General features: G+C 38.2%; 8 protein-coding genes, 1 long non-coding RNA gene and 2 pseudogenes across 22 annotated transcripts; 7 read left to right on the forward strand and 4 right to left on the reverse strand.

Annotated features, from left to right (window-relative positions):
- Window positions 1-4,625: 4,625 nt before the first annotated feature.
- Window positions 4,626-7,159, reverse strand: LOC148791303 (uncharacterized). Its single transcript, XR_016076621.1, has 2 exons — window positions 6,915-7,159; window positions 4,626-5,061 (listed from the first exon to the last, which is right to left on the reverse strand). It is a non-coding gene; the product is annotated as an uncharacterized LOC148791303 (long non-coding RNA).
- Window positions 7,160-11,898: 4,739 nt separating this feature from the next.
- Window positions 11,899-13,842, forward strand: LOC104595887 (acyltransferase GLAUCE-like). Its single transcript, XM_010256839.3, has 2 exons — window positions 11,899-12,399; window positions 12,641-13,842. Exons 1-2 carry the CDS (start codon window positions 11,944-11,946, stop codon window positions 13,580-13,582), a joined length of 1,398 nt encoding a protein of 465 aa, XP_010255141.1. The 5' UTR covers window positions 11,899-11,943; the 3' UTR covers window positions 13,583-13,842.
- Window positions 13,843-14,544: 702 nt separating this feature from the next.
- Window positions 14,545-19,758, forward strand: LOC104595971 (la-related protein 6C-like). The gene is made up of 10 exons (XM_010256917.2): window positions 14,545-15,009; window positions 17,768-17,849; window positions 17,951-18,045; window positions 18,155-18,226; window positions 18,337-18,416; window positions 18,515-18,593; window positions 18,716-18,763; window positions 18,870-18,938; window positions 19,029-19,160; window positions 19,247-19,758. The coding sequence occupies exons 1-10, from the start codon at window positions 14,707-14,709 to the stop codon at window positions 19,508-19,510; spliced, it is 1,224 nt and encodes a 407-aa protein (XP_010255219.1). The 5' UTR covers window positions 14,545-14,706; the 3' UTR covers window positions 19,511-19,758.
- A 7,871-nt stretch (window positions 19,759-27,629) lies between these two features.
- On the forward strand, window positions 27,630-29,792 carry LOC104595888 (pentatricopeptide repeat-containing protein At1g08070, chloroplastic pseudogene; annotated as a pseudogene). Of its 2 annotated transcripts, XR_016076563.1 has the most exons (2): window positions 27,630-28,064; window positions 28,178-29,792. The product of XR_016076563.1 is annotated as a pentatricopeptide repeat-containing protein At1g08070, chloroplastic pseudogene, transcript variant X2 (transcript). The 2 variants fall into 2 exon arrangements; XR_016076562.1 differs by having other exon boundaries at window positions 27,631-29,792.
- An 839-nt stretch (window positions 29,793-30,631) lies between these two features.
- LOC104595889 (desiccation-related protein At2g46140-like) lies at window positions 30,632-35,246 on the reverse strand. Of its 7 annotated transcripts, XM_010256841.3 has the most exons (5): window positions 34,905-35,246; window positions 34,167-34,223; window positions 33,835-34,002; window positions 31,791-32,692; window positions 30,632-30,821 (listed from the first exon to the last, which is right to left on the reverse strand). In XM_010256841.3, exons 1-5 carry the CDS (start codon window positions 34,909-34,911, stop codon window positions 30,816-30,818), a joined length of 1,140 nt encoding a protein of 379 aa, XP_010255143.1. In that variant the 5' UTR covers window positions 34,912-35,246; the 3' UTR covers window positions 30,632-30,815. The 7 variants fall into 7 exon arrangements, with proteins under 7 accessions (XP_010255143.1, XP_088744760.1, XP_010255145.1 ...); XM_088888634.1 differs by having other exon boundaries at window positions 33,835-34,425; XM_010256843.2 differs by having other exon boundaries at window positions 31,791-32,723; window positions 34,167-35,246.
- Window positions 35,247-45,633: 10,387 nt separating this feature from the next.
- On the forward strand, window positions 45,634-53,626 carry LOC104595891 (transcription factor E2FB-like). Its single transcript, XM_010256850.3, has 14 exons — window positions 45,634-46,280; window positions 47,934-48,120; window positions 48,240-48,296; window positions 48,394-48,479; window positions 48,616-48,704; window positions 48,794-48,848; window positions 52,154-52,206; window positions 52,284-52,334; window positions 52,420-52,468; window positions 52,562-52,627; window positions 52,710-52,786; window positions 52,885-53,101; window positions 53,220-53,277; window positions 53,382-53,626. Exons 1-14 carry the CDS (start codon window positions 46,002-46,004, stop codon window positions 53,525-53,527), a joined length of 1,470 nt encoding a protein of 489 aa, XP_010255152.1. The 5' UTR covers window positions 45,634-46,001; the 3' UTR covers window positions 53,528-53,626.
- A 6,827-nt stretch (window positions 53,627-60,453) lies between these two features.
- LOC104595892 (putative HVA22-like protein g) lies at window positions 60,454-63,542 on the reverse strand. 4 transcript variants are annotated; one of them, XM_010256851.3, is made up of 7 exons: window positions 63,250-63,542; window positions 62,506-62,661; window positions 62,312-62,410; window positions 62,143-62,199; window positions 61,983-62,046; window positions 61,674-61,883; window positions 60,454-61,107 (listed from the first exon to the last, which is right to left on the reverse strand). In XM_010256851.3, the coding sequence occupies exons 2-7, from the start codon at window positions 62,532-62,534 to the stop codon at window positions 60,673-60,675; spliced, it is 894 nt and encodes a 297-aa protein (XP_010255153.1). In that variant the 5' UTR covers window positions 62,535-62,661; window positions 63,250-63,542; the 3' UTR covers window positions 60,454-60,672. The 4 variants fall into 4 exon arrangements, with proteins under 4 accessions (XP_010255153.1, XP_010255156.1, XP_010255154.1 ...); XM_010256854.3 differs by having other exon boundaries at window positions 60,454-61,104; window positions 63,250-63,539; XM_010256852.3 differs by having other exon boundaries at window positions 62,506-62,675; window positions 63,250-63,513.
- An 18,912-nt stretch (window positions 63,543-82,454) lies between these two features.
- On the forward strand, window positions 82,455-84,597 carry LQY1 (DnaJ/Hsp40 cysteine-rich domain superfamily protein). Of its 2 annotated transcripts, none has more exons than XM_088887357.1 (5): window positions 82,455-82,845; window positions 82,943-83,026; window positions 83,137-83,188; window positions 83,929-84,085; window positions 84,156-84,293. In XM_088887357.1, the coding sequence occupies exons 1-5, from the start codon at window positions 82,678-82,680 to the stop codon at window positions 84,280-84,282; spliced, it is 588 nt and encodes a 195-aa protein (XP_088743483.1). In that variant the 5' UTR covers window positions 82,455-82,677; the 3' UTR covers window positions 84,283-84,293. The 2 variants fall into 2 exon arrangements, with proteins under 2 accessions (XP_088743483.1, XP_010255157.1); XM_010256855.3 differs by having other exon boundaries at window positions 82,459-82,845; window positions 84,283-84,597.
- Window positions 84,598-91,961: 7,364 nt separating this feature from the next.
- Window positions 91,962-94,582, forward strand: LOC104595972 (chaperone protein ClpB1 pseudogene; annotated as a pseudogene).
- A 1,119-nt stretch (window positions 94,583-95,701) lies between these two features.
- On the forward strand, window positions 95,702-102,512 carry LOC104595894 (uncharacterized). 2 transcript variants are annotated; one of them, XM_010256856.3, is made up of 3 exons: window positions 95,702-95,899; window positions 99,470-100,377; window positions 102,042-102,512. In XM_010256856.3, the coding sequence occupies exons 2-3, from the start codon at window positions 99,524-99,526 to the stop codon at window positions 102,217-102,219; spliced, it is 1,032 nt and encodes a 343-aa protein (XP_010255158.1). In that variant the 5' UTR covers window positions 95,702-95,899; window positions 99,470-99,523; the 3' UTR covers window positions 102,220-102,512. The 2 variants fall into 2 exon arrangements, with proteins under 2 accessions (XP_010255158.1, XP_088744434.1); XM_088888308.1 differs by lacking the exon at window positions 95,702-95,899 and adding an exon at window positions 99,234-99,355.
- An 18,434-nt stretch (window positions 102,513-120,946) lies between these two features.
- LOC104595895 (cytokinin riboside 5'-monophosphate phosphoribohydrolase LOG1-like) lies at window positions 120,947-123,697 on the reverse strand. The gene is made up of 7 exons (XM_010256857.3): window positions 123,434-123,697; window positions 122,666-122,763; window positions 122,555-122,579; window positions 122,365-122,464; window positions 122,039-122,109; window positions 121,769-121,912; window positions 120,947-121,406 (listed from the first exon to the last, which is right to left on the reverse strand). Exons 1-7 carry the CDS (start codon window positions 123,560-123,562, stop codon window positions 121,311-121,313), a joined length of 663 nt encoding a protein of 220 aa, XP_010255159.1. The 5' UTR covers window positions 123,563-123,697; the 3' UTR covers window positions 120,947-121,310.
- Between the last annotated feature and the right edge of the window lie 12,828 nt (window positions 123,698-136,525).

Raw genomic sequence — 136,525 nt, forward strand, 5'->3', positions numbered from 1 at the left:
CTGACCGGTTTGAACCTAAGTGGTTCGTCAAATCCAAAACCCGAACATAGCTAAATGGCTTTGCTTTTTGTGTAAAAATAACATGCATGTAATGTGATTTGAACCTTCACCACTTGCATAAAGTGCAATTATTGTTACCATCAAGTTATAACCAACTTATTTGTTAAGAGGGAGTTAATTTTTTGTTTTAAGTACATAAATATAAGATTAATGGGTTTGGGCGGGTTGGATTGGGTTAAAGTGGGTTTGGATTGAACCCAAACCATTTAATTTTATATAACTGGGTCATTAACGGGTTGGCGGGTTAAATGGGTTGGGTTGAAGCTCAACCCAAACCAAACCCAACCCAACCCAACCCGCCCAATTGCCATCGCTAACTGGAGTAGAGGCTGCGTTTGGTTGCAATGTAAATACAAATATGTACACTACATATTTACCCATTTTTCGGTTCATGAATGCAAACACGGTTCACATTTTAAACTGTTTTTGCATTCACCTTGTTTGTTTGAAATCGGTGCAAAAGTGTGAGTGCATCATTAAATGTTCCAACTATCTTATGCTCAAATACATTAACTTTAATAAAAAAATTAATTATCAAAAAAACACAAAATTATATCCAAAAAAATAGGTACAATAATGCTTTATTCTCAAAATACAAAACTATCAAAAAATATATTTTTACTCTGATAATTATTACCTTTTTTACGTTTCAAACAAACGCGAACCAAAATATATAAATACCCGGGAATTTTCTGCAAGATGTCCTGGCACAGAAAGACAACATCTCGAGCTCCTTCAGCATTACCGGTACCTAAGGCCGAAACAAGATTGGAACAATCGCCTTCAAAAACTAGGTGAGAAGGCTTAAGAGCCCGACCCAAGTCCAACCCTTTTAGAATATCTAGTGCTTCCGCTTGGATGGGATATTGAGCTTTGGAAAAGCCAAAAGAAGCAGCAGCTAAAACTTTTCCACAAGAGTCCCAAGCCACCACAGCAAAGCCAATAGCGCCAGAAGCCAAAAAACATTTATCTGTATTGATCATTAAACAGCCTGGGTCAGGACTCAGGAGGGGTCCAAAAATGTCTACGAGCCACTGGATCAATTGCCATTCTTGAGGAGAAATCTAGCTTTCTCCATCATCTTGGAGACACAAGCAATTTCCCAGCTAGGGTTGTCAATCAACGGCCATCCGTCTTTTAACTACTTTTCACCTACTAATGTACTTACAATTTAATTGGCAATTAAATGTCCACCCCAATAAATCTTGGGGTTTTTATTGTTGAATCCACTTCAATAAATCTTGGGGTTTTTCTTGTTGAATCCACTTCAATAAATCTTGGGGTTTTTCTTGTTGAATCCACTTCAATTAAATGTCCATCCCTATAGGTGGAATGAATCCTGACCATGGATCAATATTAAATCCACAGGTAGGATGCATTTTATAAGGGAGGACTACTAGTAGATTAAGAGGGGCTGTAATTTCAGATTTCTTCCTATTTGGTACATTGACAACTTAAAGAAAGGGATAGGTATCGTATAATAAGGTGCAAGTTATTTCTCACCTACTACTATTCATTGCAATTGTATTGCCAGATGTCTTAACAAAATCTTCATTAAGTTGGGGATGTATTAATGGGAGTACGCTCATTGAATCATCACTCCATAATAAGCAATGGTGTCGCATCGATCTGATGATTTGATCATTCATTGCACCAATAATCATGATTTCATTGAGGAAACCATTATCATCCTCCTACTAATTAGGAGTGTCAATGGACTGGTTTTGGGTTGAACCCGTCTAAATCAAAATCAATTTGAACGGATCAATAAGACATTGAATGATATTAGTCCAGATTTAATGGTCTAAAATATTTATTGGACTTGATTGGAACTGGTGCATTTGTAATGAATTTATATATATTGGGTTGGGTCCCATTAAACCAATATCCAATTCATTGATAAAAGATAAGAATACAGGTATAAAATTGACTAGATTTGAATTAGAACAAATCTAAATTAAAATCAATTTGAACAGATTGGATTGGACTGGTCTAAGATGATCCAGAGTATTCATTGGACTGGATTGGACCTAGTCCATCTTAATAGACTCATGTTAGACCCGATTGGATTGAACCAAATCCAGTCCGTGACACCGCTCTACTACTAATTTTATCATTTATGGGCTTAAAACCCAGAGAAGGAATGAAAGGCGAACTTTTTCTGGTTTAGTTAAACCAATGAATGAAGGACGATTGTAAGCTTATCATGGCTCATTCAATATCAGCATGCTCATCTGATTTTTGCACCAAGCTACCGCTCTCCTTATCCACAACTTCTATACCTTAGGCATAAAAGGTATATGGATTCACATGATTCTCCATTTCTTCCTTGAGCATTTAGGAAAGGTTATGAATCCAAATGTCTTATATTCCTTTATTAGGGCTCAGTTTAGGAAGAACGCAAATATATAAATGTGTACAGTGAAAATCTTGTATACAAAATTTCTAATCCTTATATTTTGTGCATTGCATATTGAGCCTATAATTTTGTTAACGGGCCAATGCTTACAATGGATTAGTAGAGCCTAGGGGTGGTCACGTGCTGAGTCTTTTATAAGCTATTCGAGTTTGGCCCAGTTCAGTTTAAACCGAGCTTTTAGTCAAATTCGAGCCTGATATATAGGCTTATTTGCTAATCGAGCCGAGCTTGAACCCAGTGAAACTTGGCTCGTGAGGCTCGCGAGTCTAGTATTAAATAAATAATTTTTATTACATACATACATATATATATATAAATATATATAAATAAATTATTTTATTATATATAATAATATTTTATTTTTTATGTATAATAGTAAATAATTTTTATAATTCTTAATTTTTGTCTGAAAAATAAAAAAATAATTTTATACATATAATTTTTATTTTTCAAAAAAAAAAAAATTGGCTTATACTTGAACTCGAACTTGCAAATTATGAACCCAGTCAAACTCAAGCCAAAGTCTCTAACTCAAACCTAATACTATTTCTACAAACTGAGCTTAAATAACTAAGCTCGACTCAAATCCATCCTTGATAGAGCCCATCAAGTGGCTGAACACAAGAGCTGCCTCTGGCTCTCTATGTTTTTAATTTCGGATTACTTTTTGTGTTTATAAGCCCTAGTAATCTGTAAAAGCTGAAAATCATTGGTGGGCGTGGGATGACTCTACTCGGCACTTAAAATGCATAGTAATTATTTTGTTGGAATTGAGTGAATTTTGTATTGTCCACCGACACTACTTATGGAGTGAATTTTGTATTGTCAACCGACACTGAAAAAACTTTCAGTCCTTTTAAACTGTAGCCACGGTGAAAGATAAAGGGGAAAAACTTGTAACATAATAAAATCCTTATTATAACTTATATCCAATATATAATAAGAGCCACATTGATAGCAATGCATCCTTGAAAACTGGCAGTTTGTTAAGATCAGAACTAGAAGATAGAAGAGTTATTGCAAGAGCACGGCAAAAGACAATTGTTGAATGTTGGTTACCAAATTCGCAATAACTACTAAATTATGTGTCGGCAAGGGGTTCCTTTTCTTTATGATATATCATCTGTTGCAGCCCTACCACACAGCGACATTTGAGACATTCACGTGTTTGATGCATTGATATATGAGATTCAGTCCTCACCAGACCAAAGACCGAGTTCGGTTTATCTCTGTGCTTTATTTTATTGAAATATGTTCTCAATGCAAGGTTAGAAGAGGCTGTTGGAATGGTGTGAACATGAGCTTGCATTGACGGTAGCCAAACTATCCAAGACTGTGCTCACAATGTATTCACAACCATTTTTGAGGGTGTATTGTAAACATTTCAGTACTTGTATATTTTTATTTATATAGCTGTGAGGATGGTGCTAGTACAGTCCGATCCAGCCTCAATTAGGTAAATACACCCACTGAATACATATTCAAGTAATTAATGGCAGGGATTTGTTCACAACAAAAACCATCCCAACATGCTATATATGTGTCCGGCACATCTCACAATGAGATTGGGATTCACTATGTTTGCCATGTGTGGACATACATCACGTTGGAACATGTTAGAACAATTTTTTATTATGAACAGGGTAAGTTTTTGACAGTTGCCTAGAGGTGTAAAGTGGGTCATGCCGAGCCAGTACGTCACGACTCGTGGGTGGCCTGCCCTAAAGGTGGGCCGTGCCGTGCTGGCCCGCGGGCCGTCACAGGCCGTGCCGTCCTCCCTAGTGGAAATTTTGGGGGTCGGCCCAGTACGACCCACGACCCAGGTCCAAGCGGGCTTATGTCGTGTCGTGCTAGCATGCGGGTCTGGGCCGAGCCGGGCTGTAAGTCGTGCCGTGGGCTTGGACCGTGCCGGGCTGGGTCACAGAGCGGGCCTTGGACCTAGGCCGAACCGAGCTGCATTGTTTTTTTTTGAAAATTTTGATTTCTTTTCTAAGTAAAATTGTAAAACTAAAATATTTAACTTTCCTATGAACTTTGTGAATTAGGAACTATTTAAAAAATTAAGAAATGAGAAATCTAAGTTATGTAATACATAAATGAAAAAAAATACTTAACCAAATTGAAATAAGAATGATGGAATAACAAATTGGAAGAAAAATATAAATTTTATTTCATTTAAATTTGAATGGTACAAATTAGTGAATTACAAATATAATGATTTGATCATTGCATACTTGGATGAATGAAATATAAAAATGGAATAAATTAATAAAATATAAAAAATACAATATGGTTACAAATTGAAAATACAAAATTACATTGCTAAAAAATTAAAAAAAATATATCAAATAAATTAGATAAAATTTAAAAATTTTACAATAATTTGAAAAAATGAAAAATTCTACAAGTAGTCAAATTCATGAATCATCATTCATGACTTTCATCATCTGCTTCGGGTGAAATGTCCGATGTTGTATCATGCCCTCCCTTGTCTTCTACATCTAGCCAATCCTTGAAGCAGATGCACATTTCTATGCTCTCATCGTTCATGCAACTTCTTTTGTCATCCAGCACCTTGGTACCTGCACTAAAACAAGACTTCGATGGAACTATAGACACCGAAGGGGTAAGTAGATTACGTGCCATGGCGGAAAGAACTAGATAATTTTTCGAGTGTTCACTCCACCAGGCTAAAATATCAAAATTATTTGATATTTTACCTAAATTAGAAAAATTTACTTGCAAATAAAAAATAAGTTTAGTAAATAAACTTGTTGTAGAACTAGCAAATTTCTACCTTCTACTTATTAAATAAAAAAGATTTTCTCTTTTACTATTGGGCTCAAAGTCAAAAGAAGAAGAAGAAGAAGAAGATGATGATGAACAAGTTGTAGGAATATTTCCTACAACTTCAGATTCATACAAACTGTACATTTCAAATAATAAATTATTAATTTCTTCTTTTTTATTTCCTATATCAATATTCATATTTTCATAATATGTTTCAAATAAAATATCTAAACCATCTTTCCTAATCCTAGGGTCTAATATTGTAGCTAAACAATAAAGGGGAGAAATGTTCTCCCAATATTTTTTAAATTTATTTTCCATAATTTCAACAATACATTGAAATTGTGGATTATTTCTATATTTGGCAAAACAATCACTAATTACCATTAATGGATACGGTAAATTACAACTAGTTGGATAATAAATTCTAGATAATTCATTTGTTGCATCATAAAAATGTTTTAAAAAAATCTCTTATACAGACTGTCATTTCCCAATCTTCCTCAAATATCATATCATTAGGCATTTTTAAATTATAAAAATAAGAAAAAATTTGTTTATGAGATGTACAACTTTCTAACATAGCATAGGTAGAATTCCACCTATGCTTTACATCTAATATAAAATGTTTATATTTTAAACCATAATTTTGGCATAAATATTTAAATTCTTGTTTTCTTGCCCCTGAACTTTTTATATATATAATACAATTTCTAATTTTTGAAATATGAAATAATTTACCATTTAAGCATGGTTTTAATTGAGATTTTAAAATATTTATTGCAAAATCATTATTGCTAGCATTATCAAAACTTCCATAAGAATGCAAAGTATTTAAAATACTTGCAGCAATAGTTGGGCCACTATGTGGCCATTCAAGCCTAGTAAAACTTAAAATTCTTCTATTCAAAAGCCAATTTTCATCAATGAAATGGCCGATAACACAAATATAACTAATATTAAATTTGGATGTTCAAACATCCGAAGTAATTGCAACTTTAGAATTAAGATTTGTTAACAAAGAAATTAAATTTTGTTTATATGAATAAAAAATTTTTAAAGCATCAGTTCTTATAGTATTCCTAGAAACTTTTTTATATTGTGGGTTTACAGAACTACACAACCATTTTTCTAGCTTTGGATCTTTAACTAACATAAATTGTTGTTCTGCATGTACAATATACTTAGCAAGTTCTTGTCTCATTTTTTCTTGTGAATATCTAAAAGTACCAAAACTAGTCCCCCTCCCAATCTGTGTTTGAGTTGTTTCTCTCCCTTCATTTTTCTCTTGCTCATGTGTGAGCATATGTCTCATCAAATGACCCATACCACCCTTGCTACAATAACTAAAGTCTTTTCTAAATTTTTGGCAAACGATCCTTTTCCCCTTCCCCTCAATATCCTCTACTTTGAAAATTTTCCAAACCGGGCTACTCAACTTAGAAGCCCTCCTTTTTCACATATTACTACTATTGGGGGTGAGAGTTCCACTTCCATCGACATCAAACGCATCAGTGCTAACACTAATACTATCGTGATGCGGTTGAATGTCATCCATGGTGAACATGTTGGGGAATCGGTTTTGAGAAGGGCCGACCATTTTTTTTAATTCTAAAAAGATAAAAATTAATTTAATTCAACTTACCCAGATTGCCAGTTCAAAACCCCAACTTGATTTCAACAGTTGAAGCCTTTCAACGTCCAAGCCTCCCGAATTGAGATACTTAAGCTGGTTGAGCAAGCATTCTTCTTGTTGAAAGTCAAAACTTCAATAAAGTTGAGACTTGAGAATTGGAGAATGCAGAATCAGACAATCAACTAATCAGAATTTCTTAGATTGCAGATAATTGAGAATGTATGAGTATGAGAGAGAGAGAGAGAATTAAGAGAATTGTTGAATTGGTGTGATGAGAGTGGTGGAGGATAGGGCTATTTATAGGAATTGAACATAATTCAATTGCCCAAAATACCCAAAAAACTATCTGTTATTTAGTTGTTGGGAGGGGTACTTTGGTCATTGTAAAGTTACTTATAACTTTACCCAAAATGCCCCCTAAACTAGTTGTTATATAGCTGTTGGGGGAGCATTTATGTCATTTTTTCAACCCCCATAAGCAAAATATAGAAATACCCCCCTAATATGACTGTTTATAGCTGTTGGGGGGGGGGGGGGGGGTATTTTTGTAACCCCCCCCAAAAGCTGAAACTAGCCGTTGGGCCCTTTTGGAAGGGGGGCCCAACGGCTATATTCCTAAGCGGCCTGGCCCAATTTACACCTCTACAGTTGTCTAATAAATACCCCAACCTACCCTTGAAATATTTTAAATTAAACTCTTAAGACAACTGCAAAAATATTTATTGAGTACATGCATGCTCATTACTTAACAATTTTTAAGCAAAACTCATTAGAAGAGACAAATGTATGAAATGTTAGAGGTATATGAGAGAGAGAACAATGTTATGTATCGTTCTCAATCATAAATAAATGACAGAAAGAAAGAGTGGTGAAGTGATCAACACGCTATGGACCTAGAAAGCAAGTAGTTAGTGGTGTAATCGAATAAGGCTTAAATGGAACCGTAGTTTGGTTATAATTGAATTCGAATCTTAGGGTAAATTTGATTAGTGCTTAAATGGAACCGTACTTTGGTTATAATTGAATTCGAATCTTAGGGTAAATTTGATTAGTTCAATCAATAAAAAGCTCAGCTCGAGCCCAATTTTATGTACATAATAGAATATAAAAATATATGGATCATATCTTACCCATTTATAAAAAAGAAGAAATGGAGGAATCCTCCATCCAGCACCCTGATTTTATAATTCCAGTCCTGTCCCTTCCCTGATTTCATATTTCCAATTGTATCCCCTGAAGAGAATGGGACAAGTAAACATTCTAATTTTATATTTCCAATCTTACCCCTCCCTGATTTTATATTTCCAATCATATCCTCTCTTAAAATGCCTGAAGAGAATGGGACAAGTAGATTTTGGGCGACCACCCTAGAGTAAAAATGTTTTGGCAAATATCCTCATTTATTCCATTCGTAATAGAAAATGCATGTTTCTCCCCTTTCTTGCCCCTGTAACACCGCCAGTTGTCCTACTTGGCGAACACCCTATTATTGGCGTTGGAAAACAAGAAGCTTCTCTTCTATATTTCACAAATGATTTTGGTGCTAAAAGATGAAAAGAGAGGTAATAGAGGGTGTTTCAGCATTAACATTTGTCACATATGGAACTCCAAGTGTTATTTTATTGGAATTTGAAGATAATCGGACTTATTGCGTTAAGGGGAATAGGGCTGTTCACGGGTCAGGTTGGGTCGGTTTACTGAGGTTTTTCCAACTGACCCGACCTGGTCGGGTTACCTGAGAAGGAAACCGAAACTGACCCAGTGTTAAGCAAAACCAACCTGGTCAGTTTGAGTCGGGTTGGGTCGGCTTCGACTTTAAGTTCATCTATGCCCCCCATGGCCACCTAGTTTTCTGGAAATATATTTAAAACTGAAATATGTATTTTAGAAATATATATATATATATATATATAAACAAAAATATACATACAAATATATTGGAATATATATTTTTAGATAATTCAATTTTTAGTTAAGTAGGAACTAAGTCGGTTCGGTTCGGGTCGGTTTCGGTTTTCACACAAGAAAACCGAAACCGACCCGAACCATCGGTTTATGAATTTGTACAACCCAAAACCGACCAGTGCTGATGAAAACCCGGCCGACTCGGGTTGGGTCGGTCCAGGTTGGTCGGTTTGGTCGGGTTGGGCATTCTTATGAACAGCCCTAAAGGGGAAGAAGACCGAAGCGGAATGCCTGTCGGAATACTTCTCAGTAGTGTTAGGATTTTCCCCATCTCAGTGGTAAGATCTTTTTAGGTTTAGGTTTTCTGTTTTGGTTTATCAACAATGTAGTTGTTGATAAATGTTTTAGTATTTTGGGTTTCTTAACTCAGGCCTCCCAACAATGTAGTTGGGTTTTGATTTTTATTTTTTACCAACAAGTGAGAAATTTTCTGTTTTGGTTTATCAATAATGTAGTTGTTGATAAATTTTTCAGTATTTCGGGTTTTTTAGCTCGGGCCTCCCAATAATGTAATTGGGTTTTGATTTTTACTTTTTAGTAGCAAGTGAGAAATTTAAAAAATTCTTACTTTTTGTTTGCGGGATGTTTTGGTTTATCAACAATGTAGTTGTTGATAAATTTTCCAGTATTTTGGTTTTTTTAGCTCAGGCCTCCCAACAATGTAGTTGGGTTTTGATTTTTACTTTTTAGCAGCAAGTGAGAAATTTCAAAAATTCTTGCTTTTTGTTTGTCGGAATAGTTCTCAACAGTGTCAGGATTTTGCCCATCTCAGTGGTAATTTCTAAACTTTGTTTTTTTCTCATATATCTTTTTAGGTTTAGGTTTTATAAATAGGTCTCCAAATTAAATAAATTTTTTTGTTTTGGTTTATCAACAATGTAGTTGCTAATAAATTTTTCAGTATTTCGGGTTTTTTTATCTCAGGTCTCCCAACAATGTAGTTGGGTTTTGATTTTTACTTTTTAGCAGCAAGTGAAAATTTTGATTTTTACTTTTTACTTTTTGTTTTGATTTTTCTCCACTATAACTTAGGTTTCTTATGTTTCTTTCTCTTTTTTTTTTCTTGTGAAAACCTGAAAATTTTGAGATTTCATACTCTTTTCTAGAACATCAAGGTACTTTGTAGAACTTCGACTAAAATAATAACTAAAGTTACAAGTCATTCTCATATATCTTTTAGGTTTTATTAAATGTAACTGCATTATTCAATTGATTTTAATTAGGTTTTATAAATAGATTTCCTGTTTTGTGTTTTTTGTTCCTATTTTTTGTGATTAAATTAAATAATTTTTTCTATTTTGGTTCATGAGCAATAGATTACTGAATCATGAATCATGAATGGAATTTTTTATTGTTTTGGTTTACTAATAGATTTTTATTGATCAGGTATAGGTTTTTAAGTTCATCAACACTGAAGCATATTCAAAGAGGGTTAAAATCAATATCGGTTTCAGTGGTTCAACTGATGGTAGTTTTTCAGCATTTTGGGTTTTTTAGCTCAGGCCTCCCAAAAATGTAGTTTGGTGCATCATAATGATAGGTAAGGAGTTTTAGCATCAAGTGAGAAATTTCAAAAATTATTACTTTTTGTTTTGATTTTTCTCCACTATAACTTAGGTTTGTCTATTATAATGATATGTTTCTTTTTCTTATGTTTCCAACTTGCACCCAGAACAGATGTTTATTTATCCCTTTGCTTAGCCAATGCATCTACCATTGCATTGGCTATTCTTGCTACCCAATTAAAACTGGATGCCTTTACAGCCTTTATCTCCCTCATGATGCTTCGGTATAGTCATATCAGATAATGACTTCTGCTATTCAATAGTTAATTAATTAAACTAACATAATAGCTTATTTTAATTTTAACCATTAATAGTAATTATTTTCATAAGTTTTAGGTTATTAAAAAACAAGAGATTGGTTAAGAATGACATCTCCAATTCTCCATGAATTTTGTGTTTCATTGGGATGAATTGTATTTGTATATAATATCGTTGAATGTAATTTTATCATTGATTTGGTGCATTAATGTTTCAATCTAATGCATTTGCAACCAACATTTTATAATTATAAAATTCAGATCTTAGCATTTTGTAAGGATAGTCTTTTTTTATGTATTATATAATTGTCTTAGGACTTGAATGGAATGTGAACTTTCACCTATGCCTAGATGTAAAAGTATAGTCAAACATCACCATCAATATCAAATACCCCGTGCATCGCACGGGCCATTCCACTAGTATTTATAAAACATAAAAATATATTATTAGTTTTAAAGCTTTTTATCCAAGTTCTATTTAGTTGGATTAAGCTCAAATACAAAAATAGAGTTCAAATCGAACTTGAACATAATAGTATTTTAGTTCAACTGAAACAAGACATGCTGAAATTTGGTTCAGCTTCGTTCGATTACACCCCTACTTGGAATGCTAATAAAGCACTCGAAACCTCTTACTCTCCCCCAAATTTGAACCATCTATTTATATTAATATGAAAAGTATGAATGAGAATATGGAACTTTTATTTAACTAAAATGTCCCAATTTTGAAATTTTGTCTCTCTTTAATTATGAGCACACAAAATATAATTTGTACTAACACATTTCTCATCCAATTACCACTCATTAAATCTTAGTGTTAACTCCCATTCTTTTATTGAATCCAATATTAATTAATTATATTAAATATTAAAGAAAAATAGGTGTGACAAAGTATAATTGTTTTAGATGATAGAAATAAAATTAAAATTTAAAATCGATCTAAAAATTTGTTCTTATTTCTATTTGTTGAAGAATCAACAATTCAACTTTTTGGGTCAATTTTATCAATACTTGATGTCATGTTAAAAAGATGAAAACAAAGAAAGGTATTAAAAAATATATAAACAATTATAGAAACATTTGGTTTGGTCACATCTCCAAAATTTGGATGCACACTTACCATAAAAGTTTTGGTGAAGGTGGTTAAGCTTTATTATAAAATGTCAACTTATGCTTGTGCCATTATGCTAGTTAATATAAATTGACAAGCTTGCGACAAGGAGTTCACAACAAATCTTCCCAACAGTAGCAATGGAAAACCATTTCCGAGACCTTACACCTTTGATTCCTGACCTGAAGGTCACCATACAACGTTCCTTTACTGTCTCCCCAACGGAGAAAACAGAGAGAAGGTTCATGTTTCTTTCAAACATAGACCAGGGCCTCAATTTCAGAAGTGAAGGCCTCCAATTCTTCAAGCCCAACGCTAACTATCCACCGAATACCGTCATTGATATACTTGAAACCGCATGTCAAAAAATACTTGTGCCTTATGATTTCTTGGCAGGAAGGTTGAGGTTGAACCCTCATCAAGATCGCTTAGAGATCGACTGCAACTCTGCAGGGGTAGGCTTTGTTGTGGCTACTAGCGATGTGTCTGTTGCAGAGATTGGTGACCTGCTGTACCCCAGTCCTGTTTTTAAACAACTCATAGCAGAAGCCTTGGATACCTTGGGAGCTGATGACCAACCTCTATGCGTCCTCCAGGTAATAATTAAATAATGAAAACCTAAAGTCTCCAGCTTTATTTGGCTGGCTAGAGAGAGAGAGAGAGGAGTGGAGCTTGACTACTACTGTATGTAGATCGACACTCTTAATTGGAGTCTTGGTAGAGTAGTCGTCTTTCCAACTGGTTCTACTTTCAAATGCATTACGTACCTTGATTCTAACAATTTTTAAGCTTATCAGAGGGATAATAATATATAGGTTATTTCATTTGGTTTTGTAGGTTACATCGTTCAAATGCGGTGGCTTTGCCCTGGGTGTATCCTGCAACCACGCATTATTTGATGGTATCAGCTTCAGAATCTTCATAGAAAATCTTTCCTGTGTTGCTGCCGGCAAACCTTTAGCTGTTAATCCTTACAACAATCGTCAACTCCTAGCCGCTAGATCTCCACCACGTGTAACCTTCTCCCACCCCGAGCGAGTAAAGCTTGAAATCACACGAAATGTTGAACCTTCCATCACCAAGACACTATTCGAACCTATGCCGGAGAACCTTGTACCCAAGATTTTCCGACTAAGTGCCGACGATATTTCCAAACTCAAACAGAAGGCAAAGCATGAAGGAAGCAACCCCCACGTAACGACTAGTTTCAACGTGGTCGCTGCTCATATCTGGCGATGCAAGGCCCTCTCAGAAGATGTGGGTGAGAATGATCTAGATCAGATGTCGACCGTCCTCTACGCTGTTGACATCCGGCCAAGAATACGTCCTCCCCTTCCGCCGTCGTACACCGGAAACGCTATCCTCCCGGGTTATGCCACTGCCTCTTTTCGCGATATCAAAGAGGCTCCTTTCTCACGCTTGGTGGAGATGGTGTCGGTGGGAGCCAGAAGAATGACGGATGAGTATGCTAGATCTGTTATTGACTGGATTGAATTGTACAAAGGGATTCCATACGGGGATCTTCTCATCGTGTCGTGGTGGAGATTACGGTTTTCTGAGGTGGAGTATCCTTGGGGACGACCTAGTTATAGTTTCCCAGCGGTGAAGTACAGGAAAGGCCTTATCCTATTAATCCCCGACATTGAGTGCGAGGGTGCTAGCAGTAGCAGTGACCAAGAGTTGAGCGTTTTTCTGTCCCTTCCGATTAAGAAAATGGAGAAATTCCAGGCCCTCTTCCGTGAGTTCTTAAGTCCTGATACAAGTAGGTCTCGCTTATAGAGTAGTGTAGACTAATATCCAGTCAATATATTTCCTTTCAATTCCCGTGCCTTTATATATAGAATTATAGCTAGCTAGTATTTGACGAATTAATTCATCAAGCTTCATCAGCTAAAGATATCAGAAGCTGAGAAGTGAGATGATTGCTACTTGTTGCTTAGATTGTGTTTGATTTTTTTTTTTTTTTTTGTAGTTTCTGTTTTATGATTTTATCTACCCAATTATAATATATAACATCCAAAAGTTCTTCTTTGGAGATCCTCGATATGGTTATCTAACACATTGACATATTACTTGATGATAACTTATCTTCAAATGGAACACTTGCTGTCAAATTCAAAAATCAAAACCATGTACAGTTGCAGGTACTTAGAACAAAACTAATGGTACTAGTAAAGGTGTAAAGACATAAATTAACATCATATGGTAAAATCAAATTTTTATATATACCAACAGCAAAACCAAAGCAAGCATCCGCTTTATATGGTATAGATAGAATGATGGATCCCACAACTTGCCACCTAGCTAGCTAGCCCATGTTACTGGCATAAAGACCACCATCAGCAGATGAGCCTACCTTGAAGAGAAAACTAGTCCAAAAATATTCAACATGCTTAAATTATTATTATCCGTTCCAATATGAGTTATGTCTGCACATCGATCTAACTATAAAAATGAGGCCCACCATGTCTGGAGTCCGGATGTGTGCATGAGTACAAGTGAGATGGGCTTTCGTTTCGTAACTAGCGGTAGCACCGTAGCAGTGCTTGGACCCAGAATCTTTGCAAGGCCGGGTTCGGTAATCGGTAAGACCTGCATCGGGTTTTCTTAAATGGTTAAAAAGCCTAAAATGCCCTTGGAAACCCGACCTTACATTTAGATCCGGTCAAACCCACCTGCCGCGGTCTTATCGTGTGGCGTGTGCAATGAAAAAGAGGTGATGGGGTCTTCCGAGTTCCGTCTTCCCTCATTTTGGCGGGGAATGTGGATTCAATATCGAAGGCAGTTACAAGAAAACAAACGGGAACAACAACACTCCCCACACACACACAGAAAAAGGAGAGAAATTTGTGAACAAAATATTTGAAGAAACGAAGCAAGATATAGAAAAGAAACAAAGCAAAATGGCACAAGCAAACCCAGACAAAGAGCTTGAAGAATCCAATGAAGCGAAGATGAACGACACCACTGTTTCTTTCAAATTCAACGTCCACGCACCTGAATTCGTCCCAAGATCACAAACCCAGATGCCCATCTCCGGTTATTTCTACCCGTTCTTCCACTTTCTCGGTGGGAGCAGCGGGTCTGATTGGTATTATTTTACAGAACAAGAACCGATTCAGATTGTTTCCAATTCCAATGTCACACTGCCCAACTCCTCGAAGAATTTCCTAACCGATGATCTCCGGCAGAAGATCATTAAACAGGTATTGTTTGGTGTCTTTCTGGATCTGATCCTCGTTGCTGGTTTCTTTAATTTATATATTTTGTTATCTCTGTGATTGGATTTTAATTTTGATTACGACATATCTTGGATTGGTTTTTCAATGATTTTTGTTTTGCCATTAATTTAAGATTTCTGAATTGTGTTTGATTCCATTATCTTTTCTTGGTTTAGATGGGATAAGTTACAACTATCTAAAAGGAAAAACAAAGATAGAAATGGTTTTCCGGCCCGATCATGCTTTGAGTTATGCTTAGGGAAATAGTATATTTCATTTAATTTTATTCACCATACATCCCCCGTTTTGTTTTGTGTAAGAGTACTTCTTTTGTGAGGCCTAGATATAATTTTTTTTTTTTTTTAATTTTTCTATTAGGAAGCATTTGGAAGCCACATGGAATGATATCATTTCATTTTAATTTCCCCTTCGCACTTGGAAGCCTTATTACATCTCATGAAACGGAAACCATCACCAAAATATATATTAATTATTAATTAGAGTTAGAAATGAAGTTTGTTGATTGAAATCCTGTGATGGCCAGATATCTCTTTTTATTTTCATTTCTGTAATGACTCCATTGCTATGAATAAATTATTTTGCGTTTTCAAAAAAAAAAAAGAATGAAATTATTTTGTTTTATGCGTGTTTTAAACGACCCATTTTTTATACAGAAAAGTATGGATAGGCCCATTGCAGATTTTTGAATCCCATCACATATCTATAAAAATTCAAAATGTTAAATACCCCCATTCTATACATCAATGCCTGTGGGTGAATTGACATCAATTCCGAACTAGTATCTACTCCAATTGTGTTTTGAACCTAATTATGACACTAGGCTGAATGGTCATTCTCTCTATTAAAACCCTTTGAGATTTTTAATACAAATTTTTAAAAAATTGTCTCATCACATCAATCATTTTCATTAAAAAACTAACTATATGCATTGAATAGAACGAAGAGGCTCTGCTGGAGCACATTAAGTATCTCATTATTTTTTGTTGATTTAAAATGAATGTACGTAAACAGAAAGGATATTAGCCCTGCTCATGCTATAGCGAACAGTCATACTTTTGTAACAGACGTCTGATTTGGTTGGTTTCGATGTTTCTAATGGATCTTTTGCTTATTAAAAAACAAATGAAAAAAGCATCAATTGTACCAAATCCTGATAAGTCAAAGCATTTGTTGTACTCACAAAATTTATAATGACCGAGCTATAAATGTCTTAATAAAATTTATCTAACATAGGTTATAGGTTCTTTTCTTTAATTCAATGTTCTTCCACATGTTTAAACATGGTTTTGAAAACCGGATTGGACCAGATGGCTAGATTGGCTGATCGGGAACTGTCATAGGTTTGGGTCCAGTTTTTCTGTTTTAGGCCCCAAAACTGTCCAAGGTTCAGACCGGACAGTCTAACTATTTGACCCAGGAGTCGGTGGCCAAAAACAGTTTTGTTTCTGGTCCGGTTTTCAAAACCATGTGTTTAAATTTGAGTATTTGGCCATTTGCAATTACAAATGTCTAGGTTATCCAAACACTCTTAGATGGTATTTGGTACCATTGCCATTTATAAAAAAATCAGCATCAGCTCAATGTCAAATAGGTATATTGTGAACTTGAAATTTTGTTTGGTTAAGTCATTTATCAAGAAAATGTTTTTCTTAGGTGATGTTTGGTACCAATACCGTTTTTTGAGAAAATGGCACCACATAGGTGCCACATTAGAGAAAGCGGTGCTTCAAACATCGCCTTCTTGTTTGGTACCGTTTTTCCAAAAAAAAAAAAGTATGTTCTAGACCACACCTTGGAAATTGAGAAAGTGTGGTATGGAGAAACACCAAATTTAATGTTTTTTTAGAAAATGACACATTACTGCTAACGGTGCAATAATGTGGCATCATCTTGGATGTTGGATAATATAGATCAATGTTGAAAACATTGCTGTCATCATTGGTACCAAACAAAACCAATGTTGTTTTCTTAGGAGATGCTTATGTAGTAGCACCAGTTCCAAACAAAAAAAAAAAAAAGAAAAAGGTGCTTACAATTGCACATGTCTATCACCGTTTTTATGAGAAAACAGTGCAATGTTCTCAGCACGGATGCCAAACACCTACTTAGGCTAGTGAGAGCCATCCATTAGAGGAAACATCACAATAATGTTTCCTCCAATGGTAAGGCGTTTTTTTATTTACTATTTGGCTTGTGGCACTTAATGACGCATAAAGTGAAAATAAATGTTAAATGTTTCTTCACAAAACAGCAATGGAACCAAACATCCCCTTCGTGATCACCAATGCCCTTCTAATGAAATATAGCTTTGCATATTTAGCCAAAACTCCAGCAAAAATTATCAATACCGAGAGACTTTCCTTGTAGATTCTTTTCTAATACATGAAGGACTAGAATTTTCATCCTGTCATCAACCCTTTGAGCTTTGATATTGGTACTTATCTCATTATTTCCATTCGATACAATGACGGAAATGTTTGTCTTGATTAATTCATTAGACCATTGTCTTCAAGTATTCCATTGGGTGATTCTATGTTTAGTTTGCTCCTTTGTATTTTGCTTTTGTCTAACCATATTTTTTAATTCCTTGGATTTTGGTCCCCTTATTGGTGACAGAACTCTCTCCTACATCTTCAAATAACCTTGTTCTTTATGTGGACTTCTATTTGAACTCTGAATGTGTTTTCTGGCACCTACTAAAGATGGTCTACAAATGGAACAGGTAGAGTATCAATTCAGTGACATGAGTTTGGTTGCAAGTGATATGCTGATGAAACATATTAACAAAGATCCTGAAGGTTATGGTAAGGAGTTATTCATTCATTTACATATATAAAAAAGATTTGAGGAATGATTTGCTATGATATTAAAGTATGCATTTTTTTTATGAATGACATTGTAACAGTTCCAATATCTGTTATTGCATCTTCAAAGAAAATAAAGTCCCTTGTCAGTAATAACAATTTAGTTATTCAAGCACTCCGAACCTCTCCAAAACTTGTAAGAATTTCTCAATTTTTTTCTTTTGTTTGGACCAATCAAATAACCATGTTATTTTATTCCAGTATTTTAACTCCTGTTTCTTTTCTTTGTTTCCGACTCTCTGAAGGTTGTCAGTGACGACGGAAAGAAGGTTAGACGGAAGCACCTTTTCACAGAAAGAGACAAAGAGGAATTGCAGGTTATATATTTAGTTGGAATCAACTGCATTTCACACTCGCACACTCCAACCTCATCTCTTGGCAACAACTTCTGTGTGCCTTTTTTCACATATTTCTTCTACACTTGCAGTCTCGTACAGTTGCTGTTGAGAATTTACCTGAAGATTACTCTCATCAAAACCTTGAAAAGATATTTAGTGTGGTTGGAAGGTTGGATCTGCACCCAAGTATGGCATTCCTTTTGTTAGCATTCTGCATACCAAGGAGTCTTGAATGCATACTAACAGTTGGATCTTTGTGATTGACAGTGTGAAGACAATTCGGGTATGCCATCCCCAGGAGTCCAACGCTTCCCGTCCTAAAGGTGATGTACTTATCAGTAACAAAGTATGTAACACTCTACCACAAACTCATCAATCTGTGTATGACTTAGGGTGGACGTTTATTAAAGACAGTGTTTTAATACTTGTTCATCTGCTTTGCCCACCGTCTTTATTTGCAATTTCAAGCTCCATGCGCTTGTGGAATACGAGACTGTCGACCAGGCGGAGAAAGCAGTACGTTTACACTGCATATATTGAATGCATTAGTTCATTGTGGTAGTTCATTCAAGTTACAAACAAATGAATGAAATTAAGGGTTTTTTAATTTCAACTTGATTAGGTTGAAACGTTGAATGATGAGAGGAACTGGAGAAAAGGCCTTCGTGTAAGATTGCTACTTAGACGCTCGGTAATGCCAACTTAAATTTTGTATTTTCATAAAAAATTCCATTTGGTGATCCCACAACAGATCAGTTAGTTTATCTTTTCATATGTGCAGCCAAGATCTGTTGTAAAGAGCAGAAACTACGACCATTTCGATAGGAACTCAGATGATGAAGAGACGCCACCATACGAATCACTGGAAGACTCCTCTCAGCTTAATAACACAGAGAATCCCATGGAAAACAGTGTAAGTGGACATATAAATTCTACGATATCTTCATTTATGCATGCGACGATGTTAAATGGAAATGGAACATCCTTTATTAATTTCAGGCTGAAGATAGTACAACTGGTCCAAAGAAAGGGTGGGCAAGGGGCCGTGGAAAGCCCCGTGGGCGCACTCAAAGTCAGAGTGGACGTGGTGGTCCATTTGCCCCTTCTCCACAATCAACCAGTTCCAGCAATAACCAGCCTGAAGCACACATCAGACAAACTCCCAGGGGACCAAGAATGCCAGATGGGACCCGAGGTTTTACTATGGGCCGTGGGAAACCATTAAGCACAATGCCTCTAGCCACTTCTTCACCTGTCGATTGATCCATGGATGCTTGCTCTGCATCTATTCTTCCTAATCTCTTATTCATTCATTGATTCGTATCAATAATTGAAGATGTATAATATCATATCGCAGTCAGCATTCAAAGACAATTGCTTTCAAGGTCTATTTTTGTACACCTTTATGATGTTAATGGGCTTGATCGACCACAGTTTTGGTAGGTTGTTTACCTTTTGTTGATTGTATAATGAATTTTAATAATGGAACTAAGGTATAAAATTTTCTAGTATTGCTTCTTTGTATTTCTAGATCTCTCCTTCTCTCTCTCTGTAGTATTCTTAATTTGCTATGGTCTATAGACCTGTTAAACAGGAAGCTTCGAAAGCTTTCTGGTTTTGGCCATTTTGGGCTTCTTTGAATGTTTAGTACATTGGTTTTTCTTCTGTGAATACTTGGTACATATGTTTTGGTCTTCCAAGTTGTGAAAATACCCCGAAAGACCACATAAAAAGATGTGTCAAATGCCTCCTGTACTTATGCAATAAAGAGATGGTGGATGGGCTATTCTCCCATTGTGTAGCACCATGAAGAAGAGAAAAAAAATTGTTGTAGAATACTAGCATTGGCTAAGAAAGATTTTCAAATTTGACAGAAATTTCTAAATTCCCACATTATTTGCTCCAATCCATCCCAAAAACTTTTAGTTAAGTAGGACTTGAGATCATCACTTTGAGAAGCTGAAGAGTGACAAAACAAACCTGCAATCTTAAACAAACAGCATTCAAGAATGCCTAAGCATACTAAAGCAAACAATGAGAAGTGAGAAGGCAAAACTGAGAAAAAAAAATTGAAGATAACTAACCTGCAATGGGCTGAGAGCCTGAGACTGAGGTTGTTACAGCAATCATATTGGTGCGAGACGTGGAGCACTTACATTCAATTCATTACACGTCAGCTATATATGGCCCCACATCTAAGGTCATCAAACGATTGGTTGCTCCTCCGGTTATGTCTGCTTTCTCATTTTTGCTGAGTGTCAATTTACTAACTAAACTTTAAAATACAATAATCTAATACCTGAACTTTTATTTATGTTAAGTGTCATAGTAAAAGACACAAATTTCCCTTAAGATTCATCTAATTTTCTTTATCACATCAATCCTAAAACTTGGTGCTTTCAAAATGAGAACGATATCAAAATCGACGACCGGCTATAAGACTGCCTTTCACTGTACGCAACTCCCCCTCAAGGCAATTAACATCTCGAAGCGCTTTTGTCCCTCTCGAGAATGCTCGCCTACACGCAGAAACCACGATCGTCGAACACCCCGACCAGCAAGTCTCTCCCTGGATCAACCACATCAAGTACTGAACAACTATTAGGTACCTCATGAAATCAGGTACTGCGCTCCCTGAACCAACCACTATCTGACGATGACTGTTCACCGCCACTGTTCATCGTCTCCTTCGTTGAACAGCGGCGGCACTCCTTCTCTTCTCCTTTACGGGATCCCGAAACCACCAGCCACCTCGACCTAATTCATGATGAGCCCAACCAGGATCAAACCGCTGCTGAAATCTGCACTCCCTGGATCAACCACAGGTACTGAACAGCTATTAGGTACCTGCTGAAATTGACGAGATGGTGCGGATGGATCAAACCACTTCTGAAATGAAAGACACCACTACTTCGCCTCTTTATTGGACCGCGGGCGTGAACACTTTGCTCTCTGACCAAGATAGCTGCGGCTTCTAATGTAACCGTTTCTGGTCACGTACCAATTTTTTTTGTGATGTACCAATTATTGGTTAAGTACTTCGTCATTTGACCTGCTCCTAGGTGGCCTGTGACTCAGAGGATGATGGAGCTCCTTGGTGGCGAATTGCCTGGTGGTGAGCTACTTGGTGGCGAACTCCCTGGTGGTGAACTACCTGGTGACGAGCTCCCTAGTGGTGAGCTACTTGGTGGCGAACTCCCTGGTGGTGAACTACCTGGTGACGAGCTCCCTAGTGGTGAGCTACTTGGTGAGGAGCTCCCTGGTGGTGATCTAATTGGAGACGAGCTCCCTAGTGGTGAGCTACTTGGTGATGAGCTCCCTGGTGGTGATCTACTTGGAGACGAGCTCCCTAGTGGTGAGCTACTTGGTGACGAGCTCCCTAGTGATGAGCTACTTGGTGACGAGCTCCCTGGTGGTGAGCTACTTGGTGACGAGCTCCCTAGTGGTGAGCTACTTGGTGACGAGCTCCCTGGTGGTGAGTTACCTGGTGACGAGCTCCCTAGTGTAGTGCAACCCGATTGCCCTCTGCATGAGATGATCTGCTCCTCTTTGCGGGCGGCGGGAGCTGAAGGTCCCATCCTCCCTGCGAGAGATGATCTGCTCATCTTTGTGAACGGCAGGAACTGAGGGACCTGTGAGAACTGAATCAGAGGACCCGGGGGTGTTTTCCCAACGGGGCCACTCTGATGGCTAAGTTAGCACTCTGATAGTAGAGAGCTTGAAGATGATATTAGAGAAATGAGAGATCTAGAGAGCAGGGGTTACCTCCATTTTTTATACTCCTCCCCCTCTAGGGGGTCGGAGATCTTATATAGTGGTGTCCTGACAGATTTGGCGTAACTGCCTCTGATTCTCTATCGTAGTCGTTACTTGCCAGGGCTGAGCTGGTGGGCGCAGGTAACCGTTGCAGGGTACGGCCTTGTCAGACATGAGGCATTGTCAGAGTTGGCAAGCACGATGCCGCCTGGCCAGAGACGTGGGTGCAGTCTCCAGATCTGGTAGGTACGGTTGTCAGGTAGGGAATCTTCCTGCGATACGCCGAGCTGCTCTGCAATGAGCTACCTTGCACCGAGCTACTTTTCATCGAGCTACCAGTAATGTGCCGAGGTGCTTGTACCCGAGGCAGGTCTTCGTGGCCTAATAGAAGGCGAGCTGCCTGTAAGTGGCCAGCTGCTTGTGGCAAGCTGCCTGTAAGTGACGAGCTACTTGTGGCGAGCTGCCTATAAGTGCCGAGCTGCCCCTAAGTGGCGAGCTACCTATGCTGAGTTGCCTATGCCGAGTTACCTGTAAGTGGCAAGTTGCCTGTGACTGGTGAACTGCCTGTAGGTGACGAGCTGCCTGTAGTTAGCTCGAGCTGTCTTGTTGTCAAGAGGTTGCACATAGTTGGCATGAGGTGCCAGGTGTCATAATTTCACTGGAGGGCCAAATCTGCTCTCATCATTTGCCCCCACTCCCGAGCTGAGAGTAACTCGGCGAAGGGAGTAGGTTTCTCCTTTTGGCCCGTAAGTCGACGACCTAGTAAGTGCTAATCCAATTTCTTAGGCTCTGGGAGCTGCCTGTAAGGTGAGGAGGTCTCCACCAGTTCAATACTGTAGCCCTTAGGCTTTGGGGGCAACTTATAGTCCACTTTTGCTGATTTTGCCCATGCTGAAGAAGCGACTAGGTCTTAAGCAGTAATGTGGCCCGTAGGCTTTGGGAGCGACTCGTAGTCCACTCTTCTTGAATTTGCCCATGCCGAAGAGGCAACTGGGACTTATGTGGTGTCGGGCTGATTAGGTGCCGAGCTACCTGTGAGGTGTCGGGCTGACCGGGTGCCGAGCTGCCTGTGAGGTGCCGAGCTACCTGTGAGGTGTCGAACTGACCAGGTGCCGAGCTACCTGTGAGGTGCCAAGCTGACCAGGTGCCGAGCTACCTATGAGGTGTCGGGCTGACCAGGTGCCGAGCTACTTGTGAGGTGTCGGGCTGACCAGGTGCCGAGCTACTTATGAGGTGTCGGGCTGACCAGGTGCCGAGCTACCTGTGAGGTGTCGGGCTGACCAGGTGCCAAGCTACCTGTGAGGTGTCTTAGAGCTATGATTGTGTTGCATTAGCCTCGTAATGCCGATCACCCACTCCTACAAGAAGCTACTAGGATCTCGACGTTCGGGGGCAGCACTACAAACTTTAGGTCACCAGCTCACGCAGGAGCCTTGGAAGGCTCGACCAGCAAGAGCGCCCATGCAATCTATTGGCCGCCAACTCCTGCGGAAGCCACGAAGAGCTCATCTTAGTAAAGGGGAACTCACAAAGAGGACTGATAAGGTTTTATCTGAATTGAAAGTAAAGTTGGTAGAGCTACTTAGCCTGTTAGCTCCTTGCATAGTCTTTGAGTTCATACAAAATGGAAACTATAAAGCGAGAGTTTCAGTTTCTAAAAAGTGAGGACTTAGCTTTTTGGGAGGAGAGGACTTAGCTTTTTATAGGATGAGAACTTAGCCTTTGTAGGATGAGAACTTAGCTTTTTGTTGCTTGTTCCCACAGATCGACGCCAATTGATGTAACTATTTGTGGTCACGTACCAATTTTTTTTGTGATGTACCAATTATTGGCTAAGTACTTCGTCATTTGACCTACTTCCAGGTGGCCTGTGACTCAGAGGATGATGGAGCTCCTTGGTGGCGAACTGCCTGGTGGTGAGTTACTTGGTGCGAACTCCTTGGTGGTGAGCTACTTGGTGACGAGCTCCCTGGTGGTGAGCTACCTGGTGACGAGCTCCCTAGTGGTGAGCTACTTGGTGACGAGCTCCCTAGTGGTAAGCTACTTGGTGACGAGCTCCCTGGTGGTGAGTTACCTGGTGACGAGCTCCCTAGTGTAGTGCAACCCGATTGCCCTCTGCATGAGATGATCTGCTCTTCTTTGCAGACGGTGGGGGCTGAAGGTCCCATCCTCCTTGCGAGAGATGATCTGCTCATCTTTGTGAACGGCAGGAACTGAGAGACTTGCGAGAACTGATCAGAGGACCCGGGTGTGTTTACCCGGCAGGGCCACTCCGATGGCTAAGTTAGCACTCTGATAGTAGAGAGCTTGAAGATGATATTAGAGAAATGAGAGAGCTAGAGAGCAGGGGTTACCTCCATTTTTTATCCTCCTCCCCCTCTGGGGGGTCAGAGATCTTATAGAGCGGTGTCCTGACAGATCTGGAATAACCGCCTCTAATTCTTTGCCGCAACCGTTACTTGCCAAGGCTGAGCTGGTGGGCGCAGGTAACCGTTGCAGGGTACGGCCCTATCAGACACGAGGAGTTGTCAGAGTTGGCAGGCACGCCGCCGCCTAGCCAGAGACGTGGGTGCAGTCTCCAGATCTAGCAGGTACGGTTGTCAGGTAAGAAATCTTCCTGTGATACGCCGAGCTACTCTGCAATGAGCTACCTTGCACCGAGCTACTTTTCACCGAGCTGCTGATAATGTGTCGAGGTGCTTCTACCCAAGGCAGGTCTTCGTGGCCTAATAGGAGGCGAGCTGCTTGTAAGTGGCCAGCTGCCTGTAAGTGGCGAGCTACCTGTGGCCAGCTGCCTATGCCGAGCTGCCTGTAAGTGGCGAGTTACCTGTGGCGAGCTGCCTATAAGTGTCGAGCTGCCCTTAAGTGACGAGCTACCTATGCCGAGCTGCCTGTAAGTGGCAAGCTACCTGTGGCGAGTTACCTATGCCGAGCTGCCTATGCCGAGCTACCTGTAAGTGGCGAGCTGCCTGTGAGTGGCGAGCTACCTGTAGGTGACGACCTACCTGTAGCTAGTTCGAGCTGTCTAATTGTCAAGACGCTGCATGAGGTGCTAGGTATCATAATTTCAGTGGAGGGCCAAATCTGCACTCATCAGTTTCAGTTCATGCCTAGAAACTCATGGAAAAGGAAAACTGGTTTTTCTTTAAAGTTATTGTCGTTGTTGTTCTTGCTGCAATTACTGTTATTATGAGCTATCATTAGTACAGCCATTTCATCGGTAAATCATTCTGTGGAACTCGTAGCGAAGTCCCCCCACTCCCTCGAAATAATAATTTAAATAACCATCCTCACAAAAAGGGAGGTCGAATTTTCAGAAAAGATAAAGTAGAGAGATAGACAGATGTGAAGAGAGGGGGATGGAGAGGGAGAGGAGGAATAAAAAGCAAAAGTTGGGTTTCTTCACTCTCTGTGTTTCATTTCATGGGTTCCGTGTTCTGTTTATGCTCTGCATCTGTGCTAGTGTTTTATGGCATTTTTGTGTTGTTGCAGAGAGAATACGAGATGGTGCAGGATTTGATCCGACGGGATCCGATGCATGGAAGATACCACAATTCTAGCATTAAAAAGCAAAAGTTCTGTTCTGCTCTGCTCTGCCTCTGTGCTCGCCTACACGGGATCCGACGCATCCAGCAGAGCGAAGCAGCCAGCGACGAACCGTTTGGGTTCTTTTTCATTTTGTTAAGAAAGAAGACGACGAAAAGTGTATTTTATTTTCAAGGATAATTTGATATTTTTAAGTCTTAAATCGCAGGTCACGTGATATACAAATTTACAGTCCATTAATCGTAGGCATTAGTTTGTTGTAAAATGAAAGTCCCGATATTAGATAGTCGCATTTTAAAATCCAATACTACATTGACACTCGGCCTAAAATATAGATTATCTATCTAAAATTTTTCTTAAAAAATAATTGAAATTTTGTTCGATGCCCAATTCGATAAAAAGGAAAATGAAAAGGGAAAATCCATTGAAAATAAAACCCTCATTTCTTCTTCAACCAGGGGAAGAAATATGCAGAGTTTTATCTCATTCTTCAATTGTAGAGAAACATGTAAAACCCTATCCCAGAGTCAATAATAAGAGAATGCAATAAAAGAACTCCAATTTGATTTTTTAGATTTTGAGACCATAAAACCCTTGGGTGGTTTGAACGGTGAATCCATAAGGACTAATCAGAAGGGTCAAAAGAGACCCAACCATCAAAATCCCTCCTCCCAACTAAACTGTTGATCGTCTCCATTCTTCAAACCATTTTGCAGTCCGAAATGAAAATCAGACACATCACAACATATGAGAGTTAGATGAGGCACACACGAGAAAATAGATGGGGATGTTAGACATGAATACCTTCCACCCATTGTCTGATTTTATGTGACTGTTCTAACCCAATTCTCCTCTAGTGTGTGCTAAGTTAGGGTTTCTCAAAGCTCTTGTGAAAAAAGATCAATGGAAATAAAATGGATCAAGAAGAAACATAAGAAAAGGCTATAGAAGTTATTGGAGGAACGTCTTTCCTCAAAACTCGTCAAAGACCTGGATACAATGAGAAAGATGAATGAAAAAGAGAGAAAAATCATTACTGGCTTTAAAAAACGAATTTGTTAGAGAAACATGTTTTTCTCTGAACAAGAAGAGAATTCCTGATTTTTATTGCCGCATCATGTTAGCTAAAAGTAGCAGCAAGGGAGGAGGGAGAAGATAAAGAAGATAACGTTAATGAAATGGGGAAAAAGAAGAGGAGAGAGAGAGAGAGCCAGGAAAGAGATCTTAATTTGCCGCCACTATTGGTGGTGTTCGAAGGAAGGATATGATGAATGTAGACCTGGCAAAAAGTTGATTCAATCCGTGAATCCGACCCAACCTAATCCGAAAAAATAGGGTTAGAGTCTCATATTTAATAACCCGAATGTGAAATGGTTTGACCCGACCCAAAAAAACTAGGTTGGGTTGGGTCATGCGTCAACCCGCTGACCCAATTGTCAAGTCTAATTAAGATTTTTTATACATTGTTAAAAGTTTTCATTCTTTAATTTTTATTATTTACTCTTTACATATTGTTGTTTACTCTTTAAATAGTTAAAAGTTCAAGTTTTTATTTTATATTTAGAATTTTAAGGTTAATTCTTTTAATTTTGACATTTTTCATGTAATTTTTTTTATTTTTTTAAATTTCAATTATTTTTTAGGATGATCTGAATTGACCCATGGGTCAAGCCTAACCCGAACATTTAGGGTTAGGGTCTAGCATTTGACAAGTCCATCCGAAATCAACCTGAAATACCTTGACCCAACCCGAACCTGATCCACCCAACCCGATTGCCAGGTCTAGATGAATGGTTTCAAATTTCCAATTGAGGAATTTAAGAAAGGACAAATTGGTCTGAAAATGTTGAATTTTTTGTCCTAATTTCATTTTAAACGTTTCTGATTTTGTCAATATATCAGACTTCATCAAATTTTTTGTAAAAAGCCCTTTGGGTTTACATTAAACTATTTATAAAGAAAAAAAAAATCGTGTTTTATTAGCTCAGTTGGTTATAGCGTCGTGTTAATAACCATGGGCCAGTCTTTGGCTGACAAAATTATAAGGTTACACCATGAGGTGATAGACTTTAACTTTTATTAGAATATGTAATGACAAAAAAAACATAATTATATTAACTTTTTCGCGCCATGGGGGGGTAAACACCATGAGGTGATAGACTGATGAAGGTGAGAACAGCTCTCCAATCATCAATATCAAACGCACGCTTGATCACTGAAAGAAATAAGAGGCCAGAAGACAAATGCATCTGCTTATTAAAATCGACTGTTCGTATTCGCCAATTCAATCAAATCCTTGCGCAATTCTTCACAAATGGGTTAAAAAATTCAAGCTTTCTTGCGACCAAGCTCATTGATTTCTGCAACTCTGCTCGCCAGATGCATCTAGCCTCTTCTATTTTTCATCAAATCCCGCACCCGAGCTCTTATTTGTGGACTTCCATGATAAGAGGATTCGCTCAAAATGGACATTACCACCAGTCTATAGTCTTCTTTGCTGATATGTGTCGACAAGGTATTGACCCAAATCACCTTACTTACCCTTTTGTTCTTAAATCTTGTAGTGGTTTGGAGGCGTTCCTAGAAGGAGAACAGATTCATACTAACGTAATGAAGTATGGTTTCCAGTCGGATATTTATATCATGAACTGTCTCCTGGATATGTATTCGAAATGTGGGTTCGTTGATGAAGCACGCCGTCTATATGATGAAATGACTGAAAGGGATATCGTCTCTCATACCTCGATGATTTCAGGATATTTTAGTATTGGTGATCTGGCTTCAGCTCGATTGATTTTTGACCGTGTTGAAGGAGCTGATGTTGTTCTTTGGAGTGCAATGGTTGCCGGGTATACTCAGAATCGATGTCCTAAAGAAGCTCTGGATATGTTTGATCAGATGCAGAGTTTGGGGCTAAGACCAAATTCAGTTACTATGGTCGGTGTTATTTCCGCTTGCTCTCAATTAGGAGACATTGAGAGAGGAAGACGGGCTCATGATTACTTGGTTAGGACTGGCATGGAAATGAATACTGTGGTTTCCACGTCTTTGTTGGATATGTATATTAAGTGTGGTTTTATCGATGAAGCTCGCGAACTGTTTGATAGAATGCCAAGAAAGGATGTTGTGTCTTGGAATGCTTTGATAAATGGATACACCAAGAACGGCTATTTTAAGGAGGCCTTGGAAGTTTTCAATACGATTCAGGATTTGGGATTAGAGCCTAACAAAGTCACATTTCTAAGTGCACTATCTTCGTGTGCTGAATTAGGAGCAATTGAAAAAGGAAAGGAAATTGAAGAGTTATTGAATATGTCGGAACTTGGGTCTGATCTGTCAATAGAAACTGCCCTCTTAGATATGTATGCAAAATGTGGAAGCATTGCAGAATCCTATAATGTTTTCAGGAGAACTTTTCCTAGGGATGTTGTTATGTGGAGTGCTATGATTAATGGGTTTGCTACTAATGGGCACTTTAAAGCAGCGATGTCATTGTTTGGGGGCATGTTGAAAGAGGGGATGAGGCCAAATAATTTCACCTTCTTGAGTCTGTTGATCGCATGTGCACATGGGGGCTTAGTTCATGAAGCATACGAGTATCTCAATTCTATGACCATAGAATATGGCATTTCACCAAATATGGAACATTATGCTTGCATGGTTGACCTCTTAGGTCGAGCAGGACTGTTAGAGGATGCTAAAAAATTTATAGATGGCATGCCAATTGAACCTGGTATTAGTGTATGGAGATCACTACTTGGTGCTTGTACAACCCACAAGAACACTAAAATTGGGGAGTATGCTGCTCAACATCTTTTTGAATTGGAGCCCAAGGATGATGCAAACTATGTGCTTTTATCAAACATATATGCAGCCTCGGGCAGATGGGAGGATGTTGAGGATACAAGAGCAGCAATGAAACATCATAAGGCTCACAAGACTCCTGGATGTAGTTGGATAGAAAATGGTGGAAAAATCCATGAATTTCTTGTTGGAGGCATGCTCTCTGGAATGGAGCTACAATAACACCAGACTGATCATGATTGGTCAAACAAGGGGATGCTAATCAAATTATAACCTTATGTTAGTATTGGTAAGACCGAGCGTCCCTCTTTAAACATAAGAGTTAAATTAAAGTGGAGATGTAGATGTGCATGAATTATTTATTGAAGAGATGAACCAAACTAGCAGCAGGCTGAATTTACAAGCCATTGAAATATGGAGGACCGGAAATGGCAAGAAATCTGGATTTCTTTGTTAACTTAAGCCAAGGGTTTTGTCAACGTCAGTGGCCCAGTTGGTACTTTGCTGCTTTGTTGCAGCAGAGACCCGGGATCTATTCCCATTGCCACCAGGGTTGGGGGGTTTTAAGGGGATGGGGGATGGGCTTATCCCCATGGTGTAGCCCACTGTCAATTTGCATGGAACAAAAACAAAAAGCCCAAGGATTTTTTTTTTTCAATGAGGCTGGCCATCTTGAGTGCTAGTAGTATGTTAAGTGCTGAAAAGACTCCCAATCTGCTAGTAACAAAGAACACTAGGCACATCACAGTTTGTGCCACCTGTCCTAACACTTGAGAGTTCTCAAAAAACATATGCAGAAATACATGTTCATGTGTTGAGGACTGGTGGAACAAACCCATGAGGTGCCTAGCATTGTTTGTTACTAGAAGATCTGGAGTCACAAAAGGAGGGGCTACTCAAGAAATGTTCTTTCAAATAAAACTCACAGTATGTATTAATATTTATTACGTGATAGAGTTTATAAAATGAACTCAAAAAAGAACAGAGTTAGTATCTTTTATAATGCCATAATGGAACCACCACCAATCCAGGAGATAGGGATTTCCAGAAACAACTTCCCAGTAGGCAGAGATGGGCAAGCCGATTACCAGTGAATGGAAAGTGGTAACCATCATTTCTGTTCTGCTATTCCTGTAAAGTCCCCTTTCTTACATCATGTTTAAAAACAGTGCTCTTAGTTTCAGAGGTTAGGGTTTGTTGAACTATAATGCAGTTTTTTTTGGTAAGTTTGAACCATAATTCAGTTCCTTAACAAAGTTTTTCAAATGTTTCTTAAAATTGGTGGGCTAAAACATAATCATATTAGATAATTAGCTCTGAAAGCAAAGGACATGAAACACTTCCCAGAACTCTAAACTTCATGGTTGAGTTGCAACAATTAAACAAATAATCAAGCAAGAAAGTTACAACACAAGTTTCCACGATGCCTCAAGCATATCATTCTTATCTCTGATTATTGTGTTCAGTCCTGCACCAAATAGGAACACAATGAGAAGGTATTATATGAGACACTTTACCACAGGAAAAGATGGATCGGGATTTCTCCAGTTGGCAAATATGATCATAGAGAAAAAAGACCAAGACCATTTGTTAACCATAATATAAGGTCAGAATCATGCTAAGGTTACTATATTCAAATATCCTCTATCACAATTGATAAGCTTGGCAAACTATTTCTTGAATATGCAATTTTCTGTTTTGAATTCCTTATTTTCTTAACCTTACAAGTAGGTATTGTATTGATGTTACAATCTTGTAGCAAATGATCACTTGTGATAGAAATGCCAGTCGATGTCCAAATAGAGACATACTATCAAGTGTCAAGCAAATGACTATATCAAAGTAATGGTCATCTATTGGACAATGGCCTTTTAGATTTCAAAAGGGAGAAAAATAGATGGTCTAGAGCTCAAAACCATGCTTCCCCCTGGACAGTCGGCTATTTCTTTACCTCTGCACCTCATCTAATGTTTACATACCATCATCTTCATTGAATGCAATGATTATAGACCCTGAAGTATGGTTGATCCTTTTGCAATACTTGCCAACCAAATGTTCTCGGGGTGAAGAAAGCCATGGCAGTTCCACTATTTGGTTACTGAACTTAGTAGAAGTTATGTTTTGTCGGACAAAGCACATTAGTGTTTTCAACAGTTTTGCCACACAATATGGAGAATCAGTTTGGAAGCCTCCTCATGTCTTTTAATGTATTTGCAAGACAACCTTTTCCAAATATACTTCTATTTTGTCAGCATAATTTAGTTTCCCCATTCAAGTAGTTCACTTGTAAATAAAACTTACAGAGTTCTAAGAAGGAAAAGGATATGATATAAGTTCTTGTATGCAGTAGGGAAGAGTAAGGTGTATTAGCAAGAGAGAACGCAATTAGATAAAATGCCGCATGCTTAATGAATAAAGTATCCATGGAAAGAGGTACCTCATCATCGTTGTCATCCGAGTTTTTGAGGCGTGTGTTACCTCCCTCTCTATTGAAAGGCAATTTCATAGGTCCAAATGGGGTATCAACATCAAGACAACCTTTCATAGAATAACCGGTTCCCCTTCCTCTTATCATTTCCCACATTGCAGACCCAAAATCCTTTGGCTTGAATGTGATTGGAAGCTCGACAACCCCTTGACCTTTCTTACTAATATTTGCCGACTTAGAAAGACGGGCTCCCCCTATGCTCATATCTGCAAGCCAGACCTCGCACTCCAAGGAGTTCAACCCCAAATCGAAGTCATTCTCATTGTCTACTTTCAGGTGAAGGGTTGCACTGGTTTCCTCCCAAGAAAACTGATCGAACTTTACTTTCTCCAAATCCACATTAGGCTTGTAAGGCACAGGTATCTCTCCGGTCTTCTCCATAGGCAGTGTAATGTTCCCTATAACTGGCACATCAACAATAAGCTCAACAATAACCTTGTAAGGAATTATACTACCCGACTTAATGTCATCGTACGTTTGCTTGATATCATCATAGATCAGTGTCAATGGGATCTTAATGGTTTCTGATCCATGGGCATGGACGGTTCCTGCATCCGGGATAAGGCCAGAGACGAGCTTCCTGCCATCGCTTTCAACTGTGTAGTTGATGTCAACAAGGGGAATTGGGATTGGATTTGGGTTCGCGACTAGGACATCAACAACAAGGTCAGCCTTCTTTAGGTCTATAAAAGGAATATGGATGGCCGTGACATCGGCAGTGGGCTTCCCAAATCCAACGGCTTCTTCAATTTTCTCTCCAATGTCACTGATAAATTCCTTCACCTTTCCTAAGAAACCTCCTTGCTCCTCCTCCCCTTCCTTTGTCGTGGGTTTGTCCTCCGACGACATTACTTGAAAAACAAAAGAAAAGCTTAGCAAATCCTGTTCCAGAAACACAATGAAATAGAAAGGCTTGTCAATAACAGTTCTCCTTTTTATCACCATTAGAATTCATTTGTTCTGTTCTTTTCCGACACTCAACTAAAATAAAAAAATACAAGATAATGAGAAATTCCCAGCCCAAGCAGTATTGGAGAAAATAAACAAGACAAACGAATTCATGGAAGATTAAGATTTCTACAAGGTTCAATAACGTAATAGATGGATAGTATAAATTGAGGAACAACAATAATTTCCGCGGATGAATGCAGGGAAATAATAAGGGCTTACCTACTCCTTTAAGTTCGTCCAGAGAACAGAGTAACCTTATTGTGATTGATCAGGATATCGAAGGAATGCCGCAGACAAAATAATAAGACCAACAACATAACGGGAAAATGCTTGGTTTGCCGCACTCTTACAAGCGATTGCGATTTTATTGGAAATCAACCCTTAAATGGGACCAACAATTAACGAACTTCTTCCGAGGAAGATCACATCAGCTGCAATCTGACACGTTAACAATCTACAAAACAAACCTCATGCTTTCGGTACGTGACCCGATGTTTTCCAATTTCAATTTTCGTAGTTGCCCCGCACGAGACACGAGTGGCCACTGCCCAGTGCTCTTCGTATGCGCACCACGAGTCCGGATCCGACAGCTAATGTAATGTAGTTCTACATCCGTAACATCTCGCCAAGAAGCACACTAGGGAGATGTTCTCAATTCACGGCTGCTGTTGAGACTGGTTGTTGAAATCCTGTGTTGGGATTCCAATCATACATACGTACGTATACTGGAAATATATTTCCACGAGCTTATCAACTTTACATACATACTAGCGAGATGCCCCTGCGTTGCAGGGGTTAACGATAAGATATTATCTCTCTCACAATTTAAAGTCATTACTTTAGAAAATATTCACCATGTGCTAATCGTTGGAGTATATGTGCATTAATAGGTTTAATGCATTTATTATAAAATAATGTACAAGAAATTAAACTAAAATATTTGAACGGAATTAAAACAAAAATATTAAAAAAACAATAATACTACAAAATATGAGTAATAAATACAAACGAAATTAATAAGCTTAACGCATATATTACCCACCATTATTGGCCGCTAATGGTCTGTGCTGACTTGATAATAGCTTCCGACGAGGTTCTTCGTAAGGGCATGGCAGCATTGCATGCGAAACGTTCTCTAGAATACATATTCTGGGAATGTAGCTCCCCAAGAATGACAGCAGTAAGGAAATAAAACCCATAACCATAAGCTCTACAGATTCACCAGAATACAGTTGATCAGCCATTGTGATTGTGATTGATGCACCAACCACCCAGGTCCAAGTGGAAAGGAAAACAGAGTTTCTTGAAAGAACAACAGAAACATCACAAGTCAAGAAACTTTTTTTTCTTCTCCTGTTCAACAGCAATTCTTACCAGTTTTAATCTTCTCAAGAGCTTCAAATAGAGACCTCTTGCGTTTTTTGTAAACCACTGAATTCAAAACAACACAGAAGCCACGACCAGTAAATAAAAGAACCAGGTAGGCTACTAATGTGAAACAGCACTTGGCACCTAAAAACTGAGTTGAAATTTGAAAAAGGTAGGGAAATAAGAAATTTTGTACACTCTGTCAATTTATGAAAGGAGCAAAGGACAGAAAGGAGAGATTACGAATCACCAATCTCCTTCTCCTCTACAACAAACAAGAAAGAATAAGGAAACACAGAAGATTCTATACACAAGGAAATTAAAACATGCCAGAAACCAAGCAAGATAGGAAATAAACAGACTACAAAACCAAGATAAAAAAAAAAAAAAAAAATCTAAAATAAAGAGCAAGTACACAACTCGACAAGTTCAAAGGGAAAATCCCAAGACAGTCTTCTTTCAACTGACTATAAAGTAGAAAAGCATTCGTTTCTTCTCTTTTTTGGCATAAACCATGTAAATATAGACAAAATTAAAGAAAAAAAGACCAAAAAAAAACTAAAAATGATTCTAAAAAAAAAAAAAACAGAAGGCCAATCTATGCAACTCGAACTCAAGATACAAACTAGAAAACCAGTAAAAAAATAAAAGGTACCGATTAATTTTCTTCAGAAACTCAAGTGAGAAACACGAGAGAAAAAGAAGAAAACACACTCTAATTATAGAATTAAAAACGACAGTAACTGCTCATGTGGGTGTCTGATCGAGCTGCCTATGCTGAGAGTTCCCGTCTCCCGCCATGCTTAATTAAAAGGAAAATCCCAAGTAGACGAGTTTCACAATTAATCTCTGTGACAGTTCTTCCCTGTATTAATGGGGTTCAGTATAATAGTATAATACCAAGCATTAACTGAAGATTCAGGATCCAAAGACAGAGGAGGGAGAGAGGATTGAGAAGAAGACGATCGATGAGAGAATAGAGTTGAGAAAGACGTCAACGGAAGAATAAAGAGGACAGTACTGGAAACTGCAACGCGAGGTGAGAGGACGGTACCGGAAGCTGTGAGGAACCAGAGAAAAAGCAATCAATTTCACTAAGACACGTATCTTTCATGCAATAAATTATAGGGAGAAGACAACACACAAAGAAGAGATTTCACGTGACGTTCGGATACCTCATCCCGCTAGAAGAGATTTTTGCACGTGAAAAAAAAATCACGTGTGGATACCTTATCCTGCAGTAAGGAAAGGCCACGTCTTCTTAACGAAGACCCTTCCCGCCTTAGTATTATAATAGATACGACTATACGAGAGATATTCTCAATATAGATCCATGCCAGCATTGAGCATTGGGATATCTCCCCATGAGGCCATGAAATGTGGAAGGCATTCCCAGTGCATGTTGGGGTGGGGCGTGTGTGGGGTGCGCTAACTTAAATGAAAATTGAAAAGCAGAGAGAGAGAGCTTGCAGACTGTTGTGGATCACCAACAATGTTCTCATCCCCTCAGAAGTGCTTCATCCACCACTTTGTATTGCATCCCTAGCCTATTATTTGTATTTGGATCTCCAACGATATCTGGCCCGCTATAATGTTGCTCTTTTAGATCGGAACTTTAGCCCGGAGTTGTTAGCTTTCTTGGCCACCTTGGACTCTTTTCAAGTTCATGTTGTATTTATATATGAATCCGGATCTAGTAGGCACAATATAGTAAGCACGTTTAATGGGCACTTAGATAAATATTCTTACAACTTTCAAAAGTGGTTTTGAATTTTTTCAAGGGAAGGGTGGGAGTATTGTGCCTACATGATCCAGATTGTTTCTATACTAGCAGGGACCCGGGAAAAATCTAAAAGATTTAATAATTTTATTTAATATTAATTATTATTAAATTAATAATTAATCTTTTTTGTTAATTAACTAAAAGTATTCAAAATTATTGTTAATATCTAAAATTTTAATAATTGTATTTTTATTTAAAGTTGATTTACATAAAATAATTATTCTTAATTTAATATGAATAAATATTTTTTAATAAATTTAGTTTTATTAATAATTTATAGTAATTTTAATAATTTTTATTACTTTTAAATGAAATTTTGATTAACTTTAAATAAATAAAAATAATTACAAAAACTAACATTTTTATTAATTTCACTAATAATTAACAATTATATAGGAATGACAACGGGTGGATTCAAGACAGGGCACCAGCATCCCTGTCCCTGCCTCATCGTCAAGACACTCTACCCCATTCCCGCCCCGTCCTCAATGTCAAGCGGGTTCAAGGCAAGACAATCACTCCTCGATGTTGAGCGAGTTCAGGGGCAAGCATCCCTGTCCCTGCCTCATCGTCAAGACACTCTACCCCATTCCCACCCCGTCCTCAATGTCAAGCGGGTTCAAGGCAAGACAATCACTCCTCGATGTTGAGTGAGTTCAGGGGCAAGGGACCCCACTCCTCATCAAGGATGGGAAATCCTCGAATTTCCCCGCCTTGTCCCTAGTATTGGGCGTGTTCAAGTAGCGGTGTAAATCAGGTCATGTTGGGCCGAGCCTTGGGTCAGGCCACGCCGCAAACCGAGCCAAGCTATGAGAGATCCATTTAAAAAAATGAAAAAGATGTTTAAATTTTTATTTCATATGATTTTTGATGTATACAATTGTTTATATATATACAATTAGACCTATTCATGGGCCATGTAGCCCGACGGCCCAGCCCAGTCTGACCTGCTATTTTTCACGCTTGGACAAAATTTTAGGCTCGTGGGCTCGAGCTCGAGCTTTCTCAAATAAGCCTAGCCGAATACTATTACATATATAAAAAGGTATGTGCTTCTTAAATTATTAATAAATATCAATTTACTATTAACAAATATAAATTAGTTTATTAAATTATTACTAAATTAATATAATATTAGCTTATAAAAGTATATTGAAAATAAGACATTTTGTGTATAAATCGGGCTTGAGCTTCGGGCTTTATATAAGGGTTGGGCTCAGGCTCAAGATCTAGGGCTGATGGTCAAGCCGGGCTTGGGCTCGGGCTTGCACATTTTCTGTTGATAAAGAGGCCAGTGTTAATTATAAAACTATGATTTTTACAAATTAAATTTTTTATTTAATTCTAGTCTAGTATAAAAAATATATAATATATATATATATATATATTAATATAAAATTTGTTATTTAAATATTATATAATAATATTTACCACATATGCATATAACTTCCAAGTTGAGCTCATTAGGGGTTGTTTAGCTTGGGCCCTATCCGCTAAAGCTATCATTGGATTCCAAAAGTTTGATACCAAATTAGACTTTGGATCTAATTATCCCTAATAATGAGTAGGCATGGTGCGTATCTCAACTAGACCTAACTCAAAAGAAAATAGTTGCTTGATCTTGCAAATTTATAGACCTAATTGGGTTAGGTTAAGTTATAAACGATTTGTTACTTTTTATTATTAATTATTAAAATATTGTTAGCGGTTAAAATTTTATAATTATTAAATTACCGTATCTATTTAAGATACAGTAATTTATGGAAATTGTCATATTTTCAGAAATATTGCTAATTTCTTGGCTAAAACTAATTAAATGTATTTTTCTACTACTTATAGCTTAAATTATAATTACTGCTAATTATAGTTTAAAAATAATTTTTGTTAATTATATTACCATTAATAATGAAAATACATTATTTTTAATTATTATTCAGTATTTTTTTGCAATAAAATACAATTAATTTATATTTTTAATTATTTTTAGTATTTTAATTAAGTTGTAGGCTTTTCAGAATTTTTTGGATTTTTAATTAATTTTTGGTGTTTTTTCATTATTATTCAGTATTTTTTGCATATGAGTATTTTTCAATAATTTCCAGTATTTTCATTATTTTTGCATATTAGTCACTACAAAATTAATTTGCATTTGCTTTCAGTAAAAATAATTATATAACTAAATAAATACCATAGTTATTAAAAATACAACTAATTTTCAATAATTTCTAGCTTGGGTATTTTTTAATAATTTTTTGTATTTTTTAATAATAAAATACTATTAATTGTATTTTAATTATTTTAATTAAATACCCTTATTAATATAAAATATTGTTAATTTTCAATATTTTTTAATTATTTTTAGTATTTTAATTATGTTTAGTTTTTTCAGAATTTTTCTGATTTTTAATTAATTGTTGGTATTTTAAAACTATCAATTAATATTTTTTATTAGCATTTATTAAGGTCTCAACTCATAAGTTATCTAATAATATTATTATAACTATCAATTAATATTTTTATATTTAAATTTCTTATTTTCTATTAGCGTTTATTAAGTTGGATTTTTAAGTGGAATTGAAACACATTTTTAATATTTACTAAGTTTTGTTAATATTTATTTTTAGTGAAAATTTAGTGGATTTTTAAATTAATAATTTTTTGATTGTTTAACTACAACCTATTTATATTATTTGATTTATATCATGGTTTTCAAAACCGGACCGGACTAGAAAAATTGGGAACTGATCGGTTCCATTTTACCCCAGAACCGTTATTTCACCAAAAACCGTTGATTTGGTCAGCAAACCGCTGACCTAGGCTGTCAAACTGTTTGAACCGTCCAACGATTTTGGCCATTTTTTAATTTTTTATCAGAATGGGTCATCCGTTTAGTTTGAACTAGGGCTGTTCATGGGTCGTGTTGGGTCGGTTTACTGCAGTTTTTCCAACCGACACGGCCCAGTGCTAAGCAAAACCGACCTGGTCGGTTTGAGTCGGGTTGGGTCGGTTTGGGTCAGTTTTGGTCCTAAGTTCATCCCTGTGATAAAATCTTGCTAAAATTTAAATTGAACATAAATTGAACATCATTTCAGCCATCTCCTATAATAAAATTTAAATGAAAAGTTAATCACAAAAGTTGTTCATTAATCACTATTCACTAATCCAAAGTTTCTTCCAACCATTCAAAAACTAGGTGGCCTAATGGGCTTTGGAACTTCATGTTTGAACTAGGAACTAAGTCGGTTCGGTTTGAGTTGGTTTCGGTTTTCTTGTGTGAAAACCGAAACCGACTCGAACCATCAGTTTAGGAATTTGCACAACCCGAAACCGACCCGTGCTGATGAAAACCTGGCCGACTCGGATTGGGTCGGTCCGGGTTGGTCGGTTTGGTTGGGTTGGGCCTTCTTATGAACAACCCTAGTTTGAACGATCGCACCGTTCAACCCGGGAACCAGACCTCTAACCGGGTTGGTTGTCTAGTTCGGTTTTAAAAACCTTGATTTATATTATTACTACTCTCTCTCTCTCTCTCTCTTAAATGTAATAATAACATGCATTAAAATAAGAGGCCTTGAAAAACCCAAAGGTCTCTCTCTAATAGTGTATAGCTTTATTAATCTATATTACTGTTTTATATTTTTAAAACAAAAGAAATTAAGAAAAAATACAAAAAATGGAGAAAATAGGTAAATAGCTGCTCTCAAAGGAGAAAGCTCCAAGGCCTAGTGTGTGCTAAGGGGATTGGGAGCTTTCTCTCTCTCTTTCTCTCTCTCTCTCTCTCTCTCTCTGTGTATCTATATATATATATAGGTTTGTCCATGTGAGCATGTCTCTCATTTGAGAGAAGCTATTTACCTATTTTCTCCATTTTTTTTTGTATTTTTTCTTAATTTCTTTTGTTTTAAAAATATAAAACAGTAATATAGATTAATAAAACTATACACTATTAGAGAGAGAGGGAGAGAGAGAGAGAGAGAGAGAGATGGAACTTTAACAAATTTTAATTTAATAAAATTAATGGAATTGTTTGGAATTTAATTATTAATTACTTTTAATAATAATTTTAATTTTAGTTTTATTTTATATTAACATTATTTTGGAATAATAATAAATTGACATTTTTATTATTTTCTATTAAATACTAATTTTGTTTAATAAATGTTATTGAACTTTATTTAATAACATATTAATAAATTTGTTTTTATTAATTATTGCTTGATTAAATGTTATTAATTTTATTAATTCTTGTAAGTATATTAATTATGAAGTTAGATTTTTTGAAGTACTAATTTTTATTAATAAAAACATTTTTATTAAATAAATTGCATTGATTGACTCAAACATGTAATAGAAAATAAATTGCATTAATTTTATATGTAATAATGAATTTTAAAACCATAACTTTTTATCTAAGAACCTTAAAATTTTGTTTAATTGATTCAAACATGGAGCATGGATTTGAAAAACGGTTTGGATCGAAGTACAGACCGGTCTATCCAATAGAAAGTTAGAAACCCATTTACATGGATTGACAACGGATGAACAATACATCTTTACTTTGTCGTCCTTAACCCGAATGTATAAATGGTCTATACGCGCAATCAATTACTTCCAATTGCCCAAGCCCAATTAATCGGAAAATGGCCAGTGGCCATTCTGAACGAAATCTAGGCAAGTTTTATTGTTGTTCCAGTCATTGGTTGGCTTGTAAAGGACCGAAGAAAATTGAGAAGTGAGAAAAGGAACGTTAAAAAGGACTTTGTCTAAGCAAAAATCCTAATAGATGGATATCTAGAAACTCATCTCTATGGTTCTAATGGAACTACCAACACCGACAACAATCTATTCATCTCCAATTGGGTGGGTAGGCTATCCTCAAGTCCTCATTACGATCTATTCATCCATCGTGGACTGGTTGTATCAGGTTACATTTGCAGGGAAATTTTCATCTTCGTCTCTCCATGACCTAACACCGCATATCTCATTGGATGTGTTTTGTTGGAAAGATATCCCAACTCTGCTTATCCACCACTGTGTACCACTAGCATTGCTAGGTAATCAATCACAAGTGAAACACACACACATGAGGCCCACATGCTAGTATGTATATCAAGCAGTGACATACATGTCCACTTGTTATTAGTATTGCAATACACAGACAGCGGTGTGAGACATTGACGACACTTAAGATCAGGTCATATCATTTTTTGAAATCTAAAACTAACTACAACTAATTTAGATTCCTGAATGATACGTTGGTCTACAACCACATGCAACGATAATAATGTTGGAAAGCTTGAGGCTTGGCTGTATGGATTAATGTGCCACGTGGTAAAAGCCTGTGAACAGCACAAGCTGTTAAAAGTAGATGGCCAAAGTTTTATCTCCTTCATCCTCCCCCCGGTTTTATTGAATGAATTAGATAGATTTTATTTATTCCATTAAGAAAATAAAATTATCACATTAATAGCCTTCCATTAAAATCAAATAGTCATTACCAACTGCGATGTAGTAGTTCTTTCCAGGTAATAAGGCTCGTTGGTTTGCAAACTATGTTAATGAGTAAGAGTGCAAATCGACTGAGTTGTAAGTAAATCCTGATTTACTAAAAAGAACTCAAGAAAAAATTATAATATTACAATAGTCAGAGTTGATTGGCACAAGTGATACAAGGGTGGAGGTTGGGTGACGGAGTGAGTCCCAGACCGATCCGGCACATCATTTTTCATCCTCCTACCGTTAAGTTTGGACGGACCCATGTTCGAGAATAACGCTTATTCGGGGGTAGGACCACATAAATAAGTATTTATTTGCGTTTGGGAAGTAAGCCCAAATAAATGCTTATTTGCAAGAATAAGTAGGTGTTAAAAAAAAGCTTAAATTTTGAATGTATTTTTAAGTACTTATTTTTCTTTGGTCCACCACATTATTTTGAAAATACCTATACTACTTTTATTTGAAATAAGTGTTTTTTTTACCAAACACTCATAAGCTTTTATTAAAATAAACACTTATATTTATCAAATTAGCAAAGCAAATCGTTCAAAATACACGCCATATCCATCCCTCATCCCTCGAATAATTGGCCTCAAGACCTAAAGTGCCTCCCAAGCCCAGTGGAACCATTCAAAACCATCACTGGTAAAATCCATTATCCATCTCATGAGCAATTAGCCCGAAGGCCTTATTTTAAGTGCATAAAAAGGAGAGAATGCGAGATGCAGCCCAAGCCCACTGACCCATTTTTCTCTGCCAAAGGCAGAGAGGAAGCCAAAATGTCACGGGGGTAATCGTTGGGGCCCCGTGCGGCACTCGAAATGGGCGAGTAAGCCTACGAAACAAAGCAAACACACACACAAAGGCAACACGAAGGCACACGAATTAGCAAAAGGCTACTTGTATTGCATTAATCAGTGGTAAGCACAAGCACACAGTACAGTGTCGAGGGGATCTCGTGCTTAACCTTTACACGCTTATGAGCTCACTCGACTACCTACCTCCCCTCAAAGAGTACGTTAAGCTTTTGGGGGAGTGACAATAAGATGAAAAAGCATACTACAATATTACAATATTGCCATTGGCAGCCCCCCATACAAAAGTACATGTTTAGCCCACCCATGGCACACACTCGGACGTTGGAGTTGCGGCTGAAGGCACAGTGGATGGCACTTGATGGTGCGACGAAGAGAACCTTGTTACAGTCTCCCCCACTCAATTCAGTCTTCGTCCTCGAAGACTAGCTTCTGCTTGAGGCTTCAACTTGTTGTTGGTGAAAGAAGGTTCTTCGACTGCTCCCCGAACCGGGTTTCTTCCAACTTCTGCTTGAGGCTTCAACTTCTTGTTGGTGAAAGAAGGTTCTTCGACTGCTCCACGAACCGGGTTTCTTCCAAGGCCCAGATAGTAGGTTGGGTAGATTGCTAGTGGATGTTCTCGATGGTGGGGAAAACCTATGGCTAGCCCCTAAGTTAAGTCCCTGCTTGGCTGCTTCAAGGTAGGATTTTGACTTGTTCCTGATGGTGGTAGGAAGGTTGGTGGCCAAGGCTAGGTCAAAATGGTATTTTGGATTGTTTGGGTGTTGGTTCCCATGCATTCTTCCCCAAGGGTGACTCGCAAGGCTACTACGGGATTTATCTTGAGGGATAATGTGAATGTGGCCCCTAAATGGCTCAGGTGGCACTCGCTCTCCCCGATGGTTGTGGCAGTAGGTGTGGGCAAAGTTTGTCACGGCCTTGGGTCTTCTGCTTTGCTTGGTGGTTGTTGACACGCACGAACCCTGTTGCTGGAGAGGTGTAGACGGCTGGATGGCCTGCTGCTTCCTGCTGCTGTTGTAGTTGTTGGCTTGAGGGGCGGCTTCTTCCGCCAGTGGAGTGGGGAACTTCTCTGCTTCCTTCAGGTTGGTGTTGAACAAGGCTTCTTCGTGAAAAAGTTGTAGTGCAGAAACTTGCTTTCCATGAACCTTAGTAGAAGTCGTAACTGGTACCATGCAAGGGGAGCGCTCGTCCAAGATGCATAAAGAGTTGATGTGAGGTAGGAGTGCTGCTTCTACTTGTCTCATGAAATCCATTCCCAAGACAACTCGAAAGTCATCCAGGGGTACCACTGAAAGATTAATCTTGCTTGTCCACGGCCCAACTTGGAGGTCAACCCCACGAGCCATGCCTTCAATCGCCTTTGCCCCAGAGTTCACGGCCTTGATCCACCCTGTCTCTTTCACAGTGTTCAGCTTGAGTCGCTTGGCCTCGGCAACTGAGATGAAGTTGTGGGAGGCCCCTGTATCAACAAGGGCTTGAGTCTGCTTCCCGCCGAGGAGGATGTCTACATACTTCAGCCCCCTTTGGGCTTTCTTCGGCCTTTCATGATTGGGCCCTTTCTTCACCATGGCGTTAAAGAGTTGAAGGGCGCCCACTCTAGGCGCCCGTATAGACTTTTCCTCATCACTTTGCTCGTCATCACTGAGCTTGGCGACAAGGGCATTGATCTTCTTCTTGGTTGGCCAGTTGCGAACCAAGTGATTTCCCCCACAAAGGAAGCAAGAAATTGGGGACCCAGCGGTTCTGGGCTTGTAACGGTGCTGAGGGCCTTGCTCTCCTTGTGGCTTCTTCCCATAGTCTTGTCTTGCTGGCTTGTTGAAGCTGGAGTTGTCGTACGGAGGGCGTGAAGGACTTGCTCCCCCACTCGATTTAGGGGAACGCGGGTTTTCTGGCTTAGGGGTTTCTTCATCTGACAAGCTGGTCTCATTGAGTTGCTCCGCCACTGCCATTGCCGTGGCGAGGTCCTGTACGTTGCGGCGTTGGAGTTCTAGTTCGGCCCATGGCTTCAGTCCGTCCATGAAGTTGAACAGTAGATCCTTGTCGGACATGTCCGTGATCTCCAAGGTAAGGGCTGAAAACTCTTTAACATAATCGTGGAGTGAGTCCTCATGCCTGAGTGATTTCAACTTCTTCCGTGCCAGGTACTCTACGTTCTCTGGGTAGAATTGCCGCTTTAGTTCTCGTTTGAAATCAGCCCATGTCTCGATGGTGCACGTACCCCGTTCAATGTCTTGGCATCGCCTGCGCCACCATAGCATAGCAATGTCAGTCAAATACATAATCACTGTACGAATTTGCGTTAGGTCATCATCAATGCCAGCGGAATGGAAATATTGTTCCATTTGCCACAAGAAGTTGTCAAGTTCTCTAGCATCTCGGGAGCCGGCATAAGGTGTGGGCTCCCGAATCTTCACACGAGCAGGAGCTAGTGTTGTGGAGGGACTTGGAGTGCTGGCCACTAGTCTCTTGAGGAGCGTCATGTCTCCTCTAAGATCATCCAATTGAGTCTGGAGGTCGGAGGGAGAGGCCATGGCCACTTTCATGGCCACCCATTCAGCTCTCATCTCATCCACCTGGTCTTGGATGTCGGATCGAGATGAGCTCCCTTCTTGTCGGGATTTTGTTCCAAGGACTTCCTTGAGGGTTCTATTCAGGACGTCTTGGACCTCGTTCATAATGCCATTTAAACGGGCTTCTAGCTCCACCACGGAGCTCTCAATTGTTTCCACATTCAAGTGGATTTCTTCTACTCGGTCACGCATCTCCCCAACAGTCACTTCACAGCGAAGGATGCGTGTGTCGAAGGCAGCAAGCGCGTCAACTGACTTGTCAAGCTTGCTTGTCTTGGATGTGCGACCCCCTGGGGTCTTCTCTGTAGTGGCTTCAACGCCTAGAGACTCATCAGTCTCCCTCGCATGGGCAAGGCCATGCCTAATCTCGTCGGTGAGTTCCTTGTTGTGCTTCATTGTGCCACCACTAGTGTTGCTATGCAAGGGTCACGAGCGTTGAGGAGCAACCCGCTCTGATACCAACTGTCACGGGGGTAATCGTTGGGGCCCGGTGCGGCACTCGAAATGGGCGAGTAAGCCTACGAAACAAAGCAAACACACACACAAAGGCAACACGAAGGCACACGAATTAGCAAAAGGCTACTTGTATTGCATTAATCAGTGGTAAGCACAAGCACACAGTACAGTGTCGAGGGGATCTCGTGCTTAACCTTTACACGCTTATGAGCTCACTCGACTACCTACCTCCCCTCAAAGAGTACGTTAAGCTTTTGGGGGAGTGACAATAAGATGAAAAAGCATACTACAATATTACAATATTGCCATTGGTAGCCCCCCATACAAAAGTACATGTTTAGCCCACCCATGACACACACTCGGACGTTGGAGTTGCGGCTGAAGGCACAGTGGATGGCACTTGATGGTGCGACGAAGAGAACCTTGTTACAAAAAGGCGGGGCGGGCGGATTCGAACTCGCCGCACGTACTTCCCGCTGTTGGCCATTTGGTATTTGTGCGTAATAGTAATACGAGTTCGTGTTTGTGTATGATAATATGAAATGCCGCCTCCCTAGTCCCCTCCCCCCCCCTCTCTCTCTCTCAAGTCGCAAGTCGCAAGTCGGAAAATAGATATATAAATCCTTCCAAGTTCCAACCCCAATTTGTTTTCCATCGCTTTCTACCCTTCCCTCCAACGCTAACAATTTTGTGTTCTGATATTTCATAGTTTCATTCATACATGTCGGTCTCCGGCCAAGGTTCGAGTCGCCCGCACCAACAACCCCAGTATCAGTTTCAATTGCATTCACAGTCTCAGTCTCAGATTCAGGCTTCTTCATATCAAATTCTAGGTCCTATGAAACGCCACTTCCCTTTCTCTTCTACAAGGCTTTCTTCTTTTTCCTTCGCGCCTTCTCCCCAATCTTACGAACACCGTCTTTCTCCCGATCTTTCTCGAAATTCCCAAAGTGGCCACACCGGCGCTGGGTATGGAGAACCGACCTTCTGTAGGACTTCGGTAAGTCTCCAGCGACAATTTGATCATCGGTTCTCTGTGCTCAGCGTTTTTGTTTACTTTCGCATTGTTCTGTTAGTTGCAATGGATCTGCATTTGTTCGTTTTCCCTTTTCTTGTTTATTTTCTATTGTCTTTTCAACTCTGTAATGTTTCTTTTGTGGATCAGTTGTCGGCATAGAATTTATAATTATATTACGATTTGTATTTGTTAGGTTTTCATCTTTTCTTCTCAAACATTTTTTTTTTTTTATTTTGTTGGTTTATGGATACCAGTGAAATCCATTTTTTCTTATTATGAGTGTTAGATGATTGTCTGTTTCAAAGGTTTTGTTTTTAAACTCACGTAAAGCAATCGGGATGTCTATGTATCACACTATGACACTAAGAGAGAAGATATGTATTTATCCTAGCTCATGGCTCGTTAATAGTGTCAAGTTCATTTTGGTTGGCCTAATTTAGAACTTTTATTACTTAACAAGTAATTGAAGTTATGCATTTAGATTGGTTAATCACAAACAATATGTTTCTTGTCTTAACTTTCCTAATCTAATATGTTCGAATGTAAGTTATTTTAGCCAATGTTTGAAAAACACAGGCAAGCCCTGTTTGTGTGTGTGTGTTTTATTTATTTATTTATTTTCTTTTTGCAAGTCAAAGACCAGAAAAAAAACTATAAGCTTAATTTAAGCCTTTGTTTGATGTTATTAAAGACGTGTAACTCCATACTGTTATACTGTTAGGGAGGCTTTTATTCCAATAGTCATGGTATGTGCTGCAAGTAAAACTTGTTACAGTTTCCTTCTTACTCAAACCAAGGAATACAAAGTTTGGGACACCATGGTCTCCACCATCAAAATTCTAAGTGTGTGTGGTCTGAGGTGGACCTCATGGAGGGGATAAAATCAATGTTGGAATTTGCAATTATGAGTGATCCAGTTGCAGGTGGAATTGTCTCAAAGAAGCATCTTCCAATTTGGAAGGTGATGTATATATTCAAGGGTTTAAATCTTTGATTGAGGAGCAGTATTGTTAGTAAGGTAAGCCAATGACTAATCATTTTGCCCTCCCTAGTTGATGAAATGACTGTTCAGTGCCTGGGTGCTGATTTGTTGACCACAAAGAAAGTTGTATCACAAAATAAATAATGACTACAAACATTCCAATTAAATAGTGATACAAAACGTGTAATTTCAATCTTTTTTTTTGTAAACATAAAACGAAGGGCTGGATAGGCTGAAATAGGAAGTTACATCTTTCTTTCTTCAAAAAAATAGCACAACCTTGGTTATTTGATAAGGTCCCCTTGTTTGTGGCAATACCATTTCGGCACACCACTGGTTGGTCGAAGACATAATAGAACTCCTTTACTTTTCTTCTTTTATTTTATTCTTTCTATTTGATATACCATTCCTTACAGTGACTAAACTAACCAAAAGTACATATGATCATATAAGTGAGCTATTATCTTGGTTAGTAAGGATGCATGACAGCATGAGCATTTTAGACCCCATTATATCCCTTTAGTGAGTAAAGTGTTATCATTCTAATACTTGAATCAGTTTTTGGACTGAGCTTTGATTTTTTTGGTTGTCAATTCACAATGTAAATATTACAAAAGAAAATTTTCTTTTTCTTCTATTTATTTATTTTGCAGTTAAAGCAAACAAAAGAAATGGGTCATATTGAAGCTCAGTCTGGTAAATGGGCAACACATCAAGGATATAGTGAAGCGGATAACAGTCCTCTTACACCTATACGTGCTACAGGTGGCAAACGTATCAGTAAACAAAAGATGTCAAAACATAGAAAATATGGGCCACAAACTCCTGGATCCAATACAGGTACTCTCTTCATCACTTCTTTGGTACATTGTTGAAGAAACCTACTTTTGAATCTATTTGGACATGTATCGGGTACCCTTACATGGCTAATTATTGTTTCATGTTCATTGGTCTTGCAGAAAACCCTGCTAATACACTAACTCCATCTAGTAGTTGTCGGTATGACAGCTCTCTAGGTTAGTCAAGGTTAAGGGTTTCCTAATTTATTTCTCGGTCTGTTATATTGATTTTATTGGCACTGCTTCTGATAAAGGATGTAATCTATCCTGACAGGCCTTTTAACCAAAAAATTTATTAGTTTGATCCAAGAGGCTAAGGATGGCACTCTTGATCTGAATAATACTGCAGATGTCTTGGAGGTCTAAAATCTTTCCCTACTCCATTGCTGCTAAAGTTTTAACTTTTTATCTTTTCACATTTGATTATGGCTATTTTGATTTTCTATACCCAGTGGTGTTTTTGCTGTTAGATTTATTTCTTCTTACTTTTTGATAGGTCCAAAAGCGCAGAATATATGATATTACAAATGTTCTTGAAGGAATAGGATTAATAGAGAAGACATCTAAGAATAATATACGTTGGAAGTAAGACAAGAAATTCTTCCTCAGTTGTATTCTCTCTATTTTTCATTTTACTTTCACTCTTAAATACTCACAACAGTGAATTGACACAGGGGACTAGACATGTCAAGACCAACAGAATTGGATGACCAAGTTGCAAGGCTGAAGGTATTACAATCTTAACAATAGCAAATTATGCCTTAGACCTAGATTCTTTTTTTTTTTTTTTTTTTTTTTCTGTTTCTGAGTACTCTTATGCTCATTTTATAGTGCACAGATTGTTTAACTTTCTTGTTATACATGTATATTCATTGCTGCTGTTGTTTTCTGTGCTAACATTAAAAATTATTTTGAATAGTTATGGTTCTAAAGTAATATTTTTGAACTTTCAACTGCTGATTTAATGCGTTGTATACATGACATATTGGAGAAGAGTCTTAGTTCCAGAAAGTGAGGAAAAAGTTGCAGATTACTTTTGTGAATTGTTTCTTGCCTTAAAGAGGTGGTGAGAAAGTACATGACATCTTATAGAAGTAGAAGTGGTTCACCTTATCAGGGGAAATGATTGTAAAACCAGGATTATTATAAAAAATTTGCAAAATGAACAGAAAGTGCAGGACCATATTTTGTTCTAGGTGCAACACTGCTCTCCTTTATACATAGCCTATTGGAATTGACCTGCACACGGATCAATTTATAGGAAGAAGGTTATGGCCTCCTGCATTTATTTTAGGCCCTATTGCCTTTGCATTAATCTTCTCTAAATCATGAAAAGCTTAGGGTTAATAAGGGGCTGATAATGCTCATACGATCACATGTTGAACTTCTGAAAAATTTCTGCTTAGATCATTGGACTAGTGGTGTCAATTCAATAGAGAATAGAGAAGATAGTTTTATGTGAATTCTAACAAGGTTATATGGACCAAACAAGCTGAGCAAAGGCCTTCCTTTTGGAAGTAGTTGCATAGCATCCAGTCAATGCAATCTACATTGATTCATTGCAACTGAAGTTAATCTGGTTTGAGGTTCTTTGTTTTATTGAGCTAATTTCCATAGGTTGAACCATATATTCTTCAGAAAACTGAAAGCATTAGAAATTAATACTTAGGCATGGAAGAAGGGTTTCCTTTTTTTCCATCTTCTAGAAGAGATGTATGGATCAGTCTTGGTTTCTCCCTCCATTTGAGATCTTTAAGTTAAATTTTAGTGGTTATAGTCTCTATAACACAAGAAATTCAGGATAGTTGGGATGGTTGGAAACCATCAAGATGCATGCTGATGGTTTGCACAGGTCCCATTTGGGTAGGAGACACCACTTAAGCTGAGCTGCTCTCTTTGCTCCAAGGGCTTAGCCTAAGATACGTGGTTATTCATATAAACAAGTTGAGGGAGACTCTGAGGTCATCACTTGGATGGTGGGGAATAATTCTATGTGTCAATTGCAACTTAAGAATTCCATTAGGAAATAACTTTTCATACAGTTACCAAAAAAAAAAAAAATCTAAACTTTTCGTACATAGCTTGAGGTTTCTTTCAACTGGGTACCAAGATTGCAAATACTCTATGAGGCCATCTAGCTAGAGGGGCTCCCCAGAGGCAGGTTGTTATCTTGAGTTGGATGCTTGCATGATAGAAGAGAGTAACAAGTAGACTAACTCCAATTCTTTACTTTTTAGGAGGATGATATCTCTCCATATGTATTTGTGTTCTTATTATTCTTTAACTAAGTTCTGCAATCAGTTAGCAATCAAACAAAAAGGGATTCTTTGTCTTTGTAAGCTTAGAAAGATTGAATGAACAAATCCTGGAAAAAAAATTAACTGTTTTAGACTGAAATGAGGAAATCAATTCTTTTCGGGATGTCAGGCATGAAAGTTGGAGTGGGGTAGTAGTTTGGGGAACTCATTATGATAGGGAAATCAGGTGTTGACAGAACCCAAGTGCCTTATTGTCTCAGGGGAATTAAAAACATGAGATTTCTTCAACAAAATAGTAAATGCTAGGCAGCAGTCTAATGCTAAAATGGAAATCAAAGTTGATATATTCGTTGAGGATGAGGATAAAGTTAAGGAGCAAGTTATCAGGTCTTACTCTGATCAATATTTAGAACCATCAATATTCCACCTTATGCTTCACTTTCTGGGTTTTCATTGTTTTCCTCATAAATATCACGAAAGGCTTACCTATCCAAAACAAATTTACCTATCAAAAAAAAAAAAAAGAAAAAAAGAAAAGGAAGTGGGGATTGTACAAGATTGAGAGGCCTCTTGGGCAAGAAATGTTGAAAGCCCTTGGTGAAAGAAAGGGTGAGAAAACACTAGGAGTAATTTGTCTATTGTATCCATACTTAATCCTTAATTATCTTGTATTTCTCTCATAGTGCATTTATTGGAAAAAATGCCTTATTATCTCTCGGTCAGCAACAATGACTTGAAAGAATCGCTATTAATCCTACCACAACTAATAAAATAGGCAACTAAAATAAGAGAAAATATTCCAGAAATTAGTAATATTCAAATCTCATCGCTGACAAATAAAATGGTGATAATTCTCCTTGAGCCAGTTAATTCACAATTATATGTAACTAAAAGCCCTTTTTGGCAACAGCACATTCAATGTGGGGAAAAAAATTCTTGATCCTGAATAATGGCCTCAAGAAAAAGTGACATTTGCAACTTCAACTAAACTCTAATAATGTTGAAATTAATTAGGCCTTTTTCCTGATTAGATAGGGTCTTATGAAAATTGGGAATTTGGAAAATAACCCTAAAACAGAAAAACCTGAAAATTATGAAACTGCCATTGAGAGAAATTGGGGCCATTTTGATTTTTTTCTCCAAGGTTGATTTCTTTCCCTGTTGCATCATAATGGTACCAGAACAGTGGAAACAGCAAACAATTTTCTCATCTAAAACTTGACCTGCTTGGGAAATCCTGCATAGGGGCCTAAAGACTTCAACTGGAGCCATATAATTTAAAGCCTGTGGAACTGTCAGCCTTAGTTGTCTTAATTACCTTTAAACTAGAGTTCAATTGCTAGACATGGAATATTTTTCATCAAATGCTTCACCCTTGTTGGCATAAGTCTGAGTAGAAAACTATCCATGAGGCGCAAAATACTCTGCTATGGAAAATATGCCGGGTGAACCGTGGTTTACTAGCTGAATTAAACACGGTAGCTACTGCAGGAGTCACTTGACCTTACTACAAGTAAAAATTTTTTTAATAGTTGGCTGGCAAAGCATGATTGTATTAAAATGCTTGGAGAAGAGGGTTAATTGTCACCCATACTGCTATTATACTGGGATGTTTTGGGTTGGTAGGGTGAATGAAACTAAAATTTGAGAACTCTTGTGGTAGAGCACAGTCCTGGTCTTGGGTTGATTACAAAAGATTATAATTTTCATGTATGCAAATTAAGCTTTATACATCTTTGATTACTATAATATTAAATCCAATTGCTTATTTGACAGGCTGAAGTTGAAAGTCTGTACGATGAAGAATGTAGGCTTGACAATAGAATAAGGTTTGTTTAACCTGTGAATATATACTCTATGGTACACCTTTCCAGAGAATTGGGCTGATGTCATGTTTCCTCATCAGAGAAAGACAAGCAAGCCTGAGAGCCATGGATGAAGACGAAAAGAACCGAAAGTATACTAATTACCTAATGTTGATCAATTTACTCAAATTACCTTTTGGTTTGTTCTGCCTGACAAGTTGTGTGTGCACTGTTTAGATTTCTTTTCTTGACCGAAGAAGACATAATGAACCTTCCATGCTTTCAGGTTCACCCTTCTGTGCAACTCTTTAGTCAGTGCTATCCATTTGATGTTCCTTATATCCAATAAATTTTTGTTATGCTATGTTTTCTGAGGCAGAATCATACACTTGTCGCAATAAAAGCTCCTCAGGCAAGTTCTCTTGAGGTCCCAGATCCTGATGAGGTGAGTGAGATGGATGGAGAGGATCTAAGTTCAGGAAAGTTTTTGTGATGGTCTTTGACTGGCCAATCATCTTTGTGAACAGGATGCTGATTATCCGCAAAGGCAATTCCGAATCATTGTTAGAAGCACTACGGGACCAATTGATTTGTATCTATTGAGGTATTCCTTTACTTCCCTGCTTTTTGCCTTTTACTTCTGCAGCAATGCTAGTCACCGCACATGCCATTTTGTCACTAATTTGATTTAAATTCATGCAGTAAATACGAAGGACAATGTGAGGATATAAATGTCAGATGGACAAAATTACCCGATACTTATACTAGGAAAATTAACCATAATAGAGAAGCCGATTTGCTACAAAAGATCCAAGATACAACGTTATCCGAGTCTGGACAGAACCAAGATAACCAAAGGATTTCATCCAGCTCGCTCAGTTTACCTGGGATTCAGAAAATCGTACCTTCAGATTTCAATGTAAGGATAAATAGAAGCTTCATTTCTCACTTTCAGAAGCTAATTGAAGGATATGTAGAACCTTCATACTTTCACCTGCTGAGTCACAAAACTTTGACTTCCTTTGCACTGGTTGCAGATTGATGATGATTACTGGTTCCATTCGGATCTCGAAGTCAGCATTACAGATCTGTGGGGTAAGCAAACCACATAGACAGTGATCACTTTCTTATTTGGTTGCATACTAATTAAAAAAAAATATCTGACGCTTGTTTATTCTATCATTTTGCTACTCCTTTAGGGAATGAGGAATGGGCTGAAGTGGATGAATTCCTTAAAGATGAGTTTGTAATGAGTGACAATGCATTAGAACAGCCTCAGATGCTGCCAGGCGCTTTCCAAAAACACAGAGAAATAGAGATGGATCATATTACTGAGAAGACTTGAAAGATGTTCCTTCGTTTTACCATTACCATCAATGGTGTAAATTTTGTAACTAGATGGTTCTTTTTAATCATATCAATAATTTAGGTTTTGTTTGGAAAAGTTTTTTTCTTTCGAGCTTTGGGCAGTGCAAAACAAAATACTGCCAAAAAGTGCTTTCCACGTTAGATAAAAATCTATATTACTTTAAAAAGCACGAATGACCTCAAGAATATTTTTAGAATTTTCTAAGGATAGAATTTACCCATCTATATTTAAATTTAATGATAAAAAATGAGGGCAAATAGGGTAACCGGCTCTTAATATTAAATAAGTTGAAAATAGGTAGTTTAAAGATATTCAATGTATTCAATTCTCTCTCATTAAATGCAACATTTAAGTTATTAACTTGCATTCATTTTCATTGAGTCTTATATTTAAGTTATTTTTGTTTTCTTTTCATTATTAAGTTCTATTATTTAAATCTATACTTGATAAATTAATAATAACATAAAAGTTTATACTTTTAAAATCTACCTAGCAAAGATAGTGTTTTCATCTAAGTGGTGGTCAGAAATTAAATCATTTTGGGTCAAATAGGTTAATTCATGTTGTCATAATTAAATAATAAAATTAAAAAATAGATAAAATGAAAAACAATAGAAATTAAAAAAACTAGGAGCATTTTTAATATACATATTCAACAATAAAAAGTATGATAAATAAGAAATGTTTTTATTAATGATGGAAATGGCAAAATTTAAAACCAATTGGAAATAAAAATGTTTTCCTTTTCTCTCATTAAATCCTATATTTAAGATATATTTTTCTCATCATTAAATTCTTATAATTAAATCTGCAATATTAATTTTAATAGTATAAAAATAAATATTTTGAAAATAAAACCATTTTCTTCCCTCTTAGTGGTGGGTAAGAAATTCAACTATTTGGGGTCAAATGGATTAATAAATAATGCCATAATTAAATAATAAATAATTAAAATAAATAATTATGAAATGTAAGAAGTATTTTTATTAATGATGAAAATGGTATGCCAAAGTCAAAATCTACCTAGAAATGAAATGATGTCATAGACAAATAATAAAATTTTTAATAATAGAAAATACAGAGAATCACAAAAATAAAAAAAAAAGATAGAAATAATTTTGGGCACATATCTAATGTTATATATTTATAAAAAATAAAACATTGGGTACATCTCTAATATCGTGCATTCATTATATTGAACAAAAATAAGTTTTATACATAAGAAATAATGTTATCAATGATGGAAATGTAATACAAAATTTAATGTCAACCTAGAAATCAAACAATTATTATTTTTAGATGGTGGGTTAGTGGTTTGAGTCAAATGATACCATAGACAAACAAAAATTAAGTATGATAAGTAAAAAAATATTTTATATAATGTAAATGAAATATATAATTTAAAGGGAAAATTATAATCAAAGTCGATTGTACATTTAAAATTAGGTTGCAGGTTGGTCTAGAAACCAATAAAACTCTGACAACCAACATGGGATTCTTAGTCCATGTTGGACATAGAAAAAACCTATACCGAAAATAGTTATTATTTTCTCTCCCACTCCCTTTGTCTGTCGATCTCCCTCCCTTCTCTCCCACTCTCACAGTCATCTCTCGATCTCCCGCTCCATTTGTCTCTCCAACTCTCTCAACTTTGGTCTGTAGGCAAATCAAAACCTTTATTTCTCCTTCTCTCTCTCTCTCTCTCTCTCTCTCTCTATTATTCTCCCTCACTCTTCATCTCCGTCAATATCTCATTCTCCCTTAATCTCTATTGTTCTCTAATTATTGTAAATTTCATAACCAAGAGCTTCTTGTGGATTTTTATCAAATTGGTGTAATATTTTTTTTAACCATACCAAGTTGGTCTCATGCTTTTTTATACGATCTAATTAATACCATATAAGTGTGTGAGAAAATAAAAAAAAAAATGAGAGATGGAGCGGGAGAGAAACTGAGAGAGAATGATAGAAATTAAGGGAGAATGAGAGATCGATCAAGAAAGAGAATGTGAGAGATTGAGGGAGAATGATAGGTAGAAAGAGAATGAGAGAAATTGATGTAGCGAACGTAAGTACAAAAACCAAAAACCATTTTTGTTTATTTTCAAATCACATAGTCGTTGAGCAGATAAATATGACCATGAGTGAGAGAGTGAGGGAGATTGAGAGAGAGAGAGAGAGGGAGAGAAACTAAAAACCTTTTTTTTTTCCAATCACCCAACATTAAAGGGCAATTTCAGTATAAGTTTTTTGTTGTGTCTAACATGGATTAAGAGTCCCATGTTGGTAACAACCACATAAACCTCCGATGACATGGCGAGGGTTTTTATAATTTGAAATGTAGAGCCAATTGTTAGAGTTTTGTTAGTTTATGGACTAACTTGTAGCGTAATTTAAAATGTACAACCAACTTTGACTATAAATTTTCCTAATTTAAAACTAATCCAAAAGTAAAGATATTTTCTTATCTAGATGGTGGGTCAGTGATCCAACTTTTCAAAGAAACCCATGATGTCATTATTAAAAAATAAATATTTAAGTTTATTTTTAATCATATTGTTACTTTTTTTTTTCAATTTCTATCTTAACTATGATATATCTAAGGCCTCATTCACTTTTAGGTAAGTTACTTACCCGAGTAAATGCAGTTACCTAGGTAAGTTTTTCCTGGGAAACACTTACTCGGGTAAGTGCGTTTACTCGTATTCTTTTATTTCTCATGTAAATAAGACAATGACTATTTTAGCCACAAAAATCTATTATCAAAAAGGGCATTTTTGTCTCATTCAAGTGTTGGCAACTTTCCCCTTAGGTGGGAAAGTTATTTACCCACCTAGGAGATGGGTATCACTTACTCGGGTAAGTGATACCTAGGAAAATAAACTTTCCCTAGTCCCAACATAAATATGAGAAAAGAACATGGGGTTTTTGGTCAATGGGAACCAAAATCCCATTGACCAACTTTCCCCCCTCTCAAAATCCAAAAAAAGAATGCACCCTAAAATCCAAGTAATTAATATGAAGAAAAATTTCTCACGTGCAACACATGTGCTTAATTACTAGTTGTTTTTAAAAGCACCATAATGTAAAGTCAAAATATGTTTTGAAGTCCTAAAGCATGTAGCCTAAGGGCCAATTTGGGAGGGTTGCTTTTATTGGGCTACTTTAGAGAAGGGAGAAACCATGTAGGTGTTTGGCATCGATGTTGTTGCTCAAGAGATGTTTTTTGAGAAAACGGTGCTGTATACATGAGGGTCTTTTGTACTGTTTTCTTAGAAAACGACTCTTTTTTTCTGTTTGCCATCGATGCTGCCACATAGGCAGTTTTATGAGAAAACGGCAGTGGTTTTGTTTGGTGCCAGTGCTGTATAACCGTTTTCAGCATTGGTTTACATTATCCAATGCCCAAGATGATGCCATGTCATTGCACCGCTGGCAACAATAGGTTGTTTTTTGAGAAAATATTGAATTTGGCGTTTCTTCAAACTACACTTTCTCAATTTCCAAGGTATAGTTTGGAGCAACCTTTTTTTTTTTTTGTAAAAATGATGCCAAATAAGAGGTTGTTTTCTGAAGCACTACTTTTTTTGATGTGGCACTGGTGTGAAACAGCAATGCCAAACACCGCCTATGTTTTTAGGTTTCAGACAGTCACTTTTTGCTTCCCAGGATTTTCACCAAACGTGACTCATAGGCTATCTGGGTGGGGCCCACCTCTCAAAGCCAGAAGTCACTGGATGAAAGCCCTCCCAACAGGCACTGAAATTGGAGTCCAGATCTACTGGCCCCAACACTTTGTTGGCCATACTCGTCCAGCCGCACATGTGGAACATTGATTGTGTTGTGGTCACGAATATTCTAGACATGAACTCCTAAAATTGAGACTTCACAAGCACAAATCCTAAACCTATTCAAACGCAACATTAATCATACTTTAGGGGATATAGGGGTCAGTATAAAAGGCTGAATTTAAGGTGAAAGGTAGAGTATGGTTTTCAAAACTGGATCGGACCGGATGGTCGGACTGGAAAAATTGGGAAATGGTCAAGTGATTGGTTCCGTTTTCCCCAAAAGCCGGATTTCTCCCCAAAACCATTGATTTTGGTCAACGAACCGCTGAATTGGCAGTTAACCATTCAAAATGTTTAAACGGTTTTGAGCATTTTTTTTTAATTTATTTTTTTTATCAGAATGGTCCAAGCATTTGGTTCGAACGATCGGACTGTTCAAACAAATAACCGGACCCCTGACCGGTTCTGTCACCTGTTCTGTTTTAGAAACCATGAGGTAGAGTATAGAGAGGCACTGAACAATGAACATGTGCCATGTCTGCATTAGTGCAATCCACATAATGGCAAGATATGCCACGTTTTTAATCCACACGATAGCCAGCTTATGCCAATTTTTATTCCACGGAAAAGGCAATGTACAAGGAAGGTATTGGGCGTATAATATTCTTTTAATCTTTTCCACAAAGACGGACAGATGATTGACTCGGTGAAATGGGTTGGCGCTTGGGGTGATCATTTTAGCCCGACCCGAAAATTCCGGGCTTGGGCCTGGGTTTTGTGTTCAGGCCTAGCCTGGGCTCGGGCTCATATCAGCCTCGCAAATTTTAAGGCCAGGCATGGGCTTAATATTTTAAACCCGGCCTGGGCCTGGGTTGGCACACATATCTTTAAACTTACACATTTTGTGTATAATTACATATGTTATATATATATATATATATATATATATATATATATATATATATATATTTATGTATATTATATATTTTATATATATTATAAATTAATAAATATGCATTATGTATAAATATATATATTTATAATATATATTGTAAAAATTAAAAAACCAAAAAACCGACAGTTAATCGAACCGTTCAACCGATTAACCGATGGATTTTGGTTCGATTTCGGTTACCGGTTTTCCAAAAACTGGTACTACCAGTTCGGTTACAAAATATACCCTACGGTTCAGCACCCCCTAGTTGTGCCATGCTTGCTAGGCCTGGAATCCCTCAAGAGGAAGTTTGGCACAATTTGCAGCATGAGTCCAAATGGGCATCTATAGGGCTAGGCTGTACCACATGCCTGGGTCAAGCTGGGCCACGGTCTGAACCTTTTTTTTGTTTAGTACTTTCACATTTTTCTTTTTCTAAATGAAAATAACAAATATTGTGGAAAAAATATGTAACAAAATAGAAAAATAGACAACAAATTGGTGAAAAAATAAAAGAAAAATATTCCATCTAGCAAAAGTAATAAAATCATATTTGAAGTAGTTAAATCAAATTACTGATAAAAATAATAAAATTAAATTGAAAAATTACAATATAATTGGAATAAAACAATACAATAAAATTGAAAATAAAAAATTACAATGGCGTTGAAAAATCATGAATAACTATTACAAGTATTCATGGGCAAGAGACAAATGGCTGGGATACGGGGATCTCATCTAGGGCTACAAGGGCTCCTCGTTGGAAGTCTATTCATGCCATCCTTTCTTCTTTTCTTCCTTTTATCAGGTATGACCTTTGCTGTAAGTATGTCTGTGAGATTCTTGGAACATATTTGGGTGGGAGACATTCCTTTGAAAGAGCAGTTCCCCTCTTTGTTTTCTCTCTCAAGGTTTAAAAATGAGCTTGTAGCCACCTTTCTTACTTTGTTTGATTCTGTTGTTAATTGGAATTTGGGTTCTGAATTGGATTCCATCTCTAACTTACTTAAGATTCTGGAGGAGGTAGTTATTGACTCCTCTATAGTGGACAGTAAGGTGTGGTCTCTTGTTCTGTCAGGTATTTTCTCTTGTTCTTTTTTTTTTAAAGAATTAACACAGTCCAATTCGGTCATTGGTTCTCCCTTCCCAATCTCGTAAGTTTGGGGTGGACCAATCCCTTCCAGAGTAGGTGTTTTTTGTTGGGAAGCTATCATAGAAACGTGTAACACTTGTGACCTACTTATTAGTTTTATTTGTTGGGAAGCTATCATAAGAAGAATGGTGAGAGATGTTATCATTTATTAGTTTCTTGTCCCTTTAAACTTTGATGGTAGCAGTGAAGGAAACCCAAGCCCTTCAGGTATAAGTGGAGTATTTCGGGATGAAGGTCAAATTATTGCCATATTTTCAGCACCTATAGGCTGGGGGGATTCATTGAGAGCTGAAATTTTGGCAGCTCTGGAAGGGATCAAAAGAGCCCAACAGGTGTGGAAGTTTCCAAATGAAAAGAAAAGGAAAATCAACCAGATTACTCGAAACATGCAAATTCAGGTTCAATGGGCCAAGAGGTGTGCCAATTCTCTAGCAGACTCTTTGGCCAAACAAGGGGTGGGAAGAGCAAATCTTTTTTGGGCTGTGTTGTAATTTGACCCTTAATGTTAGGGAGGGTTAAAAGTTATGGGTTGGTTGATGTTTATATCGTGCCATGTCCACGTGTATCAATTGAAACTGATCCATATGGACCGATACGGATGTAACGGATCAAATGCTGGTAGAATGATTTATATTCGCTGGTTCACTTTTTCAATACATTTTCTTATTTTTCAAGTCTTTCATTTTCATCCTAGGCACTTGTAGGAGGGCTTCAATTTAGGAAAAATATGCATACAAAGACATTAGTCTCACTGCTTAAGTTTTTAGGGTGTCACGTCAATAGTCTCACTGCTTCCAAAGACATTTTAGTGGGGAGGATGTCTTTGTATGCATATTTAGGCACTTGTAGGAGGGCTTCAATTTAGGAAAAATATGCATACAAAGACATTAGTCTCACTGCTTAAGTTTTTAGGGTGTCACGTCAATAGTCTCACTGCTTCCAAAGACATTTTAGTGGGGAGGATGTGTGGGTAAAATCATCGCAACGGGCTCATACAAGCAAAACCCGCACACACATTCTGAATCTGAGATTGAAAGCATAGGCATCCACCGGTATATTGAGCAAAATCATCACTGTTTGTGTGCTGGTTGGTAAGTGGTAACTATCAAAAGTGATATGTATCGGCAAATACCATATTGATACAAACTTACCCTCAACCACGTTCAAAAGCTGATATGATTATAAACCAATAAATTGAACAAAAGGACAAAGATTAAATGTACATCAGAGTTGCAAAGGCTGCTTTATTCCTGGTTTGCAGCAGTTCTGGTTTTCCTCAATCTTCCTCGTGTTACCCGGATTGCTTCCTCCATGACACTCTCTTCTGGCTGGGAGTTCACATTTCCATTACCTGAAAATGGAACTGGTTCAATCTGCATTGCTTCTGCTTCACCCCGCGTTGATTGGCTGGCAGCTTCAGCACTAGGCTGACCACCGGTTGTTCTCTGTGGACGTACAGCTGCAGGGGCTGCTTCTGATGCTGGAACATGTTGCTGCTTCTCGGTTGAAGCTAAACTGGAAGTGCGTGATGCTGGAACATGTTGCTGCTTCTCTGTTGTTGAAGCTAAACTGGAAGCGCGTGATGGTGGCTTTTGCACTTGCTGCTGCTGCTGCTCTGCATTCACAGCTGATTGGGGAGTTGGATATTTAAGAGCTTCCCCACCACCCTGTTGTTGCTGCTGCAATGTTAACAAAATGTATTTCAACAGTTTATAATTGGCTGTAGTTTATTCTATTGAATTCCAATAAACCGACCAGATGTATCAATATTTTCTTTGCTTTAAATCCATCCAATATCGTAAAAAGCATAAATTGGTGTGTGAGATGTCCAATTGGAACTGAAAAAGCTAGAACAGTTGCTTGCTGCAGTTTCTTTGTTGTGCAACTTAATTACTTCATGGCTGATAGCTATATTTCTTGGCAGCTTTAGTTCTGTGGCAAAACTTTTGCAGTAGAAGCAAAGGCTTTAAGCATTAGACAATCAGTGGTAATATGGTTATCAGACAATGATAACCATTCATTGCAGTATAAGTGAAGCATTAGACAATCAGTGGGATATTGTTAGTTTATGCTTTTTGTTCCGTTTCTTTATTTCCTATATTTCCAAATAAATCATGCATTTCCTGCTTACAAGCAAAGCTTAATAAAAAACATAGTCATCATTTCTCAACTCAGGAAATGCTATCGGCAGAAATGATATTAAAAAACCTGTTTACCAGACCTAATTATCCTTATCATTTGGTACCTGAGCAGGGCGAGGTCTTGCGATTGACTGGGATGCAATAAATTGCAGAATCTCAAAAACCCTTGCCTGACCATAGGTTGCAGCCATTTGCCAATACATAAGTGCCATGTCCCCAGCTCTTGCCCTTAATTCTAACAAATGACGATCAATTTCAATCTCATGCTTTGCAATGTATGGACGGAAGAAGGAACCATAAACATACGTTGTGCCCTGTAAAAATAAGAGTAAAATGAGAGGGGGCCAATAATTAGGCAAACAACAATAAACAAACATCATTAATTCCCCAAAGCCCAAATACAGACCATGTACCTTTGTTTTAGGGTACCACAGGTATATGTAGAATGCCAATTTAGCTTCACCGTACATCGGCAGCCTTTCAAGAAATCCATAGAAGGATCACTTTCAAAATACAGAAAAAAGTATATGATGGCAAATAGTCGGTTTCTATATTGAAGTTAAAATTCCTTACCATGAAATAAAGGTGTCCCCCACTCTCTCAAAGACGGTTAGAACTGCAACTAAAATCCTATAAAACGAAAGAAACGTTTCTTTAACTTCGAAATTTGTCTGAAGCAAGTTTTGCTAAAGAGTTGACTTCATCATGTCTCAAAGAACTTAGAAAAAGTAAATCTACTTACCAGTATTGGCACCAAAACCGAAGATGCTCAATTTCTGGCTTATTCTTCTCCACAGTTTTAAAGCACTCGTAGGCGGGATAAGCATATCCAAATACCATACTGCGAGCATATAATCAGAATATTAAATTTCTATAGCAAATAACGCAACAGCCTATACAAAAAGAGAAACAATGGAATTTCTGTTAGCAACATACACAAGTCCCCTCGTAAGAAATGAACCCATAATTTCTTCTCGCTAACAATGCAAAGAAAACGGCTTTTTCCCTCTACCCCAATCTCTCCAAAAGGTGTAACTAGGATGAACCCTAGCAATGTGGGAAAGATATTTCCGATGTATTGGCAATTTGTTCCTGCAAAACAAATTCTGATCTTCAACTCAGACAAACAGAATAATTTGAGGAAATAAATGATAATGATAAAATGTAGCATAAGGATGGAAAACTAGCAAACGACCCAATATGGAAAACTAGCAGTTTGGAAGGATGGAAAGCAAGAAAATATTAGGAGAGAGAAATATGAGAAAGCAAGAATTGACACTTCAAATTACCAAGGGAAAGGAGTTTAAGAAATTAATCAAAATCACCAGGAAAAAATGATGAAAATCAAGAAATAACACTTGATGTTGCCCATAGGAATCAAATATACAGCAGTGTATAGCAAAAACACCACCCATTACCAAAATCAGGGCAAAAGAAACTAAAAAAAAAACACATACATTATCAAAGTGAAACCAATAACAACAGAGTTCTTGACAGAAAACCTAGAAAAAAGAAATGCAAAAGCAAAATCGACGATCATGGAAAATGTGATAATAGAAAATAGAACCAGATCTCATAAACAACGAACAGCAGTAAAAATCGAGTTCGGGGGAAATCTATTAAAATAAAGAGAGAATAAAACAGAAAAGAAAAGAAGCATCTGGTCCTTTTGCCAATTACCGCGAAACAAACAGAGGCGGAACTCCAAAATGAGAGAAGAGGGAGAGGCTAACAGTGAAACGAAAGCGACGAATCTGCTGGTTTGAACGGTCTTGCAGAGGAGAACCGGTTTATACTTTTTTATACAGCCCACCGTTGCTTCCGTACGGACGAAGCGGCGCGGCCGAAACGCTACGAGAAACCGGTTCCGCGTCGGCGAGAGAGGTGTTTGTTGAGAGAGGAATGGATATAAAGGGAGAGAGATTTATCGTTTTGAATTTTCCCATTCGTGACGTTCTCGGAATCGGATATGTGTGAGTTCGCTTCGCGAAAAGGGAGTGAATAGACACGTGTGTGGATATCCATTCCTATAATTTGATGATCTGGATTGATTCAAAGCACTCAAAGTGAATCCAATGGTTGAGATTCTACCAAATTATTTGAATCGCACCAGATGCACAAACATATCGTATGTAAGCTATCGATACTCAAAATGATTAAAATGCCAAATACATTTATTTATATTTTATTACGTGGAAAATGAACAAAAAGAGAGAGGAATGAGGATCAAAAGCAGGCAGGCCGCAGGCAGAAGATTACCGATCAAGCCAAGTATCATAGATATAAGATATGTGACTGTGGTTATGGTAACGGACAAGCTACTTACTTCTACTTATGCGAAAAGCTGGAGCTTAAGATCTACAGCCCTGGCTTTGGCTGCAGGCTTTATCCAAAAGCCCTGAGAGTAGTTTCACTTGATCAAAGAGAGATTCTAATCCGAAGGCCTATTTGCGAATTCCGTAGGAGAAGTTTGGTGAACCCTGAACCGTTAGGGTAAAGTGAACCGTTGGAATTGGAATTGAGGTCCGCTGGGCGACTGACAAGTGACAAGCGGTGACGTGTTAAAATTATAATGTTTGTTTGATTGTTTCAGAGGGGACCGGGGAGATGCGACCAGGTAAAAATCTAAAATCCCGAAGATTAAGACGTAAGCAATACTGAACGTCCAATTTGTGCATTGAATACAAATGGACAAAGTCGAGAGGTTCGTGGTATGGCAATGTCGGATCCCACTCCAACTCAATCAAATTTAGACCGTTTAAACTGTAGGTCATTATAACAGAATAACGGAACGGAGGTACAGATAAGGCAAGATTCAATAATACTACAATTACTAAACCCAGGTTGCTAACACGGACTAGCAATTTCAGCCTCACTACTTTTAAGTTTTAACCATCCATAATCCATTATCCATGTTTGGAGGTTTCTAAAAGTTGTGTATGGAAACATTTTTGTTCCAGGCCGTCCATATTTGTCCACAGTAAAAAAACAGACTTTGTCCTCCTCTCCTCCTATCTGGTTTTTTTTTATGGTGGATTCCTCTTTATCTGAAACATATCGTAATTTATATATAGATCCTATAATTTCTATCCTCTATAGCTATATATAGTTGTACCAAATTAACTTTTCTTTGCCGTTGCTGATCGACTTGCTTTTTCTTTATTCCTTTCTTTTTATTGATATAAATATAATTGTGGTGTGTGAATTGTGATCGAGTGTGTCCGGGCCACTTGACCATAGATGAGCAAAAATAACTTTACTTTGCAATTGCATCATATTTAAGGGATAGATTATAATTCCACCTTATAAAGTGCTTAAAAGTAAAACCCCAATCCCAAACGAAAAACCCAGATGATGATTGATGACATTTATCCATCAGCTGGTTAATTATTTATAGTGATAATAGAACATCGTGCCACCATTAACCTGTGCATAGTAAAAGCACATGCTTGTCTGACTTTTAAATAGGACACAGTGCCTCAAGTTAAAAGCTGCCTTGGACCATTTACACAATCTTGTAGCTCTAGACCGGTCCAGGAGCTCATTAATTTGGCTCAAGATAAGAACTTGATTTATTATAATAGTTTAATTTGATACGTGCCAACCAGCCATGCATAGAAGAGAGAAAAAACACTTGACATATAATAATAGTACTCCATGGATGTCTCCATTCAATTTCAATTTCAATTTCAATACGACTCACTGAAATTATTAGTTAGTCAACAATTAAAGATTGCAACCTCATATAAAAATATTGGCATCCATATATGGTTTATTGTACTGATGAGCAGTACTCTAAAACAAAGTGATCGTATACATAGATACATATAATACAAATCCCAGTTATATCAACTTATAATTAATTAAGCGTAAAATGAATTATATATCCATATTTAGAACAACAAGCCTTGACGTTTAGCCGCTTGTCAAAGGCAAATTTCACATTGTATAATAATAAAGATATCGCCACTAGGCTCAAAGCAATTAGGGAAATGGTGTGTTAAATGAACCATCACTAAAAGACATGCAGGAGATAATAAGAATGGTCCATGTGGTGGTTGTAGAGCTGACCAAAGATTTTTGGTATCTTAACCACATATCACCCGCTGTAGCAGCCTTTGCCATGTGGACACCTTCCTATTATTTGCTTTCTTCCATTATAAAACTTGAATGATTGGGAATAGTAAGGAAACTTCAGTGTGGGTTGAGCACTGACTGAACAGCTAGTCAATACAGAGCATAGACTCTCCTCTCTTCTAATTAATATCTATTTTATGTTGGACGCAATCCCCATATATCTGTCAACTAAGGATTAGGTCGTTCTGTTTCCCGAAAAAAAAAAAAAAAAAAAAAAAAACGTATTCTGTTTGTTATTAGTTCATGTGGTTCAGTTGAAATTTTGAAATAAAGAAGAAAATAAATAAATAGAATAGAGGTGGTCTGTGATGAAGGGTGATTTAGCCCGACCTCGTAATTCGAGGACACGTATATATGACCTGGCTCAGTGAATAGCTCAACCTGACAGTACGACCACGATTCAATGGGAGAGACACGCCGAGTCCAACACTGGCCATTCGGCGGGCTAAGCAACTCACCGGGGACTGACGCCTTGCCAACTTTGACTCCCACCAAGCGTGGAAGGTCCCGAGCTCCCCCTAAGGGGCCCGGAGCTCTCCCTTCCCAAGGAGGAAGCACCCCGATTCCTGGCTAAGTGTCCCGGGCACCTCGGGGCAACACCGCCCCCAGTGCAGGCACCTCGGCACCTCGGTACCGGGACAAGCCTGCACTCAAGCAGTCCGGTGCACGGTAGCTCAGTAGGCTGTGGGGAGCCCTGTCTGACATCCGTACCCGCCGGACCCGGTGATAGGGCTCTGATCCCTTGCCAGGTGGCGTTCTGTTTGCCTCCTTTGGAAAGCATGACACGTCTGTCAAGCCCGTACCTGACGATGGCAGTTTGTGGCGGCAACCTGCGCCTGCCACACCTGCCCTGGCGGTAACAGCAAGGGCGGCGGCGGTTATGCCAGGTACGACCAAGCTCCAACATAAAAGAACTTGAATTCTCACAAGGAAGAGGTATTGAAGCTTAAGCACTTTCGGCACTCTCACTCTCTACTCTCTCTTTGAGGTTTTCTCCGGTTCTAACTTAGCCATCGGAGTGTTCGCCCCGGGATAACTCTCTGGGAACCCTTCACTTTCTCCTTCCTCTCAGGTGCCGCTCGTTTCAGTTAGAAGCCAACTCGTAGCCAGGTAGGAGTGCCCAGATCGTGCAGCATCAGTCTGTATTTCAATTTAATATTAAGAAAAAAAAGCTGTAGACTCTGAAACCTAGCTTTCATACTCGTACCATAGTGAAATAAAAGGGAATGAAAAATAATTCACTGATCGAATTATTTATGAGTTTGACTATGATATAAAAAATATATGATATCTGAAAAACTTGTAACCAGTCAGCTGGAATCATAAATGAGATAGCTAATAAGGTGTTATTTATCAAAATCCATGGGTAGGTTTTGATTGATCAAAACTCTTCCCATACCATATCTTTTCACATCATAGATTTTCCCATTGTTTTAATATATTTTTCTTTACCAAAAAAAGTACACCGGTGAGTCGATCCAAATGAAATCCGATTCCTAATATTCGTCCTACAGTATTTACATACAATTATCAACCCGAGAGGTCGACCCATTTATTTAATTTTGGGTCCCAAAGTTAAAAAACCGAATTCTGAAAAACAACATGATAAATTGACCATATGATATGATATGCTACTTCCTACTTGTACGTGTATGTTGTGGGGACTGAGGAGTCTGTGCCTCTGGTTGGCACTACGGAGATGGCGACCGAATGTCTACAAAGCTTTGGTGGTGTTGCCCTTGCCCAACAGGCCTAGCCAAAAGCAAAAGCTGAGCATGTGCGTGGGCCGTGGAGGGCTCCAACCTCCGAGCCCTGCAACGTACGCTGCATAAAATTAATGGCTGGGATTGTGGTCCACGACATGATATCAACCGGAGGAACACGATACACGAGTCCATCACTTTGTCTCGGGGAGAATAGGGTGTCAATAATATCATCGGTTAGGTTGGTTAGACTTGTATCTTCAGGCTTCGACCCATGTTTCCACTCTGAGTTAAAGTAGTGTCTTTCCTTGGGGGATCACGTGAAATAGAAGTAAAGGTTGAATGGTTGATTCTCCCCCCTCACTTGATGTGTCAAATTAGCAAACATCCGGGTCATCGTCTCATAACCGTAATGGACTGATCTGTAGATATTGTTTCCACGGAAGAAAAAGAAATTTTACTCAAAAGGGGACGAACGGATATTGGTGTAAACTTTCAGAAGAAAGCGAATTTTATGGTAAATATTAGGCAATTCAATCAGGTCGTGTATGTATTAATGCTGACGCCCAATAGAAACCAAATGGTGGGACAAATTTCCCAAGTTCTAAATCCTGTTGTTTGGATCAAATCATCCAATTATATAGCCCAATTACAATTTAAAAATTAATACGTTTTATTTTTCCTATCTTCTCTTTACTCCTACCATCATCCAATAAGACAAGAGGAACTGGCGGAGTAAATTCCCCGGCAACGCCCCCTTCCTTCAATCCAAAAATCAAAACGATCGATTTTCTATTTTTCTTTCAAAGGAAAATTTCGATTTCTTTTCAATAAAAAAAAGCGGACAGTGTATTACCTTTCCTTCCCCAAATTATAGAACCATGGGTCAGGTTGGGCTTAGTTTGTAAAGTCCATATATATAAATGTTCGGACTGGAACTGATTCATGCGTATGGTTATGTGTTTTAGGGCTTGTTCGTTTTTTTCTTTTTTTTTAATTTTTATCTCTTAAGAATAATCTTTTAATTTTAAGAGAAAAAATATTTTTTTGTTTCGTTTTATCTCTTGTCTCTTAAAATGTAATCATACAACTTTTTGTTTTTTAATGATATCCTCCAAAAAGACAAATAAAAATTCTCATATATAGAGTCAAAATGGATATTTGATATTTTTCAAAACAACATTCTCTGCATTCAGTTCAATAAAAAGAAAAATTCACCAATGCCAATATACCTCTTAATGTAATTCTTACACTTTCAGATGTCAGACTTAACGGAATCCTTAGTTGTAGATGTGGCCGGCAAATAATTGGGTTGCTTACATTAGGTTGTATTTGACATTTTAAGGATTAATCTTCCTTTTACGGTTAAAAACTCGGTATTCATAGAAACATTTTAACTGTATAAATGAGATAAATCATTAAAATAAGAAATGTCAAATGCAATCTTAACCATCCCAACTGGTCTTTATACAAGCAACACTCCCGATTCCAAAATCGAATTTTCTATCCACTATTCCCTATCAACACGCTATCCATCTTGTGAGAAGGATGCGGATAGAAAAAGTGAATCTGGATCTCCTGCCCACATTAATCGCAACCACACATGAAGAACATTAAGGTAGTGTGGGTAGGCGTAGCAGAATTCTCGTGGGCAGAAGATCCGGAATCAAAAAAAGTGAATAGAAAATCTGTATTACGGATTCCATCCTTGAAATATCTCAACGAATCTTCAGATTCATATTCTATATTTCCATCCCAAAATAAGAAAGATCAATTAAATGGTCATGAAAAATTATTATAAACATAATTGACCTCGAGTTTAGGATCATATGAGATCTTCTCTGTGATGCCAATCAAACGATATAAAATCACCCATCCCCTAATCACTTACTATCCGTTATCAGATGCCAAAATTTTGTTATACAGCGTAAGGCCCATCAAATGGGGTAGGCGTCAAAAATCTTATCAGCGAGTTTTGGTAGCCTTTCTTTTTTACCTTTAGTTTGGTGAGTTGGGTAGCTTTTGTCGGGAACTCTCATGCTACGTATGATTTATTCAAGTTAAAGAGGATGTAATGGATACGCCCAAGACAATCCAATCCGATCTTACCCGTGAGGCCGTGACAGCAACTAATTCAACCCGACCCACATACAACAGTTACGAAAAGCTCCTAGTCTTGGTGATTGGTGAAGGCTAGTACAAAATTTTCTATATCTGTCGCTTATATTTTTTTTTATTGCGTGTTCATAAAAGTTTATGAATTATGATATATAATAGTTTTTTGTTAAGAAAAAACGTGATCTCAAGTCATATTCTAATATCAGAACGGTCTTCTAATTACAAGATAGAGAAACCTATGAAACCCCATTTTAGAGAGCATTTTTAAGATTTAAAACATTTAAACCTCGGTTGGCTTGCTGTAGTTAAAACAATAAAAAATAAGAAAACAATACAATGTTGGGTTTAAGATTTAAATTAAACTAGCATCTAGTGTAAATCGGTAAATCCTGATTTACTTTTCCTTTAGATTTGACGATACCTTGTTTGCTTGTCACTTTGTAAGAAATAAAATGGTGTGGCCGAAAGGGTAATGAGGTGGGAGGAAGGTTATTTATTTGGGGGACTAAGCTAGGAAGAAAACTGATGCAGTCCCTATTTTATGAGAGGGCAAATTAAGATGGGAAGAAGTGGTGCATTTTGCATCTGAAAAGGGTGTAAGTTTTTTTATGAAGGGTGATTTGGCCCTTTAATAAAATCGCGACATGTGGCATGATAGACCATTGCATAGCACTCCAATGTCACACGAATAGTTATGGATCTCATTAAGTCGATGAGGCGCACCTGGAAACCAGTTCGAGTATCTCATATATAGCTCAAGCACCTTGGGAGAGAGCTAGCAATACCTTGTTTAGGGCCGACCTATGGTACCTCATCAATACTAATCCAAAGGACCTCAGCGAGAAGAGCGGCCTCCCCTGAAGGACTTATTGATCTAACTGAGGTCCGGCTAACGACCTACGAGGCGTGCTCGTCGACCTCCTCTACATGTGTCTTATCACTCCTAAGTGCTCCGGAAGTTAGCTCCCGCACCGATCATTCTAGAGGCAACCAGATAAGGCATGAAAGCCTAGTCCATGTGCGAAACTACCTCTGAGGACTTCGGACCAGTGAGTTACGTCCTCTTAGGGATCTCGGACACAGTGCGTGAAGCTCATGCCAACCAATGCTTATATAAAGGTGCCCCCATTTTCTAAGAAAGGTACATGCGATTTAGCACTCAAGATTTTTACACCGGGAAAAGCAGCCTAGGTACTCTAATATTTTCTCTCTTTCTTTACAACTCGACCAAGAGACCTACCTAGTTCGGTGTCTAAGTTGTCCACCAGCAAGGAGCATTAGATCGTGTACCATCAATTGGCATCGTTTGTGGGAACACGCTACATAAAAGCTAAGTTGTCACCCGTTCTCTAAGCATTAAGAAATGGCATCAACTAGGGATAATAGCAGCAACACCTAGATCGAAAGAACCCCAGTAAGGGGGCAGAATCAGAATGACCAGCCCAGACAAGCCTCATCAACCCTAATCGCGAGGTTGCATCTACAGGTTGAGCCCTCCGCAACTCCCATGGGAGTTGACAGCCAATGAACTGTGGAGTCGCCCTCACGGGTCGAGCCTTTCAAGGTTCCCATGCGGGTTGACAACCTACAGATAGTGGAGCTGCCCCCACAGGTAGGGGTGGCAATTTTTTACCCAACCCGCTAAACCCACCTAGTATCTAACCCACCCACCTACCCATTTAAATGGGTTAGGTTGTGGATAACCATTGGGTTAACCATTACATAAATAAGTATTGATTCCTTATCCTTTTTTTCTAATTTTCTTCATTTGAATTAAATAATTTATAATTAATGCATTAATTTTCTATTAATTATTGACTAAATTTAATTTTATCTTGAATCAACACACTTTACCCAACATAAATCCAAATCAATTTGACCCGAGCCCAGACCAGTTCAACGCGGTCTGACCCGATCCGGGTCGACCCAGATCCAAAATAGACCCCTGGCAGGATGGTTCGATACCGCTTGCTCTGCCCGGTTTGGGTCGTCTGGTTCAACCAGTATTCATATAGCCAACCCGACCCAATACAAGCCTATCCAAGTCGACCCGAATTCGAAACAGTCTTGGGTGGGATAATTTGGTGTCCATATGCTTTGCCCGGTCTGGACCGTCTGCCCGACCAATATTCACACAAGCGACCCAAATCCGGACCGACCCGATTTACTTACGTTGACCCGCTTCGGGTTAGTCGGTTTGGTCTCAAACCCGTGCACAAACCTGATATGGTCCGACCCAAGTCAATCCACCATTGACTGACCGGTCTGATCCGGTCCGACCAGATTGATCTAGATCTAAACGGTTTAACCACCCTTGATGTGATTAGGTCGAAGATAATCCAATTAGATAGCTCAAGTTAGTTTGATCGGTTTGAACCTAAGTGGTTCGGTCAAACCTGAAATCTGAACATAGTCAAATGGCTTCGCTACTTATGTAAAAATGACATACTTGTAATGTGATTTGAACCATCACCACTTGTGTAAATAGTAACTACAATTACCAGCAAGCTATAGCCACTTATTTGTTAAGAAAGAGTTAGTTTGTTTTTTTAAATTCATAAATATAAGATTAATGGGTTTGGACGGGTTGGGTTGGGTAAAAGCGGGTTTGGATTGAACCCAACCCATTCAATTTTATATAACCGGGTGTGGGTCATTAATGGGTTGGTGGGTTAGATGGGTTGGGTTGAAGCTCAACCCAACCTGCCCAATTGCCACCACTACTCTCTCATAGGAGTAGGTGGCCAACGTCTTCGAGAGTTGATGCAGTATAGCCACGACACCAATCTACAAACACAATAATATGATAGCCCACTAGCATGCGGTGCAATTAACACGACCATCGGAGAGTCATAGGTAGCAGGTTCCACTACCCCCGCTAGTTGAACTTGAGTTCGCGGCTTGGACCATGAAGGGGAGAACCCGCCAAAGCGACGAAGAGTAAAAGAGATGATCTACTTCAACGAAGACTATACACGTAGGATTCGTTACCCTCATAATGACGCCCTTGTAGTCAAGGTCATGATCCACGATTACAAGGTAAAAAGGGTACTCAACGATTCAGACAGCTTGGGAAACATCCTATTCGTTGGAGTTTTCAAGCAAATGGGACTGTAGAGGGAAGATCTGGCTTGAGTTGATGTGCCCCAAGTCAGTTTCAGTGATGTGGCGACCCGAGCTCTTGGTCAAATCAACCTATCCATGACAACAAGAACCATGCCGAACAGGACGAGGTTGCAGCATGACTTTCTGGTGTTGGCAATGATGTCACCATACAACGCCATTCTAAGCTGACCAATACTGCAAGCCATCATAGAGGTGTTATCGACATACCGCCTCGCCATGAAGTTCCCCACCAACCACGGGATAGGAGTAGTGCGTGGCAAGCTGTTCAAATCGCAAAAGTGCTACATTGTGACATTAAGGGAAGTAAGTCAATGGACTTGGAGCTGCCCTTGGAGAACGAGGAAAGAGCTCGCCTGATGAAGGACACTATCCTGGTGTCGGTCTCAGGTACCGATCCCTCGAAGACAGTACAGATCAGCGCATGCTTCAAGGAACCACTTTGCTCCAAACTGGTAAACTTTTTAATTAATAATCTAGATGTTTTTGCTTGATCGACCACCAACATGCCCTGCATAGACCCCTCTGTGATAACCCATACAATGAATGTGAACCCCTTTGTCAGACCGGTAAAATAGAGGAAAATGAACTTCGCCCAGGAGAGGTGGAGAATAATGGACGAGGAGGTCGAAGAGCTCCTTACGACGGACTTCGTGAGGGAGGTCAAATATCCGAGTTGGATTTCCAACCTAGTTCTCATGAAGAAGGCCAATGGAAAGTTGCACATGTGCATCGACTATACCGACCTCAACAGAGCCTATCCAAAAGATAGCTTCCTACTCCCTAGGATAGACCGCCTAGTAGATATGACCTATGACCTCGGTGTTTGAGCTATTAAGCTTGATGAACGCATACTCCGGTTATAACCAGATCTAGATGGATCCTACTGACCAAAAGAAAATGGCCTTCATAACTAAGACCAGCCTTTATTGTTATAAGGTCATGCCCTTCGGCCTAAAGAACACTAAGGCGACATATTAGCGCCTTGTGAATAAAATTTTTGCCCTTTTGATTGGCGACAAAGTAGAGGTGTACGTAGACCACATGGTCGTAAAGAGAAAATCCCATGAAACTCTAATTGCCTACCTGACCAATGTCTTCAATGTACTTAAAAAATTTAGGGTGTGTTTGGTTTGTAGGAATAGGGGTCTAGAATCGGAATCAGAATGGGCTATTCCGATTCCAATTGTTTGGTTGGGTGGAATTGGAAACCCATTCCCATTCTTGCTGGAATGGCATTCCCCCATTTGAGGGAATGGCCATTCCTTGCCCCTCCCTTGGGAATGAAATCCCATTCCTGTTGATTTTAATTCCCATTCCCATTCTTGTTTGAACCAAACAAACTATGGGAATGGACCATTCCGATTTTGATTACGGAGGATTTCGATTCCGTTTTTGACTATGAATCAAAAGGACCCTTAATCTAAATCTCAATCTGAATAAGTGTTTCTTTGGTGTCACATCGGGAAAGTTCCTTGGGTACATAGTAAACCGATGAGGTATCGAGGCCAATCTAGACAAAATTCAAGTCGCCATAGATATGCAACCTCCTAAAACAATAAAAGTGATACAAAGGCTACCAAGTTGGATAGCAACCCTTAACCGGTTTATGTCTAAGTCGGCTAGGCGGTGCCTTTTGTTCTTTAAAGTCATAAAAAAGAACCAAGACTTTGAATGAACCAAAGACTGTCAGTTCGCGTTTGATGAGTTGAAAAGGTACCTAAGTTCATTGCCCTTGCTAACCAGGACGGAACCTGGAGATGAGCTAAAACTCTACCTCTCCGCAAGTAGCGATGTAGTCAGCTCAGTCTTAATTCGTGAGGTGGACAAAGTGTAGCGACCTGCCTACTATGTAAGTGAAGTCCTGCACACCACCGAGACTAGATATCCCAAAATAGAAAGCTAGCCTTCACCTTGGTATTGGCAACCTGGAAGTTGTGCCCTTACTTTCAGGTCCATACTGTGGTAGTCGTAATTGATCAACCTCTAGGGCAAGTTCTTCAAAAGCCTGAGGTCTTAAGAAGGCTAACGAAATGGGCAATCAAGCTCAGTGAGTATGACATCTGATTTGATCCGTGCCTAGCGATCAAGAAAAAGGTCCTGGCTAACTTCGTTGTCGAGTGCACGTTCAACATGCCAACCCTAAAGTTGCAGAGCCCATGACCACCTTAGAGGCATCAACCAGTGCGGCACCTAACCCGGATTGGGACGAGGAACCCTGGATCCTCCATGTGGATGGCTCATCCAACTAGTACAGAAGCAGAGTTGGACTGATCCTCTACAGACTTGGCAAAGTGAAACTGGAGTACACTCTCTAATTCTTATTTTGAGTCTTAAACAATGAAGCCAAGTACGAGGCACTTATATCCGGGTTGTCCCTAGAAAAGGAGGTCGGCGTAAAACACCTCGTTGTTTGCAATGATTCACAGTTAGTCGTCAACCAAGTGAATGGGCAGTATGAGGCCTGGGAGCCCGCCATTTTTGCCTACCTAGCCAAGGTTAGAGAGCTCTTTCCCAACTTCCACTCTTGATACATCTAGCAGATCCCGAGGTCCAAGAACATCGAGGCCGATGTGCTCTTGAAGCTGGCCAGTGCAACAAACATCACAAAGAGAACTGTCTACATCGAAGACTTGTCACGACCAAGCATCAAAAAGTGGCAGAAGAGGTTGCTCCCATCATGGCCGCAGAATCAAGTTGGATAGATCCACTTGTCGACTATCTGCACCACGGGACCCTCCCTAAAGATCGTAATGTGACACGGAGGGTAGAGTGGTAGTCCACTCACTAAATGATCATTAGCGGGCAACTGTATTGCAAGTCGTTCACACTCCCCTACCTATGCTGCTTACGTCCGATCGAAGCAGACCAAGTGCTACGAGAGATCCATGAAGGTCTTTGCAGCGGACACTTGGGGGCAAAGTGTTACCCCAAAAAGCGTTGTGACAAACATATTACTGGCCGATGATGAAGGCATATGCCACCCAGCTCGTGTAGAAATATCATAGGTGTCAGTGGCATGAAAACATACCCCGATATCCCGCTATCAACTTGAGGTACCTGACTAGTCCATAGCCGTTTTCACAGTGGGGGATTGACATACTTGATCCCTTCCCGTCAGCAATTGAGCAAAGAAGGTTCTTGGTTGTTGCAGTAAACTAATTCACAAAGTGGGTAAAGGTCGAGCCACTAGCCTTTATTACAACTCGAAACGTGCAAAACTTCTTCTGGAGAAACATCGTCTGCCACTTTGGATGGCCACCCTTAAGCGAACGAGCAAAACGAAGTGACCAATGGAGTCATCCTCAATCACCCTTAAGCTGAGGGTCTATGGATGGACGAGCTGCCCAATGTTTTGTGGGCCTACCGAACTACGATCAAGATAGCAACCGGTGAGACTCCCTTCAGCTTGACGTATGTGACGGGGGTTGTCATCTCAACCAAGACCGAAGTGTTGACCCTCAACCTAGTGGAAGAAGTTTGTGACTTGAACTACATCTGGACCGTAATGTACCTACAGCGGACAGCTCGGTACTATAACGCCTGAGTTAAAAGATGCCAATTTCGAGTTGGTGACTTGGTACTCAGGAAAGTTATGGTACCTAAGCCCGGTGCGAGAAAGTTGAGTCCAAACTGGGAAGGCCCTTACAGAGTCTTAAGGGTTGTCGATGAAGGAACGTATAAGCTTGAAACCTTAGAGGGGAGGCAAGTACCCCGTGCATGGAACATCAACAATCTATGAAGATACTACGTTTAAGGCTCAAGTGCAACCTCGACCTACGTAAAGTGCAAACCTTGACCTGTCGCTTCAGCAATCATGATAAAGCCGACCTACACTATAAGCCCCTCAGCTAGAAAAATTAAAAAACAGGAAGCTAATCCACTTTTGGCTTTAAGGCCCCCTCAAGTGTACTTCAGTTTGCTTGATCGATCTATGCAGGCGGACCTAAGTGTACTTCAGTTCAAAGGAAGACTAGTTTGCTTTCAGCACCTCGACAGACATGCAAACTTGGCCAATTTCTTCACAATCATCCTCCACCTCGGTTTTGGGCTCCACATCGACCTTGTCAACTACTCCTTCGAGGACCAACTTGAGGGACATTGCATTGAAATCTGCATAAGTGGAGCGACCTGAGGAGGTAGTCGTGCAGTTTGAAGCCCCTTTTGAGGATGGCACAATGAACTCCACTCCTAAGGTGTTCAACCGAATTGAAAAACTCCTTGACGGTTACATCCCTGGTACGGTAGATGTCCTTGGAGTGCCTGCTCCCCCTCTCCACGAGTAGATGAGTTCACTCTTGTGCCCCGATAATCAAGATGGTGAAGTCCTGTGTAATGCTGCATTCAACCCTTAGACTCTTCCGATTTGGGGAGCAAACTGAACCGACGCCTATGAGTTGATCGAACTAGTCATTCCGGGCCAAGGGCCCACAGTGAACTACTCCCTTTGTCGAACCAATCTCGTCTCGGGAGTGGGGGTAATTGATGAAGGGTGATTTGGCCCTCCAATGACATCACAACACATGGCATGATAGGACCACCACATGACACATCAACGCCACACGAACTATTGCGGATCCCACTAAGTCAAGGAGGCGCACCCTGGAACCAGTTCGAGCACCTCATATACAACTCGGGCACCTTGGGAGAGTGGCTAGCAACACCTCGTCCAAGGCCAACCTATGGTACCTCGTTAGTACCAATCCAAGGAACCCCGGCAGGAGGAACGACCTCCCCTGAAGGACTTACCGATTTGACTAAGGTCCAGGTGGTGACCTACGAGACGTACTTGCCGACCTCCTCAACATGCATCTTATCACTCTCGAGTCCTCTAGAAGTCAGCTCCCGCTCCGATCGTTCAACCAAATAAAGCATGAAAGTCTAGTCCGCATGCAAAACTACCTTTGAAGACTTCAAATTGATAAGTCACATCCTCTTGGGAATCTCGGACGCGATGCGTGAAGCTTTTGCCAACTGACGCCTTTATAAAGGTGCCGCCATTTTCTAAGAAACATACGTGCAATTTAACACTCAAGCTCTCTATCTCTCTCTCTCGCTTTCTAAATTTCTGAAACTCCAATTTGTTAACTTAAGCATCAGAGTGCCCACACTGGGTAAAGCAGCCCGGGTACTCTGATCTTTTCTCTCTCTCTTTACAGCTTAACTAAGCTACCTACCTAGTCCGGCATCCGAGCTGTTCACCAGCAAGGAACGTCAGATCGCACACCATCGATTTTGTACCAAGTGAAAGTGAAAATCATAGTACTGAAAACAAAACTGAACCGGATGCAAAATTTGTATTTGGTTCAGATTTGGATTTACAATAAAGAAGCTAGAGAATGAAGAGGTGGCTAATCCATAGGGTTCCTGTTTTATTTAGGAGTGGCAATTTCTGGTCCAACTCCAACCATTTTAGTCCAACAAATTTCATATAGTGTGTTTTGGGTTCTGAATCGATTTAATGGGTTAACTCAGGTTGGGAACTAGAGGGTGTGAGTTAGGTCCCGCCCATTTTTAAGTCTTAATATCTCCTAATGGGCTGGTGGATTAAATGGAAGGATTGTAAGTTGTAACTCAACCCACATTTAACCCACCCAAATTGCTTCATCCACAGCTTAGGTTGGCCACATCATACTCTATGTGGCAGAAATGAAGTAGGTTGTTTAGGGAAGTCCGAATTTTCTCCAATTAGGAAACATATTTTATTGCTAATAAGAATAATGATGATGATAATATGAAATGGTTTGATGGTATGTTTTATTAAAGAAAATCTAAGAGGTTGTTTATCAAATATGTATGATTTTGTTTTAAAAGATAATCATATGCATTGCTTAGCTGAAATGTTCCGAATTTGATCTCTGGCTTTAGCTTATTTTTAGCCTTAAAATATTCCAATTGAGCTGAAAATGAATTTTGGCCTGTAAGTTGATCGGCCCAGGCCTGTCTAAATTCAAACGGCTAAAGGCAGTTTGAATATGGGCCCAGTAGATTTGAGCCCGCAGAGTGACCGAACATCTCGTTTTGAAGAAAATTAGATACTTGTCTCACTTTTATTAATTATTAATTATTAAAATTATAAATTAGCTTATGAGTTGTGAATCTTTTTTTTTTATTTTTACTAAAATATATCTATTTTTAAATTTGGTCCTTTCTAATTGTTCAGACAGAAAAATATAACTTAAATTACTATTTTTTTCTCATTTAATTATCCCTGATTAAGTCTTAGTATGTTTAAGGCATTCTCTCATAAGTCCTATGTTTACGATATTTTTCTTGCTACTATTAAAATTATGATGAAATTGTAAAAAAATAATATTAATGACTAAGATGATATTTGGCATCGATGATGCTGATTTTAAATGATGATTTAACGATTTTTTTCAAAAATTGGTAAATTTTATTATTTGGTACCATTTTTGCTATGTTAGCTGATTTTTGAGTTTACTTGGTACAGATTTTCAAGGGATGATTATTTTTGCATTGGAATTATTATTCAATGCCATGTCATCTTCTAAAAATTAGAATCAGCTAAAAATTAGAAAATCATAAAAAATGATGATCCTTGAAAAGGGCCTATTTCCTAAAAATCATCAAAATTAACCAATCAAATAGAAATTTCAGCACCAATTCCTCTAACACCAACGTGACTACGATATGACAGTGATTTACAAGAAATCAACATCCATGCCAAACAACCTCTTAAATATCCCTATTTTATTAACCCTCCCTCTGAATCAATCAAGGATTCAATGGAGCTTGACTAAACCCAGATTCTGCAGTTCACGTCTCAATCTTACGGAAACGGCTACCACTGGACTTCGGTTGGACTTGGACCCGAAATGAAAGAACACTGACATCCTATAGGCTGTCCTATTCTTATTTTACATTCATATGCTATAGAGTTTTTTTTTTTTTTTTTTATTCTCTAAAGATGGCCATTAGCTATACAATCTATGGACCACGATCCTGTGGCGTCAAGGGCTCAACTCAAGCCATGCTAAATATACAAATTTATTTTCATGTTTCCTTATGCTGTGTTTGGTTGCAATGTAAATAAATTTGCACCTGATGCAAAACATGACAGTGCTATATATTCTGACTTATTTTTGTTTCAAAATTTATCTTATTTTGTTTTATTGCGGTACAGATGAAGTAAGTGAAGACATGAAGTAGAATAAAATAAAATTAAACAAGAATTTTCAATTTTTATATTTGCACCCCCATGCATTTGTACTAGTGCAAATAAATTTAAAATAAGGAAGTCTAGAAATTTTCTCATTTTTTTGAAATTTTGATTTTTTTAATTCATGTCGTTTTCAAAATTACCAACTATCCTCAGCTTTCTCGTAAGTCATCTCTAATTTAGTAGAGTTTCTCTCCTAAATTATCTCTAATTATTATTTATCTTCTCCCCCACTTTTTATCTACATCTATCTAAAGAAGGTTTGAAATAAAAATTTTAAGAATTATTAAATATTCTAAAAAAATTATATAATAACTTTAAAATATTTATTAAAAAGACAAAAAATAATTATAATCGATTTAATAATATTCATATTATTAATAGTTATATATTGTTACAAAATTCATCACAAAATTATGCACAAACAATATAAATTATGATTTTTTGGATTATTCAATCTACATGTTATTCAAATAATAAAAATCTAACACTAAAAATTAAATATTATTTAAATATTTCAATAACTAAATATCTTAAATAAAAATATTAAAATTAATACTTTACATCAAATAATAATATATTTTAAATATTTAGTTAAATAACTATATATTTTAAATAATGAAATATTTAACATAAAAAAATTATGTACTAATAGTAGTATAATTCTATGGATTATTAAATTCAATAACTAATTAATATTTTAAAATTTAAATAATTATATTATTTCAATAAATAAATAACATTGTGAATAACTAATTTCATTTATACCAGTTAATAATTATAGAAAATAACTTTCAAAAATTATTGTTTATTAATACTTTTAAAAACTTAATCTTTATTTATTATATATTTATCTATACTGGAATTAATATTTATTGTATTTTAGTAATTATTTATTGTTTTGTCATAAATATATTTTCAATAATTATGTATAAATCTATTTTTGCTTTGTTATTTAATAGAAATTTTCCAATAATTATTGGAGTTGAAACTACTATTATTTAGCATTTTAAATTTAATTTATTGTGTATTTTCACTCTAAATTTTTAATAATTATTGGAGATTAAACTATTGTTTACGACCAAACAACCAAATCAACCTAGTCAGGTTGGGGGGCTAGTCACACAGGTTATATCGGTTTGGGTTAATATTTAGTTTGGTCGGTTGTTTCAAAAGATTTAAAAACTTGCAAAATAAAATTTAAAAATTAAGTTTAAATTAAAAAATACAATGACATTATTAAAAAAATAAATCTAAAAATTAAATTTATGATATAAACTATTTTAACCTAAGAAATATTGGAATTTTTCCACTTTCTTGTATTAAAAATATATATTTAAAATATTAAATATTAATATATATCTTTGGTCGGGTCGTTCAATTTTAGTCAGTTTGCAAATGGCCAAAGATAAATTGGTCCAACCCAATCGGGTTAGGAAATTGTTGAACCAAAGCCGAATGGAAATACTAGAAATCAGGTTGTTCAATTTCATTAATTTGATTCGGAATGGCAACGAGGCAGGGCGAGGACAAGGAGCCTCTCCCCATCTCCGTCCCCACAAAAACCCCATCCACGTCCCCATCCCCATCCCTGCTAATGGGGGCAATGTTATCCCCATCCCCGTCTTCACGGGGTCCTCACTCCCAGTGATTCTTTATAATGTCAACCATTATGTTTTTGTTTTTATTTTATTTAAAAAATAAAAAATAAAATGATTAAAATTTACAATCCTATTGGAAAAGATTCAAGCATATTCAACCATATTTTTAAAAAATATTAACATATAGACATATGTGTGTATATATATACATATATAAACGTATGTGTCTATATAAATATATATTAGTGGGATCGGGGTCCGCGCCGGAGCAAAGAGTGCTCTCCCCGTTCCTGCCAATGAGGATAAAAATTTCCCCATGTTCATCCCCGTGGGGGAAAATCATCCCCATCCCCTCCCCATTCGGGGTAGATCCCACGGAGATCGGGAAAATGGGAAAAATTACCATCCCTAAGTTTGATAAACAATTTTATCTAAAATTAATTATAGTTATTTTTATATCATAAAAAATATATAAAATATAAATAATTATTAATTATTATATAAAACAATATATACTCTTACATATTTTTATTGTTTATCTTTAATTTAAACACGAGTCCCCGCTAGTATCTATTATTTGGAAGATATTTTCAATACACCGTGGGATGTGGGTGTGGTATCCATGTGAGAAGCAGATCCCAATTCTACGATATGCAGCGGAAATCATTCTCCTAGAACATCCTCTCATTCAAATGAATTTCCCCATCTTATCAAGTACATGATATTCTAAATATGTGGCGTAACATTGTATTCTATGGAGGAAAAGGTTTGGACTTTGGACCACCAAGCACCAACTACTAATTGGCAAATTGCTTTTGCTTGTTTGGCTAGAAGTTCGTATCCTCCTCTCCCAATGTCAAGCAAGATTACGTGGCGTATCATAATTGTTGCAGTATGTCCGGTTCAAATTCAAACCGGTTAATTGCAGAAGACTCGCCCATGGATAGGATAATCGGATTTGTATGGATTGGTGACCATGGACCCAGGGCCCCGCATATCTATACAAACATGAAAGATGTGGTGGGCTTAGGCTTAGCATCCCTCAAAGATTGGTGGTCCGTCCCCATCCAGTGAAGCGAGCGATCACATTTGGTCTGAACTCTGAACTCTGAAGATTTCCTTTCTCTGCCCGACTGCCCTTTTCCGTTCTCTCGCTCTCCAGAGTCCAGACACTCTCTACCCTTTTACCCACTCACTCTGATGATTCAGTAAAGCCACCAACCGAAAAGAGGGGAACAGCAAAATGTCATTTGCACCAGCACCACCGATTGCTCGTCTGCAGTCTCTATTCCTCTCTTCACCTCTCACTCTCAAGCTCTCATCTTCTTTCTCTCAAAGGACTATCAGCAGGAATCGACCGACGCCCGCTTCCTATCCATCCATACGGGCCTTGGATCTTGATCAAAACACGGTATTCTCCACATCTCGTTTCTCTGTTTCTGTTTCTTTTTCCTTCTTTTTTTAGAATTTTAAATAAATTTGTGTAATAATGTGCAAAATGATTGTAGGTTGTAGCTATAACGGTGGGGGTAGTTAGCGTTGCGGTTGGTATTGGAATACCAGTCTTTTATGAAACTCAAATCGATAATGCCGTAAGTGTTTCTCCCAATTATCTGGTGTGATTATAATTTTAATGAAAAAGAAATAACCAATTGAATGCTCTTCTTCACTTGTTTGCAATTCTATTGCAAAACTGCAACAGGCAAAGCGAGAGAACACGCAACCATGCTTCCCTTGTAATGGATCAGGCGCTCGTAAGCTCATCATCTCTGCTATTTCTGTCTTTTCTCTTTTGTCTAAGTTTTAAGGAACGGAAACGGACCAAACGGTAGACCTAAGACCATAGTTTCAGCAGCTCAATTACTCGGTCAGTTCGTTTAGATTACATGCCAAGATCAGTCCATTAATGTGATCTCATGTGTTTATTTTTAGAGTCAAATACCCGACTGACGGAAGTCTTGAGTCGGGTCTTTGCCTTTCCTGCCCAGAAAAGGCAAAAATATTTGGATAAGAAATGCAGCCCCAGTTACTTGGGTTATAATGTCATTCCTTGACGCAATTGCATCTCGACATTTTTGTTACATTTGCCCTCCGGCAAGTGGCAACCAATAAAATTGGGCAGGAGCAATTGGAATATTTTGTGGGAATGGGGATTATCGCTTGTTCTGTTTGTTTTGTTAGTTGATGAGCCAAGTCTGCAAAGATGGGCTTTGCTTTTCCACAGAAAGCTTGGCAGGATTTAAATGGACGAATTCAACCAATTTCAATAGAATGCCCAATTGAAAATCTTTAGGAGCAGCCAATTTGAGAAGAACAGAAATCAGAAAACCAGTGGATATTGTCCGTGTGACAGTCCTATTGCTAGACGCGGTGAATTAATGACCGAATTCTGCTGCTACATGAGCAGCCGCAGGACAAAACTATTGCGTTACCGAATTCATCGAATAGCCAAAATTGTTGATCATAGTTCTTAATTGTATGGCTTAAATTTCAGAGAGATGCAGATTTTGCATGGGAACAGGCACGGTGACAGTGGAGCTTGGAGGAGACGAGAAAGAAGTTTCGCGGTGCATCAACTGTGAAGGTGTTGGCTCCTCGACATGTACAACATGCCAAGGTTCTGGTATCCAACCTCGCTACCTCGATCGCAGGTATGCCACGAATTTATCTTTCTAAATTATAACTGTTCATCTTTCGACATGCACAATTATCAAAATGCAGGCAGCTGGCAGGCAGGAGACCACCACCAATTGATGGTCTCGGGCTCACTTTTCATGCGTCTTCTTGTCAATTCATCCCTGTGCAAGCATTTTTCTTTAATATACGACGATGGGGTTTTGTTGAATAGGGAATTCAAAGATGATGACTAGGCTGAGAAGGAGGAGCACCAATGACTATCTCTGTAATTGCGGGATTGGAATCATTTGGCCAATGAATATATTACGTATGAGCGGATGTAACCAGGAACAACACGTTTTACAACAATTATTTCATTTCCCACTTTGTTTTGTAAATGTACTACGCCAAATTTCCATAACACATTGTTTGGTTTGGTGCTATTCCATCCATCCCTAAGATCCACCTCTCTGTCACTCTCTCCACATCCTCCATTGACATGTTATGTAAATAAAAATGCACCAAGCTAAGCCATTTGATCTTTTAATACCGTGTATCATTTAATTCTTTAGGTAGCCCTTTCCTTCTAACAGCTCTCACTCTATTGTAGTTTCAGTGGGCCTTTTTTGTAACAGCTTTCGCTCCATTTTCCTTCTCCCAAATACCTCTTTCTATGATCTATACCTGAAACATGGGATTGGTTTTTAATACATAGGACTCTTTAGAAGGGTTTAAACCGAACGTATAGGAACATGGCAAGAATCCAAGATATTGCCATTGCTTGAAAAGGTATGTGAAGTACCAAAGAGAGGCCAGATTTTAGGTCCATGTGTCTTTACATCTATGTTTTATGTCCCTTCTACTCACCTGCTTGCCCATCAAAAGCAGTGCAAGCACCAATGTTGAGTTCCTCTCATGGTTCCCAGGAGTTAAGAGTTAAGACTAAGAAAATGCTTGGAAGGGAATATCAAAATGCACATTAAAAAATGTAATACTCGTAGCTATGGTTTTAGTTTTTACTTTAGGTTGTGTTTGGTTTGAAAGAAAAGATAGGGAAAGGAAGGAGGGAGAGATGTACAAGTTTTCTCTTGTAATAACGTACTCCCTCTCTTTCCCTACCTTTTCTTCAGTCTTGGTAAATGTAATAGGTGAGGAATGAAAATATTGTGATTTTCTGGGTAAAGGACGAAGGGACTTCAACCGCGAGGTCATCAGACCATGTTTTATTCTCTCTTATTAGGGGTGTTCACGGGTCGGGTTGGGTCGGTTTTTTGGGATTTTCCCAACCAACCCGACCTGGTCGAGTTAGCTAAGGTGGGAATCGAAACCGACCCACTGATAGGTCAAACCGATTTGGTCGGTTTGAGTCGGGTTGGGTCGGTTTGGGTCGGTTTCGGTTTTGCTCTTATACAAAGCCAAATAAAATCTGAATTACTTGATAATTTGATATTCAAGAGTCCAAGATAAATCTAAATTTAATTCAGGTAAAGAATAAAATCAATAAATTCTTCATGTAAAAACAAGTGTCAATAATGGGCCTTCTAGAGTAAAAAACTAGGTATATCTATGAAGGTAAATCAATAAAATAAAAATTTAGAAACCTTCTAAATTCTAATCTAGGTAAAAAACTAAAAAATGACATCTAATTGAATTCTAACTATAATTGCCTAATGGGCCTTTTAGAGTTCTAGTTCTAGTAGAAGTCTAAAAATAGAAGACTATTAGGAATTAGGAAACTACTCAAACTAGGAAGTAGGGAACTACCAAACTAGTAGAATACTAGTTCGGTTTGGGTCGGGTTGCAAGAAAACCAAAACCGACCCGAGATTTCGGTTTATGTATGTGCCCAACCCGAAACCGACCGGTACAAATGAAAACCCGGCTGACTCGGGTTGGATCGATCCGGGTTGGTCGGTTTGGTGGCATTCTTATGAACAGCCCTATCTGTTATAGCCAGCTTGTTTGCAACTTTGAGAAATATTGCGTATTACTTCGATTTTGTTCTCTTCTCAATTTTGTTGGTTGAGATGTACCTGGCCGATTCTACTGGATTCCATTACAAATTTATTTTTTTAATAAAGTAATATACTGAGAAATGAAAAAAAAAATGTCAAAATTTTGCCAAGCCTCAAAAGAGTACGATGGCGGCATAGTGCTTCTTTCATATCATATGATACGATAGCTCTATGTAGAGATGTGTTAAACTGTTAGGCTGCGTTTTGGTTGCAGTGCAATTTTGAATTAGATACAAATTTTGCATATGATTCAGTTTTGTATTTGTTTGTTTGTAACGATGATGATTTGCATTTGTGCTTGATACAAATTTTATTACTTTTTAGTTCATTTTCATTCACACTCCGGATTCAGTGCGTCCACTAAACTTATGACATGTCATTCGATGCTCAACTGGCCATCAGACCCATCGCCTACAACCGTTGAAGCTTTATGACTGATAACAATATTTTTAAATAAAAATTGATAAATTATAAATTTTTTCTAAACAAAAGTTAATACCAACAGAAAATTCCAAAACCCTCACGTTCTCTGTTCTCAGACTCAGACCTTACTCCCCCAACGTAACCATTAATCTTCGACAACTGTGGATTTTAACGGCAACAGTGTTGAAAGAGAGAGAGAGTCAAACAATCTATTTCTTCCATCATCTGGTGACAAAGGCTCTATCTGTTCATCATCCTTTTATTCCCTTTTCCAGGATTAAACAAGAGTGTGAAGCAGTTCTCTATCAGATTATGGATTTTGCACTTCCAAGACATTGTTCTTTTTTCCCAAATAATATCACGCCTATGTCGTGTTCTATGATTTTCTTTTCTTTGATCCATCTCATCTTCCGATGGACCCACTTGGCCCTTGCCAAAAGAGAGATATGAAGAATTTTTTCTGTATTTCTTCCTATTACAAAGGAGGGTGGGCAGGTCAAATCTAGTTATCAAACAGACCCTCGTCCATTCGGGAGATGAAAACCACCACACAAAAAAAAAAAGAAAAAAAAAAAACAATGAACAAAGATTCCATCATTAGAGTTGGATTCATTTAGAAGAAAAGATGAAAAACCCTAGACACAGATAGCAAGCTAGCAGCTTTCCTTTCAACACTTTTGATGTTTGAGACTTTGTGTTCACATTGTTAATTGCCGCCCTTTGTCGTTAAAATCCACAGTTGCTGTTCTGTTGCGGTTTGAACACCAATGATGAAGGTTAATGGTTAGGTTGGGGGAGCAAGGTTTGAGTTTGAGAATAGAGAACACGAGAGTTTTAAAATTTTCTGTTGGTATTAGTTTTTGCTTACAAAAATTTTATAATTTATCAAATTTTTATTTAAAAATATTGTTATCAGCCATAAAGCTTCAATACTGTTATCCCTTTTGAGTCCAAACACATTGGATGGGAATTGTTTCATTCACTAATATGAAATTTTTACATCTCAATAACAGATGTAAAACTTGCATCACCTTCCTCTTATCTCAATAACAAATTGTTATCCCTTTTGAGTCCACTTTGTATCATCTTGCTTCCCACTTTATTCCCAAACAAATAGCTCTCTTCATACCTCGTAGGGGTATAAGCGAGTCAAGCTACTCATGAATTATTCAAGCTCAATTTGTAGATAATTAAGTTCGAGCTGAGCTTGAATAACTTGAATAGTTAACCTAATCAAGATTTCAGCTTCATAATACTCAGTTCAAGCGGTTGGCGAGCCTAATTGAGTAGTTAATAAAATATTACTTTTTTTATATATTTTTACTTGTAATACTCTCAATATATTATGCTATTTAACATTTTTTATTCTTTTTACCTAGGGTTGCCTTTTTACCTCATCGAGATAAGTTCAAGTCGGAAAAACAAAACTCAATTGAGTTTGCCTCAAATTTCAAGTTGCGAGTTTTTGTAATTGAGTCAAGCTTGAGTTGTGAAGTGTGTATTGACTCGATTCAATTCAACTTGACTTTGCATATAAGGTAGGACCAGACCATTTTGCTTCCTATGATCCTATTTTATGCACAAGTATACCAGAATTTACACTGAACTTATTGAGATGCAAAGAACAGAGGCAAGCTTAGAAAGCCCAAGCCGGCGCATAAGGCTCTTCTACCATACGCATATCGAAAGCCGTAAGTCAGTTGAAAGTCACTCCTGGTGAACCGGGCGTACTCCTTCACATTTCTTCTCTTATGATTTTTGCTACTTTGTTTAGTGGATATCAAAGAGAGTGTAAGTCTAGTCACTCAACTAATCCACTCGTGGAGTGGTAGTGGTATAGTAGTTGTGTGGTAGTTGAGACTGAGATGAGGACCCCTTTTCTCTCTTCAGGTAGTACCCCTCTCGTGCCCACGTCCTCATATTCGCATTCCCATGCATTTACACCAACGTTGTGTTAGGAAATTGTTTCCATCAGCTAGTCGCTATATATTAGACAAATATGTAAAATTTACTTCTGTTTTGATAAGTTTCACCTCAAATTAGATCTTATATGTCATCACATTGGCAATGAATGTGTGGTATCTAAGCTTTTGCTAATTTATTCTTGTTTAGCAATAATTAAGGCCATGTTTGATGCATCTTTCTGTGCGGTCTGTTGATTATTTACAAGCTCGGCAAAATACAATTTGGTCTATTCTCATTTGGTTCATAGTAGATCTAGTTGTCAAAATCCAATGTGCCGAAAAGATGCGGTAAGTTCAAAACGGACGATTTTTGAGAGCTTAGAGCTTTTACGTTTTTTTTTTTTTTTTTTCTATTCATCTTTGTGTGGAAAAACACACCTTAACCAAATGTACTTCAAGCTGCTCAAATCTTATTGTAAAAGCTCAATACGTCTTTTGACCGTTAGACCTACAAGAAGATCTTTCCAAAAAGACTTGCCAAACGTCCCCTAAATCTTTTATAGTTAGCATTACCTAACTAATGGTTGATTTAATTGAGCAGCATAATCTTGATTTTTTATCCACATATATTATAGAAAAACAAGAATATAATAATATATAGGGAAAATTACTAAAACCTCCCATGAAGTTTGGTAATTGTAATCGCTTCCCCTAAACTTTCAGACATAATTCCAATTAGACTCCCCTCTGTTAAAATCCTCTAAAGAGGTATGAACATGTCCAAAATACCCATGCAGTTACTTTGACCAAAATGTTTATTTTCCAGGTTTTCTCTACATATGAATCGTTACCCTAAACCCTTACAATCTCTTTTTTGAAATTTATTTATTTTCCAAAATTTCCCTTCATATCAATTGCTCAAAGGAAAAACTACAACTATAAATTCTCTCTTTTTTTTTGTTTTTATAAAGTTTGTATTATTTTTCTATAGAAACCAGCCTCCATAATAACTGCATGGGTATTTTGGACATTTTTATGATTATTTTTAGAGGGTTCTAATAGAGGGGATCTACTTGCAGTTGTGTCATAAAATTCATGGAGGTAATTGCAATTACCGGACTTTAGGAGAGGTTTTAGCAACGCTCCAAAACTTCAGGGGAGGTTTCAGCAATTTACCCTAATATATAATAAGAATGATAAATCAACAATAAAAAAAAAGGTAGGGCAACTGGGCAAGTGTCAACATTTAATGGAAAATAACATCAAATTATATATCTTTGCTAAAACTTTTAATTTTGATCTTAATTTAATAAATGAACACATTCAAACTTATGTGTATCTTACTTTTGGGATATCCAAATTCAAGGGAACAAGCAAGGTAATCCTACCACTTTCAAGCTCTTGTAGTCATAATACAATATCACCATTTTTTCCTTAGGCCCCGTTTGCTTTTCGGTAAGTTATTTATCCAGGTAAATGTAATTACCCGGGTAAGTGTTTCCTAGGAAAGACTTACTCGGGTAAGTGCATTTACCAATGTTCTTTTATTTCCCATGTAAATAAGGCAATAACCATTTTAACTATAAAAATTCATTATTCAAAGGCATTTTTGTCCCATTTAAGTGTTGACAATTTTCCCCCAAGTGGGAAAGTTATTTATCCACCTAAGAGATGAGTAAGTGATACCCAAGAAAATAAACTTTCCTTGGTCCCCACATAAATCCGAAAAAAAGGAACATAGGATTCTTGGTCAATGGGATTTTGATTCCCATTGACTAACTTTCTCCCCTCTCAAAATCCAGAAAAAGAATGCCCCCTTAAACTAATATTCAAGCTCCCCATTGCAGCCAAACATCGCTATTGGGTTTTCTTCTTGTCGCTGCTTTCACCAGCCAAAAGTCTTGCCAAGCAAGGTAAATGCCGTCACCTAGTTTTTTATTTGAAAATTTGTACATATTAATTTAAATTATTAAGATAAATTCTAATGCTTGTTATTTTTAATCCTTTTTGACAATATTTTATTGTATTTTACTTTTAGAAAAAAATTATATATATAGATTTAGACCTAGATTTTTCTTAAATTTTATATGCTTTAAATCTAGATTTTTTTAATCATTGTTTCAATGTATAATTGCATTTTAGTAATATTTGTAATATTGTATTTTGTTGAATATATATATTTTTGAATGTCCTAAATCTCAAGATGTTGGATTAGAATAATGTTGTGCATCATATACACATATGTTACGAAAAATGTCAAGAAAAAAAGAAAAACGATAAAGAGAAAAACCATGTATATGTTTGGTTCCATTGGAGTTCCTAGAGAGGCCATTTATTACTTTAAATGTCTATCTGTACTATCTACATTTATTGTTTTCTTTTTGTTTGATGGGCATTACTTTAAATGTTTATTGCTTTTTACATCAAATTAACACCCATAAAAGTATGCTACATCAGCATTACACCCATAAAAACATGCTACATCAACATTTTATTTTAAAAAATGTTGAATGGTTAGGGAAAACAAAAATTTGACGTTTTCCCAAATGCCCTATGCACAAAAAACCAAGTATTTCTATTTCTTAGTGATTATTTGATAAATGATGTTTGATTTCATATGCAATAAATACAAATGCCCATATAGCAATGTGGTAGCATTTTTTTCAATAACTGCCAAGGGAACCAAACATCCTCCATGCTGTCAAATGAGTTTTTAGGCAAAATAATTTTTTGGGTCATTTACTTAGGCACCCCTGTAGTTTCACACAATTACTAAAACACCCCCTATGGTTTGCCTATTACTAAGACACCCCCATAATTTTCATCCACTTATTTTGAAAATTGTTACAAGCATTTGCATTCCTGTCTGAAACGGTAAAGTGACATATCAAAATATATATATATATATATATATATATATATATATATATATATATATATATATATATATATATATATAGGGCAATACTCCAACGATTTTTGTTCCAAAAATACCCCTCAATTATGGTCATATAATTTGTTTGAAACCGAGTCACTGAATCACATGTCAGCTCTTGATTGTTAACATGCTCCAGTTGACAGGCATCTTGATCGGAAGTCTTAACAAACAAGACATGTACCAGAGCTATATTAAACATTTCCTTGAATTGGAAAGACCAAGGATGTGAATCTCATGACTTGGGCTTTTTTAATTTTTTTTCCATTTGTCATATCATTATATTATATAATCACAAAATCGAAATAATCTGAGTACGGAATTCGAAATGAATTTGTATACAACTCTAACTCAGATATGCGAGTCATTTACTTTAAATCTGTTAGTTTTGCTTTTTATTACTTAAAAAATAAAAGGAAAAGTGAAAACTTTAACCACAAGACTATATTCCATCGCAAATTTTAATGTCGTCTGTAAAACCCTAATCCCCTTTTCTTTGTTGAACATAGAATTAAAGTAGAAGAAATGGGAACTCCAAATAGAAAGGGCTATACGCTCTATTTCACATATCTCCAGAAAGATGAAGAAATTAGAAAAGTTTATTGTCACTGGGCACAAATCTATAACTCCATAAATGCCGACTTCCACAGGTGAAGACATTGTTATAGAAAACTCTCAAGAAATTTGTGAAGCATATGAAATCTTGACTGAAGAGTACAAAGAAAACTGTTGCAAACCAAGCCGCTTCTAACCTGGTGCATTAACAAACGATTGCAGACCAAATAAGGGTGGAAGTCATTTGCAAGTAATTGTTTCAAGTGCCCATCGTTTCTTCTTCACTTGAGTACTCTGCTTTCTTTAAAACGCCTGCAGCTCATTTTAAATTTGATTCAGTAATGGCTTCCTTTTTATAGAGTAATTAACGTTTATTAATTTCTGCTCTTGAACTTATCTCAACTTCAAGACTTCTGAATCTTTACCTCAATCAATTGAATATAGCATACACTAAAGTCATCAAAACAGCAAGCTTATGTTCTCATTTGCGGAATAAAAGACACTGAACCTTGACTAAGTTTAATATGGTAGTATAAACATTTCAACATCAGAAATTTTTCCCCTGCAATCATTGTTAATGGCATCCACCCTAGAAGGGTTTGGTCTGTAACAGTCTTCTGTATTTTTCTTCTTTAGTCTTTACCGTATCTCGAACTTAGCGGAGGTCAAAGTATCTATTATTCTATTTTACTCTTTCTTTCTTTTTTACTTTTTAATTTGGAAAAAAATGAGATATTGACGGGTCCGTTCAAATGACTTACACATGTGACCTGAGATGCCATTACAATTCTGACCTGTCCCAATTTGATTGGAATTGCACCTCAGCACACATGTAACCAAGTGCAGGAAATATGAACTCCAAAAATAAGACAACTCGCAGGCTTCAACATTTATCGCATGAGTCGTGAGACGTTACGCACTACACTCGCTGCATTCTGTGTGATGTGTGTATGGCATCTTTTCCTGGTCGAGAGAGAGAACGTCACCAATGAATTTGTTGGAGAATTTTTCCTTTTTTAACGATGATCACTTGTGAGAAAGGCAGATTTTTTTTTTCTTTTTCTAGCAATAATTAAAGGTATTTTTAAGAGAAAATGACAAGAAAAAAATAAAGAAAGTTTAGCGAGGTATTTTGATAATTTAATGCCTTATGTTGTCTGCATTAATGGCTAAGAGGGTATTTATCACAACTTAAAGGTTAGGGGGGTCTTTGTTACAAAAAAAAGTGTAAAGGGTATTGCCAATGACCCTATAATATAAGGGGATATTTGTAATTTACCTAAAAGATTAATAGTTAGAGAAACTAATTTTTTTTTTTAAGGAAATTGTTTAAAACCCATCATCACTTTTTATGAATTCTCTTAAACTCACCATAACTTTTCAAAACTTCCAAAACTCAGCTATAATTCTTCTACCTTATCTTTTCTTGTTACTTCATCTTTTCAACACCTGCTTGTTAAACAAGTTCACTCACAAAACAAATGAGGGAGGCCATTGTTGGGGCTCATGAACTGGCAATGAACTTTGGCCATGCACAATTTACTCCAATTCACAAGGCCATCGCATTGATAACTGACCCAAATGGCATCCTCCGGCAAGCAGTCGCCAATGCTGGTGGTGGACAAGAGGCCGCAAACTCCTAACCAGTCCTCAATCAAGCCATGAAGAAAATTTCGTCTCAGCATCCTGCCCCGGATGAAATCCCTACAAGCACTTCTTTGATTAAGGTAATCAGGTGAGCCCAATCGTCGTAGAAATCTCGCGGCCATACTCATCTTGTCGTTGATCAATTGGTTCTTGGTCTTCTTGAGCATTCCCAAATCAGAGATCTCCTCAAGGAGGCTGGGGTTAGTGCGGCAAGAGTGAAATCAGAGGTTGAGAAGCTTCGAGGGGAGGAAGGAAGGAAGGTTGAAAGTGCTTTCAGCAACACCAATTTTCAGGCATTGAAGACTTATGGTCGTGACATTGGTAGAGACAAAGAGATTCGAAGAGTGGTAAGGATTCTCTCTAGAAGAACAAAGAACAATCCAGTTTTGATTGGAGAGACTGGTGTGGGTAAGACGTTTTGGTGGAAGGGCTGGCTCAGAGAATCGTCAGAGGAGATGTCCCAAGCAATCTTTTAGATGTGAGACTAATCGCTTTGGATATGGGTGCCCTTGTGGCTGGAGCCAAATACAGAGGAGAATTTGAGGAGAGGTTGAAAGCTGTATTGAAAGAGGTAGAAGAGGCTAAAGGGGAAGTAATTCTCCTCATTGATGAGATCCATCTGGTTCTTGGAGCTGGTCGAACTGAGGGTTCCATGGGTGCAGCTAATTTGTTCAAGCCAATGCTTACCAGAGGCCAGCTGAGGTGCATTGGTGCAACTACTCTTGAAGAGTACAAGAAATATGTTGAGAAGGATGATGCTTTTGGGAGACGATTCCAGCAAGTTTATGTTGCAGAGCCCAGTGTTGCACACACAATCAGCATTATTCGAGGATTGAAAGAGAGGTGTGAAGGTCACCATGGTGCTTGAATTCAAGACAGAGCTCTTGTGGTTGTTGCTCAGCTCTCTAGTCGTTACATTACTGGTATGTAACAAGTTCTTGTGGTTGATGAGTGGTTTTGGGGATTAAATTCAAAATTGTAATGCATGAACTTTTGATGGGAGTTGGGACATATTGTGACCAAATTTCCTATTTTGATGAGTTGCAGGTTAGAAGACATTTCAGGCCAGAGCTGCTCAATCGACTAGATGAGAGGGGTGTTGCTTTGGTCGTGTTTGATTCTTCTTTGGATATTGTTTTAGAGAAGATAGAAAAGAAAGATTTCAGCCACAGAAGAAGTAAAGAAGGATTGAGGATATCTCAAGATGACGATGTAAAAACGGGGATGGCAATCTTCAATGTGGGATATTACAAGGTATAATTATTTAAATATGGGGATTTCACCGACTGTTATTCTTCTCAGACGATGGGAACAGTCTTGACGAGTATCGAATGCGTATGGAGGAAGAAGTAGTAGCCAATGGATTGTCTAAAACTTTATAAGAGAATATCCTGTCCGTTAGTCATTGATGGGAGACACATCTTGTTCTTATTCAAGTTCTCAGACGAAGGGAGAAGCAGCGGCCGATGGAGGAAGAAAGTAGCGGCCAATGCTCTCTCTGTTAGGGTTTTGGGTTGAAGAATGATAAGGGTAATTTTGATATATTGCAAAATGGACTGAATATAATGAAGGGTAAAATAGTAAATTAATAATTGGACGTTTTGAAAAGTTACAGTGAGTTTAAAAAAATTCATAAAAAGTGATGGCGGATTTTGGATAATTACCCATTCTTTTATTATGTGTTTGATTCCGTTTATAATATTTTATATTTATGTGACTGCAAAACCGAGAAAAGCAATTAATGAGGACGTTTAGAACACATAATGCCATTAAACACCACATCCTAAAAAAGGTGACAATAAAATAAAGCTTCCTGCGCATAGAAAATGAATTGAGCACTTCCAATTTATGGGACATGTCACCACGAAAAGACTTTAACATTTCCTTTCCCCCCTTAAAAAAATGTATAGTAAAAGGATAAAAAAATCGAAAAAGTATCTACACGCCTATTGCAGATTTCTCAATTTCACTTCAAATCTATAAATATTCAAAATGTAAAATACCTACATTCTATGCACCAATGTCTGCCCACGAATTGGCATCATTTCGATCTGTCACCCACCCAACAATACTTTGGGCGTAAAAAAATTTTTATGACCCTTCTCCAGTCAAAAATTTCATTATATGGGGGGCATTTGTTTTGTCTTTAAAACCGTACTAGTTGGTGGGTTTACAGTTGACACTTTCTGGGGATGTGCCCAAATTACACTCTACTCCCCAACCTCGCCAAAAAAGAGCGAAAATAGAACCCACCTGCCCTGCCATGTCCCGCTCCATTTTTCTCACCCACCCATCGCAAAGCGTGTTGGACGAACTTCTCCTCTAGAGTCAATACCCTTCGAAGATTACTCTGGTTTCTCAAATTCGAAGGTGTAATTTCTTAATCTAAATCATATACATTCTTTTCGAGATCATTCATGAAATTCTTATATCCTGCAATAATTTTGCGTCTTTTCAGTTTTTTTTTTTCGATCGGTAATTTATCCTTCTATCTCATTAGTTGTTATTGGCTGGTTATTTTGATCGAGCTCCTGTTAGGCTTAGGGTTTACAAGAACAATAAGGATTTCTCTCATCTGGCTTACCAAGCGTTGCTTTTAGTCGTTCTTTATGATCTAGGGTTTATAGTTCATTTAACCGAATGAACTTCTTTTAGAGTTTAAGAAATTCGGGTTTGTGTTTTGACTTCTGAAATCATCAATTTGGGCAGTATCATGGTTTTTGTTGGGGAGAGGAGATCATCTCTATCATCTGTCATAGAACATCTGTTATAAACAAAGGCTATAGTTAATGCTGAGTCTCCAAATTACTTGAATCCTTTAACCTGTTTCTCGAGTGTTCACATAGTTCAATTCAATTATGCAAAATCCAGAAGCGTCATTTGAAACATTCAGGATCTAAGATGCTCTTATCAAGTAGAGTTGATAATTAAAATTAAAAATATTGTATCACTTAAAAGACAATTAGAAGAGAAATATTAGTCTTTTATTGAGTAAGACTTGGAATTGCACTTCTTGAATCGGGACTTCGGTGGAGTTGCACTTTCACTACAAAAGGAACTAGAAGAGTTGCATTTCTAGTTTTATGGAGACACTCCACACTAATAGAGTAGCAAAGTTTTCATTAAAAATTGGTAGGGACAAGTGGTAGACCTTACACAATCTTCTTTACTACAATAAGACTTATTGTTTTATCAGTAACAGGATGTATATCAAAGGTTGCACACTTTTGTGAAAGCACTTGTCTGTTTTGCATAGTTTTAGCATCCTTAGGTTATTGAGATAACTATAACCAAAGTCCTGAAAATGCAGCATATTTTGGGACAGTCATGGCTATTTTATTGATAGGGTATTAGTCTGTGATGGGATTTGAGTCTTTTTCTTTGGGTCTATCTTACAATTGTTTTTGTTTAGTTGTAGCGGTATTAGTAATGTGTAGTTAGAGTTGTTATATATGTCTATGTTCTTATTTAAGTGTCTATATATGGGTTAACTATGAGTCTGTTTTAGCTTTGAAGCAATCAAAAATTATCTTTAGTCAGTTTTTGAGTCTAACTTGGAACTCTACAGAAAGAGTCAATGTGATTGAATTATAAGAGTTGATTTAATGGAATAAAAGTTTGGTTTGAAGTTGACTGTGGGTGATAGTGTGATCTTCTTTGTTCTCTTTATTTTCCATCTTTAAAGATGTGACAATGAGGGATGCTGGGCATGCCTTGTTTGCAACTCATTTTTATTTAGTTTTAATATAAGTTAACGGTTACCAACAAAATTGTGCAATATTTACCCTCTTTCTCTTCCTCATTTCAGTTTTGATTTTTTTTTTTTTTTGTTTTTGTAATGAACAACAGTAAATCATCTTTGTATTAATATATTTAGAGAACCTAATAGCTAATGCAGGAACTATTGAACCATATATGTCCTATTTTTATGTATTTATGGTAGTAGGATTATTGTCTTAATTTTTTTATTTGCTATTTTCTGATTATGACTCAGTAGTTTTCCTATTTAGGTTAGGAGTTGGTTTTCATAGTTCAGTGTTTGAAAAGGTGCCATATGCAATCTTAGGCACATAGGCAAAGTGCATTAGAAGGCATGCATCAACCCAGGTGTAGCCCCTTTCAAAAGGTGCACCAGGGTGCACACCTGGTGCACCTTGCACCTTGGTCCAGGTGCAAGCCTTTTATAAGTTTTCCTTTTTCTTTTTTGAACATTCTTATGCATTTTATTCTTTCATTGAGCTAAGAAATCGACTTTCCACTGATGCTAGTTTTAGTAGCTTCTTCAAAGTGGCTCAGTCGATGCTGCTTGATCAAAGCTGATGCCCTCCAAATGGTCTCTTATTGTTTTGAGCTAACTAGATGATGCAGTGATTAGTCAACCACAAAAAAGATGTTTTCTCACTTTAAGATATTGATATGATCTCATATAAGTTAACATAGACTAAGCATATGCAATGAAAGAATGTATGGAGGAGTTGAGCTTACAGTGGTTGTTTACAAACATAAAAATGAATGCTGGACATGCTGAGATAGAGACTGAAAGTTTTCTTTCCAAATGAAGGGTGCATCCCTGACTATTTGATGTACTATACTTGTTTGTGGCAACTCCATTATTAGCACCCCACTGATAGGAAGGAGATAAAAACTCCATTTTCTATTTTATTTGATATTTGATGCCTTGGTTCTATTTTATATATTGGTATCCAACCATATGACATGACAAATGTTTAAAGCAACCAGCATGCATACAAACAAAATAAAACCATATCAATATTGTGGTCAATATTTAAAGATAAAGCATCAAAATGTCTTGGTGCAAAAGTTTTTGCTGTATTAAAAGGGGGTTTATTTGGGATTGGGCCAAACAAGAAGGTGATGGAATCAAGGAAAGTCTTAAAGAAGAAGAAGTAGAGAGAGCCTGTTCTTCTTGTCGGGTTGTTGGATATTTGACATTTGTTTTGGGGTTTTGATTTCTTTGTTTTTTCCTAAGTTGGTTTTTGCTTGAGCTTGTTGTTGGGAGATAAATATTTATGGGAATTAGGTTGCTTGGGTTTGGTTGATTATTGGCTATTTTTCTCTGGTCAAAGAGTTTGGTTTCTACATTCTAGTGTTTTTCTTCTTGTATGGTTGATTTTTGGTTGGAGGGTGCGGTTGGGAGTTGGAGTGTTTTTTCTTTTTCTTATGGTGTGACTTCTGGTCACTTTCCTTGTAATTTTATTTTTTCTTTTAATAAATTTCATTTTATTGCCAAAAAGAATTAAGATAAACCTAGACAAATAAAGATTTAGGATAATTTTGTGGCTATCTAGGTCGATTACGGTAATTATTTATTAGTTGACACAATGAACATAATTGATGCATAGTCATCCCATGCAACCACATTATGGTTATTAACCAACTAGTTAATGATAAACCCAGTATGGCTCTCAACCGACTAGCTAGTTGAGTGGTAGATACTTTGATAACACTGGTTCTTCTCAATCCTCTTCCATATAAAACACTAATATTAAGAGCTTGACCATATGCCAGGGTAAAATTCCTAATTCCTAATTCTAAATCTGGCTGCAATAGTTTGTCTTGAAAAGGTTAGTTTGTTCAGTAGTAAAATGCCAGAACCATTTTCATTTTCAAAGTAAGGCTGTTTTGGTGATTTGTAAATAGATGCAGTTCTAAGCCTCTTTCTGACTTGCACAAACAATTGTAGTATGCCCTTTGTCAAGCTTGAATCATCCTGCTAGGCACTATTCAATCACAAGAGTGGTTCAGGGGATCTTTCCACACCTTGTATGCTTCTTAACAAGTTTTAATTTAGAATATTACACAAAGGTATCACCCATTTTTACCTCAAGGAAAATATTGCCTTCTCAATTCCTTTTGTGTACATATTATCTCTTTATACGTATCTTGACTACTGGTTTCATTTTGGTTCCTATGCTGCAGGTTTGCATCTCTAATATAGTTCCTGAGAATTAAAGGGTGGTTGTGTCAGCAGAGATGGAGGAAGATATGAACTTTTCAACCCTGAAATTTCAGCTAAGTGATTCCAACATTATGTGGAAGCAGGGAATGGAGCAACACCAGTCTCAGGTGGATGCATTGCAAGCAAAATTTATGGAGATAAAGGCTTCTATCCAAGACTCTGGAGAAGATGCAAAGAAAGAATTAGAAGTTCTTTGGAGAAGAGTAAAAACTACTGCTACATTACTTACATACTTGAAATCGAAGGCTAGAATTATGGCTGTTCCACATTTAGCCCACACTTCATGTGGTATTAGATATCAAGAAGGCATGGGGCTTGTTGACAAAAATGGGATACCGTTAGCTGACTGGTCCAAGGATGTTGATCTTTCTTCTTTTGACTGCCCAGATGAAGAAACATGGATAAAAATTGGTAGCAGGCAAGGATCATTTGATGAACATGATGGGGTTTATATTGGTGAGATACTTAAGTCTGTACAAATGGTAACAGATGTGATGGAAGTTCTTGTTAAAAGGGTTATTATGGCAGAAACTGAAATGGCTATTGAGAAAGAAAAGGTGACTTTAGGTCAGGAAGAAATTAAAAAGAAGGCACTTCAGATTGAAAGCATGTCAGCAAAAGTAGAAGAGATGGAAAGGTTTGCACTCGGAACAAACTGTATTCTGAATGAGATGCGGCAGAAGGTAGAAGATATGGTGCAAGAAACATCTAGACAAAGGCAACGAGCTGCAGAAAATGAGCAGGAACTTTGTCGTGTGAAACAGGACTTTGAATCACTAAAATCTTATGTCAGTAGTCTCATCAGTGTAAGGGAAACACTTCTTTCATCAGAGAAGCAATTCCAAACAATTGAGAGGCTTTTTGAGAGGTGTGTCCATCTCCATTTACCTGTTTATATTAATTCTTATATATGATTTTCCCAGTGAGGGGGATTGATTGTTTCATATCATTCATTATTTAGGCTTTACTTATTCTGCATCTAGTATTTACACGCTTCCTTTATGACCAACCTTAGATAGTTATAGAGCTTTAGCGATGACAAATAAGTGTTTCTTTTCTGTTTTTTGTTATAAATAAGCACTAATTTTGATTGAATACTTCTCATATTTTTATTTAACTTCTCTTCTATATGTCACAGTGCTTATTATGATGCATGACTCTATGTCTGATATCCATTGATGTATTGAACTTGGCCAAGTGTAATTTTAATAGGCTGGCAGTTTTTTTTTATATTGGCTGGAAAACTAAACCAAAAAAGAGAGGGGCATAAAAACATAAAAAACCACAAAAAAAACCCTTATTGGAACAATAAAGTGAAAAAAAATCCAATGGTACAATACATGGTACCAGTGTGTGGACTTAATATCTAGCATTCATGATACTTTTATGCAACAAACCTATTCGAGAAGAGGTTTGCAGTTAAATAAACTGAGCCTTTGTCTAGTACCAGCAAGCCTCAGTGTCATAACCCATCTTGTTAATGCAGGGGTCTACAGTCTCATGATAGCCATTTGGCATTTCCTAATTAAGCGCTTTGGATAATCTCTTTAATGTGAATGGGATCTAGGACCATGGTTGGTGCCTTGTGTAGTAATGAAGTCTTGATCTTCATCCCATCCGCTACATCTCATCCATTGCCTCTGCCATTGCTATGTTTGCCACCATCCGAACAATGTGTAATACCTTTGTTTTCTTCTTTTATCATATGCACCATTTTTGTAAATAATCTGAGGCTTGCTGCAGCCTCTTCCTCCTTGTTCATGTGTGTCACCAGCTTCAACATATTTGTCCAGCTACAATAGACCATTCATCCTACTGCTGTGCTACCACATTCCACATGAATAGGTGATGCGGCTTATCCAAATCATCCTTTGACGAGTAACCCTCTGCATCCACCAGGAAATAAATGTTATGCTTGAGTGCAGACAATAAATTGTATGATTTTCCTGGCAACTAAAATAAAACTGACTAGGAGACCCATTGGATTGGAGGCATTCTGACCCTGGGTATACTGAAAAGATCATTCACTTGTAATACATCTAGGGGCCTTCGAAACAAGGGGTGTTATTGTTACTTTGTTAGTAGAACTGAATCTTCATCTAGAGATAAATGGTAGCTACAGAGAGAGAAAGAGAGAGAGAGAGATTAGGATTAGAGGTGTTTTTCCCTGGGTATACTGAAAAGATCACTCACTTGTAGTCATCTAGGGACCTTGGGAACAAGTGGTATACTGAAACGCAAATCAATCTTGACTCCTGCAGGTTAACCGGAATCCAAATTCCCTGAGTTTTGTTTAAGACTTTGGTGTTTTTAGTTCAATGAGAGACTTAAAAAGAGTCGTGGCTAATTGTTGGTTACTCTATTTTTTAACTCTTTTGGTTGTGCTACTGTTGAATGAAAATGTAAGTTACTTGTACGTGCAGAAATTTGTACTTATTTTCATCTTTCCTTCTCTGTGGCAATATTTTAATACCTCCATCCTCGTCCTCTTTAAAAGATGCTCTCGTGGCTATGTGGTTTTTGTGGAAGCAGGCTAGTTGCCAAGACCAATCACTTGGAGGGTGAAAAGATGCGGAAGGAGGCTGAAGTCCAGAAACTGATGGAAGAGAACGTTAGGTTGAGTGCTCTTCTTGACAAGAAAGAGGCCCAACTGTTGGCTATGAATGAACAATGCAAGGTGATGGCCCTGAACGCTTCATCTAGCTCGTAGCCTAATTCCTGTTTTTACTGTTGTTGGCTCGGAGGGTGTTTCACACGACACCATTGGGAGACCCAAGTATTTAGTAAGCAACTGCTGTTTGAAATCCATGCTTAAGACTGTCAATTCGTCATTAAGAGGGGGAGGGGATGACAAAAAGATCTTTACGTTGTCACTGTTGTACACTTATATACTCTAATCCGCTGAAAATATTCCGGGCACTGGGGCGTGCTCTGTGAATTCAGCAAACTAACAGTCATGTCCCATTTTTTGTTGTTATATTTGAAAATGATTTTTGTATCCCATGACTAGTGTGGTCTTCTGGTTTGGCGTGTTGGTTCTTGTATTATACTGTCATGTACTGCAGTAGGGCTATAATTGAGTATTTGAGTGGGCCATATACAATCAATACCTCAGCACCGTGTTTTGCATTGCTGAACCTTTAGCAGCAGGACCATGCTTGTGACCCAATGAGCTTCACATTGTGTATCATTATCTCCCATCCCATGTCTGTATCACTGATTGGTTTGAAAATAAAATATAAACTTCACACCTTTTGTGCTGTAACCTGTACGACTTTCGGGCATTGAGAGTGAATGGTAATATACACGTTAGAGCGCTGATTACTTGCTGCCTTGCCAGCATGTTACGGTTCAGCACAGGCTTAGCCTTGCCTACGCTTGGCAGGCTTACGTTAGGGACATGCCCGTCATTTTCGCCTGTAAGATTTTTGGGAGAACTGATGTCATCTTCAGGCAGACCACCAGAAGCTTAACGTACTCTTTGAGGAGGGGTGGTCGACCTCCTTGGGTGCCTAACCTTGGCACTCCTAGACCTTCATCCCCTTGCGGGGCGGCCCTGGTTAACGGCTAGCATGGCTACCAGGGTTCCTCATGGGCGCACACTTGCTCATGGGGACAGTGTTGGACCGGCACTGCGCTACCGATACTCAAGGGAGGCTTGGCATGCGGGCCTGGCTCAAGCATGTCCCTTCACTTCGCCAGCCCCTTGCCCAAGCTGAGTGAGCTACCCCGTTGCCCTTAGCGCACGGGTGTGTTCCGGCCCAAGCGGTTGCCTATCATCATGGCACACAGGTGCCTGTCATCATCGGCATACAGGAGACCCTTCACAACGGTGCCAAGTCACCTAATCGGCGCATGGTCGCCTTCCATGATGGTTGTCCCCCTTTAGCACGTAAGCGGCGCCTCCCATGGACCGGTCTGAGCCAGGAGAGTGCCCCGGCCATTGGACTTGAGGTCATGATCCAGTGCTACTGACGTTGGTGGAGCCATCCCATCGGGCAACTCCTAGCCTCTAAGCGCAGAAAGGCTTGTCCTGGCCTGCCTTGGCCAGGACGCCGCACGGGTTTCTTCCGCTGCAGAACTACCCCCGTGACAGTTGGTATCAGAGCGGGTGCTCCTACAAATACTCTGGACCGTCTTCATCCCTACATTAACGCAATGAAGAGCAATCGGGGCGTTTCCGATGACACACCACATGGGCGGACTCAAGCCCACGACACCGACGAAGCTCCACTTGACGAACCTACCAAGACACAAGCCCCAAAGGGGCGTACAACCAAAGCTAGCAAGCACGACAAATCAGTCGACCAACTAGCTACCGTGGACATGCGCCTCCTACGTTGCGAGGTGACAGTGGGAGAAACCCGAGACCGGGTTGATGAACTCCACCTCAACCTAGAGACGGTTGAGAATGCAGTGGTGGAACTAGAAGGACGTTTCAATGGCGCCTTCAGAGACATGCACACCACCATACAGAATTCGGGAGCTGGGCCTTCCCAAAGCAGCCTACAGGGCTTGCTAGACAAATTCCAAGCGCAATTGGATGAGATGAGAGATGAGATGACTCTCCTAAAGAGGGCAGTGGCCAACACACCAAGCACTTCCTCCACCCTAGCTTCCATGAACATCAAGATCCGAGAGCCAATGCCTTACTCGGGTGCCCGGGATGCTAGGGAGCTTGACAACTTCTTGTGGCAACTGGAGCAATATTTCTCTGCCACTGGCATCATTGACAACCAAACTCAGGTACGTACAGCTGCTATGTATTTGACTGACATAGCAATGTTATGGTGGCGTAGGTGTTGCCAAGACATTGAACGTGGAACCCGTACCATCGACACGTGGGTTGGATTCAAGCGTGAGATCAAGCGGCAGTTCTACCCAGAAAACGTAGAGTACCTGGCGCGCCGAAGAATGAAGAATCTCAGACATCAAGAATCACTACATGACTACGTCAAGGAGTTTTCGGCCTTGACGCTGGAGATCACGGACATGTCCGACAAGGATCTTCTGTTCAATTTTATGGATGGTCTCAAGCCATGGGCTGAGCTCGAACTCCAGCGACGCGGGGTTGAGGACCTCGCCACCGCCATGGCCATAGCTGAACAGCTTGTTGATCTGAGAACACCTAAAGAAGATGTGCAAAGACCATCCAGCCCAGGTACCATGAGTTTGAGTGGGGGAGATCCACAATCAACCCCTACAAAGGAGAAGCCAGTGCCCGTGAACAAGCCCTACACTTACCAACAAGGGAAGAAGCCACAAGGAGGCCCAAGCTACCAGGGCCACCAATCAACTAGAAGACCTCCTCCTGCGCCGTGCTACCTTTGCAACGGGAAGCATTGGACGAATGACTGTCCAACCCGAAAGAAAATAACTGCCCTCATCGCCAAACTCAGCGATAGTGAAGAGAGTGATGAGGAGAAACCCACAGCGGCGCCCAGAGTAGGCGCCCTCCAACTCATCAATGCCATGGTCAAGAAAGAGGCCACATCAAAGCGGCCCACCAAAGCCCACAAGGGGCTGAGTTATGTAGACATCACCCTCGGCGGGAGGCCGACCAAAGCCTTGGTGGACACTGGGGCTACCCATAACTTCATTTCGCTTGCGGAGGCAAAGCGACTCGGCTTGACCACCACCAAACAAACTGGGTGGGTCAAGGCTGTCAACTCCGGGGCCAAGGCAGTAGAGGGCACGGCCCGTGGAGTAGAACTCCGAGTTGGACCATGGAAAGGACCCATCAATCTATCTGTGGTTCCCTTGGATGATTTTCAGGTGGTTCTTGGAGTGGAGTTCCTCAAGCAGGCGGAAGCAGCACTTATGCCACACATCAACAGTTTGCTTATTCTGGACGAACACTCCCCTTGCATGGTTCCTGTCTCATCAGCCGTGCAGATACTTGGGAAGCAACTTTCAGCCTTGCAGTTGTACCAAGAAACTATCAACCATGAAGACAGCTCTGCGTCAGCAAGGAAGAACCCCTGTCAAGTACCTTTCATCGACACTGGAACGGGTTGGGAAGTTGTCACCAGGAAGAAGTCACCCCCAAGACAGTTCCAGTTTCAGCGCCAACACCGATGCCAGCGCCCAAGTCAACACCAGCAGCAGCATCAACTTCAGCGCCAACCACATCAGCAGAAGTCGACTTCGCAGCAGAAGCCGCAAGTGCCCACAACTGGTGGGCCCAACAGAAGAAGACCCAAGGCCGTGTCAAACCTTGCCCTCATCTACGACCACAACCACCGGGGAGAGCGAGTGCCACCCAAGCCATTCAGGGACCACATTCACATCATCCCAAAGGCTAGTTCCCGTAGTAGCCTGGTGAGATACCCTTGGGGAAAAATGCATGGGAATCCACACCTTAATAATCCAAAACACCATTTTGATCCTTACCTGGCCCAAACCTACCCCTTAGCCAAACAGAACCAGCCACTAACATACCTTGAGGCTGCCAGGAAAGGACTTAGCCATAGGAAACCCTTACAGAATGAGCCAACCCAACCATGCCACCAAAATATACACCTCGGCCTTGGACGACAGTCGGTTCGGGGAGCAGCAGAAGAACCCTCCTTCCGCAACAGTGACTCTAAGGGACCAGCCGAAGCCGATCTCCGAGGACGTAGATCGAATTGAGTGGGGGAGAATGTCACAAGTGACTCCTTCGCCGCGCCATCAAGCACCTTCAGTGAGCCATCCGAGTGCCATCCGTGTGCCTTCGTGTTGCCTTTGTGTGTGTGTTTGCTTTGTTTCGTAGGCTTACTCGCCCAGTTCGAGTGCCGCACGGGGCCCCAACGATTACCCCCGTGACAGTTGGTATCAGAGCAAGTTGGCTAATTGCAACAGCAGTTGGTTTTCAGCAGATTAGCCCAGAGCCAGTTGAAGCGGTCATTTCGACAAGCAGCATTTTGTGGGGTGCGGTCCCTAGTCACCTCCACCCAGGATCGAGCAGAACTCAGATCAGGCCTGACAAGAGGCCATTTCATAGTTCGTGTCCCCATTCCAATGACACTAAAACAGCTTCCCTTGCGGTTGCAGACGCTTTGGTTGTTGTCCTCATGCGGTGGCAGACGCGTGAGCCTTGATAGGAATGTGGGTACACTACCTGAGCAGAATTCAGATCAGGCCTATCAAGAGGCCATTCAATGTTCGCGTTCCCATTCCAATGACCCTAAAACAGCTTCCCTTGCGGGTGCAGACGCATTGGTTGTTGTCCTCATGCGGGGGCAGACGCATGGGCCTTATTAGGAATGCGGTTACGCTAGCCGTTGGAGCATGGCGGCCCTACACCGGCAAAGTTTTAGGTGGACATGCTCAGTTTTCAGGTTGAACACTTGCAGCAGCAGAAGCTTATCTTAAGGCGAGTGCATGTTCGGCAACTCATGGGTAAAAGTTGCCACACTCGCGTTTGAAGCGGTCAGGTCTCCTTGAGGCAGCAGTGGGGCCCCCTCGGAGTGAAGATGTAGCCCGAGTCGGCGAGGCGAAGCGTAGTTTCGAGGGCCCAGAGAGCATAAGCCATGACTAGGTTTGAGTAACCCGCGCAGGGCGAGGTGAAGTCGGCAGGCCAGCATGGTGAAAGGGTACCCGTGTCATCGCCAACATGAGGAGTAGACCTATCAACGTGTTCGGTAGCATCACAGAAAAGCTACCATGAAGACGGTCGAGCCTTGAGGTAAGATGATACATGGGGCGGACCTCCGCGAAGCACCACACACATTTCTTCGAGGGCCCTTCTTTCACAGTCAACGGCATAGCCATTGCGCGGTTTGAGTAACCTCGACACAAGGGGTGAAGTCCAGGCAGGCCGGCATGGTGAAATGGTTCCGTCCCCATAAATGGACACCAATATAGGCAAGACCCGGGTTGGCCAGGCGAGCCCTGGAACTGGCAAGGAAGTGAATGGCGCGGGACACAGACGCCCATTCACGAGGAAGACCCATTGTCGAGGACGACAATGGATTGAGTGGGGGAGCCTGTTACGGTTCAGCACAGGCTTAGCCTTGCCTACGCTTGGCAGGCTTACATTAGGGACATGCCCGTCATTTTCGCCTGTAAGATTTTTGGGAGAACTGATGTCATCTTCAGGCAGACCACCAGAAGCTTAACGTACTCTTTGAGGAGGGGTGGTCGACCTCCTTGGGTGCCTAACCTTGGCACTCCTAGACCTTCATCCCCTTGCGGGGCGGCCCTGGTTAACGGCTAGCATGGCTACCAGGGTTCCTCATGGGCGCACACTTGCTCATGGGGACAGTGTTGGACCGGCACTGCGCTACCGATACTCAAGGGAGGCTTGGCATGCGGGCCTGGCTCAAGCATGTCCCTTCACTTCGCCAGCCCCTTGCCCAAGCTGAGTGAGCTACCCCGTTGCCCTTAGCGCACGGGTGTGTTCCGGCCCAAGCGGTTGCCCATCATCATGGCACACAGGTGCCTGTCATCATCGGCATACAGGAGACCCTTCACAACGGTGCCAAGTCACCTAATCGGCGCATGGTCGCCTTCCATGATGGTTGTCCCCCTTTAGCACGTAAGCGGCGCCTCCCATGGACCGGTCTGAGCCAGGAGAGTGCCCCGGCCATTGGACTTGAGGTCATGATCCAGTGCTACTGACGTTGGTGGAGCCATCCCATCGGGCAACTCCTAGCCTCTAAGCGCAGAAAGGCTTGTCCTGGCCTGCCTTGGCCAGGACGCCGCACGGGTTTCTTCCGCTGCAGAACTACCCCCGTGACAAGCAGGCATCTGGGCGTTCTTTTTCTGAAACAAAAACAAAAGTTTACTGGGCATGTCAATGGAATCATCACTCCGCTGTAAACCTGTGATGATCCTCCCAGGTTCGGCGCTTTTGATCTTTTACCCCATATTTTGGATTTTAATTTTATTTTCTTCTTTTTGTCTTTTTGATGATTAAGGTTTTAATTTTATTCTAGTCTAAAAGTTTCTCACAAATATTGGACAAATACCTCCCTTATTAATGTTATGTCTAACATAGTAATCAAAAGGTCTCTTTCATCCTTAATAATTTTTCAAATTTTAAAAATATTGGAATCTCTCTCTTGCCAGAACATGGCAATGGCATCAACTGATATGATATGTATTCTCAAACACAAAGGCTCAGTTTGGAAGGTGTACAAATGCAAATATGTAGAGTGCACAGCGTTATATTTTGTATTATTTTGTATGTATTTGCACTGTGCATATTTGCATTTATACTCCTTCCAAGCTGAGCCTAAGAAACACAAAGATAAACATTCGTACTAAATCAAGAGAAATTTTGTAAACTAAAAGAGGAAATGTACCATTTTCAGGCCTCCATAGAGAAGGAATGCCTCTATTTCCAAATTGACTGATATGCAACCAGAGAAAAATCGGAGTTTGCATTAGTTTTACAGATTATCCCAGACCATATGCCTTCCTACAACACCATAATGATCAAGGAATCCTTCCTTTCAATTTCAGAAGCTTTTGTTTGTCTACTTGAGTTGAGACTTGAGGGAGCTTAATGTTTCCTCTTGTTTCATTACTTATTCAGCCCATTTTTCTTTTTATTTTCGAAGATTTTTTATATCTATTTTTACAGAAAAATAGTCTAAAATGATTATTTAAATTCCTTTTGATAATGATCACAACTAGTGTTTAGTTTTGAAATTAATGAAAATGTAATTGGGTTCTTGGTTCATAACAAACTGCAGTTGCTCTGGAGATGAAAATTCAATCAAGTTGATAGATTTGAAGGGTCATATTCTCTAATAAAAAAGGAAGTGAACAGTTAAATTAGCTTTATATGTCACGACTAGACCTGATTGATGCCCATTAACAAATGCAAGTCAAGAGTTACAATGCAGTTCTAATACAAAATCTGTACTTGTTCTGTGAAATTCTCTTTCTTTCTCCTCCAACTCTAATACAAACTTTCCAGGATTTCCAGTGGTTTTTTTAGTCAAGGCCAAAGGATTATATGAGGCCAAAATTGGGGTTCTAAAAGAACTAAGCTATAAGCGATATCACGTACAAATGGTTATTAGTGACTGTAAATGGAAGGGAGGTCATTGCCCGATAATTTCACCCAACAGGGGAGGTCGAAGTCCATCTTGAAAAAAGAGAGGATGCATTAGTATTTAGGATGAACATTAGCAAAGGTTAAGTCTTTTACCTAAAGATATATTATACTATTAAGGGGGCGTTCTTTTTTTTTATTTTGAGAGGGGGAAAGTTGGTCAATGGGATTTTGGTTCCTATTGACCAAGAACTCCATGTTCTTTTTCAAATTTATGTGGGAACTAGGGAAAGTTTATTTTTCTGCCCTGGGTATCACTTATCCGGGTAAGTGATACCCTTCTCCGTAAATAACTTTCCCACCTAAGGGGAAAGTTGCCAACACTTGAATGGGACAAAAATGCCCCTTTTAATAATGAATTTTTATGGCTAAAATGGTCATAACCTTATTTACCTGAGAAATAAAATAATATGGGTAAATGCACTTATCCGGGTCAGTGTTTCCCAGGAAAAACTTACTTAGTTACCTGGGTAAGTAACTTACCAAAAAGTGAACTGGGCCTAACATGTAAGCAAATCGGGCTTAAACCAATTCAGGCTTACCCATAACAAAATAAGCTCACCTTCATTCCAAATCAGCCCATGCCGGCCAGTTCATGAACAGGCTGAGCTAGCATGTCTCATTTGTAGCAGCAGTTAAGGCAATCCATCAACTGCCTGTTTTTGTTCTATTTTCAGTATTTATGGTGACGTGGACCACCTTGCTTTATATAGTATAAATATAGATATATAGATAGATAGATTTTCAGTATTTATGGGCTCTCCTTTAAATGCAGTAGCCCATGGCCCATGCCCATGATGGGAGATCCTTAACACCCCCGATGTAAGATTATAATTAAGTTTAATCCATATTGTTATGAGATAATATATGTGCAATATATGTGCGCATAGATAGCAACCTACTTTTCAGATGATTAGTAAAAACCTCGACACAAAAGTAAATCATAATTTACAGTCCCATGCTTTTGCAATAGGTTGTTAATTACAAATCAACCTAGTTTCCTGAATTAAATTAAAAAAAAAAGGTCTTGACTAGGGTTCGAGTATATATGATGAGCATTCCAGGTCTAGGATCCTCTTTACTTTAATGCAAGGTTTAAAATTTTGATACAATACGCCCGATACGTATCGTATCTTTCAAAACCAGATATGGGATACGTATGAAAATCGAACGTCTCGTCTTTTTTTATGCATATCAGACTTGTATTGGACCGTATCGGGGCATATCGAGGGTGCATCAGGGGTATATCAAAGCATATCAGTAGCATATCGACGAAAAAGATACAACCAAAAACTGGAAAAAAAATAAAGGGGAAAAACAATCCATGAAATAAGCCTTCTTTCACCCTCAAATAACTCTAAAACTCCAAACCTCATTCCTAGAGTGCTAGATTTCTAAAAATTTGCAATAAACAAGTGTTAATCGTTAATTTTTTTGAAATTTTTTCAAATTTTGAAAATATATGACAAAAATAGGTAAGTTTTTTTTTCAATTTTTCATAATATCTTGTGATTTCTTTTTTTTCTTGAATGTTTAAATTTATGTTGATTTACAGTTCTTACACTCAAAATCATAATTTTTTGTGTTATTAATAAATTTATGAAAATTTCATGAAGATATTTGGGGAAATATAAATAAATAAAAAATTTGAAAATGTAATTTTTCTCTGCCTATAAAGACTAAATATGTTTTAGATCTATGGATTTATCTATCATATCCATAGAGGAATTGAAATTTCTTCGTTAGTATTTTTTTTATTTTTTATATATTTAGTATCACGACAATTGAATATATTATAATTCTATGGATGATCTATCATATCCATAGACCAATTGAAATTTCTTATTTAATAATTTTTTATTTTTATATTTTTTAATTAAAAAATAAATAAATAATTAATTATATTTTATCATTTGATCACAATGATTGAATATATTATAATTCTATGGATGATCTATCATATCCACAAAGCAATTGAAATTTCTTCTTTAATAACTATTTTTTGAAATTATTATATAATGTTTATTTATTTTTTATAATTTTTGGAAATAAATAATAAATAATTATTGATTATATTTTCACTTAGAAATTGTGCCAATGCATGTTTTATGTTTGGATAGGAGAGTTGGGTTTTTTCCATCCCATAAAACATTAAAACTTAAAAATTATAATTTATAAATTATAGTTAAGCATAGGATTTTTAATGAAATTGTAATTAACTACAATATATTTCTTCATAAACCATTAAAATATATTAATTTAATGTATATACACCTCATTGAGGTCTTATATTTAGTGTTATTGATGTATTTTTATGATTTATTAAAGTATTTATAGTGTTTTCAAGTGTATCTATGCGTATCTTAGTTTTTCTCTGATACGCATGCGTGTATTCAAAGCATATCCCAATATGTCTTTTAAAATTACCTTTCTGGTATACTTATATATCTGATACTTTTAACCTTGATTTACTGTGTGGAAATAATTCAAAAGATCAGGATTCAGGACCCGCCATTGTATTAGTTTTATGTAAAAGAGGGTTAAAACTGAACATCAGCATGATCAAATGTCTTTAGATCATCATCTGCTTCATGCATCATTACCAAGCTCTCAAACAGTTAAACAGAACATCTGTCACCGTCCAAATTAATACTTTCTTCAAAAGCACAAATTTGGGATTAATTAAGAATTTGAACTGATTTGGCCTGATTAATCTTCAAAATGGCAACAAGATGAATCCTGACACATCTTAATCAAGGACGGATGACAAGTTATAAAGCCCCTAGAAAAGTTACGGGTCCTCTGCACCCGTACCCAAGCTTTTATATAATAATCACATTAATTAGTATATTAGAGATGGAGATAAGCAACATTACTTCGTCACTTCACCATTCCTCGCGCAACACCTGCAAACATGGAATAGAACCATGCATTTCTTTGCTTTTGACATTGACATTCTGAAATCCTAAGTGACTCCGTTTATGGATGAAACAAAAAAAGTAGTTAAAAACTGTAATATATATATGATGTCTAAAAGCAGGAACTGGAGAGAAGAAAAATTAGCAAATATATAAGTGAGATTGTAGAGGGTTCACCCAGCAACCACCTGAATGCATTCCCACTGAAATTCACCAAAGTCGACTTTGCTATAAACCCAGCCCACCTGAGTTGGCAGTGCTTTTACTTCATGGGGCTACACAACGGAGATATCCCATCCCCCTCCCCATATTTGATCCCTGGTCTCGACTCCAACGAGCCAGAAATCCTAGAAACTGAACCACCATCAGTTGGGTAGTATTGGCAGTTTTGGAAAAGCTGCTCAACTATTCAAGAGTTAAAAGTTAAAGACTGTATGCGATATCTGAGGCTGACTAGTGAGTAGTGACTACAAAAAGGCTTCTCTTCCAAGTTCGAAGTCCAAACACGGCCAAGCCTTTACTGCTTTACCAACTGGATTACTGAGTGAATGAAGTGGATAGAGCACAGATGGGCTTTGCTACGAATTATACTGCCATTAGGATTTAGGGGTCAAAGTCATTAGTTCCGGAAAGGTTGTATACATCTTTGGTGACTTCTCATGCTTGTATAGTGTCATGTCATCTTCCTTTGAATGCAGAAAGAGAGAGAGAGAGAGAGCATATTATTGTTAGAGCTAAAAAAAGTCCAAAGAGCTGGTAGTTGAGACGGTCACTCCACATTCTTTTAAAGCCCGAAAGCCAGCTCATTTCCCTCACCTAGTCCTACCTCCGTGGCTCCATCCCGTACTACAGCCAGGTACTCTTTGTTGCTATTGTACCCACCTCTCCCAATAATAGACTCCCCCAGCCTTGTACTTGTTTTTCAAGGCCTGTTGGAATGTACGGTTCTTATGAGAAGATGAAGTCGGTGAGCCACAATATTTCCACACAATTCCAGTTCAGACTTGAGAGGACGTAACCAGAGTTTCTATCAATCTCTTCCATTCTTATTACTCCATCTACACTACCGATTGGTTTGGCCCTACCCTCCTCTCAGAATTGAAAGTTACTTCTGCCCCACTGTCGGGTGGCCTCACTGTTGCATCCATATGTACTCTGGTCCATCTACCTCTATTATTTATCTGTTACTGAGTTCTAGCGACTGAATGCACATGCAACTCCCTTCAATTATTCTTGTGAGAGGAAGAAGTAGCTTGGCCTTGGCCTCTTGCTTTAGAGGAGATCGACATGGGTCCAAACCATTCCCCTATATATTAATATTAACCCTTCTAGCTATTGCTATCATTTATATATCCAAACGTAACAATTAAAAGAAAGATACAAATCTTCAAAAAGAGTATCAAAATCTGATGGCCCAAAAGAAAACCATGCATCTTTCTTTCAAGTCTCTTTTAACAAGTTAAAAAGAAATTTAATATAGAATTTTAAAAGCTGATCATGTTGTTCAATGAAGAATCCACTAAATATAGGAAGGTACAAAATCTGACCTAGATTTGGCATGAAATGCTAGCCAATCCAAACAGAGGGCCTCTGATAGTCTAGATCTGCCACATCATCTATTCACATGGCTGAGATAATGAAGATGAGGGATGCTAATCACTCTAACCAATAGGATTAGAGATTTCTCTAATCAGTGCCTTTACATGTATCCATGTCAAGAGATTTTGTGTCTTTTCACCACCTTCATGTATACAATGACATGTAAAAGTAATGATGAGAGAGAGAGAGAGTTTTATCAATCTATGATTCTTCTCATAAAGAGTAAGATTATCATTCTTCTAGTGAAGATTAATAATTGTTTTTATAAAAGGGACCTCTCTAATCTCTAGTGCCTACAAGGAATTTGTATGATGATGTACGTATTACCAATAGATGCAAGCCCTGCACAAGCTTACAGAAATGGGCCGGACTTAAGGGTTTGTTTTGGACCCAAAACACATCACAATCTGGCTGACAGGCCCAAATACAACAATTAAGAAGCCTACTGCAGCCTAACCGGGAGGCATTCCATTGGTAGCCAGGCGGGTGTCACTGCAGAATGCACGAAGAGAGTTGCTCTTATAATAAGCACTAGATTTTGACTATGTGATGATGTAGCTTGTAAGGGCGTCTTGTTCATCTCAGCAAAATAAAATAAAAGTAATGCATGGACTAGTTATAATAATTCCAAATGGGTTGGGCCTAGGAGCTCAAAAATAACACTTTACCTACTAGAATACAATATCTGATCATGCTCGATCGATATGATGTGCTTATTAGTCGGCAAAATTAAAGTTGATAATACATAATCTCTAAGATCTAAAAGTTCCATTTGTTGACAAGAAATAATAATAATTTACAATTCAACTAGGTCTTAAAAAATAATATAAGAAGGAATGAGCAAGTTAGAATTGAAAGATGTTAAAAGACTCAAATGGAGATGCAGTCCTACTTGTGTCGGAGATAAAGCTTCAATTCGTAGTGGCAGACCACCTCAGCTTCAGATACAGCATGTGAAAAGTAAAATACTTGGGCTACGCTTGAGGACCACCGTAGTTAAGGGTTCAATGGACCGGTTTTTGGTTCGATCTGTTCGAATCAAAATCAATTTGGACAGATTGGACGGACTGATAAGATATATTGAAATGGACCAGTCCAGACTTAATGGTCCAAAGTATTTATTAGATTAGATTGGACCTGGTCCATCCATTATGGATTTATATTGGGTTGTGTCGGATTGAATCAATATCTACCAGTTCATTGATAAAAGATAAGAATGCAGATGTCAATGGACTAGGTTTGAGTTGGAGCCAATCGAAATTAAAACCAACTTGAACAGATTGGGCAGTCTTAGACATTGAACCGGAGGGGTCCAAAAAATTAGTCCCAATTAAAGCATTCATGGGATTGGAGGAGTTGGTCCATCTGTAATGGACTCATATTGAATCGGATCGAATTGGACCAAATCAAATCCAATTGACACCCCTAGGCCGTAGACCGTAGTAGGCTAATTAAACTTGACTAGGTCAAACTGCCACTAGCTAGCTCTCAAGTCTCAACATTAGTAAAGGTATTGACCCAAAATGCGGACATGCATGAATGCTTCCTTGTCAAGTACGGTTCATGATCAGCATCAGCAACAGCAACATGCTTTGCTGTGGAAGCTTCAGTATTAGATCAGTGTTCACAAATTCCCTGATCCCCAATTGGCCAGCTCATTAAATATAATTAATTATATTAAGAAAAAGGTGTTTGCACTGCTCAAAGGTGGTGTGATGTGGCTTGTCTATCAGTATATGGGAGGGGAGTTATTGTAGTGACAAATACATTTCCCGTCCATCCACGCTGGAAATCCCTGGGCACCCCCAATCATGGTGTGGAGCCCTGGACATCAACAACCCAACTACCACGTACCCACATCTTCCATGATTTGTACTCGCTTAACAGGGATTTTTCCTCTTTTATCTAAACTCGATGGTCAGCAGGTCAATTCAGTTAGTTTGAGCCTGACTAATTGGCACCCTTATGGATTTCCTTGTTAACTTTGTTTATGACTTGTCCTTGTGGATCGGAGGATATGATGAACTAGGGCTGTCTACTACTAGAACAAATCCAGATTCTTATATTCTGATCTGCTTCATATTCAGATGCAAATTCAATGGAATTCAGCCGATTCAGAACAAATCCAGTACCATGCATTAATAAAAAATCGACTAATTAAAGTGCATCCCATCAGACTATATAATATATTCTTAAGAAAATCAAAAGTACAACATTCCATTCAAATAAAACTCCGGGCCAGGTTCCATTTTTATCCTTTTTTCTGTGGTTTATCTCTTTTCATTATTTATTTTTTTTTTCTTTGGAAAAATCCTCACCCATGTGAAAATATATGTGACCCCCATTGCACCCTCTACAGATGCATTGTAAACTACACATTTGGAATATTGTGAGTGGAAACCACTGAAGAACTGGTAGAGATGTAGGACCATCTGAATTGTAATTAAGTGTATGTACGACAGCTTACAAGGGGTGTAATGCATTACTTTGTGTACTCTTCCGGTTTTAATTTTATATACCCATGATAAGTACAAGCTCTCAGTTCAGCTAGTTATACTTAAACCAGCTACACTAGTACTTAAATTCGTATCATAATATTTGCCAAAAGAAGAGGTTTATATACATGGTAACATTGATAAATTGAGGATCCATGATCTAAAGAGTTTGTCAAAAGCTTTAGTATTGTCTACCAACCTACCTGATGCAACCTCTTTTATTTGGACCTGGGACTGGCGGTGTAAGACAAAGCTTACACTGGTGGAGTTGATGATACATGTAGCCGACCCCATAAAGGCTTAGATAACTGCACTGAATAGGGATTATCCATATGAAACAGATCCATGCACGTCCAGTTGCTTAGTTTTAGTTGAATTGAATTTGAACCCAAGTAAAATCCAGGTCATCATGAGTCATGACCGGCCTGGTCCATTGTCTGCCCTTGATTGAAATCCAGAAGAAACAAAGTTTTCACATTTTTCTGAACAGGTTTCAAGATCAAGTACTTGTGAAAAAACCATGCATGTCAATATTGGCTAGCTGCAGCCAGATTCAGAATCCTGAATCCCTGAGAAATTCATTATTAGTACTTGTAAAGCCAAAGAATACACCCTTATAGCTTAGTGGTGTGAGTTGTGAAATGTGAATGAATGCTAGGTGGCTAGCTATCTTTTACCATTACCAGGGGTCACAGGGTGAAGGTGAATGGATGAATAGTAGCTAAGGATGAAAATATTGGACATGAGTCACATGACATTATTCCTTTGTTTTTGGGTTTACCTAAAAATGGAAGGTTGTGAATAAAAATCACTCCCCACCTAAATAATGCATACACAAAAAGAGGATTCAATGTATGGTAGTCTATCTTCCCTACTACCTGCTTTTTTGGCTCACCCTCACTTCATTTCACATACTCTACTCCAGCTTCTCTTCTACATGCCCACGTGGGCACTAGCAACAGTGCGTCTCAGCCCTCTCTTATTAAGCTCTTATCCACAACGACCACAGCTTCAGACGTGGAGGAGGAGGACCACATACTTAATTACTGACTCACCCCTCAACCAACAACACTCACTTCATCTTCTGGCTTCTGCGCGCTTTCGTATACGCGGCTTCCTCTCCCAGAAGCTGACGCCGTACGGTGTCAGGACAACTCTCCTTACTTCAATAATGCACACTTTAATGATCGGGATCCCACCTTTTATGTTTCATTCCTCACCAGTCCTCCCTCAAAAAGTCTTTCACCCATATTCTATATTCATATTGGTCCATTTTCAAACTCACTGATTACATAGGGGCACGCCCCTGCTTTCATCACTCCTTTAGGCTTTAGCTAATGGGATATTATATGGCCAACATTAGAACACTCCACGTGGCAATATCATGTGATAACATTATCCCTTCTCATGTGTCCACCCCTAGTTCTAGCCTCTAGGCAAGGTTCTAAATTTTGGGTAAGATACAAAAATATCTTCTCAAGTTTTTGATAATCATAAAACTTCCCTTCCATCTCTGACCTAAACGAATAATATTGGCTGAAGTATCAATTTTTATTTCTAAACACAGATTTTACCCTTCCATCACCGACCAATATGGAAAATGTCACTGAGCACCCATGCGGCAACAGCATTGGTGCCATCCCTTCTGTGCAGATAAAGGGGTTTTTGCATTATTCCTTCTCATTGGCCAAGTCGGACACATAACCAGATATGTTTCTTCTTCACGGGACCAGCCAGAAAACCCAATAACCACTTCCTTGTCCAATCCCAAAAAGAAGAAGCTCACTAGCCGTCTCTCCGACATTATAGATGCCGTCGCTGACTATAAGATTCCTCTTGAACTCGATGGCCAAGTGAATAAAATCTAAATCCCTATTTCCTCTTCCACGTCCATATTATCCTAGTTCTCTGATGTCTCACGGAACGACTAACTAGTTGAATTCATAATCACCCACATTAAGGAAGGAGAGAAATATGTGGAGCACGAACTCCCTTTATACGTGTCCACTTGAGGTCATGCTTACCATAAATAGTCTACAGACTCTAAATAGATTAAAGCAGTAAAGTGCAAGCACGATTTGAGAGTTCATATCAATTAATTTGTGTTTTTATAGGCTTAAAAGTAATGGTCATATATTATTATTAGGGCTATTCACGGGTCGGGTTGAGTCGGTTTACTGAGATTTTTCCAATCGACCCGACCTGGTCGGATTACCTGAAATTGAAACTAAAATCGACCCTGTGTTAAGCAAAATTGACCTGGTCAGTTTGAATCGGGTTGGGTTGGTTTCGGCTCTAAGTTCAACCATGGTAATAAATTGGTAGATTGGAGAAAGAAGGCTGAAATTTGATGTAAAAAATGACACATAATTCTATTAGAGAAAGAATACTGAAATTGGTAGGGGGGCGGACCAAGTTAGAATAGAAGTTATCAAGAAAATAGAAAGTCAAACTGTATTAGAGAAAAGAGACTGAAATTTGTATATTTTAAGAAACCTTCTAATCTAAGTAAAAAATGACACCTAATTCTAATTATAATTGGTTGCCTATTTGGTGTAAAAGGCCATAAAAACTAGGATCCTTTGATTCTTTTCTTTAAATTTTTCCAAAAAAATTCCTTGTCTAGTTGTCTTACAATACTTGTCATTAATGTCATTCCTAACTAGAAGACTAGAAATTAAGTTAGGTTGTAACTAGGATAGAGACAACTTAGTTAAGTAGGAACTAAGTAGGTTGTAACTACTAACTACTAAGTCGATTCGATTCGGGTTGATTTCGGTTTTTATATATGAAAACCGAAACTGACCCGAACCATCGGTTTATGATTTTTTACAGCCCAAAACCGACCGATGCTGAAGAAAACCTGGCCGATTCAGGTTGGGTCAGTCCGGATTGGTCGATTTGGTCGGGTTGGGTCTTCTTATGAACAACCCTAATTATTATTGTTTTTCCAACTCTGAAAGATAATGGAGTAACTTAGTCCATATTTCAATTTTTAAACATATGCCATGATCCTTGTTCATCTCTCTCTCTCTGCAAATAACTCTTGCCTATTAGATGTGTAATATCCGCATTTAGAACTCTCTTTGATGTGAAATGAGGGAAATTGGAAGATGTTGCTACGATTGAGGGCAAATGTGATATTTTATGATTTTATTAAATGACGTCTTAAAGGTAATTTCATAAATATATATACTTTTCGTCTAACTTAATGACAAAAGGGAGGTTTTTGTCGAATTTCTCAGAAGTTCAGACAAGGTATTTATTACATTAAAACTATTGAGGAGGTTTTTATGATTGTCATAAACTTTAAACTTTAAAAAAAAGTTTTTGTATTTTATTCTTAAAATTTTTTTTCCTCAAATTGATAAGAGGGTTGGTATAAGGCATATCTACCTCCCGAAACATGTTGAACCCCAAAATGGTTGCCATAGGGGTGTATTGAAGGGTCGCCGATCGACTGATGCGTTTGTTGTAAAATTTTAATGCTTCACTTTAGGTCTGTTAATAATTAGGCTGATTCGGGTATGGTTTGGAACTGGCTTTACACATTATTGGTTCAGGACCAGGTCCACCATCGAGGATTGACATCCGTTTTCAATTTCAACTCGGTTAAGCTGGACATGACTGTAGAGCGCAGAGGTTATCGAGATAGACAGATAGCTTTTTGGTGAAGAAGCAAATAGATAGTCTAGCTTTAGGTGGCCATGTACTACTTGAGAAACAACTTTTCTATTAAAATTACATAGGGGAGTAGGCTGGGTCTGCGGACAATGAAGCCCTAGTTGTAGGTTAACTGCCACCTATTACATGTCAGAAAATCATTAATCCCATTCCTCAGCTCAGGACTCGGTGTGTCTACTCTATACTCTATACCAAAAGCCAACATAATCAAATGACTGTTATCCATCATTTGAGCTTTGCATTTTTCAGTGTCTAAGGACTATCATTGGACTTTTATCCACGCACTACACAGCTACGGGTTCATTTGGTTAGAAAGAATAGGGGTTTAGAATAGAATTAGAATGCTACATTCTAATTTCAATCATGTGGTTGGACGGAATCTGTATCTGATTTTCCATTTTTTCGTGAAATGGTATTATCTAATTTGTGGAATTGGACATTTCCTCTCCCTCGTTTGGGAATGAGAATTTAATTCCAATTAATTCTATTTCTAATTCCCATTTAAACCAAATAAGCGGAATAAATCATTGCAATTCTAATTCTAAGAGATTTTGATTTCAATTCCAATTCAATTGTGGATCAAACAAATTAATCCTAAGTTTTGGGACTGAGGACTATAACACCAGATCCAACATCTATCTAAACTTCTTCTTCTTCAAATATATCAAGTATGGGAATAGATTTGCCGGCAAATAGAGTTAACAACCTTCCACATTGTGGAATTTTCGGCAATTCACAAAATTAAAGTAATGTAAATATACAAATTATAAAAGTCACCGACAAAAGAAAAGAAAATTACTAATACTCATCAAATTGACGAGCTCTGTTTTTTTTTTTTTTTTTTCCAAGTCAGATCTACACAGGGAGAATTCAAAATAATAAACAAAGAAGGAAATATATTAATATACACCATGAGATGCCAATCCACAGTGAACTAAAAGGTCCTGTGGCACACTGTATAAAAGGACATCACATCTATACGGTTTTCTGTAGACAATAGAAGTACGATCTGTATATGGTCGTTAATCCAAGGGCAATAAGTTTATGTACGGTCCAGTCAACGGGCGATGTCTGACTTGGTTGGGTATCCTAACTGTTGCTCCATCTCCCAGCTTAGCTTGGATGCGACTCCACAGTGCTTGGGTACATAGTCCTGCCATCCAAAATTACAAGATCACCCTTGTGAGAAAGCATGAGGTGGTGGACCCCAGTGTGGTTGTTGAGGGGGATTGATCATGTCCCTAAAAGGAACGATATAAAAAGAAAGGAGAGGAGAAAGCGACCCCAGAGGCCTGGACGCTTAGATGGATTTCAACCACGTGTCAGAAGCCAACATGGAGGGAGGGAATCAAGGCTCATCATTTGATAGGACCCAATCCCATCCAAGGAGACTCATCATGTGAATTGTGGAAATCTCCCTCCGGCTTCCGCCTCTTGGATAGATGGTCCACGCGGAACAGTAACTGAATGAGAGACACGTGTATTGATATAGTGGGACCCAGGGTATTATTGTACCTCAAGTTTGCACATAAGTTCATGGGCAGTCTGCGCGGAGACAATAATGTGACGTGCAGCGGGTGTAATGAAACCCTCGTCCACAGCCTTGTCTATGAAAGATAAGAGTGAATTGTAGTAGCCGTCAACGTTCAACAAGCCCACCTGCTCCAACCCCAACATTTTTCACTGGAATTTTATTTTCCCGGACAAAATTCGAATAGTAGCGAGATTTTTAACTTTATTTATTCAGTAAAAACAATGATGCAGTAAAAAGGAAAAGGAAGATACCGGCTTATCATGGATTCCCAACTGAGCCCAGGTTATCACTTCAAGGAGCTCTTCTAAGGTTCCGTAGCCCCCTGAATTCACAAAAACCCAATTGACTGTATCTTAACTAATTTAACTTCTTTAATCATGATTCATCAAAACTAATAAATTGGTTAAAATAATATCGATATTTGGCCGTTATTGACGGTTACCTTCTTTGATGCCACCAGAAGTATTTCTCAAAAATAAAAAACGAAAATCATTTGGTCCTTATTAATTATAAAATGGGAAAAATCTGTGCATACATACCTACATAGAGAGAAAGAGAGAGAGTTGTGGTGGGGTACCTGGTAAGGCAATGAAAGCATCGGCTTGGCGAGCCATTTCAGCTTTTCTTTGATGCATTCCAGAGACAGCTCTCACTTCTCCAACTGTTACCCCAGTTATCTAACAATACATTTTTGTCTTTTCAGAATTTTACAAGATATATAGGATCGGATTTATGAAGCCAAATTTTTCAGGAGCAGATTTAACTACCTCTCTGAGAGTCTTGGGGATTACTCTGCAAAACAAAATTACGAGAAGAAGCATATTAATCAAAAGGAAGGAGGAGAGAGAGAGAGAGAGAGAGAGAGAGAGAGAGAGTACCCGATTACATGGCGACCACCGTCATACACAGCTTGGGAGATGAGACCCATCAGACCAACGCTACCTCCCCCATAAACCAAGTCGATGTTCCTTTCAACCTACGATTCAATAATTCAAAAGAAATAAAGAGAAAAAGGAACCCATCAATTTCAACATATTATAAAGGCAACAGAGCAACAATTCTGTATTAAATCAAAAGAAAATTAATTCTGTAGGAAACAGAAAATAAATAATACTAGTTTTTCTTTAATATCGACATTTCTTTAACTTTTGATGTAATTGGTGCATTTCTTAATATTCATTCTTTCAAGAGAGAGAGAGAGAAACAGAGAGACAGAGAGGAATGTCTTCAGTGAAGTATTCACGTTGAATCTGGCTAAACTTCAGTACCATCGATTTTATTCACAAGAGAGTACAGCAAGCAACTTTTAGTTCCACATTAAAGACAAAAGAAGATGGAAATAAGCAACAGGCTGTGGGAACTTTTTTTCCATAATTAGTAAAATCCTCAACAGAATTGCGTTTCAGTAGTAGCACAAATAAATCAAACTAAGAAAAGCTTTAACTCATCAAAAATTAAAACCACTATCAAAAGACAAAGTTTTCCGAAAAGAAGCACACAGTAGAGAACTTGTTGAGTGAATTCTCCTCCACTCATCAAGAACCAAAGGCAAAAGCTAGAAGGGAACAAGAAAGGCATATCCCCCCCCCCCCCCTCTCTCTTTCTCTCTCTCTCTCGATCTCAGAGAGTGTGGAGTAGTACAGTACCAGTTCATTCCCAAGCTGAATTGCTGCAAGCTGGTAGCTGGGTTTCTTGCCGGGGCTGCTCCCGCAGAAGACGCAGATACGTTTGAACCTGGATTTCATTGAAGGTTGGCGTTGCTGTTGGTTTTCCATAATAAGAAAGCCTTGGCCACCAAATACTCTTCCCCAAATGGGCTCTCGAGTTTGTGTGTTTGGCGTTGGCGTATGTGTTTGCTATGTACACAGTAGTCCACCACTCCACTCCTCCAAAGCTAGCTAGGATCAAACGAGCAGGGGGTTATGTCATGGGTGTCTTTTATAAATCAAATCAAGGTCCCACTCTCCCTCCTCCACTTCTTCTCTCGCGAGAACTTGAAACTTAAGTTTTTCCAAGTAAGAACACCCAGCCAGGTTATACCTTTCACAATACAGTAAAGTAATCGTTATGTCAGTAATTAATTCCGCATTTGGTGCTATCAACTATGATATTCCTCTCTGTGACTCCACAGTTCCAAAAGGTAAGAAAATAAAAAAGGGCCACTGTGTTGAATTAATCTCTTTTTTTTTTAATTTCTAGAAAAAATTATATATTATAAAATAAAAAGTGATCAAGTGGGTGGGATAGGTTTGCTATATATGCTAGCTAGACTGAGCCGTATAGGAAAGGGATTTGCATGACTGTTGGCTTAATTAGGTGGAAGTCATTCCAATTCCCAAAGGACTAGGCGTTTGCAACACGCTCTCCTTCAAGCCTTCAAGGGTCAAAGTCAGCCCCATATAGCCTTCTGCCACATGACAAAGAAAGGCCCTTTCTCAGGCCTTTCTAAAGGAAATTTGAGTTACTTTCAGAGGGGGACCGCTTCCATGGTCGGAGACCTTTCTGATTAGTTTTTGTTAGGTCTCATTACAAAAAAAACAGGGTTTTTACGACGTTACCTGAACGTCGTCGAAAGCTATCCAAACGTCGTGGTAAGTTTTCGACGACATATGTGAAAACGTCGCAATATTTAGTTTTGCGAAAACTTTCCGCAACGTTTATAAAATAATCAAGGACGTTTGACAAATGTCACGAATCAAATGTTTTCAAGGACGTTTATAAAATAATCATCGCCTTAACACTTCCATTTCAAAATTTTAGTAACAAAGCATTGGACATGCCAAGCCTCCCACCTTAAACAACTTAGGAATCTTTTATAGAGCTTAATGAAGATTTTTTTAACAACGTACAAAAGTGGAAATCAGAGGAAAAAAATATCAATGGATTTAAAATTACAAAGGAAGAGAATTATAATATATTTAGTTAAAGGGTAAATTATAAAGACCCCCCTTGTACTATGGGGTCAGTGACAACGCCCCCTGTACTTTTTTTAAAATAAAGACCCCTCTGAATTTTAGCCATTAGACAAAGACCCCATTCCATTAACATAAAAAATTTCGTCTGACTGTTTAAAGTTTTTAAAATGTCCAAAGTACCCCTTTTATACTGTTCATTGTCTTCTCCATTGAAGTTAGGTGAAATGATTACAATAAAAACAACGGTTTTGAAACATTCAATAGAGAACATTAACGGAATAAAGGGGTTTGTGTTGATAAGACGAGATAGGAACTAATTAATAAGCTCCGAGGTGCACCAGCAAGGGCACCGGAACTCACCCTTGTAAATCTTCTTGTAAATGGCCAATGATGTTTTGATCATGGAAGGGAAGATAACCAGCAATTAAAACAAACAAAATCACTTTGGCAAGAAAAAGAAAAAAGTTTAGTGGGTATTTTGGTAATTTAATGCTTTCCGTCATCTGACTTAACGGCCAAGTGGGTCTTTGTAAACAAATTAATGACAATATTTTCAAACTTGGTTTATAACAAAGTTTTTCAAATATGAACCAAATTTAGGCCTTATTTGTTTGTACTTTGTGCTTTGTACTTTTAACAGTACTAAAGTACAAAGTATGTGGTATATTTTTTGTTTCGTTCTTTCACTTTTAAAATTAATTTAGATGACATTTTTCAAAAAACATATTTTTCAGAGTAAGATCAAATTATGACATTTAGACATAACAAAATATTCTCTGTGTGTATGCCACGTGACATCTGAATGTAAATCAATAATATGCAAATGCCACATGGCATTTGATTACATATCACGTGATAACATAAATGAATGTCACATGATATACAATTATCATTATGTTCAAATGCCATGAGACATTCATATATACCACATGGCACTTGAAAGGATAAAAAAACATTAATGTGCCTATACTTTTACGTGACATTTATATATACTTTCACGTGATTCGATGTATAAACACACTTCAAAGGATCAAAAAACATGTAGTATCAAAAGTTGATTTCGTGCTTTTCATATTTTTTATACTTTTAGTTCATGATTTTTAAAAATAAAAAATAGGTCAAACAAATTTGTTCATGTACTTTTTGTACTTTCATATATGTTTTCAAACATATAATAAATACTTTGAAAAGTACTAACAGGGCCTTAATATATACTATATAAATGTTACGTATGTATGCATATAAAGAAACACTATAAATTAAATAGTTTAAGCAATTAAACTAACATAGTAAAACAAAACCGACGAGGCGTTTAAAGATAAAGATTTTCTTTCAAAGGTGACTCGAAAGCTTGTAAAGAACACAATCGTTACTGTTTAAAAAAAAAAAAAAAAAGCTTTTTTACAATAACTTTACGTGAAGTACTTTTGTCAACTAAGGTCACTTTGTCTTTCCTTTTCTTATCTAGTTATGTTTTAAATATCAGAGTTGAGTGGATTGACGTAGGACTTCCCTACATACATACGGACCACGCCATTAATCTGCGCTATGAGGAATGTCGTACGTGTATGGGTATTGAGTAATGACTCGATTCAAAAAAATAAAAAAGAGTAATGACTCAATTGTTTCGGACCAAGCATTACATGCATATTATAAATATAACTCCAAACTCTAGCTAATAATATGATTAATTTATTCGCTAATCGATAAGAAGAATTTTCCACGGCCAAATGAGGTATGGTTTATACGCTACACTAGACCGATTTTCTCTCCATTCTGTAGGCATTTGATGGACTCTTAACCCTGTGTTCGGTTTGAAAGATTACTTTTTCCTACCTTTTCTTTCAAACCAAACACAGCTTAAATCTCCGAAACTCAACCCAACATCTGATTCGATTATTTTTGAATTGACATAACTCATATCTTAGAACCTGCATACAAGATTTCTGAATAAAATCAAATTCAAATTTTAATTAAGTTTTAGGTGGTGTTTGGTAATGTTTAACATCTGAAAAACTTGTTTTTAAGATGGCATTTGTGGTTAGATCCGAACACAAACTCCGATAAGGTAAAATAGGTCTAAAATGGTAAAACATGGCTCAGTCACTTAACGTGGTGATCACTGATCAGGGGTGTTTTAAAGCCTAGCCAAAGTCCTAAATGCCACAAAAACTTTTCAAAATAACTTGTATTGCCCCTTCTCTTAAACCCAATCCAAGCCTAATTTGAGTTATTTCCCCTCTTAAAAAAAGTAGCAGAACACTATTGATCCACCGTTATCATCTGTGTTGCATGTTGTTGAATAAGCATTGTAGGCACTAATGGTGATTGATGAGGGCGGATTTGGCCCTCCAAATGACATTGTAACACATGGCATCTTGGAACAACTAGGTGACACTCGGAACCACTTATATAATAATTTGTCTTAGTCAAGCTGATGGCGTCCCAACTGGCGACCTGGCAACCTGGCACAAGCGCCGAATTGGCAGCCTGGCATAGGTGCCGAACTGGCGGCCTAGCACAAGCGCCGACCTGGCAACCTGCGAGACGTGCTCGCCAACAAATTCGACATGCATATCCTAACACTCCCACGATCCTTGGAAGTTGGCCCACGTACCGAATGTTCCGGAGGGTGGTCAACGTGCATGGCGGTTGCCTCCAAGAATCTCGGACCACTTAGGCGACCTCTCAGAAATCTCGGATGCGATGCGTGAAGCCCACGCCAAACAATGCCTATATAAAGGCACCAACCCCAATGGCATAGGGGGGCAAGTATGCATATTCTAGCTCTCATACTTCATGATTTTTAGCTCACAGTCTACTATGAGAGTATTGACTTAAGCATCGGAGTGACCTCGCTGAGTTAGCCACCCCGGGTCCTCTGACATTGATTCCTTGCAGGTCTCTAAAGAACTATTAAGCTCAACAATCAATCCAGCTCTCCATCAGTCAGCTTGGCCATCTGGTCAGCTCGTTACCTAATAGGCAGCTCGGCCCTCTGGACAACTCGACACCTAATAGGCAGTTCGGCACTCTGGACAGCTCGGCACCTAATAGACAGCTCGGCACTCTGGTCAGCTCGGCACCTAATAGGCAGCTCGGCACTCTGGTCAGCTCGTCACCGAATAGGCAGCTTGACACTCTGGTCAGCTCAGCACCTAATAGGCAGCTCGACACTTTGGTCAGCTCGTCACCTAATAGGCAGCTTGGCACCTAATAGGCAGCTCGACACTCTGGTCAGCTCGTCACCTAATATGCAGCTTGGCCCAGTCAGTTCGGCACCTAACCTGCCCAGCTCGACCAAGTCAGTTCGGCACCTAACATGCCCACTCGGTCCAGTCAGTTTGGCACCTAACCTGCCCAGCTCGGCACCTAATCTGTCCCCAGCTCGGCTTGGTCAACTCGGCATTCAAGTCCTCATCCAGCAGAAGTTCTCCACTTCAGTCTCTGAATCATCGGCCACTTGAAAGCAGACCAAATGACGAGGTACTTAACCAAAAAATTGATTCATCAATGATGATGTTTTGTGACGTTTTAGAGTTGAAGAAGAACAGTGGCTCTACTATATTTTGTTAACTAAGAAGGAGGCCGAGGAGAAAAGTGATAGGAAGGGAGATAGAAGAATAGTGAGAAGGAAAATTGGGGGGAGGGGGGATCAATAGTTTGGGAGGAGAGAGAGAGAGAGGCTGTCAATGGTTTAGGTTTTTCCATTTGCCACCAGTCAGTCAGCAGATATTGGAATGGCACCCCAATACAAATGGAATTATATTTCCGAAGGTTTTAAAAAGTAGAAAAGCATATTTATCACTTTTTAGACTTTAGACCTGAAAAATAGCTATTTAACTTATCAGACATCAAACTTTCTCCCATATAAGTAATAGAAGCTTTCTAAGATTTACAAAAAAAACTTTATCCAATATATAGTTTCCTCCATCATGTGTCTCACTTATTCTAACCCAATTCTCCTACGGTGCTCCACTTGCCTCTTCTTATATCATCAGTACTTAATGGTATAACAGAATGGGTACCACCTTCTTGTGTAATTAATCGATCTTAATTTCTTTTGTTATTTGAAACAAGATCGTAGGAAGGTCCAAAATCATCATGGGGCATAGAGCTGGAATTAACTGCAGAACCAGAGACCATGGCTAGTACATAACGGATGGTCCTCTTCCACTCTAATTTCTTCTCATTATAAAATTAGAGCTGAAAAATAAGCCAAAACCTTAAAGATTGAGAGGAAGAAAACAAAGTGATCGAGAAAATTTTATAAATCTATTTCTTTCTTCTTTTTCTACCTCATCCTCTTCTTTATTTATTTGACCAATTCCGGTAAACAACTTTTTATTTTATTAGCAAATAAAAGTGGGTTTTATGAAAGGACCTGTCCAACTTTGTCTTGTAGCGTGTCTTGTCAAAGATTCCACCATGTATGTAGGATAAATTAGGATGGAAAAGTTGCGTAAGCTCATTGTTTACTACTAGAAGTCCTCTTTTTTGTTTTGCATTTAATACATCATACAATTAATTCAGCACATAAGAAAATGTGATTTTGGTCCAGAATATTCTTTTGACCAAATTTTAGAGAGAACTGATGCTTACTGCACCATAAATCATCCATAGAACACCAGAAACATCACAACATTATTTTCTTTTCTTACTTTTCAAAATTGAATGGGGATTAGATTTTTATTAATTAGCAGGATCTTAGAATCCGTTTGGTTTGCAGTTGCATTTGGAATCGAAATGGTCTATTCTCATAATCTGTTTGGTTCAGACAGGAATGAGAATGTGAATTGAAATTACAAGGATCAATGAGATTTCATTTTCAAGGAAGGGGCAGGGAATGACCATTCCTTCAAATAAGGAAATATCATTCTAGCAAGAATGAAAATGGGATTCTGATTCCGTCCAATCAAACGGTTGGAATCGGAATAACCCATTCTTAGGGGCGGAGCTAGAATTTTTTGTTAAGGGGGATCAAAACCTAGAAAGCATGGACAGGGGGGGCAAAAGCTAAGAAATATAGATAAGGGGGTCAAAATATAAGTAGAATTTAAATGGATTTTGTAGGAATTTTGAAGTCATAGGGGGGCCATGGCTCCCCTCTGCCACCCCCTGGCTCCGCCCCTGCTCATTCTGATTCCGATTCCAGACCATTATTCTCGCAAACCAAACGGGCCTTAACATCTTCTATGATGGATATCTTTCATTATGCATGCATGCATGCAAGCACCCGCGTGCATGCTAGGACTATTGTTATTGTCTGATCTGCAAATAATGAAGTAGGCCAATTTGTATTCTGTTTCGAGGGTATGGTCTCATGCTCCCCACCCCACCTCCCTCGATCATTAATAAATTCATTCTTTCTGTTTTTCAAAATGTAAATTAATTTGTTCTTAATTTTCTGAATTTCAAATATGAAATGGAGAAACTGAAGAAAGAGGAACTAACGAAGGGGGCATTTGACAAGTCTTTATGTTATCCTTTAGGTTTTTCAAAACTTGAAAGATCAAATTTGGTCTTTCTCCATTTGGTGATGAAAAACAGTAAATCAGAAAGAGTTATGCCCTAAAATACTCACAGAAGCCCAAAATGGCAAAAAATCTGAAAGCTTTCTGTAGATTATGGCAGATTAGGATACTTATCATGATCAAACAATCTACATCTTTAAAGACAGTACCTCAAAAGTTCATTACATCTTTCGTAATCTAAAATGTCAGTAGATCTTCGTAAAAAGACTTGCCAAATAGTACCTAAATTATCCACAACTTTCTTCGTACAGATATTCAATGCCCAAAAGCTCATTATATCTTTTGACAACCTAAACTGTAAAAGATCTTCATAAAAAAAAAAAAAAAACTTATCAAACGGCATTTAAATATTCAATACCAGAGTAGACAAATATACCGAATTTGTGTGGAAATTTATTGATAAGATTTTTAGATCCTGTGGAAAAGGACAATTAATGAATTGAACTTTTTTGTCCTACTCATAGGGAGTCCTAATCGCGTGAATTTGCCACTTGTACATATATTAAAGTCATACCCTTGAAGCCACTTACTGTACATTTGAATCCTTCAGCGTACTACATCTACAAGCAGCAGGGACTTCCACAGTAGCTGACATGGCGTTCACACACACTTATTATACTGGATACTTTTCAAGAATGATGTTGATTGGATAATTGTCTCTAATGTACTCCAAAGATAAGATGGCTTTGAGCGGTGTGTGAAGTCTCTATTGGATGGTTTAGTTTGGATAGATGATGATGTTTCAGAGACGAACAATAGGTATAGTAATCAATGATCCACATATATAGCTTCACCTAGCTGATGATTTGTTTTTCAGTTTACAGTACTCCTTCCAAGACCCGACTATCATCAGGTAAGGCAGCAAATGGATCACTAGATCCAATTTTGATTTTCGATTTTCTAATACTTGGATATATACAAATCAAATTTTACTTACCAGATTTTAGCTTGAATCGAATAAAAGAACCTGTGACTTGGGTATTATATGTCATGATTCATGAATTTGTTGAAGTATTATAAGTATATAATACAAAAAATTATCAAAGTATTATATTAATAACAAAATGAATCGAAAATGACTGATATTTTGAATAAAATGAATTGAAAGATAAAAACTGCTATGAGACTTGAGCCTGTGGTTCTTTACCCCTCTCCCACCCAAAGAGGAAAAAAATTAAAAAACACAAACTGTGACTCTTTACTAAACATACAATAGTCAAGCCAACATTTCTAATAGATGCATGAGACTTAGATTTTATGCGTATGTGTATGGATCCAATATTGAACAGATCAAGTTCAAATTAAATAACCTTTAATCACATTGGATTCAAATTCCACTTTGTAAAGTGAAACATGCCATTGGCAGCCCTGTTGTAAAGTGAAATATTCCATTTTGGCCACTGGTTTCTAGGTCGACGATTCGACCATCTGGTCCAAATAGATAATCCTTTGTAATTTGAAAAAAATAAAAAATTAATTAAAATAAAAAACAGTCAAAATTATTGTCTAGATCAAACGGACTGATGATTCAACTGCATGGGCCAGAGGGTCACTGACCAAACGGGTTTTGACAAAATTCAGGTTCAGGAATGAAATAGAACCGATTGCTTGAACAATTTTGCAGTCAAATGGTCCAAACCGTCCAGATCAATGATGATTCAAAAACCATGAATACAGAAATGGTGAAATTAAATAAGATTCGTGTAACCACCGCCCTATAATTGTAACAAGGCTTTAGTTGAGTGGAGTACAACTGTACAAATTTGCAGATTTTTCACTATATAATGCCAATAATCTCCTTGGACTCACGTTATTACCACAACTATATCAAAATTTTAGCCCATTTGTTTTCATCTCTCTCTTTATTCTCTCTTTCATGCATGTGTGCATGACACATTGACACTCACCTATTCATATTATAATAACTAATTAACCTTCCTAGCAATTTCGGCATGCAGAGCTTTGCTTTGCCTTCTTTTTTAAGTAAAAATAGTATGTAATGTTCTGATGTTTAGTCCTTTTACATCTCTGTTAGACTTACCAAATCTTAATTGGTAGTGTTCCCCTTATCTTCTATCTTCAAAATCAGATTCTTCAGTGTTGTTTATTGGGGACCAGATAAATAAAAAATTTTGTTTTCAGAACTTTTGAAAAAAATTGATCCATCTAGTTCATTATAAACAATGTAAAAATGAAATCAATAAAAATTATCTTTTAATTAGAACTGAGTTTTCGTTTGGATTTTGTGTAAACTGATGATGTTTTACACTGAACCAAAGAATAAGTGACTGTTACATTTTGAAAATCGCGATAAAAAAGTGTACAGTTTTATGTCGATAAAATTGATGTAAAACTTTATGCTTGATGAAGTTTTACATCGATAAAAAAGTATACAAATCTAAACTGGAGTAAAGCTAAATATCGATCTTCTTTTACACTCCTAAATGCCAACAAAACCGAACCAGTATAAACTTTTGCATCATTTTTGATTTACACCGATTTTAAATACAGCCTTAGGCTCAGTTTGGAATAAGTACAAATACAAATATATAGAGCACAAAACCTTATATTTTGTATTATTTTGTATACATTTGCACTGTACGATATTTGTATTTATATTCCTTTTAAACTAAGCTTTTTACTCCAGTTTCCACCCACATTTTAATAACTGTTTTTAACTAGTAAGTCGTAAAAACTGAAAAAAAAAGAAAGAAAAAGACAAAAAATAATGCTCCTAGTTGATATATAAAGGTTGTTAATGCAGAAAACTAATCCGACCAGGAATCCTACTAAATTCATTCTCTTTATCTCTTTGCATAAATAATTCAAACACGCACCTCGAACCGCGGAACATGTCTTCTTGTTTGAACCCATTAATAATCAATACTATTAATTCCTCAAATTCACGCATTGACCCTTTGTTGTTTATGGACCATATGGTCCAAATCTATCCAACGTTTGTTCAACTTGATCACTTTTTCTGCTGATTCTTGTCCCCGTGCTTGGTTCAGGTCCAAAATAGAGTCGTGTCGACGTGTGCTTCTGAATCTGTGCTTAAATATTTTTGTCTTACATTTTGCTTCACAAATGGGTCTTGTGTGGCATAAAGTCATGAACACATGCAAGGTCATTATCAATTTTCATATTGTATGGGTGAGTTGGTTGGGTTTCTTTTCAAAGAAATGTTTCCACAAAAGTGGTTCTCAGTCTTTTGGCTTATATTTTACTCTTAATTACATTATATTATAACAACTATAATAAGAATATTCAAATAAATATATGCAGGGGAGTGCCTATCCAGGGAACAATTCCTCAAGCTTCTAATTCTTCTTGTGATTATTGTAGACTTTAATGTGTGACTTCATCCTTTTACTTCAATTTTGTCTATTTAACAAAATTATCTGACTGTAGCCTAAGTTTGGAATACTTCGGATCAAACAACATCAAACTAATTGTTGGATTCCTATAAAATGATATAAAATTGGGTTGGCACTCCGATGCTCAAATTAATGAATAGTAAAGAGATCGATCAAGACGAACCAAGATATATGAGTTTGTCGAGACCGAGATAAATGCAAGAAAGGTGTTTAGTTGAGTTCTGAATCCCAAAAGTCCCTTACCTTGAACGTGACGTACACATTTATAATTGGATGTCTGTGTTTGAATTGGATAGAACTTTTGGAATTATCGAGATGAAATTGTTTGCCAAAGTCTTAAAGGGTTCCTCCTTTTCCGACAGAGTCCACTTTCTTTTCTGTATGGAACACTCTTTTTTGTTCACGCCCATCCTTCACACGATTTTATGAGATGATACTAGCATGGCCCTGAGAGAATGACCAAGGAGTCAACCATGTGGCGCCCTAGGCCAGCTTAACAACCAACCGAACACCCATCAGCTGGTTCATAGCTCTTAATTAAGTTTTTTCTACAGTGGGACTGATCAGACACCCTCTAAAACCAAGATTAGTATATATATATATACTACTGCCAATAGCCGAATTCTATGACTGTTTACAAGTCTGATGAGTAGGGACAAGAATGTATACCTCGTGATTTGCTTTAATCTTCGAAAGAAAAGAAATAAGAAAATATGCATTAAAGCCAAACCCTAGAGATAAGTGCTGTTTTCCTATCTGATCTAGCGTTTATGACATCGATGTAGTGTAATGTTGATGTCAAGAAAAGATGACTTCAGTAATACAGTTCAGAAACGTAATAGAAGAAGAATATTCAAGCCTCTGATATGATATCGCTCGCTTAAATTTGGTATATATGTATGTTCTACACAGCAGCTATTAAGCCGTAGATTTCGCCCCCCGTGATCCACCCTGCAAAAAAAAAAAAAACAATTTCGATTAAACATTAATGGCAAGTATGAACTGTTTAATGTCGTCTCTAGCTAATTACTGACGTGTATGAATTAATAACCCCTATTAAGGAGTTGATAAGACATCCATACGAGATTTGATGTTTTATTTTTTAAGCGAGACACTGGTAATGAAACAGATGTGGACCAACAGGTGGACAAATATATGTATTGTCAATGCTAAGCATGTAAGGATATATTATTGCCACTTGGCAAATTTCTACCGACAAGCAAATATAATTTGACTATAAATTTCCCCCTACCCTAATTAATTCCTTCTGCTGCTTCAGAGGATAAAACTTTCAATTGACGAAGATTGACAGAGAACCGAAAAGGAGTAGGTTGTGGATGGATACAAAAAGACTCAATAGACCAAATTAACAAGCAATAAGTAGAACCAAATTTAACTTAATTGAATATAATATAATGCTATCCATTAGAAATTTAAATGAATTATGTTGTAGAGTGCGTCAGCAATTACTTCATAAACCAGCCCTATTCAAGAGACTAGTTAAGGTTAACACCCTAATTCCTCTCTTAACTATTCTAGGATCCACACACCATAATTAATCAAAATGCCTTAACCAGAGTTGAGAGGTTGATTAAGAATATTTATTAATGGTGTATAAGACAATCACATATATGATAAATGACCATTTATACATGTCATTAATTTGTTTTGTTTTATAATCCCCAATACCTGAAACAGGCATTATCCCGTGATATTCTCTGGGATCTGGACCACCTATCTGACTTAAACATTTTAACTAAAATCGTGATAAGAGTCTACTGGCTGATGCTCTTCCCTCGGCATCGATAGTGTCACTTCGTGCGCGTGCCGTACTATGAGTGGGACCGGCTCCGATCCACGCTCAAGGGGGATTTAGAATTAGAAGTAGTCAAGTAGACTTGTCGTTGATACATGTTAAGGTAGATTAATTAACGGTCTCCAAATCAACAAGTAATAAAAATGATGATGATGTTGTGCTAAGCACGCATGGAATTAAGGTCAATTATCCCATCAAATATTAATTCTCTTTATTTTTTGGGATTAATTAGTAATCCAAAGGAATTATAATTGATAACGAACTTATGATAAGCATCTCAGTTTGACTTGTGAAAATAGAGAGTATAACGGACAGTTAGTGACAGTTGTCGGAAGCTTCTACAAACCCTCCTCCCTTGCCACGTGTGAGCTTCTGATCAACTCCAGTCACTCTACAATGTGAACATGATTCAACTGCTTCAGAGGATCGAAAAGGGTAAACACAACTCCCCGGATTAAAGTAGAATATAGAAGTGGTGTAAATAATGGTGGTAAATTAAAGAAATCACATTTAACTTTTGATCAAACAGAGACTTGATCGTCTGAATTCCGAAAGTAAAGAAATTAACAGCATTGAAATTTGAAAGAACCGCGATCGACTAATAAGTCGAGTCGTACCGACACGTACAATTATATAGATAATATATATATCGCTCTCATCTGGTGTAATTGGACAAACCCAGAAAAGAAAAGGGTAAAAGAAGCAAAAAGGAATCCAGCCTAGCTACAGGCTATGGGATGCCCAGTAAAGTCCAGCTATGGTGAAGGCAAATTGGATTATTCTTCACTAGTCACTCACAAAAATCAGCATCAACTAGCAGGCAGATGAGTTGTACTTGAATGGATGGATCTTATTCTACACATGAATCCCTAGTAATCCCCTCCCTTTCCGTATGTGCAACCACGTGTTTCCCATGTCATCCCTGTCTTCAGGGTGGGTGTTAATAAAGTTCTGACACCAAGGTCTCAAACGTAAATTAAATAAATACCCCCTACTCATTCATCTTTAGTAAGAACTCCGACTTGGCCTCTTAATCCACCTTTTGTCCATTAATGGAGTCACTGAGTTTAACTACTAAAAAGTGTTGAACTGTTGA

Source organism: Nelumbo nucifera, chromosome 5, assembly GCF_055504915.1.
Source record: "Nelumbo nucifera cultivar China Antique chromosome 5, China Antique-T2T, whole genome shotgun sequence".
Taxonomy (NCBI): Eukaryota; Viridiplantae; Streptophyta; class Magnoliopsida; order Proteales; family Nelumbonaceae; genus Nelumbo; species Nelumbo nucifera.

Excerpts from the sequence above, each read along its gene's own strand:
- LOC104595892 (XM_010256851.3), bottom strand. The coding sequence starts at position 62,534 with ATGGGTTCATTTCTTACGAGGGGACTTGT. Across the intron at positions 62,200-62,311 it reads CGGTTTTGGTGCCAATACTG|GATTTTAGTTGCAGTTCTAA; the intron begins GTAAGTAGATTT and ends TTCGTTTTATAG. Across the intron at positions 62,047-62,142 it reads GGGGACACCTTTATTTCATG|GCTGCCGATGTACGGTGAAG; the intron begins GTAAGGAATTTT and ends ATTTCTTGAAAG.
- LOC104595971 (XM_010256917.2), top strand. The coding sequence starts at position 14,707 with ATGGCACAAGCAAACCCAGACAAAGAGCTTGAAGAATCCAATGAAGCG. Across the intron at positions 18,594-18,715 it reads ATGTACTTATCAGTAACAAA|CTCCATGCGCTTGTGGAATA; the intron begins GTATGTAACACT and ends TGCAATTTCAAG. Across the intron at positions 19,161-19,246 it reads AGAATCCCATGGAAAACAGT|GCTGAAGATAGTACAACTGG; the intron begins GTAAGTGGACAT and ends TATTAATTTCAG.
- LOC104595895 (XM_010256857.3), bottom strand. The coding sequence starts at position 123,562 with ATGGAAAACCAACAGCAACGCCAACCTTCAATGAAATCCAGGTTCAAA. Across the intron at positions 121,913-122,038 it reads TGGGAATCCATGATAAGCCG|GTGGGCTTGTTGAACGTTGA; the intron begins GTATCTTCCTTT and ends GGGTTGGAGCAG. Across the intron at positions 121,407-121,768 it reads AACTTATGTGCAAACTTGAG|GACTATGTACCCAAGCACTG; the intron begins GTACAATAATAC and ends TTTGGATGGCAG.
- LOC104595894 (XM_010256856.3), top strand. The coding sequence starts at position 99,524 with ATGGAGGAAGATATGAACTTTTCAACCCTGAAATTTCAGCTAAGTGAT. Across the intron at positions 100,378-102,041 it reads ATTGAGAGGCTTTTTGAGAG|GCTAGTTGCCAAGACCAATC; the intron begins GTGTGTCCATCT and ends TTGTGGAAGCAG.
- LOC104595891 (XM_010256850.3), top strand. The coding sequence starts at position 46,002 with ATGTCGGTCTCCGGCCAAGGTTCGAGTCGCCCGCACCAACAACCCCAG. Across the intron at positions 48,297-48,393 it reads TCGGTATGACAGCTCTCTAG|GCCTTTTAACCAAAAAATTT; the intron begins GTTAGTCAAGGT and ends CTATCCTGACAG. Across the intron at positions 52,787-52,884 it reads ATTGATTTGTATCTATTGAG|TAAATACGAAGGACAATGTG; the intron begins GTATTCCTTTAC and ends AAATTCATGCAG.
- LQY1 (XM_088887357.1), top strand. The coding sequence starts at position 82,678 with ATGTCATTTGCACCAGCACCACCGATTGCTCGTCTGCAGTCTCTATTC. Across the intron at positions 83,027-83,136 it reads AAACTCAAATCGATAATGCC|GCAAAGCGAGAGAACACGCA; the intron begins GTAAGTGTTTCT and ends AAACTGCAACAG. Across the intron at positions 83,189-83,928 it reads TTGTAATGGATCAGGCGCTC|AGAGATGCAGATTTTGCATG; the intron begins GTAAGCTCATCA and ends CTTAAATTTCAG.
- LOC104595887 (XM_010256839.3), top strand. The coding sequence starts at position 11,944 with ATGGAAAACCATTTCCGAGACCTTACACCTTTGATTCCTGACCTGAAG. Across the intron at positions 12,400-12,640 it reads AACCTCTATGCGTCCTCCAG|GTTACATCGTTCAAATGCGG; the intron begins GTAATAATTAAA and ends TTGGTTTTGTAG.
- LOC104595889 (XM_010256841.3), bottom strand. Across the intron at positions 34,003-34,166 it reads TCTTGAGAAGATTAAAACTG|AGCTTATGGTTATGGGTTTT; the intron begins GTAAGAATTGCT and ends GTGAATCTGTAG. Across the intron at positions 32,693-33,834 it reads ACCATTAGCGGCCAATAATG|TAATGTCGTCGGAGGACAAA; the intron begins GTGGGTAATATA and ends TTGTTTTTCAAG.